General features: G+C 40.1%; 1 protein-coding gene across 2 annotated transcripts; it reads right to left on the bottom strand.

Annotated features, from left to right (window-relative positions):
• Positions 1-42,829: 42,829 nt before the first annotated feature.
• atp6v1c1a (ATPase H+ transporting V1 subunit C1a) lies at positions 42,830-134,665 on the bottom strand. 2 transcript variants are annotated; one of them, XM_059972153.1, is made up of 13 exons: positions 134,513-134,665; positions 121,174-121,347; positions 117,866-117,933; positions 110,538-110,623; positions 89,994-90,088; positions 75,567-75,658; positions 75,230-75,328; positions 61,770-61,838; positions 60,459-60,551; positions 60,277-60,370; positions 54,377-54,474; positions 47,870-47,996; positions 42,830-43,510 (listed from the first exon to the last, which is right to left on the bottom strand). In XM_059972153.1, exons 2-13 carry the CDS (start codon positions 121,303-121,305, stop codon positions 43,415-43,417), a joined length of 1,149 nt encoding a protein of 382 aa, XP_059828136.1. In that variant the 5' UTR covers positions 121,306-121,347; positions 134,513-134,665; the 3' UTR covers positions 42,830-43,414. The 2 variants fall into 2 exon arrangements, with proteins under 2 accessions (XP_059828136.1, XP_059828142.1); XM_059972159.1 differs by lacking the exon at positions 121,174-121,347 and having other exon boundaries at positions 42,831-43,510; positions 134,513-134,590.
• Between the last annotated feature and the right edge of the window lie 9,514 nt (positions 134,666-144,179).

The following is a 144,179-nucleotide window of genomic DNA, read 5'->3' as shown; positions in this document are numbered from 1 at the left end:
CAACTCTGGCAGGGTCTGCAAGACATTACTTCCTACAAAGCAAAACCAGCAGTATGAATGGCAGTGATGCTTCACTACCAGATGAACTCAACACCTTCTATGCACGCTTTCAAAGGGAGAACACAACTACAGCTGTGAAGATCCCTGCTGTACCTGATGACCCTGTGATATCTGTCTCAGAGGCCAACGTTAGACTGTCTTTAAAGAGAGTGAACCCTCGTAAGGCAGAAGGTCCCAATGGAGTACCTGGTAAGACTCTGAAAACCTGTGCCAACCAGCTAGTGGGAGTACTCAAGGACCTCTCACTGCTATGGGCGGAATTTCTCACTTGCTTCAAAAAGGCAACAATTATACCAGTACCAAAGAAGAATAATGTGGGCTGCCTTAATGACTATCACCCAGTAGCACTCACATCGACAGTGATGAAATGCTTTGAGAGACTGGTTATGACTAGACTGAACTCCTGCTCAGCAAGGACCTGAATCCATTGCAATTTGCCTATCGCCACAATAGGTCAACGGCAGACACAGTCTTAATGGCTCCTCACATGGCTTGAGACCACCTGGACAACACAAACACCTACGTCAGGATGCAGTTCATCGACTACTGCTCAGCATTTAGTACCATCATTCCCACAATCCTGATTGAGAAGTTGCAGAACCTGGGCCTCTGTACCTCCTTCTGCAATTGGATCCTTGACTTCCTAACCAGAAGACCACAATCTGTGTGGATTGGTGATAACATTTCCTCCTCACTGACGATCAATACTGGCGCACCTCAGGGTTGTGTGCTTAGCCCACTGCTCTACTCTCTGTATACACATGACTGTGTGACTAGGCATACCTCAAATACCATCTATAAACTTGCTGATGATACAACCATTGTTGGTAGAATCTCAGGTGGTGACAAGTGGGTATACAGGAGTGAGATATGCCAACCAGTGGAGTGGTGTCGCAGCAACAACCTGGCACTCAACGTCAGTAAGACAAAAGAGCTGATTGTGAACTTCAGGAAGGGCAAGATGAAGGAACACATACCAATCCTCATAGAGGGATCAGAAGTTGAGAGAGTGAGCAGCTTCAAGTTCTTGGGAGTCAAGATCTCTAAGGATCTAACCTGGACCCAACAAATTGATGTAGTCATAAGGAAGGCAAGGCAGTGGCTATAGGAGTTTGAAGAGATTTGGCATGTCAACAAATACACTCAAAAACTTATAAAGTTGTACCGTGGAGAGCATTCTGACAGGCTGCATCACTGTCTGGTATGGAGGGGCTACTGCATGGGACCGAAAGAAGCTGCAGTAGATTATAAATCTAGTCAGCTCCATCTTGGGCATTAGCCTACAAAGTATCCAGGATATCTTTAGGGAGTGGTGTCTCAGAAAGGCAGCATCCATTATTAAGGACCTCCAGCACCCAGGCCATGCCCTTTTCTCACTGTTACCATCAGGTAGGAGATACAGAAGCCTGAAGGCACCCACTCAGCAATTTAGGAACAGCTTCTTCCCCTCCGCCATCCAATTCCTATATGGACATTGAAGCTTTGGACACTACCTCACTTTTTTTTTAATCTACAGTACTTCTGTTTTTGCACATTTAAAAAAATCTATTCAATATATGTATTTGATTTACTTGTTTATTTATTATGTTTTATTTTATTTACTATTATTGTTTTTGTCTCTCCCTGCTAGATTATGTATTTCATTGAACTGCTGCTGCTAAGTTAACAAATTTCACGTCACATGCCGATGATAATAAACCTGATTCTGATTCTGATGAAGGTATTGTGCAAGCACCTACTGTATATAACCATAACCTGCATGATTCGGTGCTAATGATCACACATTAGCTGGATACTGTTATATTTTCTTTTGCACAGAGTGTGTTGATCATTTTTTGTACACAGTATCTTTTGAATCTAGAAATCCTTACTCTTGAATTTATTCATATAATTTTAGTTATTATTATTAATTCACACAGATACAATTGTATTTCTATGTTATACTGATTGTCCTGTTGCACATACTATTTATTACAAATCATTATAAATTGCACATTTAGTCTGAGATGTAATGTAAAGATTTTTACTCCTCATGCATGTGAAGGATGTAAGTAATAAAGTCAATTTAATTCAATTCAGTATTCCAACTAACATTTATAAAGGAAGTAGCACAATGACATTCATTTTATTTTCACAAAGTATTGCAAAGCAAGAACACTTTACATCCAATTAATTAGGTATGAAATCTGCATTTTACATGCAGAAGTTACTTACCATTATGTTGTAATAACAGGTCAATCATTGTAGTGTAGTTCAAAGATGCAGCGACATGTAGTGGAGTTCGGCCATATATATCAGCATGGTTTACATCAGCTCCATGCTCTATTAAAAAGGTGGCAACATCAACATGCCAACAGCGAGCAACCTAAAAAAAGATACAACATAAAAACAAATAAAAGAGATTTTTTTATATGGCTAAACATCGTTGGTTTCAGCTTTTCTCCTTGCTAGTTTTATCTTTCAAATTACACATTTGCTGGATGAATTAATCAAGGATAAAATAAATTACCAAATGCATTAACAAAAACATGAAAACTAAGGAGATATTCTCACCTAATCCTTTTTACATTTTTAAAAAATTCTGCACAGATCACAATAGGATGAAGTAAGTGTAAATATTATTAGTTCCACATCGCCTCTGAAGGTGCCTTCAGCTCCTCATTATGGTCAATACATAAACCAGTTGTAATTTTACTTTGTTGATATTCAGATTTCAAATCCATAAGGATAAAATCATGTGCAAGAGTACCCACTTCCTTGGCAGTCATCCAGACATTAGTTATGATCTCCCTATCATATAATAGATAATAAATGACTGGGTTTATCTATTATAGCCACGTATCATGAAACTTTTTGAATTCGGTGAAACCATTTAAGCATACATACATTGGAACACACACAAAATGCCTGAGGAAAGCAGTGAATGAATAGTCAATGTTTCAAGCCAAGTCCCTGCTCCAGGACTACATACATTGGGGCCAACTGAACCAACTAATATACAGTATATCATTGTTTATATGACACATGGATAAAATGCATCTCCCCTTTTCTCTCTTTTCTCTTCTTTTTAAGCCATTCCTTTGGATTGAGATTGAATTGCCTGGATTCCAAGAACCTGGGACCTGAGGTGGCTGACGAATACAACGTAGTACCAGCAGATGTACCATGCGAACCACTACACTCCTTCCTTCCACCATTGATGCTGAGCTGCTCTGTATTACTGTTGTATGGATCTGGGGCTCTCAGTGTCTTCACATGTGGGCCAGGGAAACACCATGGATGCCTTCAGTGAGAATTGGCTCTTGAAATATGGGAAAAATGGAGGACTCATTCACTGCAATGTCAAAAATCTAATTCTGCAATATGTCTCAGCACTGGAATAATTTCTACCACTTTGTGGAAATTTGTGGAAACAAAGTTACCTCACAATCTCTGTTAGCTTCAGCACACTGTTGTATGTTGCAATGTCCATTCCAGTTTGCCCACGTTAACTAAATTTATATTCACTATTTCTCTTGAACATAATCTTAAATCTTGTTAGCACTATTCTATGGGGCATCCTGTAAAAAGCTAGAGCTATAGAAATGCCAACAGAAGTTCTAAAGACCCCATCCCTGGGAGAGCCTGTGCCGAAGGAAGGATGGGTTTAAGAAGAAGAGTCTATAAAGTGGATATCCTCCTATTTTTACTTCCCTAATCCTATTTATTTTCCCATTAATACCTTTTAAAGTGCCTTTGCACTTTATACTTGCTTTTACATAACATTAACAGACTCATAATGACAGGGAAGAGTATTAAGTTTAAACATCGAGGTTCTGCTCAAACATTGTATTTGCAATATAAAATGTAAGCAACAATACAAAACAAAATGACTTTAGTGTAAGAGTCATAACAATCTGATGCCACCAGATAAACTTCACATTGTTGTAACCCTTACTAATCCAGAAACTATCAACCTCCGCTTTAAATATACTCAATGACTTTTCTTCCATTATGTGGCAATGAATTCCACAGATTCACAACCCTTTGGTAAAAGAAATTCTTCTTCATCCCTGTTCTAAAGCGACAACTTTGTATTCTGATGCTGTGTCCTATGGTCTTAGACTCTCCGACTATGGGAAACATCAGCTCCACATCCACCCTATCCAGGCATTTCAATATGCTTTAGGTTTCCTAAAGCAATGAGATTCCCTCTCATTCTTCTAAACTCCAACCAGTACAGTCAGTACAGTACCCATCAAATGTTCCTCATACACTAACCCTTTCATTCCTAGCATAATTCTCAAGAAACTCCTATCGCCGTCTCCAATGCCTTACATAGATAAGGGGCCCGAAACTGCTTACAGTACTCCAAGTGCATTCTAAACAATGCCTTATAAACCCTCAGCATTACATTGTTGCTTTTATATTCTAGTATTCTTGAAATGATTACTAAGATTGCATTTGGCTTCTTTACCACTGATTCAACCTGCAAGTTAACCTTTAGGGAATCCTGTACTAGAACTTTCAAGTCCCTTTGCACTTCTGCTTTCTGAATTTGCATACAGTTTAGAAAATAGTGTACACCTTTTACTCATTCTACCAAAGTGCCTAACCAGACATTTCCCTACACTGTATTCAACCTGCCACATTTTTGTCCATTCTCCTAGGTCCTTTTGCTTTTTCAGACTCTCTTGTTTCCTCAAAACTACTTGCTCCCTCACCTATCTTCGTATCATCCACAAACTTGGCCACAAAACCATTAATTCTGTCATCCAAATCACTGATATATAATATGAAAAGAAGCAGTAAACCCTGCAAATACCACTAGTTACCGCCAGCCAACCAGAAAAGGCCCCCACTTGTTCCCACTCTTTGCCTCCTGCCAATCAGCCAATCTCAGAATCAGGTTTATTATCACGGACATGTGTCGTGAAATTTGTTAACTTAGCAGCAGCAGTTCAATGCAATACATAATATAGAAGAAGGAATAATAATAATAATTAAATAAATTACAATATATGTATATTGAATAGATTAAAAATTGTGCAAATAAACAGAATATATACTTAAAAAGTGAGGTAGAGTTTAAAAAGTTTTCACTTTAACTGTGTTAGTTGTGTGTCTTTCAATGTGTAATATGCAGTTTCTCACGTGTCCCTTCGTTAATGTCTGTGACACTCCATATTGTTTAACTCTTTCTTCTCGCTGTCTCTCTCCGAAGTCTGTCGTCCCATAACAGCTAGTGCTGTTTCAATGATTTTCAATGATATTCAGGTTCATACTCATCCCTAATTTGTTATGTGAAACTATGTATTAATTATAATTAATGGTTTTAAGTGATGTATTCACATTGCAGAGAGAGAGAGAGAGAGAGATACTGGCCACAGCAAAAAAGAAGCTGGAAGACAGTGCTGAATACTCGCTGGCCTTCTGCACTTGCCTTGATGTATCAATCTTCCTCAGGCGAGAAATGGAGTTGGTCGTGGCTCTCTGAGCTTCTTGGCCTTGAGGCCACTAGTCTCCTAGAACTTTGGATACAGATTGCTCGACTGGCCCAAAAACACACCTTCAAACCGTAGGCCACAGGCTCTAACGGTACCAGAAGCACATTTTTTAAAAATATGTAAAAGAATTGAACAAAACAGTGTTGTGGACTATCAGGAAGATGTCGCTGGAAACACTATAATTAAGGATCTGGTTTTGGAGTACTTGAAGGAACATGATAAAATAGGCCAAAGTTGGCATGCCTTCCTTAAGGGCAATTCCCACCTGATAAATCTGTTGGAACTCTTTAAGTAAATAACAAGCAGCATAGACCTACACATGTGAAAAAGTGTCTCCCAAAGGCAACCTGAAAGGGAATATGAGGTACGGAGGCAAAACACAGTAGTTATAGCTTCATGTATTGAAAACTGGAGGGCCAGCACTTTTCGAATGTGAATAGCTGAGAAAAATACAATTAGATTGGGACAAGATCAAAACTCTCAATGTCTCATCAACAGGCAACGTCAGCCCAAATGGGAGCATTAACCAGAGACTGGCACAGCTGCTTAGTGCTAATAGAAGGTGTCTGAGAAGGGTATCGGTAAATGCAAAGGCATGAAGGCCAGAATTGGGCTGGATGAAGCAGCAACATCAAGATTCCATAAATCACGTCCAGTACCTTATGCACTACATCCTAAAGTGGATGCTGAACTGCAGAGCTTGGATGCATCCAGCATCCTCTCCAAGGCTGAGTGGAGTGATTGAGCCATGCTCATTATCCTGGTGATCAAGAGAGGGAAGGCCGAATTTGTTAGCATATAGGGACTTCAAAGTGAACATCAACTCTGTGCTGTGTACCATTTAGTATCCCCTGCCATGAATAGAAGATAAATTTGCATCTTTGACAGGTGGGGAGAGGTTTGCAAAGATTGAATTGTCACATATCTATCTACAAATGGAGATTGAGGAGTCAAGCAGGAAGTTCCTCACCATCAACCCTCACAAGAGACTGTTCCAGTATAATCATCTTGTCTTTGGCATCACATCAGCTCCAGCAATTTGGCAAAGATATTCCAGATGCTCCAAGATATTCCAGGAACACAATGTTACCTTGGTGACGTCATTGTAACTGGCAAGAATGATGAAGAGCACCTCCAGAACTTAAGTAAAGTGCTTACTTCAGGCTGAGGGAGAATGCTCTGCTCCGGTTTCTCCAAGCTGCAATTCTAAATTTCATTGACAAGTGCAAATGCAGTCCTTGCAGAAGAATAATATTCATTTGGTATCAAATCTATCCAATCTTTTTTGTTGACAAAATGTAGCAGCTAGTTGAACAAACCAACACTGCTTAGAGAATAAGCAAAGGTGGGTTGGTGGGGGGGCGGGGGGTGTTGGTGGTGGTTTGATCCTGTATTACATGCCTTCCAATCCAGTCCAATAACAAGGTTCCAAAGTCAAAAATACGTTCAATCTTTTGTTAAGAATTGAGCAAAACAAACCATCTTGAAGCAATAAAAACTAATGAAACTAAATCTAGCAACAAAATAAATGTACTTAGCCTTGCTTCAATGTAACTAAGCATAATTAAGTGTTCAACAAAAAGATGATATCACCCCCTCCGCACCCCCCCCCCCCCCAAGCTCACTCTCTTAGCTCTAGATTGACCCTAAAGACAAAACATGGACATATAATTGAACTCTTCACTTCAACCACACCTCAACCCACGTGACTAACTGCCATAATAAATGTGCAACACAAAATGCAATGCAGATAGAAAACAGATACATGGATCCTACATTAATACTGGACTCCAAAATCTTCCCAACCACAGAAGTCAGCCTTATAATTTCCTGACTTTTGCCCCTTTCCCTTCTTAAAGGGTGGAGTGATGTTGGCAATTGAAAAGAATCAATAAATACCTCATGTAGCAATGTTTGTCCATGCTTGTCCACAGTGTCAACTTTAGCTCCTTTTTGTATTAACTTGTGTATCACATTGAGGTTTACCTAAAATACATTAAATATTCTTTCTTCACATATCAGTCCAAATTTTTTAAACAGGACTTTTAAAAAAGCAACTCATTTGTGCTTATTACATAAAATAAATCTATTAAGATCCTTAATAAAAAAAAGTGGGGAGACTACTTGACATTTTTATAGCCAAAACAATATGTTAAATCCCTTGCTGTGTCAGTAACTTCAGCTATTATCTTAGGAGCTTGTATAACCTTGGGTTACACACAAGGTTTATGAATCAATCTATATTCACTTTGTTCTCCGATCCCACTCAGAATAAAAAGAAAACATAAATGGTATTGGTACTTCTGAATTAACATATGAAAAATGATCTTGAGTTCATAGACTGTTCAAAATTAAGAGATAACTTTAATATTTTCTAAGACTTTGAAGGAGAAAATAATGTTGAACTCTTTATCTTGATCAAAACATAATAATATACACACAAGTGTGGATACCCAAACATGTTGACAGCATTAAATGTAGGGAACAAGGATGGTAGTTAGTGTCCACTGATGAATGGGAGTTTGGGGGCCAAATCTGAGGGTGAGACAGGATTCATTTGGGTTGGGCTGCAGGTACTTAAAGGTATATGGATCAATGGCATGAAAGTTAGTGGGGCCAGCCAGTCATTCAAGTGGGAGTCCAAAGACATCAGCAACATGGTACTTTGAGGTAGTGGAAGAGGTTAGGAACGGAACACTGAGAAACAAACTTAAAGCGGGAGGTAACACGAGTGAATCTGCAGATGCTGAAAATAGATAAAAAACACAAAATGCTGGCAGAACTCAGTAGGCCAGACAGCATCTATGGGAGGAGGTAATAACGAAGTTTCGGGCCGAAACCCTTCATCAGGAGTGAAGTAACATGGGATGGTCGAGGGGGGATAAGAAGTGGGGGGAGGGATAAAGTAGAGAGCTGGGAAGTGATAGGCTGGAGGGAAATGGGCTAGGGGGAAGGTGCAGAATTATGGGAAATAAAAGAGAAAGAAAGGTAGGGCTGGGGGAGAGATTATAGTGAGGGGGCAGAAAGAGAGAGAAAGAGAACCAGACTAAAATAATAGATAGGGATGGGGGTAAGGGTGAGGGGCAGAGGTATCAACAGAGGTCTGTGAGTTGAATGTTCATGCCGACAGGAGGCTACCTAGGTGGGAGATAAGGTATTGCTCCATCAACCTGCGTGTGGCCTCATCTTGACGGTAGAGGAAGCCATGGACAGACATGTCAGAGTGGGAGTGGTCTGTGAAATTGAAGTGTGTGGCCACAGGGAGATCCCGCCACTGCTGGAGGACTGAACACCGGTGTTCAGCGAAACAGTCTCCCAGTCTGCGGTGGGTCTCCCCAATGTATAAATGGCCACATCAGGAGCACCAGATACAGTATATCAGCCCAGTTGACTCGCAGGTGAAGTGGTGCCTCACCTGAAAGGACTGTCTGGGGCCTGGGATGGTAGTGAGGGAAGAAGTGTGGGGGCAGGTGTGGCATTTCTTCCATCTGCAGGGATGAGTGCCCAGAGGGAGATCCGTGGGAAGGGATGGGGGGGATAAATGGACAAGGGAGTCGCGTAGGGAGCGATCCCTGCAGAAAGCGGAGAGTGGGGGGGAGGGGAAGATGTGGTTGGTGGTGGGAGCACGTAGGAGGTGACGGAAGTTACGGAGGATTATGCGTTGGATCTATAGGCTGGTAGGGTGATAGGTGAGGACCAGCACCAACCACATCTTCCCCTCCCCCCCACTCTCGACTTTCCACAGGGATCGCTCCCTACGCGATTCCCTTGTCCATTCATCCCCCCCCATCCCTCCCCACCGACCTCCCTCCGGGCACTCATCCCTGCAAACGGAAGAAGTGCTACACCTGCCCCACACTTCTTCCCTCACCACCATTCCAGGCCCCCGACAGTCCTTTCAGGTGAGGCACCACTTCACCTGCGAGTCAACTGGGGTGATATACTGTATCCGGTGCTCCCGATGTGGCCATTTATACATTGGGGAGACCCGCCGCAGACTGGGAGACCGTTTCACCGTACACCGGCGCTCAGTCCTCCAGCAGTGGCGGGATCTCCCTGTGGCCACACACTTCAATTCCACAGACCACTCCCACTCCGACATGTCTGTCCATGGCCTCCTCTACCGTCAAGATGAGACCACACGCAGGTCGATGGAGCAATACCTTATCTCCCGCCTGGGTAGCCTCCTATCTGCCGGCATGAACATCCAGCTCACTGACCTCTGTTGATACCCCTGCCCCCCACCCTTACCCCCATCCCTATCTATTATTTTAGTCTGGTTCTCTTTCCTTCTCTTTTTTCCCCCCTCACTATAATCTCCCCCCAGCCCTACCTTTCTTTCTCTTTTATTTCCCATAATTCTCCACCTTCCCCCAGCCCATTTCCCTCCAGCCTATCACTTCCTAGCTCTCTACTTTATCCCTCCCCCCACTTCTTATCCCCTCTGCATCATCCCATGTTACTTCACTCCTGATGAAGGGTTTCGGCCCGAAACGTCGTCACTACCTCCTCCCATAGATGCTGTCTGGCCTGCTGAATTCTGCCAGCATTTTGAGTTTTTTATTTAAAGCAGGAGGTACTGCTATAAGGTAATGTTTCTGACTGCACAGAAGACAAGCTTATATTTTTTTTCCTGATGTTGAAACAAGATTCAGCTTTTTATTTTCTCTTATTCAGAATGAACAGCCAATGATGCTTAGTGAAAATTATAATGTTTGAAGTTACTATGCAACCTCACCTGCATTACATGGAGCAGCTCGTTTGGAGTTCTGGACATGTACAATGTATATCAAAGGCCCTATTTTATATCAAATCTAATTTGTAGCACATAATGGACATTAAAGTGAAGGAGTTCCAATCCAAATGCCTTTTAGCTGTTCTAACTTTACAGCTATTTGTACAAAAACCTCAAAAAAAAACTTTTCTCTGATATGACATCATAAAATTCTCTTCCAAAGAGATTATGTGGCATCTTTGTCATATCCTACCAACAAGTTCTCTCTTAGCTGTGAATACTTATGATCTTTTCTTACTGGAAGATAGGCAAATAGATGTGTGTGTCCAATTGGTTGTTTCTTGATTGGTCTTCTATCTGTCCAGCAAGAGATTTAGCTGTGATGTTATACTTTCCACAAAGCACAATATGCAATGAAATGTCTCAGGCTCTTTGCTAACAGAGCCCTTTGACTATCAGTTGCTGAAACATCACAACAACCTCTTCACCTACAAGATATCCATGTTTTGTGAAAACTTGCATGAGTAAATACTGTTTCTGAAAATGATGGAATAATGAGTAAATTACGTAGGTACATTGTCTTTTATTTTGGATTGTGGATGCACGTTGGTACAAGGATCTGAATGTTATTTCAGTCATGATCTTTAAACTGAATGTTAAATCCAGCTCTAAAGGTGCTAGCATTCTACTAAACTTCTCCAACTCTCCCAATCTCCAGCATCCCCTATCTTGATGTTTCTCTCGTCTTTCCAAGCTAAGTCTTTAATATCCAGCCCTTTCCTAGCTTCTCCAACTCCGATAAAAAATACTCTACAGTGAAATTCAGCACCAATGCCAACTGTCTTGTGTATGTCTTTGCTGATCAGCAAAGGGGAAGGGTATTCCCAGAGTTACAACATCAGCAAATTTGGGTGATTTGCCTGTCATCAGACCAGTTTCATGAATCAGAATCAGTGCCTGTGAATTACACAAAGTTTGTTTTAATCTAGCAATTCTAATGAAAGTCACATAAAAACAACCATATTTAAAATTTACCAGCAAATATACAAATATCTACCTGCCTATATCGAACGTGTAGCTTTGTTCATTGTAAACACTTGAGCTCTCAGGTAATATATTGTGTATTACAATGTCATATCAATACTTCAATGTATTGTCTATTACAAATGCCTGCTTTTTAATCATACCGTTAGTCCTGGATGATTTGATTTTGAAATAAAAATGAAATGTTTAATCAAAACTTCACTCAGAAGATGTACTGAATCCACTTTTTCAGAAAACTTCTCAACATCAATATCGAAGTCATTGCCAGTGAAGTTTATCCATTCTAAACCTATAAAGGCCAGAAACTGATGGCTAGAATCTGTCAGAAAAAAAATGTTAATCAGTTTAATACAAACCTCAGATGACAGTAAATAACACTACATTACTCACATTTATCTGTTTAACCGAGTGGATGATTGAACCTGATCTTTTTACTTTAATAACTTTTCCAATAATTATTATGCAATCTATAGGCTCAGTTACAGAGACCAAGTGTAATGTTACCAATTATACCAAGAACACATAAATAGGTGGAAAAGCAAGTTGTGATGAATTTTCAAAGGACCCAGATAGGTTAAGTGGCTTGATAAAAATATGGCAAACTGTAGTGTAAGATTTCAAATAATCTGTTGGAGGAACTCAGCGGATTTAGCAATGTCTGTGAGAGGAAAGGGATTGCTGTCATTTTGAGACAAAACTCTGCATCAGGACTTTGTTAGAAACAACAGAAAAGCTGAATATTGTTTAAATGGATATGATCCAGCTAAATCAATTGTATAGAGGGACCTATGTTAGAATATAACTACAAAAATGTAGCAAGAAATTAAACAGAATGTAGCCCATTTTATAAGGTACCAATTAGACCTTACCTCAAATTATTGCATGGAATTTTGCTATCCTTATTTAAGGAGGGAATGTACCTGCACCTGAAACAATTCAAAGAAGGTTCACTAGATTGATGAAGGGGGTTGTCTTGAGTAAAGACTGAATAACTTGAGCCTATACTTATTAGAATATAGAGGAATGAGGTTATTTAATTGAAATATAAGATTTTAAAGGGAATTCACAGGTTATATGATGAAAGGATATTTCACTTTGTAGACGAATCTGAAACTACTAGGCTCTTTTGTTTATCTTGTTAAGTAAATTGTTCAGAAAGTAGGTTAATTTAAATTTATGTTAACTTATATTGTTGTGTTTGTAATGAGTTGTGCTGCTGCACAAAGCTAATTTTCATGCATTTGTACCCTGGGTAGGAATGCCTGACATTAACTAAATTTGAAAGCTTTAGGATAAAGCTTTTTTCCCCAACTTAAAGCAGAAATAAGGAAGAATTTCTTCACTTACAGTTTTGGAATTTTCTAGGTCAGAGAGCTGTGGGGATGGAGTCATTGAGTATACTTAAGGCTGAGAAGGAAAGGTCTAAAGAGGAGTAAAAAAACAACTTCACTGACATGGTGATTTACAGCAATTCCCTTCCATTTAACTGAATTGGGAAAGATCAAGCCCAGCTCAGTGCAACTCGCTGCATTAAATTATGCCAGTTACAGTTCTTTTAAAAAATGACTCTGATCTGCTTCAGGTAAAAAACTGAAAGTAATATTGAAGTCTTAATCCTCAGAAAAGATCTACATTGTCTCTACATGCTTAAGAACAAAAAACATAATTGAACTATTCTGGTGACTTTGTTGCCCCAGATATTTTGCTGCTTCCTTTGTTAACTGGAGACAGGTCTGACAATTGTAACTATAGAGGGGTCCCCCAATGTTTGCCGCAGGAAGAAAGTAATTGCCAGGGTTCTTCTCACCTGTCTCCTCCCAGTGGTTGAATAGCATTTGCTCACAGTACAAATGCATCAATCTGGAAATATACTTATGTGGCCACTTTATTAGGTACACCTGTACACCTGCTCGTTAATGTAAATATCTAATCAGCCAATCATGTGGCAGCAACTCAGTGCATAGAAGCATGCAGATACGGTCAAGAAGTACAGTTGATGTTCAAGCCAAACATCCAAATGGGGAAGAAATGTGATCTAAATGATTTTGACTGTGAAATGATTGCTGGTGTCAGACAGGATTGTTTGAGTATCTCAGAAACTGCTGATCTTCTGACACTTTCATACACAACAGTCTCTAGAGTTTAGAGAGAATAATGCAAAAAACAAAAGACATCTAGTGAGCAGCAGTTCTGTGGGTGAAAGCATCGTGTTAATGAGAGATCTCAGAGGAGACTGACCAGACCGGTTCAAACTGACAAGAAGGCAACAGTAACTCAAATATACACACGTTACAACAGTGGTGTGCAGAAGAGCATCTCTGAGCCCAAAAGATGTCGAACCTTGAAGTGGATAAGCTGCAGCAGCAAAAGACCACAAACATAGCCGCGGTGATCATTTTATTAGGTACAGAAGCTACCTAATAAAGTAGCCACTGAGCGTATAGTACAAATGATTTTCAATACAACAACTCCAAGAAAATAGCATGATCTACATCAACTACTATCTTTTTTAAACCTCACTAAAGCCTTTAACTCCATTAATACAGACATAGAAGTCAGAGTGCATCTTATGACAGTGTACAAGTTGTAATACAGTACTTAACCAATAGTTCTCAGTGAACGCATAATCAGAATCTAGTTTATTATCATTGAATTAGTGGTTTTGTGGTAGCAGTACAGTGCAAAAGTAAATAAATATTGCAAAAGAGGAATAGCAAGGTAGTGTTCCTTCATCAACTGTACAGAAATCTGATGGAGAGGGGAAGAAGCTGTTTCTAAACATTAAGTGTGGGTGTTCATGCTCCTCTACCTTCTCACTGAAGGTAAAAAAGAGAAGAGGGTATGTCCTAGTTGGTGATGGTCCTTAGTGGAGCTGGCTGAGTCTGCAATCCTCTGCAGCCTCTTTTGATTCTTCACATTGTAGCCTCTATACCAGGCAGTGACGCAACTGATTAGAATGCTCTCGGCTGTACTTGTTAGAGTCTTTGGAGACATACCAAATCTCCTCAGACTACTAATGAGGTAAAGCTGCTGGCAATTCTTCACAATTGCATCAAAGTGCTGGGCACAGGATAGATTTTCCAATACATAGATGCCTAAGAACTAGAGCCAAAAAAGGCCGCCAACACTTTTTCTTTTTTCATCAAGCCATATGACTTCACCTTCAATAAACTTCCAGTGGAAATAGAACTAGTCTTCAACAACGAAACAAGAAAAGAGGAAAGGGAAGATAGAGTATGACAGTAAATTAGCACAAAATATAAAAACAGGTAGCAAAAGTTTTTATAAATATATAAAGCGGAAGAGGGTGGCTAAAGTCAACATAGGTCCCTTGGAAGACAAGAAGGGGAAATTGATATTGGATGATAAGGAAATGGCTGAGGGGTTGAACGACTATTTTGTGTTGGTCTTCACGGTGGAGGACTTGTCTAATATGCCAAAGAATGATGTTATGGATGAAATGGGAGGTGAGGAGTTCAATAAAATCACTGTCACTAAAGAATAGCGATGAGCTAACTAGAGGGCCTGAAGGTAGATAAGTACCCTGGTCCTGATGGGATGCTTCCCAGGGTACTGAGGGAATTGGTGGAGGTTATAGCAGACGCATTGGTAATTATTTACCAAAATTCTCCAGATTCTGGGCAGGTCCCAGTGGATTGGAAGACAGCAAATGCCATGCCACTTTTTAAAAAAGGACGTAGGCAAAAAACAGGCAACTATAGGCCAGTTAGCTTAACACCTGTAGTCGGGAAAATGCTTGAAGCTGTCATTAAGGAAGAAATAGTGAAATATTTAGAAAGTAGTGGTTCCATTAGACAGACACAGCATGGATTCAGAAAGGGTAGGTCCTGTTTGACAAACTTTCATATGTTTCATATGACTTTCATATGAAGAAAGACTGGATCGACTAGGCTTATACTCACTGGAATTTAGAAGATTGAGGGGGGATCTTATTGAAACGTATAAAATTCTAAAGGAATTGGACAGGCTAGATGCAGGAAGATTGTTTCCGATGTTGGGGAAGTACAGAACGAGGGGTCACAGTTTAAGGATAAAGGGGAAGCCTTTCAGGACCGAGATGAGGAAAAACTTCTTCACACAGAGGGTGGTGAATCTGTGGAATTCTCTGCCACAGGAAACAGTTGAGGCCGGTTCATTGGCTATACTTAAGAGGAAGTTAGATATGGCCCTTGTGGCTAAAGGGATCAGGGGGTATGGAGAGAAAGCAAGTACAGGGTTCTGAGTTGGATGATCAGCCATGATCATACTGAATGGCGGTGCAGGCTCGAAGTACCGAATGGCCTACTCCTGCACCTATTTTCTATGTTTTCTATGTTTTTCTAAACTTACTGGAGTTCTTTGAGAACACAAAGAATGCAATGGATAGAGGGGAACAGGTGAATGTCGTATACTTGGATTTACAGAAGGCATATGATAAGGTGTCTCACAAGAGACTTATAAATAAGATACGGATGCATGGAGTCGGAAGATAGTGGATTGGTTAACCCAGGGGTCGGCAACCCGCGGCTCCGGAGCCGCATGCGACTCTTTCATCTCTGTGCTGCGGCTCCCCGTGGTTTGTTAGTTTTTGAAATGTAATTCGAAATTTGAAGATTATGGTGATCTTGTACAATCTAAATAAAACATTGTGGAGACCCCATTTCCTGGCACATCCGAACCGGCTCACAATTAGCCACCGTTCCGGCTAAGGGAGATAGCCTACAGGGGTTTGTGAGTACGTGTCTTTTGGAGCATCCGCGCCCATGGGGACGGGTTGAGGGAGGCTTTAAAGCAAGGCTGTTTAGTTCGAATAAAGTTATCTTTGACTGCAGTGTCGTTATTTTAGCACTGCATGTAGCACACCGCTACAACGTGTTTTTTATCGCTATTAATATACATCACCATTGCCAATGCCTGACACCAGCCAGTGCGCGCTTTCTTTTAATTCTTCGATCCAAGGTGGGCTAACTATGGAGTAACCTTCAACCCAACGTCTTTTTTTCGGAGTTCAAAATGTTTTTGTTGCATGCAGAAATGTAATTTCGTTTTCTCTGCAGGAGTTCATCAATTTCATAAATGCAGCACATTATAGTTTGTTTATACATAGCATAAAGGCAAAAAAAACCCGTTGTATGCAGTGTTATTTCATTTTAAATGTCAAACGGGTTTTGTGGCCCCCAGTGTTTTCTTTTCTGTGGGAAATGGGTCCATATTGGCTCTTTCAGTGGTAAACGTTGCCGACCCCTGGGTTAACAGATAGAAGGCAGAGAGCTGGTATAAATAGGTGTTTCTCCGGTTGGCAGTCAGTGGTGAGTAGGGTGCCGCAGGGGTTGGTGCTGGGCCCGCAGCTGTTTACCATTTACATTGATGATTTGAAAGAGGGGACTGAGTGTAGTGTAACAAAATTTGCTGATGACATTAAACTGAGTGGAAAAGCAAATTGTACAGAGAATGTGGAGAGTCTGTAGAGGGATATAGATAGGTTAAGTGAGTGGACCAAGGTCTGGCAGATGGAATACAATGTTGGTAAATGCAAGATCATCCACTTTGGAAGGAATAGTAGAAGACCAGATTATTGTTTAAATGGTGAAAGATTGCAGCATGCTGTTGTGCAGAGGGACTTGGGAGTGCTTGTGCATGAATCGCAGAAAATTGGCTTGCAGGTACAACAGGTACAATGGAACGTTGGCCTTCATTGCTAGAGGGATTGAATTCAAGAGCAGGGAGGTCATACTACAACTATACAGGATACTGGTGAGGCCGCACCTGGAGTACTGTGTGCAGTTCTGGTCTCCATACTTGAGGAAGGATATACTGCCTGGGACTATATTCTCTGGAATTCAGGAGAATTGAGAGAGGATCTTAATAGAAACATACAAAACTTTGAAAGGGATGGATAAGATAGAAGTAGGAAAGTTGTTTCCATTGGTAGGTGAAACTAGAACTAGGGGACATTGCCTCAAGATTCAGGGGAGAAGATTTAGGATGGAGATGAGGAGAGACTGTTTTTCCCAGAGAGTGGTGAATCTGTGGAATTCTCTGCCCAGGGAAGCAATTGAGGCTTCTTCACTAAATATATTTAAGATACAGTTAGATAGATTTTTACACAGTAGGGGAATTAAGGGTTATGGGGAAAAGGCAGGTAGATGGAGCTGAGTTGACAGTCAGATCAGCCATGATCTTATTGAATAGTGGGGCAGGCTCGATGGGCCAGATGGCCTACTCCTGCTCCTATTTCTTATGTTCTTATATTCAAAACTAATGAGAACCTGTTCACCCTGTGGCAATTAAACTCCAGTACCAAGGCTATCCAAACCTTTATTGTTTGATCTGCAGTCTGCAGATAACACATGTTTGCTCATACTCAGAGGAGAAGCTCCAAAACAAATCACTCACCAAAGAATGCCAGAATAGCCTTACACTCAATAGTAGCAATTACAAAGCCCCCACCAGCCTGTTCCCAATGCACTATATCATACTTCAGTAATAAATGTTTACAACAAGATCTTGGAAACATGGACTGCTTCCTCTAAGGAAGGCATCAACAATGAAACTCACAACCATCTTCATAGCCACTGAATGACTATGTAAAAGAAGTATTTGAAAGTCAAGATCTCAGACCTGGGACCAAACTCCTAGTTTACAGTGCAGCAGTGTCCCTTGCCTTTCGACATGCTTCTGAGAACATTACTACCTATAGAAGGTATTTCAAACACGGGCAAGACACCGCTATTAGTGTACGCAATATCCTCCAGCTTTCAGAAGAAGGATAAGTCAACCATGTTTCCTTGATTAACATCCAAAGAACTGTCTGTTATGTTGGGCTGGCCAATTAATCTCATGCCTGACACAAAATCCTTGAACTGGGGACTCTTTTCTGAGCTATACCATTCGGGATTACTTGGTAAACAGAGAAAAAAAAGATTCAAAATGCTCAAAGCTTCTTTGAGTAAGTGGAACATATAAATGACTCTGGCCATGACAATAGAAATTGGAGAAGGAGCATTCAAAATGGTTGAGAACCTTGAGGCTACAAGCAGCCTAATGAAGCCCTGCAGAATCAGCAGGAAAGAACAGTCACTAACTAATCACTTTCTCCAATCCTCAGCCACATTCTGGCCTATCTATGGAAAAGCTGCAGTTAACACTTTGGCCTCATCAGCATCTCAGAAACCACAAAACTGAAATAGAAGCAAAGCATGCCTGATTCTGAGGGACTGTTTATAGTACGCACAATCATTCAGATCTCCGATAATAAGTGTGCCTTGAAATTACTGACTCAAGCCATTACATTCAGTTGTAGTAACACCAACGACTGGGGACCTGAGCCATCCCAACCACTGTTCCAGCTGCCACCATCCGGGAAACGGTACCGCAGCATAAAAGCCAGGACCAACAGGCTTTGGGACAGCTTCTTCCACCAGACCATCAGACTGATTAATTCACTGATACAATTGTAGTTTTATGCTATATTGACTGTCCTGTTGTACATACTATTTATTACAAATTACTATAAATTGCATATTGCACATTCAGACGGAGACATAATGTAATGATTTTTACTCTTCATGTATGAGGAGGATGTAAGAAATAAAGTCAATTCAATTCAATTCGAATATCAATGATTTTCTGTGGAAGCTAAACCATTATCAGGATTTTACCTACCATCTTTATGATCCGTTCGCATCCTTTGCATGTTTTCATATTGATCTTGTTCAGTTTGCATTGATTTAATTTTTGCTCCAGGATTTTTCTAAAAGCAATATAGAAAATGTTGTCAACCATTTCCATGTGATTTTATGAAACTAGTTTGATTGCCCCCTGATAGAAAACATCCAGATCTACTGGATGTCAGTATCAGTAAGTGGTTGTGTTTTTCTTTACTATTGTACAATTGTACACTTTAACTAATGTAACTGTCAGAGCTTACAAGGGAACCAGATTAACTTCTGGGATGAAAATAATAGAAATGTCCAAGCAATGCAATCATTCACCTGATTTAACCTACTCCTACATTAAACAATTTCTCCTTCAACTGTACTCACGTTCCTTAGATCAAAGGATAGCTACAGACGCTCCAATAATCCTAAATTATGCCTTTTTTGTGTGGGAGAAATAGAACTGTCTTTGTAGAAATCATTCTTGGCCCATTTCTCAACTGATTTTCTGGTGCATTGGCAACTGCATCAGTGTTGCTACTGTATTCATTTAGAATTCAACAATTTAACTATGTTTGCAACCATTTTCCATAATGCACTCACCATCAAATGGTGAGTCTGCTTTCTTTTCGGGAGATAGGCTAGCCACAAACATCCATTAAAGCCTACAGGTTCCTTCATCTTTCTTGAACATGCTTCTTCTGCCCTGCTCCCTCTAAGGACTGCTTTCCCTTCTCCCATCTCTGTCAACAGGTTTAGTCAAACACAGGCAGAGGTTTTATGTAAGTAAGAAAACTTGTAGTAAGTTTTTTTTACTGTTAGTACATAGCTAGTAAAATGGATTTGGAGTCATGGTATGTTCCTTGAGTCAGATGTGGAAAATTTGGGAGACATCAATTTCCCTGATAACAACATCTGCACACTGCATCAAGCTGCAGCTCCTTAGAGACTATGTTAAGGTACTGAAACTGCAGCTCGTTGACCTTCTACTCATATGGGAGAATGAGAAGGTGCTACAGGGAGATAGTCACTGCTTAGTTGCAGAAGGCAGGTCTCTGGGTGACAGTCAGGAGAGGGAAAGGGAATAGGCAGCCAATGCAGAGTACCCCTGTGACTATTCCCCTCAACAACAAGTGTGTCACTTTGGATACCGTAGGGGGAGGGAGGGATGACCGACTAGGGGAAGCCAGAGCAACTAGGTGTCTGGAATTGAGTCTGGCTCTGTGGCTCAGAAGGGAAGGGGAGGGAAGGGGACTGCAGTGGTGATAGGGGATTCCATAATTAGAGGAGCAGAAAGCAGATTCTGTGGATGTTAAAGAGACACCTGGATGGTATGTTGCCTCAGGGATGTCTCAGACAGCATTCTAAAGTGGGAGGATGAACAGCTGGAAGTTGTGGTACATTTTGGTACTAATAATGTAGGTAGGAGTCCCTGAAGAGAGACTAGCAGGAGTTAGGCAGAAAACTGAAACGCAGGACCTCCAGTGTAGTAATCGCTGAATTGCTACCTGAAATTGAAGGGACCAACATCCTATTGGGCAGGTTTGCTAGAGTTGTTGAGGAGGGTTTAAACTAATTTGTTAGGGGGATGGGAACCAGGGTTAAAGGACTGAGGATGGACTAGCTGGTATACAAGTAGAAGCAGTGTGTAGTGAGACTGTGAGGGAAAACAGGCAGGTGATAGGGAAAATTGCAGTCAGTGGGATGAATTAAAGTGTAACATGGGGCAAATTCAAAAGAGGTGATGAATACAGGACTGAAAGTATTATATTTGAATACTCCCAGTATTTGTAATAAGATAGATGATCTTGTAGCACAGTTCAAAATTGACAGATATAACATTGTAGGCATCACGGAGCCAAGGCTGAAAGAAGATCATTGTTGGGATTTAACATCAAAGGATAAACATTGTATCAGGAGGACAGACAGGGTGGGGTGGCTGTGTTGGTAAAAAATGAAATCAAATCCTTAGAAAGAAGTGACATAGGATTGGAAGATGTAGAATCCTTGTGGGTAGAATTAAGAAACTACATGTGTAAAAACATCCTGGTGGAAGTTACATACAGGCCTCTGAACAGTAGCCAGATGTGGAGTACAAATTACAACGGGAGATAGAAAAGGCATGTCAAAAGGGCAATGTTGGGATAGTCTTGAGGGATTTCAATATGTAGGCAGATTAGAAAAATCAGGTTGCTGCTGGATCCCAAGAGGGAATTTGTAGAATGCCCATGAGATGGCTATTTAGAGCAGATTGTAGTTCAGCCTACTAGGAAAAAGGCAATTCTGTAATGAACCAAAATTAATTAGGGTGCTGAAGGTAAAGGAACCCCTTGGGAGGCAGAGATCATAATATGATAGAATTCACCCTGCAGAAGATACAAAGATAGATGGAAGGGCAGGTAGTGTTGAAGAATAAGGAGTTTGTAGAAAGACTAAGACAGATTGGGAAATTGGGCAAAGAAGTGGACAGATGAAATATAGTTTGGGGAAATGTATGGCTATGTACTTTGCTAGAATGAATAAAGGTGTAGACTGAGCAGAGAGAAAATTCAGAAAGGAAAGGTGCAAAGGGATTTGGCAGTTCTCATGCAGGATTCCACAAAGATTAACTTGCAGGTTGAGTCGGTCATAAGGAAGGCAAATGAAATGTTAGTGTTCATTTCAAGAGGACTGGAATATTAAAAGCAAGGATACAATGATAAGGCCTTATAAAGCATTGGTCACAATTGTGAGCAGCTTTGAACCCTTTATCTAAGGATGTGCTGGCATCGGAGAAGATCCAGGGGTAGTTCATGAGAATGATACCGGGAATGAGAGTTAACGTATGTGGAGTACTTGATGGCTCCGGGCTTGTACTTGCTGGATTTTAGAAGAATTACAGGGATTTCATTGAAACCTATCAAATATTGAAATACCCACATAGAGTGAGTATGGAGTGGACATTTCTATAGTGGGGGAGTTTAGGACGAGAGAGCAAAGTATCCGAAAACATGGACATTCCTTTAGAACAGAGATGAGGAGGAATTTCTTCAGCCAGTGTGCAGTGAATCTGTGTAATTCATTGCCACAGGCAGCTGGGGTGATAGGTTCTTGATTAGCATGGGCTTTGAAGGATACAGGGAGAAGGCAGAAGAATGATGTTGAGGGGAATATAAAATCAGCCATGACGGAATGGCAGAGCACAGTCAGTGGGCCGAACGTTCAATTCAGCTCCTACATCTTATGGGATTCATTGACACAGAGAGCTGTAGAGATCGACTCTTTGCGTGTACTGAAGGCAGATATTTATAGGTTCTTGATAAGTAAAGGGGTTAAATTTACATGCAGTAAGTGGAGGAATGGGTTTGAAGAACAAAATCAGCAATGTTTGAATGGGAAAGTGCATTGCATGGCCAAAAGGCACGATTCTGCTCCTATAAGGGCTGTCTCTGGTGAGTAAGAACATGATCATAGTATAGACTGTATAGAAAATTATCTAGCCAATGAGTGAATGGGAGTGGTCTCCGAACTAGCAAGCCATCCCCGAGAGACAAAAACAAAATTTCTGAGGCATTGAAATAGGCTTCGGTTGTTTAAAGTTTAGGAATTTACACAAGCCTCATGGTTTCCCATGTTTAAATGGGAAACGGGGTAGATACAGTAATTGAGAGAAATTCACGAGGGGTGGGTGGGGCACACAAGGGTTAAAAATTCCACTATTCTAAAATAATTTTGTATACCTTCTACTTATTAGTTACACCAAACAAAATGGGAGTAGAAGTCTGTTGGACTAGGAGAAGGGTGGTCTTCAGAAAGGGATCTAACCGGAGTTGGGAACCTCCGAGGATCCAGCCTTCGGGGGTCCCGGGGGTATATTGTTTCCTGCGGTTCGGCCCTGCAGGGCATCGTCGGTTCTTTACGCTTTGGGACCTGAGTGGTCTAACGCGCCTTACTTCAGCCATTTGGACGAGCCGGGTTGGGTCGTTGGGGCCACTCGCTGCCCTGGCGGGTCGGGGCTTCCTAACGGTCGGATTCAAACCGGCCGCAGACGCTCTGGCGATGGAACGCGCCCCGGGTCTCGTCCAGCGGCGGGCGGGCGCATCGGGTCACGGTCTGCACAGACAGCAAGTGAAAAATAGCTGGATGGACTTTGCAAAACAGCACAGGATCACAAATCATACTCGGACTTGGCATATCGCAATAGCTGATGCTCTGCAATATTTATTGGACGTTGTTCGTTACCCCCAACACACTTTTAATTACTTTATAATTTTTATTCAATGAACCAGATAAATTTAAAGTGAGAAAGGAAAATGGAGACCCTTGAAGGCAATAAGAGGCTGCAGATGCATGAAAACCGCCGGAACACTGGAGGAGGTCAGTGAGCACCCAAGAACAGTTTTGGAGAAAAAGGACAGATGAAGGGCCTCGACGCAAAACGTCGACGGTCCATTTCCCTTCATAGCCGTTGAGTTTCCACAGGGCTTTGAACGTTGCTGGAGGACTGTTATGTCTCTGTTTAATTCTAAGTATCAGATATTTAAAAGTCACTTTCATTCTCTAATATTTTTCCAGGTAAAATATTCTCTTAATTTCTTGTGTAGTTACGACACTATGACGTAATGCAACTGGGTAGCTATGATTAATGCAATTAGATGGGCTCAGTAAAATTATGGAATCATGTCTGAGGTCCTCTTCATATAGAATTTTCCCCTCTATTCCAAGAGGCATGTTTTCCCTCATTATCTTTGAATTCATACTTACAACCTCTCTCCTATGTATTATTTTAGATCTTGTCATCCAACTTCATTCCCTAACCAATCTAATTCCCAAATCTGGCTACTACCAGAGATTTTGTAGGTATATAGAGTCACAGAGGACTACCACAAAGAAAACAGGCCCTTGGGCACATCTTATCCATGCCTGATTGTTATTTTCCCTAGTTCCATCAACCTGCATGTGGACCTTAGCTCTCCATATCCCTCCCATCCTTATATTTATCCAAACTCCTAAATGTTGTTATCAAACTCACATCTACCAGTTCCATTGTAGCGTGTTCCATACTTTCACCACTCTTAGTGGAGAAGTTCCCCCTCAGGTTCCCCTTAAATATTTCACCTTTCACCCTTAACCTATGACCTCTGGTTCTAGTCTCACCCAAACTCAGTAGAAAAAGCCTGCATGCATTATTCCCATCTATGCCCCTCATAATTTTGTACACCTCTATCAAATGTCCCCTCATTCTTCTACACTCCAGAGAATAAAGTCCTAATCTACTCAACCTTTTCCTATATCTCAGGTTCTCAAATTCCAGCAACATCTCATACATTTTCACTATTATTTCAATGTTATTGATAGCTTTCCTGTGGGTAGGTGATCAGAACTGCAAATACTATACCAAACTAGGCCTCGCCCAATGACTTATACAATTTAACTCCTATACTCAGTACTTCGATACATGAAGGCCAATGTGCTGAAAACTGTCTTTACACCCCTATCTACCTGAGACACCACTTTCCAGAAACAATGGATCTGTATTCCCAGATCGCTCTGTTCACTCCTCAGTGCCCTATCAGACACTGTGCATCCTACCCCAGTTTGTTCTCCCAAAATGTAACACCTCACACTTGTCTGCATAAAATTCCCTCTGGACCTGATCCCGCTGCAAGCTTTTCTCGCTGTCCACCTCACCCCCAATCTCTGTGTGATCTTCAATTACTTCATTATCAACATTATCGTTGATATAGATGACAATCAGTAATGGATCCAGCACCAGTGCTTGCGGAACACCACTAGTGGCAGGCCTCCAGTCAGAGAGGCAACCACCTACTAGCACTCTGGCTTCTCCCACAAAGCTACTATCAAATCTAATTTACTGTCTCATGCTGAATGCCAAGTGACTGAACCTTCTCGAGCAGCCTCCCATCGGGGACTTTGTCAAAGACCTTCCACTGAACAACATCCACTGCCTTTCCTGCATCAACTTTCCTGGTAACCTCCTAAAATAATCTCTTTGGAGTAGTTAAACATGACCTACTATACACAAAGTCATGTTTAGTTTGGAGACCTGGGATCTCTGTGCTGGAGTTGAAGGATTGTCCGTGTGTGCAGGAGAGGGAAGGTGTTTGTTTAGTGTTGTTGCTTTGATGCTTTGTTCCATTTTGTTGTGTTCTGTGTTCTTCTGCTGAGCTTTGTGTGCACACTGGAATGTGTGGTGACACTTGGACATCCTTGAGTGTATGGTTGTTAACACAAATGACACATTTCACTCTATGTTTCAATGTAATGTATGAGTGATAAGTAAATATCAATCTGAAAACTAATGGAAATATGATGATTAAATCCAAAGTGTTCCCCTACATACTTGCTTTGTTTCATTTGCAAAGAGGAGCTCCACAATTACACTCTCCCTGAGTTGGGTTGTCTAAATATTAATTAAAGAAATTATCCTGAACATATTTGACAATCTCTCTCCCATATAGTATGGGAATCCCATTCAATATGTGAAAACTTAAAATTGCCTGCTGTCAAAACCTTACTTTTTTTGCAACTTTCTGCTCAGAAAGTTTGCTCTTCAAATTTGCTCCTGTAAGTCCTGATGACTAATGGGTAGTCTACCATATAATCCCATTAATATGGTCATCTCTTTCTTATTCAATTCCCCCATAATGTCTCAGTAAATGAGCCCTCTAGACTGTCCTGTCTGAGCACTGCCATGACATTATCCCTAACTAGTAATGCCACCGCTCCCAGTTTAATAACTCCTTCTTTATCATGTCTAATATAACACAAACCAGGCACATTGAAATGCCAGCCCTGCCACTCCTGCAACCAAGTTTCACTGATGGCTACGTCACAATCCCACAGGCTAATCCATGCTTTAAATTCATCCATCCGCCGTACTTTCAATACTGCTTGCATTGATGTTTATGCAGCTCTGAATGTTATTCCCACCACACTCAACCGTCTGATTCCAGTCTTTGTCGGCGTAACATTATCTTTCCTCATAACCACTCCATTATCTTCCCTGAACCTCTGGTTCTCAGCCCCTTGCAAATATAGTTTAACAGCCCCTCCCCCCCCCATGGAGCAGCACTCACAAACCTTTCTGCAAAGATATTGCCCCCTCCCCCCCACGCCTCGTCCAGTTCACGTCAAATTTGTCTTGTCTGTACAGGTCCCCCTTTCCTGGAAGAGAGCACAATCATCCAGAAACCTGTAGCCCTCCCTCCTGTACCATATCCTTAGCCTCATGTTCAACTGTATGATCTTCCTACTTCCAGCATCAAGACATGAGTAGTAATCGTGAGGTCACAATCCTGGAGATCCTGTGCTACAACTTAGACCTAACTCAGTGAATTCACTTTGCAGGACCTTGTTGCCCTTTCTACCTATATCATTGGTACCTTAATAAACCATAGCTTCTGGCTACTCACACTTCCTCTGAAGACTGTTACAGACTAGCTGTGATGTCCTTGACCTGACACCTGGGAGGTATCTAGGAATCTCCTGTCCATTTCCCTAGCCAGATGAATCTTCTATTACTATTGCTCCCTTTCTCTCTGCCTTCCTTTCAGAATCATAGAGCCAGTCTCCATGCCAAAGACCTGACTGCAGTGGCTTTTCTCTGTTATGTCAACACCGCACCCCCCATGAGAGCGATAGCCACAGAGGTAGTCTTCACTGGCTGCTTATCCCTTTTCCCTCTTCAGAAGGGCACTCAGTTATCTATGTCATGCACCTTATGTGTAACTATCCCCTTGTATCTTCTGTCCATCAATCCCTCAGCCTCCTGAATGATCCAGCTCCAGTTCCCTAATGCAGTCTATAAGAAGTTGCAGCTGGATGCAATTCTTGCAGGTAAAGTCAACAGGAATGTTGGAGTTCTCCCGGTCCTCTCACATCACTCAATAGAAGCAGTCCAATGTCCTGTCAGGCATTCCACTGCTCTGATTTTGCAAGAAGAAAGAGACTTATCAGAAACTTACCTTAGCCTCCACCTCTCCTCGCCAAAGCTTCTTGAGCCAAACCTCAAGTCCCCCACTCTAATCCTGTCCCACTCACACTATGGCTATTCCATATGGTGGTAATAATAATAATAACCCATGGGGGGGGGGGGGTTCTGTCACCCCATCAGGTGTACCCTCAGATGGCGTATTGGGGAATATGCTGCAGATATGCAGAGTAGGTGGAAAATAAGATACCACCTGCAGACCAAAATAGAAACAAATCCAGATGAGGTGGTGCTCTGGTCAGTGCCTGTTCTCTGTGTTCATCATCATCATTGCATGCTGTGTCCTTTGATGTGGACAATTATTGTTCTTGTACATGACCGTCAGAGAAATGTATACAATATACATCCTGAAATTCTTTTTCTTCGCAAACATCCACAAAAACAGAGGAGTACCCCAAAGAGTGAATGACAGTTAAATGTTAGAACTCAAAAGCCCCCTCCCAGCTTCCCCCTCCCACACACAAGCAGTAGCAAAGCAACAATCCACCCCCACCACCAAGCACTCAAGCTTGCAGTAAAGCAATAATAAATACACAGACTTGCAGTACCCCAAAGACTACTCGTCCACCAGGTAATTCGACATACCACAGGCTCTCTCTCTCCCTAATAAGGGAAAAAGAGGTGTCCCCGTTTCACAGCAAGAGGGGAGGCACAGCAAAACAACTCACCGATTCTATGTTAAAAGTCTGTTGCATCGCTTTTTCCAAGCTCTGTGTCCAAAGAACTCTGGTCTCCGGGCACACAGCCAGCAGCCAGTTCACTGCTTATGATCTTCCGTCTCCCACAATGCATCAGGCGGCAGCACTGGTCTCGAGTTCCCCTACTTCCAGAGCCACGAAAATCTGGCACCCTGCAGGCACGCTAGTCTTCCAGGCCGTGTCCTTGGCATATTGAAAAGCAGCCGGTTGTGAGACCCTGAGAGCAGGTCCCATTTACTCAAAAACTGAAGTAATTGTGTAACTTCAGCTCAGGGTCTTCAAATGAACCCTGAAAAGGGAAAAAAGGAAATATTAAAGATAGATATAAAGCTGTTTCCGAAGATGCAAGCAAACGAGTTGCTGTTAGGCACCATCATCCTAAGCTCCACCCTCCGTCTCTTCCCAAGTGTTGCTCTGGCCACTTTCTTAATGTGGGATCTAAATATTCAAATCTGAATCAAGGATAACACCCAGACTTGTTACTTCTGACTTTACAACGGAGACAAGTTCACAAATGTATCAAGTTTATCACCTTTGTGTTTGGGACCAACCAAAAGTATTTCAGTTTTATCTTCATTTAATTTTAGGAAATTATTTCTCATCCATTTGTTTATTGCAGCCAAACTCAGAAGTCAGAGAAGATAGGGTGTTGTCATCATCAGGTTCAACCAAGATTTACAGTTGTGTGCCATCTGCAAAACTGTGGAAGTCAAGTTTATGAGTAGGGGACCAAGAAGCCTTCCCTGAGCAACACCAAAAGGTACATTATATCTCTTAGAAAACAGGCTGATGCACCATCAATAACTCTCGGAGAGGGGGGGGCAAAAGATAGGCTTTTATTAGCTGCAAACGTGACCACAATATCTTGGAGACTGAGGGAGGAGCAGTGCCTCCAATCGCCTTTATACAGGGTTCTGTGGGAGGAGCCACAGGAGCAGTCAGCAGAGGGGCGTGTCCAGACAGGTATACACATAGTTTACCACACTGGCCTCCAAGACAGACAAAACCAATTATGGACACAAGCAAAGAGTCCAACCCAGTTCTCAAGGCAATCTAGGAGAATGTTGTGTTCAATTGTGTTGAAGGCAGTGTGTAGCCTAAGGTTGCTGACAATTTTGATAAAGGCCATCTCTGTGCTGTGGTTTGCTCTAAAACTTGACTGAAACTTTTCAGGAAGTTGTTGAGTTGATTGAAAACGGCTCTCCCATGAGTCTTGCCCAGAACGGAAGCTTTGATATAGGCCTGAAGAACTAGATAGCTAGTACTTCACTATCAAGGTTTGTTTCTTTTAAAGTAGGGGTTTGACAGCCGCAATTTTGAAGGCATCTGGAAAAACTCCAGTTGCAAGGGATGTGTTAATAATTTTTCTAAAAGTATTGAACACAATTAAAAGAGTCCTTAAAAAGTGTGGTCGCAAGTGGGTGGTTTACTCTTTGTTATAATCTTATAGAGCTCTGTATCAGAAATTCTTGTAGATTTTGACATGGTTGCCATATGAGGATGGCTATAGAGGTGACCAGTATTTGTAGCTATATTCTCCTAAATAGAAGTAAATATTTTTGAATTTTTAAAAAATTGTGTATTTCTCATCTTGTGGCAGGTGATTGATTGAGGAGACAAGGTTCAACAGTGGATTTAAAGTTGAGAACTGTATTGTTGAATTGCCACATTATCTTGCAAAAATGAACTTTTCTTGAAGAGCTTACAGAAACGTTAATATTGTGGCGACCCATTTCCTGGCACATCCAAACCGGCTCACAATCAGATAGCCTACAGGGGTTTGCGAGCACAGAGCTTTGGAGCCTCTGCGCCACGGGGGGCAGGTTGAGGGAGGCTTAAAAGTGAGGCTGAGGATTTCAAATAAAGTTTTTTCCCTTCGACTGCAGTTACCGACTCCATGTTGTAATTTTAGCGCTGCATGTAGCACACCGCTATAATATGTTATTTATGTATAACATATGTTATATGTTTTTCCTTGAAAGTATACATAAACTGAACTTTTTTTATATATACAGCACAGATACAGGCCCTTTGGCCCAACTAGTCCAAGTTGATGAACTCTTTCAAAACTCTGGGGTGTAGCCCATTTGGTCCAGCTGACTTTTCAAATCTTTTTATTATTATTATTCAAAATACACAGGTACATCGAAGTAACAACACTTACAATACCTCAAAAAATTATCTTAAAGATTGAAAATTTTTGTGAATAAAAAAAACCCTACTAAGCAAGAAAAGTGAGGAAAAAAAGAACCCATTGAGGGTTTATGGGCCCTCATGACGCATGACCCGGAGCCATGCGTCATATAGAAAGCTTCTAAAAATAATCATCAAACCACCAACAAGAAGAAAAAATATATCAAAACAAAATTTATTCTTTGATCGTGGAGGAAATCTATCAGTTAACTGAAATGATAATAACGAGCAAATGAGCCCGATCTCTTCTCAAAATCAAATCAAGGTTCAAAGGTTCGAATTCTAATTTTCTCCAAACTGAGATACAGCATCACTTGAGAGAACCATTGTGACAAAGTAGGAGCTGATATATCCTTCCATTTCAACAAGATGGCCCTCCTAGCTATCAATGTAACAAATGCAATAACATGTTGGTCAGACAGAGAAATACCATGAATATTTTGAGGAATTATTCCAAAGAGCACAGTCAATTTATTAGGTTGTAAGTTGATTCTGAGTGCTTTAGAAATTGTCAAAAAGACTGACTTCCAAAACTGTTTTAATATAGAACATGACCAGAACATATGTGTCAGTGTAGCTATCTCAGTTTTACATCTATCACAATAACTGTCAACATTGGGAAATATTTTAGAAGGTCTCTTTTGTCCAACGGTAACGAATAGCAACATATCACAGTTTTTAACATTAGACCAAAGGCGGGGATCAATTATAATATAATCAGTCCTCGAATATTTTTTGTAGACATGCAAAAAAGAAGGAATATTCTCTATTACCAGGGTGTAAATGCCTCCATAATTCGATCAACCCAAAATCGATCAAAAAGGAGTTGATAACTGATGCAGAGTGGTTTGGAAGTCTCTGATTAGTTGAACTCTTATCAATCATAGGATTTAAACAGCAGTTGAAATCCCCACCCATTATTAACATATACTCATTTAAATCTGGCAATAAAACGAATACTTTTTAAAAAAAGGATAATCTAAATTGGGACCATACAAATTAACTAAAACAACCTTTCTATTACAAATCACTCCTTTAACAATTAAAAATCTACCATTAGAGTCTGATTCAATATCCTCGGTCCCGCTGAGGATATTTAGCTGACTTATCTACCTTCAGACCTTGCAGCTTCTCAAGCACCTTCTCCTTAGTAATAGCAGCTAGACTCACTCCCTCCCCCTGACACTCTCAAATTTCTGGCATACTGTGCTGTCTTATATCGTAAAGACTGAAGTAAAATCTTATTGATTTCGTCCGCCATTTCTTTGTCGGTGTCATTTTCCAGCAGTCTGATATCCACTCTTGCCTTATTTTTTAATTTTTCATACATCTGGGAAAAAACATCATATTATTGCCTGACTTACTTGCATATTTTTTTAACCCCTTACTGATTTTTTTGTTGTCTTTTGTTGGTTTTTAAAAGCTTTCCAGTTCTCTAACTCCCCATTAATGTTTGCAATATTATATGCTCTCTCTCTTTCTTTTATGCTGTCCTTGACTCCCCTTGTAAGCCACAGTTGTCCCATCCTCCCTTAAGAATACTAACAGCTACACAAGTGCATGTAACGAACACTAGTTCGAAACTGCTCTGCAACAGTTTCCTGTCCCAATTAAGCGGCATAGTGTCCAACATAAACAAAGGGAATACCAGTTATTTTCTTGGTTAGTTTTTATTCTTAGAGTTGTCCTAAATAAGCGGCTACCCCATTTAATGGATGGCCCAATTAACCAGAATCCACTGTATTGAAGATTCAAAGTTGGGATGTGCTACCATTGTAAGTATGTAATTTTGTAAATTTACTGACAATATTCAAAATGTGAAAGTAGATAATAATAACACTTCAAACTGTTGTTAATCATTTATTGTTACTTTTGTTTTGAAGAAGTGATCTTTAGGAAATCATGCACTCAAGCTTCTATCCATGTTAATATCTCTCCTGTTGACAAAAGCCTTCTGAAAATCAAAGTACAGAAAGTCCCTGGGTTATGAACGAGTTCCATTCCTGAGTCCGTCATTAAGTCGGATTTGTACGTAAGTCGGAACAGGTACATCCGGTATTATTTAGTGTCAAATGTCTGACTGAGTATATAGTATATATTTGACCCTTTTATGCACATAAAACACTTAAGAAACGTATGTATTTCAATTCTTAAACCACTGCGTTGCTTAGTAATAATTGTAGCTTTCATTGGGACAGGGCCTTTTGCATGCTCCATTATTCTCACTTTATCCTTTAAAATTGTTCCGATCATTGACCGACTGTAGCCTAACGCTTTTCCAATGACCGATGGTGTTTCACCTCTTTATCTTCACCACTTTATTATTTCCACTTTATTTTTAATTGTAATCGTTTTCCGTCAACGGAACAGAAACACTGCAGATTCAGCAGCCGTGGGCGGCAGGTCCCAAGTTCCCCCAGGTCCTAATGTCCACCCACATTGAGACAGGTTAAATAGGACAAGTGGGGGCAGTGCTGACTGGAAAAGGGGGGTCAGGGTGAATCTTGCTACGAAATATTTAAGCCAAGTACAAAGTTACACACTCAACAATGTTAACGACAACGTGATCTGACTTAAAATGGCAGACGCCATTCTCCTTCCTTGAGCTGACGAATTTTTAATATAATAGGCTTTATGGCAGGCCGTTTGTAAGTATGAGTTGTTTGTAAGTCAGACGTTCATAACTCGGGGCTCCCTGTAAACAACATCCACTGACTCTCCTTTATCTATCCTACTTGTTTCCTCAAATAATTCCACCAGATTTGTCGGGCAAGATTTTCCTTGAAGAAAACCATTCTGACTTGACCTATTTTATCACATGCCTCCCAAGTATCCCAAAACCTCATCCTTAATAATGGATTTGAATATGTTAACAACTACTGAAGTCAGGCTAACTGGCCAGGGCTGCTTTGAGGTTACTGACTGGAATGTGCTTTGTGAACCATCTGGTGAGGACATTAACGGACTTACTGATTGCTACATCAACTTCTGTGTGGACACCGTAATGCCATCAACGACTGTTCGCTGCTTCCCTAACAACAAACCATGGGTCACCAGTAATCAAAAAACTCTTCTCAACCAGAAAAAGAGAGTCTTTAAATCAGGAGACAGGGAGGAACTGAAACAAGTGCAGATCAAGGTGGCTAAAGAGGAATATTGAAGAGAGCTGGAGAATGAGCTTGGACAGAGTAGCACACGGGATGTGTGGAGAGGCATGGAACATCACTGGCTTCAACCAGCCTAGTTGTAGATCCTTGGGGTGCAGCCATGAATGGGCTAATGAGTTAAACTAATTCTTCAATAGGTTTGAAAATTGCCCTCCTGTTCACATCCCCCTCAGTACATCAGTCCAGGTGGCGAGCACCCAATGCTCCCTCAGCACCCAACCCCTCCCCTCCAGTTCAACATGTGGATGAACAGAGGCTATCACTGCCTACATCCCCTCCTTGCCCTGCACTTACCGCTTACCACCACACCTCCACATACCAACTGTTATCGTCCCAGTTTTCGCCCCTCGTGCCCCCCAGCTCCCACCTTCCACCAACTCCCCTGTCATCATGGACTCACCTTCACCACTGAGCAGGTGAGAAGGGCTCTGGGAAAAGCATTGGGTCTGGATGGTGTGAACCCCAAGTTCCTGAAGGAGAGTGCTGAGCAGCTGTGTGGAGTTCTCCAGCACATTTTCAATCTGAGTCTCAGCCTGGTAAGTGTCCTGACTCTGTTGAAAACATTATGTGTTTTATTAGACCGGAAGGGGTCCCAACTGTGTGGCAAACATCATGTGTGGTCCCAAGTACCCAAGAAGGACCAACCTAAAGTCTTGAAAGACTACGGGCCAGTACCCCTGACCTCACACATCATGAAGACCCTAGAGAGGCTGGTCCTGGCTCACCATCCCCTGGTTAGACCAGCCCTCAATCCCCTGCAGTTTGCCTACCAGGAGCACATTGGAGATGATGATGCTGTCATCTACCTGCTGAACAGTGTACTCCAATTTGGATAGGCAGGAGAGCACTGTGAGGGTCACGTTCTTTGATTTCTCAAGGGCCTTCAATACCATATATCCCTCATTGCTGTGTAAAGCTTCATTCAGTGTATCCTGGATAATGAACTACCTGACTGACAGACCACAGTTTGTGAGGCATCAGAACTGTGTGTCAGACATGGCTATAGGCAGCACTGGGGCCTCACAGGGGACTGTATTGACTCCCTTCCCGTTTACCCTGTAAACCTTGGACTTTAGATACAACACAGAGTTGTGTCATCTGCAGAAATTCTCTGATGACTCAGCAATGATCGGGTGTATAAAGGGAGGACGTGAGGATGAATGCAACACCCTGGTGGGGGACTTTGTTGGTGTAAACATACACAATCACCAACATTCAGTTGGACTTCCCTTTAAGAGGCTTGTTTGAAATGATGATGTAATTACGTAGAGTTTTGTAACCGCGCTTTGTCTTCAGTGTTGGCAGTACAATAAATGAGTTGTTACAGTTTTCTTAAATATAAAGTGCCTCATCCAGTTTTATTTGCAAAAACCTACTTAGTGACCTCTGTCCTTTACAATGATTCCAGAGTTATTGAACATGTCGGCCAGCACAGTCATTTTGAAACTGTTGAAGTTTTAGGAGCAAATTGCTACTGTTTGGTTTGTACAAGCCGACCCCCAATTTCCGTCGACAACACCAAATTCTACTATGAGGTGGCATCACTCAGCTACTCCATGGCTGTGAGAAGGGTGAGTCTGCCAGAAGACCCACCTGAACTCGATAAATACTGATTGCTGAAAACTCTCTTTTTACAGATTTTTGGACTATTGGAGTCTGATTGTGCCAAACAGACGCTCTTCTTGCCCAGCCTCGGCTACGCTAAGCCATTTGAAATAATGGGCCGTATCTCCCCAGGCAATCACCTGTTTGGCCTCTGAGTTTCTGCACGTGCCATTTGGACTGAAAAATGCAGCACAGACTTTCCAGTGGCTGATTGCCTCTGTATTTAACAACTTAGTTTTCCTTTTTGTTTACCTGGATGGCATACTTGTCACCAGTGTATCGAAATCCAGATACATATCCCAGCTCCTCACACTTTTCAAGCGCTTATGCCAACACGGGTTGATTATTAACCCTGTTAAATGGCAGTTTGGGTTGTTAACCATTGACTTTTGCAGCCATCGCATCTCTGCAGAAGGTACGAAACCCCTCCCATCAAAGTACCTGGTATTATGGATTTCCCACTGGCCCACACTACTAAAAAACTACAGGAGTTTTTGGGTGCGATAAATTTCTATCACCACTTCAATCCACGAGCTGCTGAACTTATGCTTCCTATGTTATAGTGTGCTTAAAGGCAACGCCCCTAATCTCGTGCTTGACTGCTCAGCGGACACGACCAGGGCATTTAATGGTACCAAACGAGCTCCTTCCAATGCACCCACTCCCCAACACACGGGTGGCCATTACTACTGACGCTTCAGACTATATGGTGGGTGCTGTGCATCAACAGTTGGTGGGAAATGCATGCCAGCTGCTCACTTTCTTTAGCCAGCAGTTCTGTCCTGCCAAAAGTAAGTACAGAGTGTTTGACTGTGAGCTCCTCGGTCTCTATTTGGTTGTCCACCACTTTCATTTTCTTCTCCAGGTTCGCCAGTTCACAGTATGTGTTGATCTCAAACCCCTCATGCTCGCGAAGATCAAAATATCAGACCCTTGGTCTACGCGGCTGCAATACCCGCTGGCCTACATATCAGAGTTCACAACTGATATACAACATACCAAGAGGAAAAGTAATACCATGGCTCTTACAGCCAGCCACTGAGGCCATACACATAAAGGTTGACTGTACTGGCATGGCAGCCGACCAGGCTACTGACCCTGGGGTCCAGACTTACCGAACAGCAATCATGGGCGTGCAGTCAGCTGACATTTAGTGGAGGAAGTTGGGGTTTCTTTCCTGTGCAACGTCTCAACCCGTCCTGGCTCCATCGTGTTCGCAGACTGGAGGCGGACTGTTTTTGACTGCCTACGTGGCCACTTACATCTGGGCTGGGAGACCTCACAGAAACTGGTTGTGGCTAAAGTTTGTGTGGTGGAGCCTTAGAAGGGACATGTGTCATCTTACCCCCCTGCCCCCGCGATTTTATGCACCTTCTCACAATGGTGCACCGTACCACCAAGTGGCCAGAGGTTGTCCCTCTGGCGTCAATGACAGCCGCAGGTGTGGCTCTGGTGATCTTCAACACCTGAGCTGCTCAGTTTGGCACCTCATTTGATATTTCCTCTGACCACAATCCCCACTTCATATCAGACTTCTGAGCTGCACTGGCCCAGAACCTCAGCGTTAGGCGACATCACACCAATCACCTGCAGTCCAATAGGCCATGCAAGTGGTTTGACTGCTTCGTAAAGGCTCCTGAAGGCTTCCCTGATGGATGACTGTTGGCATGATCGTGCCACTTGCGTCCTGCTGGGGCTCAGAACAACTCCAAAAGAGGACTGCAGTCATCCACAGCTGATTTGGTATATGGGCAGACGTTACAAGTACCAGATGGTTTTATTCCTGACACCACAACCACCAGGTCATTCTCAACAGCATTCCACCCTCCCAGTAAATTCAATTCCTTTGCACCTTTTCCTATCTCCCAACATGGTGTACAGCATTCTTGGGTTCCTGTTGACCTACATTCCACCTCATTTGCTTTTGTCTACCATAATGCACATCAACATCCCCTTAGGCCCCCTTATGATGGCCCGTTCCACGTTTTGGAATGGAGAGAGAGGACTTTTATCATAAATAAGAGGGGTAAACCTGAATGTATTTTGGTAGGTCACCTTAAATAACCCACCAATATTTGGAGGGTTCTGTCACCATGCCCCTGCCATCATGATATGATTATGAGTGTGTCAGCATACCTTTGGGCAAGCCAGAACCATCTGCTGTTCCTCCACCCATGGAACACAGCACTTGAGCCAGGTGGCTCATCCAAGCTCCGGACAAGCTCAAAATGCCCGTTTTAGTGAATTCTGGGGTTTCTTTGGAAGGGTGATGTAATTGGTGGAACGATACATAATTCACAGCCACCAATATAGAGCTGAAGTTCACTTTAAAAGGCTGACGGGATGACATAATTATGTAAAGTTCTGTTACCGTGCTTCATGTTCATTGTTTGCAGTACAATAAATGAGTTGTTACGGTTTACTTAAACATAAAATGTCTTGTGCAGCTTTATTTGCAAAAAGCTACACCTTTTTGTTTTCTAAATGCATTTTCCCTGTGGGAATTAACTTTTAAATTTTGCAGTTCCATGTGAAGACTTTTTTAAGTACAAGCCTGGATTATTGTTTCTTGTGTGTTCAGTCTGTACTTGTTTCTTGTATTTTTAGTCTGTTATGTTGTTTCCTTGTGTTTTAGTCTGTTACTTATTTCCCATGCAATTGGTTTTAGGGATATATCACATTTCACACTGGCCATGTGTGAAATTTGAGTTGATGGGATAGAAATTTGGACAACTTTATTCTGCATAGGAGATGCCCACGTTTCAGAGGGGGCATAGGAATTAGGGAGTCAATTCCAGTAGTTTTGGGTTTTTTTTTGTATTTTCTAAATACTCAGTGACTAATCAGGTGCGACTGTGTTTGTATCTCCCTGCATTACAGAATGGCAACGTGTTGGATGTGGTGGGAGATCCTGGAATACATTCCTGGAGATGGTGTTTAAACTTGCACCCCAGGCTAGTGGGTCAGATGGCTGCATTTGTTTGAGGATTCCTTACTATGTTGTGGAAGGGATGCTGCTAATAACGGTCCCTTTTCATGACAAGGAAAAAGACTGCAGGAGAAAATATTTGATTCCTCAGATTATGACTGATACATTTAAAAGTTGCAACCAGTCTTCTCATTGGTTGGCTTGCGTGCCACAGCACCCAGTGTCCAGTTTTGAATACCCTGGGTATAAAGAATAGCAGGTTGGGAGGTATCTCCCGCTCTCTCTTTCTCCACCTCCCCACCCATGTGAGGCTTCCAAAGGAGAGAATAAACTGGCCCCCAATAAACAGTGGTGTGGGAGAATTTCGACAAGGACATGGACAGGCTTCTTGAGATGATACTCATGGGACCTGTGGAGAAGAAGCTTGAGAGTATGTGCAGACTGGGGTACTCCATTGGAGAAGACTGATTTGGTGTGGTGGAGAAGATAAAGGAGAACAGAGCTTACCAGCCTAGCAGACGAGAGAGGGAAATAACCAGCATAAGACGGGAAATTAGAACACTCTCCAACAGGTACAGAAGAAGCAGTGTAGAAGGGAGAGAGAAGGACTGAGGCAGTTGAGACAAGACCTGAGAAGGAGGCTTAAAGAACTTCAGAATGTGGAAAGGATAAGGAAGAACAAGCGTGAGAAGAATAGGAAAAGGGCTGCTTTCATCAGAAACCCTTATCATTTTTCTGCAAGTGTGTTAGAAGGGGAAAGATCAGGCAAACTGGGGAAACCAAGAGAGGAAGTGGAGGCATACCTGCAGGAAACACACTCAGATGAAAGACAAGACCTGCCACTGGGGGAAAAAAGCAGGACTGAGCCAGTGCAACAGCTACAGAAACCTCCAGATGAGAAAGAGCCAACACTGAAAGAAGTAAGAGAAACCGTCAAGAAGGCGAGGGCAGGTTCAGCACCCAGGCCCAATGGGATCACATATAAAGTCTACAAGAAGTGCCCAAAGCTTCTCAAGAGGATGTGGAGGCTGATGACAGTCTTCTGGAGGAAGGGCCAGATACCACCTTGCTGGCAAGTGGCTTAAGGATGCTTTGTGCCGAAAGAGGAAAACTCAACTGAGATCAAGCAGTTCAGAACCGTTTCCCTCCTCAACGTCGAAGGAAAAATCTTCGCTGTTCTAGCAAGAAGGATGACATCATACACAGTAGAAAACCAATAAATAGATATGGCAGTGCAAAAGGGAGGGATTCCTGGATTCCCAGGATGTGTGGAACACACAAGCGTTATATCCCAGCTGATAAAGGAGGCCAAGGCAACCAAAGGGAACCTGACGGTTGTGTGGTTGGATTTAGCCAATGCCTATGGTACAGTGCCGCACAAGCTCATTGAGACAGCACTGAAACACTACCATATCCTGGAGAAGATCACCAAGATCCTGGCAAGCTATTTCGAGGGGATTCACCTGAGGTTCAGCATGCAGGACTACATAACGTCATGGCAGCGAGTAGAGAAGGGCATTGTGACTGGCTGCACTATATCAGTAGTCCTCTTCATCATGGCCATGAATCTACTTATAGAGGCTGGGAAAAGAGAGACCAGAGGGCCAAAGACAAGCATCAATATCAGGCAGCCGCCAAGCAGAGGATTTATGGATGACCTTACAATTACAACCACAACACATATCCAGGCCAGGTGGGTACTCCAGGCAATGGACGAGACAGCCACATGGGCAAGAATGAAATTTAAACCTGCCAAATCAAGGTGCTTGGTGATGAAGAAAGGCCAACTTACCCAGAAGTTCACCTTGAAGATCCAGGGTGAAGAAATCCCGTATATCATAGGAAACCCCATTAAGTGCCTAGGGAAATGCTATGATGACAGCCTGAAGGATGTCAACAACAGCAGACACCTGGAGCAACAAACAACAGAAAGGCTGGAAAAGATTGACAAATCAGGTTTACCAGGAAAATTCAAGGCATGGATCTTACAACATGGGCTCCCACCCAGACTAATGTGGCCAATGATGCTGTATGACATAGCCCTGTCAACGATCGGGGGCATGGAGAGGAAGATCAGCCAGTATCTGAGAAGGTGGTTTGGAGTACCGCAGTGCTTCTCTTCAACAGGACTCCACAGCAAGTCAGCCAGGCTCCGGTTGCCCCTCTCCTCGGTTGTAGAGGAACTTAAGGTAGGGAAAGCACGCCTTGTCATGACTCTCAAAGACTCCAAGGACAACAAAGTCAGTGAAGCAGCAGTCAAGATACAGACAGGGAGCAAATGGAAGGCGGCAGAGACAGTAGAAGAAGCAGAGTCCCGACTTCGCCACAGAGACGTTGTCGGAAGAGTGTGTAAGGGCAGACAAGGCCTAGGATGCGAGTCAACAATCAGGTGGAGGCAGGCCAACCCCAAGAACAGATGGCACTTGGTCCAGCAGGAGATAAGGAAGAAAGAGGAGTTGGCTAGATATGTGCGAGCAGTGGAGATGGGGAATCAAGGGACCTGGACAAAGTGGGAAACAGAACAGAGTGTTGACATGGGATGACATATGGAAATATACATCTTTCCAACTCCAGTTCTTACTGAGGGTTGTGTACGATGTATTACCAACTCCAAGAAACCTGAGGAACTGGGGAATAACAGAAGTCCCAACGTGCCATCTGTGCCAGAAACCAGCCAACCTGGAGCATATTCTTTCCTCATGCCAGGTTGCCCTTTCCCAGGGACGGTACAGATGGAACACGACCAGGTTTTGAGAGCACTCGCCCACAATTTGAAGACAGAGAGGGAAAAGGACCACAAAAAGGACAGCCAACCAAACTTTATCAGGACTAAGGAACGTGTTGCAGCAACAAACAAGCATAGAGATGGTATCTTGAACATGGCAAAGGACTGAGATGAAGGTCGATCTTGGAAAGAAGCTGGTGTTTCCACCAATGGTAGAGACCACATTTTGACCAGACGTTCTACTATTGTCAGAGCATGCACAGAAGCTCGTGGTGATAGAGCTAACAGAACCATGGGAGACCCGATGCCAAGAGGCTCATGAGAGGAAGCTTGTGAGGTATGAAGACCTGGTGGCAGACTACAGACGGCAAGGCTGGCAGACATGGAACTTCCCTGTCGAAGTGGGGGCAAGAGGATTTCCTGCCATGTCATGCTGAAAGATAATGGCATCTTTAGGGATATAAGGGAGAACCAGGAAGAGAGCTGTTAACACCATGGCTCAAGCAGCAGACAACATCCAGTTGGCTTTGGCTGCGAAGGGGGTTGGGGGTAGAAGACTGATCACCTTCTGCTATCCCACCATCCCAAGGATGTTCTGGGTTAGGGAATAAAACATCTGAAGACGGGTGGACCCGGCTGATGACTCTACGGTCCAGCAGCAGAAACATCAAAGCTGTTTAAGGTAATGTTTGTATATTTTATTTGTTCGAGTTTGTCTGTTCTCCCTGTGACCGCGTGGGTTTCCTCCAGGTACTCCAGTTTCCTCCCACAGTCCAAAGACGTATTGGTTGGTAGGTTAATTGGCCATTGTAAATTGTCCCATAATTAGGCTATGATAAAATCGGGGGATTGCTGGGCAGTATGGCTCGAAGGGCCAGAAGGATCTATTCTACACTTTCTCAATAAATAAATTATGGTGACGTACATGTAATTAGATAATAAATTTACTTTGAACTTTGACAATTAACTTACCAACCTGCATATCTTTTGGGTAAGAGAGGAAGCCAGAGCATGCAGGGAAAACCCACAGTCACTGAAAGGACATGTAAACACCATACAGATAGTATGAAGTGAACATTAAGCCCAGGTAAGATGCAATTTCATAAGCATGATAAACATGACATATTAATTCTTTCACTCCCTGCAAGTACACCCTTATATACAAAGTGCTTCCAAAATTTTAGTTTCTATTTCACATGTCCAGCATCTTTAATATTTTGTTTTTATAAAATCTTAGCCAAAAGAGATTCTTCAGATGTTGGAAATCCAGAGTAACACACAAAATGCTGGATGAACTCAGGACGTCAGGCTGCATTTATGGAGAGGAATAAACAGTCAACATTTCGGGCTGAGACCTTTCATCAGGACTGGAAAGGAAGGAGGAAGATACCAGAATAAAAAAGGTGGGAGGAGAACAAATGACAAAAATCTGCAGATGCTGGAAATCCAAGTAACACACTAAATGCTGGAGGAACTCAGCAGGTCAGGCAGCAACTACAGAAAAAAAGTACAGTCAACATTTCAGCAGGACTGCCGTTGACTGTACTTTTTCCATAGATGCTTCCTGGCCTGCTGAGTTCCTCCAGCATTTTGTATGGGAGGAGAATAAGATGGCAGGTGATAGGTGCCAGGTGATGGGAAAGTTGGATGAATGGGGGAGAGTTGAATGAAGTGAGAAGCCTGGAGGTGATAGGTGGAAAAGGTAAAGGGCCAAAGAAATAATCTGACAGGAATACTCACGGGAGAAATGGAAGGAGGAGGGGCACCAGAGGGAGGTGAGAAGAGGTAAGGGGGTGCCAGAATGTGGAACACAAAAAGATGGGGGAGGAGGAGAAATTACCAGAAGTTAGAGAAATCATTGTTCATGCTGTCAGGTTGGAGGCTACCCAGGCAGAATCGAGGTGTTGCTCCTCCAGCTTGAGAGTGGCTTCATCATGGCAGCAGAGAAGGCCATGGACTGTCACTTTGGAATTGGAATGGGCAGTAGAATTTAAATGGTTGACCACCTGGAAATACTGCCTGTTGCAGATGGAGTGAAGGTACTCAACATCCTAAAATCTTGTTTTAGCAATTCTGTAACATTAGATTTTGCACTCATATCTTATGGTTTTATGGTCTGATGAGAGGCATTGATCGTGTGGATAGTCAGAGGCTTTTTCCCCCAGGGCTGAAATGGCTAAACTGAGAGGGCATAGTTTTAAGGTGCTTGGAAGTAGGTACAGAAGAGATGTCAGGAGCAAGTTTTTTTTTTAAAAAAAGCATAGAGTGGTTGCCGGCGACAGTGGTCACAACAGGGTCTTTTTAAAAACTCTTGGATAGGTACATGGAGCTTAGCAAAATAGAGGGCTATGGGTAACCTTAGGTAATTTGAATTGAATTTCAGTTTATTATCATTTAGAATTTCTAAATTTTTCTAAGTTTTTAGAATGTCATTTCTAAAGTAAGTATATGTTCGGCACAGTATTGTGGGCTAAGGGGCCTGTATTGTGCTGAGGTTTTCTATGTTTCTTACTTATTTAGTAATTTGACAAATACTAAACACTGAAAACATCTTCGTTACCATTACTTTTACATTTATTACATATTTTGAAGACATCATTAATCATGAATGTATACAGTTTTTGCACATTAGAGTCATGTTTGAAACACTAGTACAGACCCGGTACATCACATATACTTTTTCAATAAACACAATTTGTTACAACCAATGACCATTTAAAATTTTATGTATCAAACACGGGTAAAGAGCTGACATGATACAAACTCTTTGCACTATTAATATATAGCTGTAAACAAGGTCTTCCAGGAATATTGACAACTAATGCAGTTTATTGCACAGCACTTCACAAATGAGTTTTTTAAAATTTTTAAATAGTGAGTTTGTTTCATAAATATAGATCCAGATTATTGCAGCACATAATTCAATACCTGATTGGTAAAAAAAAATGTCAACACATTTTTGAAGGAAACATCAGTGGACAGATCACAGAACTGCAGGAATGAGTAAGCAAACACCAGTTAACCCAGGCTTGAAGAAAAAGGGAGGAGCAAGTGGCAATCCAATACTACTGTTACCCAAACTCCAAAAACCAAGGTGACTGGAGAAGAACTATATGAACTTTTATTTGAACTCAAGCAGGTTGCAGTCAATCTTATAATATACATATGGGTAGTATTCCTGCTGACTTAAGCTTAGACCTGGTATGTCCATGGTAGCCTGTAAAAGAAAGTTGAAAACAAATTATCATTTGATTTACATTATTTCATTCATAGACTATTTTTTTTTAAAAGCTCAATTTAAGATAATGCAGCAGTTTTCAAAATACCTTTGTTTCAAATTCGAAAATATAAACTGGCAATTTGTAAATTAAGTAAATTCATGCATAAATCAATGACATTTCCATGTTACAATTCTTTTGACGTTCCTGACTTCAATTAAACTGAAGAAAATCTTACCAAATAAAAATTTATGCATAATTTACAATGTTGCATTGCACAACTGACATCCACAACCACTTTATTAGGTACACATGTACACCAGCTCATTAATGCTAATATCTATTGAGCCAATCATGTGGCAGCAACTCAATGCATTAAAGCATGCAGACAGGGTCAAGAGGTTCAGTTGTAGTTCAGACCAGACAGGGTGGAATGAGTATCTCAGAACCTGCTGACTTCCTCAACACCTTGTTAATGAGAGAAGTCAGAGGAGAGTGGCAAGACTGGCTCCAGTTGAAAGAAAGGTGACATAACTCAAATGAACACATGTTGCAACTGTGGTGTGCAGAAGAACATCCCTGACCGAACAACACATCAACCCTCGAGTTAAATGGGCAACAGCAGCAGAAGACTACATCAGATTCCACTCTTGTACCTAATAAAGTGGCCAAGTGTCGTAGGATGATGATAATGAAGATAATAGGAATAGGCAAATCAGAGAGGGCAGTAAGAAGAAATAGGTGGGATGAAGAGAGGACCAAGGAGGCAACAGGAATTTTTGAATATTTGATCCAGAAAGCAGTGATTTTAAGTATATTTACATTAATGATGTTGGTTTTAGAATTGCTCTTTTTGTGAGCTAGAATTAACTGAATTTACACATGAATGGACTGCATTCTATTTGTGTGGAATGCAAGTCAAACCATACAAAATACAGTTAACTCCCAATTAACCAGTAGCTGATTCAGCAACTTGAATATTATCCATGAGCTTTCAAAAAGTGGTGCAGTCAAATAAGAAAACTTGTAACATCAGCTTTTACAAGTTTGTCTCCAGACGTCAAACAAGCTCAGTCATAGTAAGAATACAATGATTGTGTACAAATTCAAATAAGAAAAGATTAGCTACAGTAATTAAACCTCAAGATTAATGCTTATTGTATTAGCACATTATAATACTGTATCCTAGAATCATTCTCTACGGCAGGTGGCACATGCAATACCCCAACCTGTGATTTTGCCCAAGAAAAAGGATTATAGAAAGTTTATGACAATATGCACAAGCTAAAGCAACATTGAATAGAGAATCAGTAAACTGATAGCTCATGGATTTAAAACTAAAGAATGCAACATTATAAAATGAGATTACTGTTCACATATACATCAAAATGCATCATTTTGTGTCAAATCAAACTTTTCCTCATCGAGAATAATTTATACTCTGTGGCCACTTTATAAGACCATTAGAGATAAAGACACATGAGCAGAATTAGGCCATTTGGCCCATTGAGTTTGCTCCATCATTCCATCATGGATGATTTATTATCCCCCCTCAAACCTATTCTGCCTTCTCCCTGTAACCTTTGATGCCCTTACTAATCAAGAACCTATCAACCTCCACATTAAACATGCCCATTGATTTGGACTCCACAGCTGTCTGTGACAATGAATTCCACAGATTCACCATCCTCTGGCTAAAGAAATTCCCTTTCATCTGTTCTCAAGAAACACCTGAGGCTGTGCCCTCTATCCTAGATTTCCCCACTATAGGAAATATCCTCCCCACATTCACTCTAAGGGGCCCAAAACTGCTCACAATACTCCAAACACAGTCTGACCAATGCCTTATAGAGCCTCAACATTACATCTTTGATTTTATATTCTAGTTCTTTTGAAATGAATGCAAACATTACAATGGTCTTCCTTACTACCAACTCCACCTGCAAATTAACCTTTAGGGAACCCTGCAAGACTCCCAGGTTCCTTTGCATCTTTGATTTCTGAACTTTCTCTATGTTTAGAAAGGATATAATTGCACTGCAGATGAAATCAGGCTTAATTGTAAATATTTGCTAACAAAGACATTCACATTCAAGATCAAGTGACGAATGTATCTAAGTGTGGTGCAACTGCAACTAGTTTTGATTTTTATTTAAAAAGTAAAACCTCATTAAAAACAAATTGAAACTCCTAATACACCAGCAAATTATTTCAGATAGGAAATAACATGAATGATTTTTTGATTTTTTCTGAAGACTGATTTGAAAAGAATTTCATCCCATATGCTCAGGTGCACTCCATATGCATAGGACAGGCTGATATTTATTGTTTACAGCTTGGCATTCAACACCACCATTCCTTCTGTATTAATCAATAAGCTTCAAAATCTGGACCTCTGTACCTCCTTCTGTAACTAGACCTTCAGCTTCCTTATTGAGAGACCACAGTGCAGATATGACAACACGTGTGCACCTCAAGTATACTTTGACCATGACTCTACTCTATTGACACCTCACGACACCAGCTGAAACACCATCTATAAATTTGTTGATAACACCACTGTTGACAAAATCTCAGATGGTGACTGGGAGGTACACAGAAGTGAGATAGATCAGCTGGTTGAGTGGTATCACAATAAGACAAGACCAAGGAACTGATTGTGTAACACAACACTATTTCTCATTGAACGGTCAGCAGTGGAAAGGATGACACACACAAAATGCTGGTGGAACACAGCAGGCCAGGCAGCATCTATAGGGAGAAGCACTGTCGACATTTCAGGCCGAGACCCTTCGTCAGGACTCATGATACAGTGGAAAGGATGAGCAGCTTCAAGTGCCTGGGAATTAACTTCTTCGTGGATCCATCTCAAGTCTAACACATTAATGCATGCAGCTCTACTTTATTAGTTTGAGCAAATTTGGTATCTCACCAAACACTTAAACATTTCTACACATGTACCATGGAGAGTGTTCTGACAGGCTTCATCACTACCTGATAATGGAGGCTTCAATGCACAGTATTAGAAGAGGCTGCGGAGGATTGTGGACTCCACCAGCTCTATTACAGGGATAACCCTCCCCACTAAGGACATCTTTAAGAGGCGGTGCCTCTAGAAGGTGGCATCTATCATTAAGGACCCAAACCATCTAGGACATACCCTCTTCCTGTTACTAGCATTATAGAGGAAATAAAGGGGCTTGAAGACCCACAGTCTACTCATCTGCTATCATATTTCTGAATGATCCATGAACTCATGAACATTACCTTGATATTCTTCTTTTGCACTATTATTTATTTTTGAAACTTACAGCATTTTGTCTAGCCCTGTACTGCTGCCACAAATCAATAAATTTCACAGCACGTCAGTGATCATAAACTTAATTTCTCATTAGTAACACAAGTAAAATGCTGGAAGAATTCAGTAGGTCAGGCAGCACCCATGAAAGGAATAAAGAGCAGACATTTTGGGCTGAGATCCTTCATCAGAACTGGAAAGGAAAGGGGAGAAAGTCAGAATAAGGTGGTGAGGGAGGAGAAGTAGTACAAGCTGGAAGGTGATACATGAAGCCAGGTGAGGAAGAAGGTGGGCGGGGAAGGGAGGATGAAGTGAGAAGCTGGGAGATGACAGATGGAGAAGGTGAAGCACTGAAGGAGAAATCTGACAGGAGAAGAGAATGGATCATGGGAAAAGGGAAGGAGGACAGAAGGAGGTGATAGGCAAGGGAGGAGAAGAGGCAGGAGGGAAAACAGGATGGGGAATGGAAAAAGAGAGAAGGGGAAGAGGGAGAGATTACCAGAAGTTAGAGAAATTGATGGCATCATATTGGAGGCTACCCAGACAGAATATGATTATCATTCTAAGGATTTTGCAGTGAAAGACGCTCCCACAGGTAGAGAATGCTCTTCACGTTTCAGAAGCAGTAACATTGTCAAGTTCTTCCACTGAGTATAAATGCTATAATCCAAACTATAGGATTATGTGTTGTAGGACACTAATGCAACTATGAGAAAAGCCTGTGGACCATGATTAAAAACTTAACTAATGACCTATTATGGCTGGTATAGTAAATTAAGACAATTCCATGTCCCATCTGAACTCAGCAGGTCAGGTTGCCTCTATGGAATGGAATAAAGTGTCTTGAGCTTTATATATAAAGTACATTTTTGGGAAAAATTGCTACTAGTCTGTGTGTTATTAAGTGATTGTATAATAAGTGGTCCATCTGTTCCATAAAATTACAATCAATATTTTAATTTACAGGGGCCTGCAGTTAGATTTTTTTTTAAAAAATGATGTCTCCTAACAGATTAACAATTACTAAAAGATGAACAAGTGTTGCCATACAGGTACCTACATCAATGATGGCGGCTGCACTGCTGTCTAGGTGTTTGTACAAATCATTGAGAACTTCTCGAAGTTTCTTCATCATTTTTTTGTTGGGTTGTAAAAGCATGGCCTGGAAGTTAACTGGCAAACCATATCTGGAAAAAGATAAAACAAAGATGTTAGTCATACTTCCTGTACTTTTACGTGCATAATGTTGTTCCATACACAGAAATCACTAGGTACTGCCAATTATACCACTGGTGTTTAGGGCAGCAATGAAAGTCCTCCATCTCTGGCAATGTTCAGGGCTTCCTTTGTCTTGTCAGTAGCTCAGTTTTCGCTACTGACAGACTTGCAAGTTCCGGGTGGAGACTCAGAAACTCAGAGACTCATTGCACTTAAGATAGAGAAGGATTCTTCATTGATGTTTCCTTTAACAGTTTTGTTTTACTAGTCAGGGCTGTTAACCCCAAGCTGAACCACCAAACCCAGAGGACCATTCTTAAGTCTGTCTTCAACCCTTTGACCTGTTTGGCATGAGTGACCCTACCAAGACACAAAGCATAAAGCCCTGACTCCAGCCAGCATAGCTTTCTGGGTCATTGAGGCACACAAGCCTCCAAACCCTACAACAAGGATGAGGTCCTCTTGGAGGAAACACAGAAATGCTTTAGAACAAGTGATCAACTTCAATCAATGCATTTTTTAATATAAAATTTCAGATATAGTTTTTAAAAAGATGAAAACTTAATAGAAAAGATTCCTGCTTACCTATTACACAATTAATTTGTGCTCCCCAGTTACAAAGTACAGTATAGAAATCTATCCACTATTACAAATTGTACATCATAGGAATCTAAAAGAATCCATTACAAAGTATGATTTATCATTCAAAACTTTAAATATAAGCTTATTTATCACATGTACCTTAAATTGAAACATGGTGAAAAACATCGTTTATGTTGGTGATATGCTAGGATATGCTAGTCCACAAGTGTCGCCATGCTTCAGGTGCAAACATAGCATACTCACAACTTACAAACTCTAACCTGGTGAGTCTTTGGAACATGGGAGGAAACAAAAGCATCCGAAGGAAACTCACACTATCATGGGGAGAATGTACCAACTTCCCACATACAATGGTGGGAACTGAAGCTCCAATCTTAAAACTAGTGTGCTGCAAGGCATTGTACTAACTGCTAAGACACCGTGCCACCATGCTAACAACATTATGGCTTGTGCCACGTAAACATAATGTAAATCACATGACTAAGTTCAATATTGGATTTATATACAACTTTTAGTCTTGTGTCATTATATGATGCTTCTGCCTTCCTTTCAATCCACTACCTCCATTCACTACTCTCAGCCCACTTCATCCTCTTACCTCCTTGCAATAAAGTTCAAGATGTCAAGTCTGATATTTTATAACTTTTCTGCTTGGGTTTATTTAATTTCTCTTACTTAGAATTTAGATATCTGGAAAAGCCTATCAGTAAATAGATGTGTTTCTTTCAACTGAAAAGGCTGTGCATCAAGAATAGATTATCAAAACTGTCATCAAGTATTACTTATGGCCATAAGAGCATTTTATCATGAGTACACTGTTCACATTTTCTGAAATGTTTTACGATACAAATACATTGCCACATTGCTATCTTACATCCTAAATTCTGTTACTTATAATCTTGCTTAAAAGATAATTTTAATTTTCACAATCTTTTAAACATTATAAAATTTCAGTTAATTATGCTGATTCTGAAATGAAACCAACTATTCAATATTTTCTTACCATACTTAACTGCTGATAATTTATTATTTAGAATTCCTCTTTTTCAACTAGCTTCACATCACCTAGTGTGCAAGTCTTTGTTTGGGGCAGCATATGTGTACTATTAACTACTTTTCAAATGTTATTCTTGTCACAGAAAACTGCTCTATTAAAGTGATTGTTTCATATTCATTTACCTTTAAAAATACCAATACATAGAAACAACTTTAGAATAAAACAGGAAAGGCAGTTGGCCTGTTTGGCATTAGGCTTGTTGCATTTCCCATCTGAAGTAACAGGTGAATAAATCCAAGGAGTAGGAACAGTAGGCATCCAGATAGTCACTCCACACTACTCTACCATTCAGTAATGTATTCTTACCATAACCTCAATTCTGCATTCCACTTTACCATGGTACCTAGCACCCCCCCCCCCCCCCACCCCAGCCTGCTTATCAAATATCTATCAACCTCTGCTTTAGAAATATCAAAAGATTCTGCTTTGAAAATAAACAAGAGAAAATCTGTAGATGCTGGAAATCAAAGTAATACACACAAATTGCTGGAGGAACTCAGCAGGCCAGGCAACATCTATCAACCACCTTTTGGGGAAGGCAAGTCCAAAGACACATGCCCCACTAAGAAAAATAATTTCACCTTACCCATTTTAAATGGACAGTTAAAAAAATAACAGTGACTCCCTAGTTCATACAAGAACCTGCAGGACCTCACTTCAGTCAAATCTACTCTATGCTTCCAAACTCCAATGGATACAAGTTGAGCCTTTCCAACTTTCCTCTAAAACAATCCACTCATTCCAGAAATTAGTAAGTTACACTAGCAACCTTCCATGAACATTAAAGACTACTGCTGTGCACAGTACTTCGAATGTGGTTGTGTCAATACACTAAACAACTGAAGCACAAGCTCCCAATATTTATAATCAACTCCCTTCAACATAACCAAAGATTTTGTTAGATTTCCTGATTACTTACTATATCTGCAGTGTCACTATATAAATAATCTTTCATTTTTTTCATGCTAAAATGAAAACATATTTTGTCTACATTATACTCCTTTTGCCAGATCCCTGCTCCTATTTGGAGCCACCTTTGCCTTTCTCACACTTCACTGTGTAAGTTGCAGCAAGATAAGGATTGAAAATGTGCAGGCAAGGATAGCTTACAGGTAGTATGCAGTCAGCCCTGACAAATGATCTATAAGGAAGACCTTTGAAGAGCACAGCTTCCCTTTGCTCAGCAGGGACCAGAGCCATTTTGGAATACAAAAGACAAGGATGCAAACAAAGGTTTCTAAGGTGACACTTACTACTGATCAGTTATTTCACTAAATCTGAAGTATTATTGATCTTTAGCATGGAAATTCTATTGGTTATTAATACTTGCAGTGTATTGTAGTGTGATTGGTGATTTATGCAAAAAAATGGAGCTTGAACCTACACAAGTTCACCAAATGGTCAATACTGGCAACTGCTAGTCAATTCTGTATAAAAATGGTATTTCTCTGTTCAGACTGGAGAAAATTATATTGACAGAAGCCATACTGTTCTCCTTGTGCACAAGTAAATAAAGTGTGATTGATGACCAAGTGTGAGTTTTCAGATTCCAGTTAATTAGTGATGAAACTACCCATCTTTAAATCATTAGCAAATTCAGCAATCTGCAAAAATAAAGCTACTTAGAGGTTCAACACACAGATCTGCACAGAAACATTGTCAGGACACCTAATGTGCAAGAATATTAAGAGTCTTATGTCTTCTGCTAAGTTATATTTTTAAGTGTTAAGCCATATTTTATCAGCATACAGATCCCATCTGCCCCCAAAGATAGTGGATGGGGGAAGGAATAGTTTAAGCAAAAATATTTTCCACAAAATTAACCCCCATTCTGTACCTCATCATGTTACAGAATGTACCCGACCGTGCCAGCCTCCAGGGTTTAGATGTGACGATTCTCCAGAATACGGATAGCTAGTGTGGTCCCTTTATAGATTCTGGCCCACTCCACTAATTGGCAGCCAAGATTTGGATATTTAAAGAGCACCTGAACTCCAGTTCAATGTTCAATTGTCAGCTCAACTTTGGTTCAGACTACAGTTAAGGATTTCTGTCTCATTTGGATTCTCATCTAGTCTTGTCAGGTTTTTGTCTGGCATCCAGTCAAGAATTCAATTTCTCGTCTCAGTCTCAAAATCGTGTTTCAATTCTAGTCTCAGACAGTCCAGCACTTGGGTCCTTACCATCCTCACCTAGGCCTCTTATCACAGTACGATTTAGTCAACACAGACCCAGTAGGGTATTAGAGTCTCTCGTTAGCTGTGGCCAGCCACAGTGAGAAGATCTCAACAGGACTGTGAGAGTTCTGACACTGCCTAGTCGGAGGTGTGCTGGAACTGCAGAGAAAGGGACAAGCAAAAAAAAAACCCATCAAAGATGTGCTCAGGAATTCCGGAGCCCTAGCAGCCAAGCCTAAGGGACTCAGTCACAGGTCCAGTGAAAGGGCAAAGCTCCTAAACTCAGATTCTCAGAGCCTAGTCCGAGGAGGACAAAGACCATACATAGTGCCTCATTGCCATCATCTGAGGATACAGTTGAAGATTTGGACTCTGATTTGGTCAAGTCTCTGGAGTCAGATAAGGACTCTGTTTCAATATTGTACTCTACTCAACCTATTGAGCAGACTGAGGTCTATCAAGTTACCCCCAGCACTGATCCATGATTACTGTTAATGTCACCCCAAGCAACCAGAGCCATCAGGATTCAGCTGTGTAGGAGAGGGGGGTCCTGTTATGGTACGCATCCAAACACGCCAGACTCCGGAATTTAGACACTATGATTCTTGAGCTAAAAGCAAAGTACAGTGATAGAAAATCTCAAAGGATCAATTATTTGACACTGGAAACTGTAAAGATGTTTATCCTTTGAATACCACATTAAATTCCCTTTTATAAAATTATCTGTGGTGATCTGGCACTTTTTGATTATTTCAAGTAACAGCACATTTTAGTTCACAAGGATATTTCTTACAGAGATGAGGAAGAATTTCTTTAGTGAGAGGGTGATGAGTCTGTGGAATTCATTGCCATAGACGAGGTATATTTAAAGTGGAGTTTGATAGGTTCTTGATTAGCAAGGCTGTCAAAGGTTATAGGGAGAAGACAGGAGAATGGTTTTGAGAGGGATAATAAATTATCCATGATGGAATGGTGGAGTAGACTCAATGGGCCAAATGGCCTAATTCCGCTCCTATGGTCACAACATAATAAAACCCTAAACATTTCATGGGAAGGAAATAAACTGAATATAAGAAGTTGGAATAGTTGATCATTTGAAGACAAGGGCCTTATGGTCTTCATGTTCAAAATAAAGTTAAGAGACAAGGAGCAGAATAGGTAGCTAACTGAAAGCACAGGGTAGAGATAATCAGCAGAAGACAGTGAGATCTCACAAGGATTAGTGTGGTGAGGGCTTTTAAAATTTTATAATTTTTTTCTAGGGTCTAAATAATTGTTAAAATTTCTAATGCTTGTGGTTAACAAACTTGGTAGGATAGCACTCAGAACAATTTACAAGCATTTAAAAAAAGTACAACTTCTTCAACTCACATTTAATTGCATTGACATTGCTCTACTAATTAAAATCATTTTCTAAAAATATTCAAAAATGACAGGATCAGTTTAGGATGTCATTCAGCAAATATAATCCAGCTCAAAACTAAAGTGAAAGAAACAGAAGTACAAAAGCTAAGCATCCAAAACAGCTCTGATAGGCAAATATTGGAAGATGGAATAACTCTGCCATGAATGGTCCCAAGCCCAGCTGCGAAAGGAGGAGGATTGGGCATGGGACTAGCAACCCCATCTCCAAAAACCCAGAGCTAACAGCAGCACCAAAGATCTCATCAATGGGAGAGGAAGGACACCACGAAGATGGACTACACCTAGGAACAATTTGAAAAACTAGCCCAGGACTGAGGACATTGGCAAGATGCTGTTGGCAGCCAATGCATCAATGGGGGTGATGGGCTTATGTACATAAGGAAGGAAGATGAAATAATGTCATCTCTAAATTGCTCTGCAACAGGATTTGCCTTTCCTTTTAACAATTTCATTAAACTTTTTTGCATTTCAGTACAAATGAACTGCTGGTAAATTGTTCTGAGTGCTACCTCTCCCAAGTGTATGTTGACCACAAACATTAGAAATTCTGACAATGATTTAGACCCTAGAAAAAAAATACAAAATCAGAAAACCTTAATTGATTTACCTTAAATAACTTGTCAAGTACAATTGCTGAATAAGTAGTAGGTTTCTGATCAGTAGCAAATGTATATTTATTTAGAGATACAGCACAGACAGGCCCTTCCGGCTCAGTGAGCCACACTGTCCAGCAAACCACCTATTTCACCCTAGCCAAAACCCAGAACAATTTACATTGACCAGTTAACCTACTAACCAGTACAACTTTGGAATGTGGAAGTAAACCTGGAAACCCATGCAGCCTAGGAGGAAGTACAAACTCCTTACAAATGGCATCAGAATTGAACTCTGAACTACAACGCCCTGAATTGCAATAGCATTGTGCTAAGCACTACAGTACCCTGAATATGAAATATCCAAGCACAAACATTATACTTTAATTTACAAGTAGAACTTCTACTCAATAATTAGGAATTAAACTGATAACATTAAAAACTTATTGTACAATAGCATTGGCAGTGTGAAGTTTCAAATTAGTAATCAGTACCTTAGAACAGACTCTACAAACACCCGTAAAGCTTTCACGTGAATCCATGCAATAAAAGCCTCACTGAAGTTAACTTTCAGCCATCGCACCAAAGGACCCTACGAATAAACAGTACAACACACTTAAGGAAGTAGTTTATTGCAATACATTTTATACAGTTTATGCATCTTCAATGCTTAGATAGAATGGAGGGATGTTTCCTATAGTGGGGGAGTCTCAATATACAAGGACGTCCCTTTAGAACAGAGATGAGGAGGAATTTCTTTGGGGGGGTTGGGGAGGGGTTCATTGCCATAGAAGGCTGTGGAGGCCATTTTCACAGTAATGGAGTGGTTAGCGTGACACCATCACAGTTTGGGCATTCCAGAGTTCAGAGTTCAATTCTGATGCTGCTCAGCAATGAATCCCTGTGAAATGCGTGGGTTTTCTCCAGCTCCTCCAGTTTTCTCCCACAGTCCAAGGACATAGTGGGTAGGTAATTGGTCATTGTAAACTGTCCTGTGATTAGGTTGTTGGGGCAGCATGGATTGAAGGGCCAGAAGGGGCTACTCTACACTGTATCAGTAAATAAATAAAATACTAAAAGCAGAGGTTGATTGGTTCTTGATTAGTAAGGGCATCAAAGGTTACACAGAGAAGGCAGAGTATGGGGTTTAGAAGGATAATAAATCAGTCATGATGGAATGGCAGAACAAACTCAGTTTTAACTGTTTAAAAAACACTTCAGATAATTTTCAATTAAGATGCACAGACAGTATGTACATGTACAGTATTATTGCTAAATATGAAACAGCCCCTTATTTTAACTTATCCCAGTATTGCAATTACAGGTATATCAAGTAAATTTTATATCCTCATTCATTTCTTACTTTTAGCCTTCCAGAGGGCACAGCTATAAAAGACAATTAGCAAGTGTTTATCTAAACATTTGAAACTGCAAGACAATCACGTGGATGTAGTGTGGTGCCAAGTAATTTTGTTCATCTCACACTCATCCAAAAAATAAATCACAATAACTTTTCCACAATCTGAATAAGCTTGTTCAGATTTCAATGTAGTTGAACTTCTAGCTGTAGAACTGATAGACCTTGTAAGATGTCAACTAATAGGAGGATTATTTTTTGATCAATAGTAAAATACCCAATCACAAACATTGCATCCTAACATAGAAACATAATGTTTATATAATGGCTACTTTTGCCTTGTTCCTCGGTTGTCTTCAAAAATAAAATTGATAAACAGGAGACTTCTGCAGATGCTGGAAATCCAGAGTAACACACAAAATGCTGGAGGAACACAGCAGGTCATGCAGCATTGTGGCCAGCTTTTTCTCAACTCACCCCAAGGAACATCGCAGAAAATCAACAAATACTCCAAATCAAACTGAAATGGTAATTTACTTGATGTTAAAGATTGCTCTTGATAGTTTAAGTTTTTAACTAATTTAAACAAACATCACAGTCCATCACACAAAAGACTCTGCAGATGCTGGAAATCCGGAGTAACTCACACAAAATGCTGGGGGATCTTAGTAGGTCAGATAATATCTATGGAGAGAAATAAGAAGCTGATGTTTCAGGCCAAGACCCTTCTGCGTAAATGATCCTGAAAGGAGTCCTGATGAAGGGCCTCGGCACAAAATGTAGACTGGTTATTCCTCTCCATAGATACTACCTGTTCTGCTGAGATCCTCCAGCATTTTATGTATCTCACTTTAAATTTCCTGCATCTGCATAATCCCTTATGTTTAAAAGAAATTCATTTTTGAGGGCAACCTAGGAACAAGGCAAAAATAGCCACTATGTAAAAGTTGTACTTCTATATTAGGATTCAATGCTTGTGTTTGGGTATTTTTGTACATGTTGCATCACATCAAAGGCACACGCAATTAACTTCCAAGAGTACTATGTTGGTTAACATTCATTGGCACCTTGGTGAACTGCAGAAACATTATTGAAATTCTCTCAAGTTCAAGGGCACTGCATAGTCAGATTTTGCATGCCTCTATTAGATGTACATGCAGCGTATATTGTGGCTATGATACTCATTTTTCTTTATAATCCCAAATAAAAATGAAAATAATCCAAATTACAAAGAACTGAATATAAATCATGTATCACTATTTGTTAAAATTGCATCATCTTCTTTTGCATATTGGTTGTTTGTCAGACTTTAATGCATTTTTTTCATAAATTCTATTGTATTTCTTTATTTTCCTGTAAATGCCTGCTAGAAAATGAATCTAAAGGTAGTATATGGTAACATATACATATTTAGATAATAAATCTACTTTGACTTTGCTCTGCTGACAGGAAAGAATACCAAAGCAAAATGCACATATGGCAGCTGGTTTCAGGTGGATCTAATGCAGCAGAGTCCTAAACTTGAAACAGCTTTCATCCAGGGAATAAATATTCAAGAAAATGAGTGCAAACTTTCAGGGCTTTCAGAAACTGCAATTTCTTCATTTTTAATTGTGCAAATCTCAAAACTCATTGCTGAATTGTCATTCTTGGATCATGGCCTGTAACAAACTGAGTGCTGCAAGGATCAGTACTGACACCGCAACTGCTTTTAACACATATGGGAGACCCCTGCATGAAGGAGGGAAAAGGTTTGTACTCCTTGAAAACAGATCATAAGGTATTCACAATTATGGGGGGGGGGGGGAATATAGATTACAAGCAGACTTTTTTCACTGAGGTTGGGTGAAAATAGAACTAGTGGTTTTGGGTTAAGGGTGAAAGGAGAAATGTTTAAGGGAACCCGAAGGTGTTCTTCTTCACTCAGAGTGGTGAGAATGTGGAAGTAGATGCAAGCAGAATTGGTGGATGCAGGTACATCAACACTCAAGGGAAATTTGGGTAGGTACATGGATGGGAAGGGTATGGGTGCAGGTCAATGGGACTAGTCGGAATAATAATCTGGGTAGACTACATGGACTGAAGGGCCTGTTTCTATGCTGTAGTTTTCTACAACTTTATAATCACAGTTATCAGAATCAAATCGATCAAGAAATGCAAATTAAATAAAAACAATTGCACATGCTGTTTTTTGTCCCCACAAATTCTGTAACAGCAAATTTTATTCCATAAATTAATTTTTGGGAAGCAAATGTTAAACTCTGTAATGACAAATTGGTTATTTAAACAACTGTAATGTGGGGGGAGGGTGGCACCTGTACATTCATGATCTCAAGGCAGTAGATGCACTGCATTTGCAAATGAAATAAAGCTGGGTGGAATATTAAGCTTGAGGATGATACAGAGAGATATTCATAGGTTAAATGAGAGAGCAAAAAGTTGGCAAGTGAAGTATTATGTGTGAAAGAGAAGCTATTAATTTTAGAAGGATGAATATTTAACATATTATTTAAACAGAAAACTGAACATGAGGTGATTTTTTTAAAATCATAAGATTAAACACTTGTACATCAAATCATACAGAGAATTAAGTTACTTGCATCAACTCAAATCAGCAAGGTTGTGCTGTGCAGCCCATGCTTTGTCGCCATGTTTCCTGTGCCAACATTGTATGTCGACTACGTACCAACCCTAACTATACATTTTTAGGAATATGGAAGAAAACCAGAGCATCTAGAGGAAAGTTATGCAGTCACAGGGAGAACATACACACTCCTGACAGAACTGGCAGGATCAAATTTCAATCTTACAAATAGGGCTGTAAAACAATGCACTAATGGCTATGCTACCGTGCCACCAATAATTTAGGTGTTCTTGTACATGAAACACTGATGGCCTGCTAGCTTAGGTTTAAAGCAAGGGAAAGATTTAACAGAAGCTTGAAAGCAACTTTGTAATTATATACAGAGGGTGGTACATATGTAGAATGAGCTGCCTGAGGAAATGGTAGGGACAGGAACAATAACAACCTTTAAAAGATAGCTGTACAGGTATATAGATAGAAAAAGTTTAGAAGGTCATGGGCCAAATGCTGAAAAATTGGACTATCCTGGGTATCAAGCAGGTTATTAGAATAAGAAAATTGTGGTTTTTATTTCAAAGGGGATGGAGTACTGAGGTAGCTATATCTAAAAACAGCTGCAAAGGCATTAGTGAGGACAACATTGTTCAGTTTTGTTCCCTTTATTCACGATTTATCATCACTGGAGGCAGTTCCACAATGTTTCTGGGTATGGATGGAATGACATTTTCTTTTAAGTACAACTACTTTCTTATAAATATAATTGTGTTCAGTTTGTGCACATTTATAATCAGAAGAGTGCTGATCTTATGAAAACACAATATTCTTAAAGGGCTTGACCAGAGCAATCTTTTTTTTAAAGCAGTAGCCAATCAGAGATTATAAGCACGAGAAGATGCAGCCCACTCAGGTTTGCTAATTCAATACATAAGGCATGGACTTGCAGCAGGTTGGAGTTTTGAGCAGTGACCAGTCAATAATTGGGATTGATAGGAAAGAACAAATTCAAATAAGGCAGAGGTGCACAGCAGCCATTTTTGGAGTGGACAGTGTTGGAGTGGGGATTTTGAGGCTTTAGCTCTTTGAGGTTTCAGCAAGGAGGCTTGAGTAAGAGAAAGCAAAAAAACTGTAGATAGGTTTTATCCTCCCCCCAGTTTATTTTCTTTCCTTCTTTATACTCAATTAGAACAGTAGGGATGGCAGTCAGGATAACTGAATGCTCCTCTTGCGGGATGTGGGAAGGCAGGGAGATCTCCAGCATCCCTGACATCAGTCATGGGAAAGTTATTGGAAGGTATCCTAAGGGACCAGTTTTATCAGTACTTGGATACACAAGGACTGATTAGGTATAGTCAGCATGTGAGTAGGTCATAGCTAACCAGTCTTATTAAGTTTTTTTGAGGAACTTAGCAGGGAAAGTTGATGAAAGCAAGGCAGTGGATGTTGGCTATATGGAAAATTTCTATTTAAGATGACACTACAACAGCTTGCAACAGCTCACTGGTAGTTCAAGTAAAGGCACTTCAGTAGGACCAACCAGGGTAGGTCTTACACAATGAACAGTAGGGCACTGAGGAGTGCGGTAGAACAAAGGGATCTGGGAATACTGGTCCATAATTCATTGAAAGTGGCAAGACAGTTAGATAGGGTCATAAAGAAAGCTTTTAGCACATTGTCCTTCATAAATCAAAGAATGAAAACAGGAGATGGAATGGTATATTGAAGTTGTACAAGACATTGGTGAGGCTGAACTCAGAGCATTGTGTGTAGTTTTGGTCACCTACCTACAGAAGAGATGTTATTAAGGTTGAAAGAGTACAAAAAAGTTTATCAAGGATGTTGCTGGAACTGGAGGACCTGAGGATAAGGAAAGATTGAATAGGTGAGGACTTTATTCCTTGGAATGTAGAAGACTGAGGGGAGATTTGATAGAGGTATACAAAATGATGAGGGGTATAGAAAGAGTAAATGCAAACAGGCTTTTTCCACTGAGGTTGTGTGGAACTACAGCTAGAAGTTATGGGTTAAAGGTAAAAAGTAAAAATTTAAGAGGAACATGCAGGGAAACCTCTTTACTCAGAGGGTTGTGAGAGTGTGCAAGAGCTGCCAACACAAGTGGTGCATACGAGCCCGATTTCAACGTTTAAGAGAAGTTTGGATAGGTACATGGATGGGAGAGGTATGGAGGCTCTGGTTCCGGTGCAGGTTGATGGGAGTAGGCAGTTTAAATGTTTCAGCATGGACTAGATGGACCAAGGGGCCTGCTTCTGTGCTCTACTTTTCTATAACTATGATTAAGACAAGAAAGTAAAAATTGCATAATGAGTGTCAGTTAAGATTTAGAAGAATTTCTTCATTCAAAAGAATTGCATGTCTTGGAATGACCATTAGACATAAGAGCAGTATTAGGTTATTCGGCCAAGCAAATCTGCTCTGCCATAGACTTGAGTACATACAAACTGTTTTTTCTTGTCAGTTGAAAGACGAGTCATCTCTTCTTTATCTGCTTTCAGTTCCTCCTCATTATACTGGAAATCCCGCACGATAAATCTGGAGAGAAAGCAAGAGAAAAATGAATGCATCAGGTTTTCAAATATGCATAACTCTAATAGAAATTATTTCAACCAGAAATTCTTACTTATTCTCCCTGGCCTTCAGTCGAAAGTCATCAACTGCCTTCCTGAACAATGTTACATTATATAGGCCACAATCAGAATCTTCGTATATCAACCTTGAATGGAGGTAAAATGGAAGAAATATTAATAAAGACTATTTGTGCAGATTTTGCTTGCATTAGTCCATGGTGTGGTCATGTTCAGGTGCAAAGGGTTTTTTTCTCCCTAACCTCAAGCATTCAAGTACATTAATGTTCTGAATAATGGCAGGATCCAACACAATGGAGAAACTTGTACCCTAAATTTGAGAGCCAGCAATGCCCCTCCCTTAGTTTGCCAACATAGACTAGCATTTTAAAAGCTTCTGGATGTCGGACAGTGCAATATGACTAATTAAAACATCCAGCAGAATTTGAACTTCGCATAATAGGCAATGCTAGCACTGGCAGTGATAGGCAGTGATCGAACAGCTCCAGTAACAATCCAGTATGGCAATGCGCAGTTGGATTGTGTTTATTTGGTTGAGTTCATTCTCAGTTTTTAACATGAGATTGGGAGGCCATTGATAATTGAGGAGCACAGTTCTTTCACTATATATACAAAAAAATCCCATGAACAATGTTTCGATGGATCCAGCAGATTTCCAAATTCTTACATCTGGAACTGAACACCAACTTGCACTGCCCATCTTCAACAAAAATTCACATCTAATGTATTAGCATTCTGAAAGTGGAAGTAGTTGTGCGAACTTTAATCATTCATAGAAAATTCAACTTCACCTGTATCGTTGAAAATAATATCTATATCAAATGAAAGCCCAAGTACAAATTTTAAAGCAAATATGGTGGTGCTCTTCTGGAAGGATGCTTCACTGGAAAGTTAAGCACTCAAATATTTGTACTCTGATTAACTTTATGGTTGAGAATAAGTTGTCTTTAACCCCACTTAAAAATTACAACTACTTTCCCCATAAAATTGTGTTCCCTCCCCCCATAAATTTACTCCAGGTTGTATCAGAATTCTCTACATTCTCCCCCACCCCATAAGTGAAGCAAAAATGATCTTTAATTCAATTTGCCAAACATCCATCTCAAATTATATACTCTTTCTCCACTGAACCAGAACTGTGAACATCATTAATCTTATTACGCTGCTGAACCATAACACTACAGTTTCCAAGTTCTCTCCCCCTTTGCATCTTAGATGCAATCTACAAATTATAACCAGTTTATTTAAGATGGTCAAAATCAAAGTCACAGCAGTAAATATTTCTCAAATTTTCAATCAATACCAACTGGAAAGTTCACAAGCAATAGATCAAATATCTTCCTTACTTGCTTGACCGTGGAACCACCATATCTGCTAGAGTTTCATATGTTTTTTCCCATTCAGCATAATTTGCTCTAAAGATGAAGAAAAGCATTTTAATTAAAATACATTAACTCCAGATCCAGATTTTTTTCACATCTGATAAATACAGAAACAAGAACTTAGCAAGATGACCGCCTTTCCCATTGAGAGTATTCCGTGACAGTCCACCAATAATGAAAGCTAAATGGCAGAGGGAACAGAGAGGGATGCAAAAGGATAGAAAGGTTAAGTAAAAACCTTTTTACTTAAGACAGAGAGTATAATAAAAAAAAGACAGAATATGTACGTTAAATCAGTTTAATAGAAAAACAATGAGAATTGAAGCATATTGCAGATGCTGGAAATTTGAAGCAAACAAAAACAGAAATTGATTGACACTCAGCCCAAAACTTTTGTCTCTTTCCACAGATGCTAAGATATTTCTTTCCACTGTTGTTCCCTGACTCTCTACAGTATTTTCTGTTAATATTTATAAACAGTGAGATTGAGCAATTTTGTTGCTTATAGTGAGATCTAGGTGCTCTGGTTCACAAGATGCAGAAAGTAATCATGCAAATAAAATAAGAAACTAAGAATACAAAAGTTTAGTTGGCTATTGCTTCAAGAGGACTGAAGTAAACACATGGGTCATCAACTCTTTCTCAATTCAATCATGCAATCTGTGCTGCTAAGAATTCTCACCTTTTTCTGTTTTCATTGCAAATGAAGATCTACAATAATTATGATGAAATTAAATAGGACTTTGGTAGAAGTTTCTTTGAGTATTGTATGCAGTTTTTTGTACCTGTGCTTAAAAAAAGCTGAATTTGTGTTGGACTCAAGGGTTATTTGGATACACTAGACTGATTTCTAAGATAATTATTATGAGGATATAGAGTACAAATGTTTAGTAAGAAACATGGATCAAGTGGACAGCTAGATAGTCTGTCCATGGCCTCCTCTACCATCAAGATGAGGCCACACGCAGGTCAATGGAGCAATACCTTATATCCCGCCTAGGTAGCCTCCTACCTGCCGGCATGAACATTCAACTCACAGACCTCCGTTGATACCCCTGCCCCCCCACCCCCATCCCTATCTATTATTTTAGTCTGGTTCTCTTTCTCTCTCTTTTTTTTCCCCCCTCACTATAATCTCTCCCCACCCTACCTTTCTTTCTCTTTTATTTCCCATAATTCTCCACCTTCCCCCTGGCCCATTTCCCTCCAGCCTATCACTTCCTAGCTCTCTACTTTATCCCTCCCCCCACTTCTTATACCCCCTCGACCATCCCATGTTACTTCACTCCTGATGAAGGGTTTCGGCCCAAAACGTCGTCACTACCTCCTCCCATAGATGCTGTCTGGCCTGCTGAGTTCTGCCAGCATTTTGTGTTTTTTTTAAGCTAGTTAGTTTTTCCCAGTTTGGAAATGGCTAATATAACTGCACAACTTTAAGGTAATCAGAAGAAAGTTAGGGGAGATGTCAGAAGTGTTTTTTTTTAAACTCAGAGTGTTGCATGGAGCACACTGCCAGGAAAACTGGCAGATACATTAGGGCCATTTAACAAACTCTTCGGCACGTGGGTGAAAGAAAAACAGAGGGAGGACATGTACGAGGGAAATGTGAGAATGATCTTAGAGTCAGTAAAAAGGTCAGCACAACTCTGTGTGTTGTCATTTTCTATGTTCTATGGAAGGCTCATATAAGTTTCAAAACAAGGTGTGATCTCACCAAGCCATAAAAGGCTCATAAAAAGGTTCACAGAAGTTATTTCCTCTGGCTGGAAACTCTTGAGTTAGAGGTAGTATCGCAGGATAAGGAGTGAGCAGAAATTTCTTTACACACATACATATCACAAGATTACACTGAGCCAGAATCTGCACCATTAAAGTACACCTCGTTGCTTTATGAAACATCAATAATTTAAAAAGCATCTAATTTTGCAATTCTACTTTCAACCACTGGATGGAACATGAAACAACATTATCAGTACTAAACTGTTTAAATATATTTAACTCCCATTTTAAGTATTTAGGTCTTATGATTCAAGATTTCATCTTCATAACAAATCCAGAGTTCAACAAAATCATGTCTACTGTTGCAAGTGATTATCATCTTTGAACAAAACACGTGGATCAGAAACAAAGGGAACAGAATCAGGAATCTAGTTCTCTCTGTGAATCTGAGCTTGTTCGAGATTCTGGATTGTTTATTGTCATTTTTCAGTACAAGTGTACAGAAGAACAAAATGATTCTTCTGGATCCAATGCAACATGAAAAATGCAATAAGCATAAAGAACACAAAAACCTCAATAAATAAAAATTATAAAAGCAATCCTATAAAACATAGTATAGAAGGGCAGCACAGTCTCAGTGGTACAAGAAGACTCGTGCATTAGAAAAAGGCAAATAAAAAGAAGTCAGGAACAAGTGGAGCAGCATTGAGAGTGGACCAGTATTCGAGTGGAGGGCCTTTGGCTCATTAGGCTTGGGCTAGGTACATATCTGGTAAGTTTCTTCTTATTCTTCATACTTTGTCTATTAGTATATAGTTAGAACAGTGAGAATGGCTTCTTGGGCTATAGTGTGTTCTTTGAGAGATGTGGGAATTCTGGAAGACCTTCAGCCTCCTAGGAAACCACATTTGCACCAGGTGCACCAAGCTGCAGTTCCTCAGAGAACGTGGTAAGGAACTGGAACTGCAGTTCAATGACATTCAGCTCATATGCAAAACTGAAAGCTACAGGGAGGTAGTCATCACAAAGTTGCAGGAGGCAGGAAAATGGGTGACTGTTAGGAGAGGGAAGGGAAATGGGCAACTAGTACAGAATACCTCTGTGGCTGTTCCCCTCAATAATAAGGTGGGGGGGGGGGGGGAAAGAGCCACAGCAACCAAGTCTCTGGCATTGAGTCTGATGCTGAGGCTCAGACAGAAGAAGGGAAAAGAGGGCTACTGTAGTGCTGAGGATTCCACAGTTAAGAGTGGACAAGATTCTGTGGACCTGATAGAGACACCCAGCTGGTATGTTGCCAAAGTCAGGAAAGTCTCGGATCTAGTCCTCAACATTCTAAAGAGAAAGGGTGAACAGCTAGAAGTCATGATACCAATTACACAGGTAAGAAAAGTGAGGAGGCCTTGAAGAGAAAATTTAGGGAAAGTAAAGCAATACACACAAAATGTTGGGGGAACACAGGAAGCCAGGAACCATCCAAGGAAAAAGAGTACAATTGATGTTTCGGGCTGAGACCCTTCATCAGGACCGGAGATTGCTCATGCAGACTTGTCAATTTCTTCAACGTCACTATGAACTTTCACCCTTCCTTCAAATTCACTTGGTCATCTCAGACACCTCTCTCCCTTTTCTTGATAACTATCTTCATTTTAGGAGAGAGATTATCCACCGACATCTCCAACAAACACATCAACTCCCACAGTTACCTTGACTATACCTCTTCCCAACCTGTTACATGCAAGGATGCCATTCCCTTCTTCCAGTTCCTCCCCATCCACTGCATCTATTCTTATGATAATGCTTTCCATTCCAGGATGTTCAAGATGTTCTTTTTTTAAAACAAAAAAAGGGGCTCCACCCCACTTCTATTGATGGGGTGAACACCTGCATCTATTTCCTGCACTTCCGCCTCACTGCATTCCCCACTAGACGTAACAGGGATAGAGTTCCCCTTATCTTCACCTACCACACCACAAGCTTCTACATACAACATACTTCCTGTACCTAATAAAGTGGACACTCAGTGTACACTCATGATCTTCTGCTGGTATAGACAATCCACTCAAGGTTCGACATGCGTGTTCAAAGATGCTCTTCTACACACCACTTTGTAACGCAACTTTGAAAGGTTGAACAAGTTAAGTCTTTATTCTTTGGAGCGTAGAAGGTAATGGGGGGACTTGATAGAGGTACTTAAAATTATGAGGGGAATAGATAGAGTTGATGTAGATAGGGGAGATTCAAACAAGAGGACATGAGCTGAGTTAAGGGGCAAAAGTTTAGGGGTAACATGAGGGGGAACTTCTTTACTCAGAGAGTGGTAGCTGTGTGGGATGAGCTTCCAGTAGAAGTGGTAGAGGCAGGTTTGATCTTGTCATTTAAAAAAAATTGGATAGGTATATGGACAGAAAAGGAATGGAGGGTTATGGGTTGAGTGCAGGTCGGTGGGACTAGGTGAGAGTAAGCATTTGGCATGGACTAGAAGGGCCGAGATGGCCTGTTTCCGTGCTGTAATTGTTATATGGTTATGAGTTACTGTTGCCTTCCTGACTGCTTAAACCAGTTTGGCCATCCTCCTCTGACCTCTCTCATTAACAAGACATTTTTGGTCACAGAACTACCACTCACTGGACACTTTGTTACATTTTTCACACCTTTCTCTGTAAACTCTAAAGATTATTGTGCATGAAAATTCCAGGATATCAGCAGTTTCTTAGATACTCAAACCAACTCATCTGGCACCAACAATTACTTTATGGTCAAAGTCACTTAAATCATATTTCTTCCCCATTTTGATTTTTGATCCAAACAGCAACTGAACCCTCTGATCATGTCGATATGCTTTTACACTTTATTCTGGTTTATATCAAAAAAAACTTCCATCTGATTTGTACCACTTGCTGCCACACGACTGGCTGATTAGATAGTTGCTTTAACAAGTGCACAGGTGGGGGGACGCCACGTGATGACGTAGGATCGAGACACTGGAACCCAGCCCTCCCGTAAAAAATCAATAAATTAATGTTTAAGTGAAGAAAAGTTAGTCAATATTTTCTTAAGGTTACTTATAAACTACTCCGGATTGTTTTAAGCTATGCCTCATAAACAGAGGATGAAGAAAATTACTACCGCGAAGACAACTCAGGTTGGAACAGAATCAAAGCCTACTTCTACCGAAGTACAATACATCACCGGCGAAACAGAACAGGAAACTGCGGCAGCATCGACCATTTCTAAAGGAAAAGATCAACGAGAATTGCGCAAGCGTAAAGGAACGAGCATGCGCAAACGAGACCAACCAGAACTACAAAACCCAGCAGCGACTGAAACCGAAAGTGAATCTGAGAGAGAGTCAGATTCTCTGGAAAAAATCAGATGAAGATGGAGATGAAAGTTCCTCTGAAAATACAAAAAAGACTTTGAGACAAATAATGCATAAATTAGAAAAATTAAATGCATTAAAAGTAATTAAAGAAAAAATAATAAATATGGAGACTATGTTTGATAAAATGACAAAGAAACAGGAAAAAATGGAAAAGTAAATTACAGATTTGGAAATTAAAATGGATGAAATGGTTGGAAGAATGAAGGAAATGGAAGATGATAATAATGCCTGGACATCAGAAAGAAAACAACTCGTGGAAAAAATTGATAAGCTTGAAAATTTTAGTAGACGCAATAATATTAAAATTGTTGGACTTAAAGAAGATACTGAAGGAGAAAACCCAATAAATTTTTTTCAAAAATGGATCCCTGAAAAATTGGAAATGGGAGAAGAAACTTCAATTGAGATCGAAAGGGTGCACAGAGCCTTAAGGCCAAGATCTCAAGATGATCAAAATCCACGATCAATTTTGATAAGATGTTTAAGATACCAGGATAAAGAAAAGATTCTGAGAGCGGCTGCCCAAGGTGCCAAAAGAAGAAAGGGTCCATCAATGATAGCAGAGAAATCAGTTCTTTTTTATCCTGATATAAGTTATAACCTTTTGAAGAGAAAGAAAGAATTTAATTCAGCTAAAAAAAGTCTTATGGGAAAAAGGTTATAAATTTTTAATGCATCACCCAGCAACACCAATAATTTTTTTGGAGGAGGGAAAAAGATTTTTTTCCGATTATCGAGATGCGGAGGTGTTCGCACAAAAACTTCCATCTATTCGCTAATTAAACAGAGACTTTTAAACGTTATGGTTAAAGACGAAGACAGAGATAGTGAATGAAACTGATGGACATTTAAGGATGATACAAGGGAGAAAAGTAAAATTTTAGAAATTTTATTGAGAATATGTTTTTTCTTTCTTTTTTAAATCTTTTTATTAATTTTAAACAAACATAAATGCAACATGAATACAAGGTGTTTGAGAGTACATAATTAATAGTTTAAATAGACATTCAGATATATAATAATAAAAAATATAACCTCCCAAACTCAGAACATTAATGAACAAAGAACAAAAAGAAAAAAAAAGAAAGACCCCCCAAAAAAAAGAAAAAAAACACTAGCCAACATGGGCCATTGAATAATATTACGTACATATACAGTAGTGCCAATAACTCCGAACCTCCATCCAAATAATTAAGGATAATATAAGTAAGGTTTAGGAAAAGACAATTCAACTCATATGAAAATGTTGAATAAATGGTCTCCAAGTTTCTTCAAATTTAACTGAAGGATCAAAAACCACACTTCTAATTTTTTCTAAACTCAAACAAGAAATAGTTTGAGAAAACCACTGAAATACAGTTGGAGGATTAATTTCTTTCCAATTCAAAAAAATAGATCTTCTAGCCATTAATGTAACAAATGCAATCATTCGTTGAGATGAAGCGGATAAACAGTTATTATCCGTCATTGATAAACCGAAAATTGCAGTAAAAGGATGCGGTTAGAAATTGATATTTAAAACTCTTGAAATAATACTGAAAATATCTTTCCAATAATTTTGTAAACAAGGACAAGACCAGAACATATGAGTCAATGAAGCAACATCAGAATGACATCTATCGCAGGTTGAATTAAGATGAGAATAAAATCGAGCCAGTTTATCCTTAGACATATGAGCTCTATGTACAACCTTAAATTGTATTAGGGCATGTTTAGCACAAATAGTGGATGAGAATAATATGTTTTTTCTTTTCTTATATATATACTTTTTATGTTGCGGGGGGGCTGGGGAGCTTTGAATCGGTCACTACGGGATTTACGTGTGTAATCATGGCGATTGCCATGACCCGTACAATAGACGGGGGTAATGTTGTGTTTTTTTTCTTTCACAACATTAGTAGGGGGTATTTTGTTTTTTTCTATATACTCTATTTTTTTTTCTATTCTTTTGCCTGGATGATTGGTGGGGACACACATAGCAACATGGAGACTTTTTTAAAAGATTTCCCAGGATACCACGAAAGTTGAAAGATTAGGCATTATTATAGATAGGAGTAACATAATTAAAAACAATGACTAATGTATTGAATTTCTTAAGTTTTAATGTTAATGGGCTTAATGGACCGGTAAAAAGAAAAAGAATTTTAACATATATTAAAAAAATGAAAATAGATATAGCTTTCTTACAAGAAACTCATTTAACGGACATAGAACATCAGAAATTAAAAAGAGATTGGGTTGGAAATGTTATTGCAGCTTCATTTAACTCAAAGGCGAGAGGAGTTGCAATTTTGGTTATTAAAAATTTACCAATTAAAATACAAAATGTATTAATTGATTCGGCAGGAAGATATTTAATTATACATTGTCAAATTTTTTCAGAACTATGGACTCTTATGAATATTTATGCACCAATGAAAATGATGTAAAATTTATACAGGAGGTCTTTTTGAATTTAGCTAATGCACATGACAAAATATTGATAGGTGGAAATTTTAATTTTTGTCTAGATCCAGTTTTAGATCAACAAAGTCTGTTACAAAATCAAAAGTAGTAAAATTAACTCTATCATTGATGAAAGACTTAAATTTGATTGATATATGGAGAAGAATCAATCCAAAAGAAAGAGATTATTCATTTTATTCAAATAGACATAAAACATACTCAAGGATAGATTTTTTCCTATTATCAACAAATATTCAAGATAGAGTGAAAAATGTGGAATATAAAGCAAGAATATTGTCTGATCACTCTCCTTTAATAATGACAATGATAATGATAGATAAAGAGGAATCAATTTATAGATGGAGATTTAATTCAATTCTACTAAAACGTCAAGATTTTTGTGATTTTATGAAAAAGCAGATTCAGTTCTTTTTAGATACAAATTTACATTCAGTTGATGATAAATTTATATTGTGGGAAGCAATGAAGGCATATTTGAGAGGTCAGATAATAAGTTACACTTCTAAAATTAAGAAGGAATATATGATAGAAGTAGATCAATTGGAAAAAGAGATTATAAAATTAGAAAAAGAATCTCAAAGAAATATGACAGAAGAAAAACAAAGACAACTTATTAATAAGTTAAAATATAATACACTCCAGACATATCGAACAGAAAAAGCAATTATGAGAACTAAACAGAGATATTATGAACTAAGTGAAAGATCACATAAGGTCCTTGCATGGCAGTTAAAAACAGATCAGAATTCTAAAACAATAAATGCAATTCGAACAAAAGTAAATGAAATTACTTATAAGCCTCTAGAAATTAAAGAAGCTTTTAAGAATTTTTATTCTGAGTTGTATAAATCAGAATCAAAAAATGATGACGTCAAGATAGAAAGATTTTTATCACAAATAACTCTTCCAAAATTAAATATGGAAGAACAGAAGGGATTAGGTATGCCTTTTTCATTGAAGGAGGTTGAAGAAGCTCTAGGATCACTTCAAAGTAATAAATCTCCAGAAGAAGATGGCTTTCCGCCTGAATTTTATAAAAAATTTAAAGATTTATTAATTCCTCCTTTTATGGAGTTAATACATCAAGCGGAAAGAACGCATAAACTTCCAGAATCTTTTTCAACAGCTATTTTAATAGTATTGCCAAAAAAAGATAGAGACCTTTTAAAACCAGCATCATATAGACCCATTTCTTTATTAAACACTGATTATAAAATAATAGCAAAAATCTTATCTAATAGATTATCTAAATGCTTACCAAAATTAGTGCATATGGATCAAACAGGATTTATTAAAAATAGACAATCGGCAGATAATGTAACCCGGTTACTTAGTATAATCCATTTAGCGCAAAAGAAGGAGGAAACGAGTGTGGCAGTTGCTTTAGATGCAGAAAAAGCATTTGATAGATTGGAATGGGACTTTTTATTTAAAGTATTGGAAAAATATGGATTAGGAACATCATTTATAAAATGGATTAAAACCTTAAATACTAATCCCAAAGCTAAAGTCGTGACAAATGGTCAAATTTCAACATCATTTCAGTTAACAAGATTAACTAGGCAAGGTTCTCCATTATCACCTGCTTTGTTTGTGTTGGCAATAGAGCCATTAGCTGAATTAATTAAAATGGACCCAGATATTAAGGGTTTCAGAGTTAATCAGGAAGAATACAAGATTAACTTATTTGCTGATGATGTTTTACTTTATTTAACAGATCCATTACATTCATTACGCAAATTATCTTATCGATTAGAAGAATATGGGAAAATATCAGGTTATAAAATAAATTGGGATAAAAGTGAAATTTTACCTCTTACTAATGGAGACTATAGTCAATGTCGATTAATAACTCAATTTAGATGGCCGGCAAATGGTATAAAATATTTGGGTATAAGAGTTGATAATGACATAAAAAACTTATACAAATTAAATTATTCACCACTTTTGAAAAAAATTTAGGAAGATCTTGATAAATGGATGGCACTACCAATAACATTAGTAGGTAGAGTAAATACTATAAAAATGAATATATTCCCTAGACTACAATATTTATTTCAATCATTACCAATACAATTACCCCAGAAGTTTTTTCAAGAGTTAAACAAATATGTGAGGAAGTTTCTCTGGAAAGGTAAGGTGTCAAGAATATCGTTGGAAAAATTGACATGGAAATTTGATCTAGGAGGGTTACAATTTCCAAATTTTAAGAATTATTATAAAGCAAATCAACTTAGATTTATTGCATCTTTTTTCGAGAAACATAAACCGGCATGAATTAGAATAGAACTAGATAAAATAGGAGAAAACGTACCAGAAGATTTTATATATAAATGGGAATCTAAATGGATACGGGAAAAGATAATTATATTAAAACATTTGATTGACCTATGGAATAAGATAAATGTTGATGAGGAGACAAAAAAATCTTTACTAGCAAAGAGATCTTTAATTCAAAATAGACTTATTCCTTTTACAATGGACAATCAACTTTTATATAATTGGTTTCAAAAAGGGATTAGATATATAGGAGATTGTTTTGAAGGAGGTATATTAATGTCATTTGATCAATTAAAGAACAAATATGAAGTATCAAATAACACTTTATTTTGTTACTTTCAACTAAGGGCTTATTTAAGAGAAAAATTAGGTCAAACAATGTTAATGTCAAAATCTAATGAAATAGAAATTTTAATTCAAAAAGGAAAGATTAAAAAATTTATATCTTGTATGTATAATTTGATTCAAAAACAGGCAATTAAACAAGGAGTCCATAAGTCAAGACAAAAATGGGAAAGTGATTTGAATATTAAAATTGAAGAAACAAAGTGGTCAAGACTATGTCTTGATAGTATGACAAATACAATAAATGTTCAGTTAAGATTAGTGCAATATAATTTTCTACATCAATTATATATTACACCACAAAAAATAAATAAATTAAATTCAAATTTATCTGATCAGTGTTTTTGATGTAACCAAGAAACTGGTACTTTTTTACATTCTACATGTTCTAAAATTCAACCTTTTTGGGCAAATTTAAGTCTTTTACTGGAACAAATTACAGGAACACAACTTCCTCATAATCCAATATTACTCTTACTAGGTGATATTGAAGGGATAAAACCGAAACTCAAACTAAATAAATATCAGAAAGAATTCATAAAAATTGCACTGGCAGTAGCCAAAAAGGCTATTGCAGTTACTTGGAAATCGGATACATACTTAAGTATAGATCGTTGGAAGAAGGAAATTTATGGCTGTATTCCACTTGAAAAAAATTACTTACAATTTAAGAGATAAATATGAAACATTTTAGAAAATTTGCTCCCTTACTTACAAAAGACAGGATTAAATATATAGGTGCTCCGAAGATGAAATAATTGGTTATTTGGGGAAATAAATAAATATATATACTTAAGTTATTATGAACTCCATGGAGCATGTGGGGATCTTCTGATATCCAGGCACTCTTTCTCTTTTTTTCCTTTCTTTTTTTTATATATAGGGATGTTGGGGGGGAAGGGGGGAAAGGGTATATATATTTTTTTTTCATATATTTTCTTTTATTTCTGCAATTATTTGAAAACTCAATAAAAAAAAAGTTTATATAAAAAAAAACAAGTGCACAGGTATACCACTGTGTATTCTCTGCAATTTCTACTATCTCCAACACAACCTTATCACGAGTCATATCTATCCTTCCCCTCCCCATTGGGATTACTCTCTCCATAAGTCCTTAGTCCACTCATCCTTTGTCACTGATCCCCTTCCTTTTATCCCTGCAACCTCACTAAGTGCCACATGTGTCCCTACATCATCTCGCTCACCACCATTCATGGCCTAAACTGTTGTTCCAAGTGAGATAATACCCCAATTGTGAATCTATCTGTGACATTGGTAGACAACACAGACTGGTGGAGGGGATGTGGAGGCCATCTTTACTCCATTGGCTGTAGCAGCCAGGATCTCCCAGCAGCCAGTTATTTTCAATTACCTCCACTTCTTCCAAGTTGAGGCCAGACGTAGATGACAGAAACAGAATCTCATATTCCATCTTGGCCGTTTCCAACTTGATGGCAGTAACACTGATTTCTCCAATTTCTAGTAACCATTCCCCTCAGTTGACCCCTCCCCCCCCAAATCCTTCAGTTCTCTCTTTCCACAGCCCACCCTCTCAATTTGGCGATCATCTACACATTCCTCCATTTCCCATCCTCACATTTCCTACCCTTTATTCCATGGTCCACTCTCCTGTCAAGTTCCAACTTCTTCAGCTCAAGTTCTTACACCATTCCCACTCCTCTCTCGCCTACCTGCCCATCTTCCTCCTCTCCCATCGATTCACCCATCATCCACCAGCTCCCGTTCCATCCCCTCTTTCCCCACCCGTCTCTCCAGTCCCAAAGAGGTTTCTCGACCAAAAACATCAGCTGTCTGTTTCCCTCCACAGATGCTAAATTCCTCCAGTATTTTGTTGGTTGTTCTAGAATTATCTATTTTCACTCAGATTTCTAAACATCTGTAGTACTTAGACTAACAGCTTAAATATTATCTGCCACCTTCAAAGGTTTGTGTGTGCAAATTTCAATGTGTTCCAATATACCCTATACAATCTTGTTGTATCATTTAGCCTACCTTCTATTCCTCATCGATTGTCTAAACTCAAATTAAGAATGTGTGATTGTACAGTGGTTCAGAAGCTAAAGTCCAGGCAGATTCAGATTTATATAACATGTACTGTACATCAAAACATAGTGAAATGCATCATTTACATTATCAACCAACACATCTAAGGATATGCTGGGGCAGCCCACAAGTTCAGGTGAAATATGCACTGTGTGTTTCTGGGCAATTGAAATGCCCAGTGATGGTGAAAAGTGGTTGAATTCACACCCTCCAAATAGGAAATTATCCTGGGACTCTCCAACCAATTTACAAGACACTAGAACACTGAACTGTCAACATCAGGCGCACCAAGGGAGCAGCTGAAGATTCAAAGTGGGGCTAGACTTGGCCACAGTCTTCAGGAAGCACAACCTCTGTGAATAAGGACATGGATTATTGGAGGTGGCCTCACTCTGAGAAAATGCAGGCAGTGGACAGCTGCAAAGTTGGGAGAAGTGTGGAGGGAGGGGTTTGGAAGGAAGAAGTCCTAATGGAATTGGGTACAGACAAATATGCATATCATAAGCATCTCTCAGTATGTATGTCCATTTAGGTACACATCCATGCCAAGTCCATGTCTGGAATCACAAGTTCTCTGGAAGTCTGAGTTCAAACAAGGCCCTTCCTAGGGTTAGAGGGCTCTATATGCATGGATGAGTGAGAGGGAGAAATGGGGCTTGTTTTGCTGTTGTTGCTTTGTTCCTTGCTATGTTTCGTTGTGCTGGGTTATGTGTTGTTCTACCGAGCTTTGTAATATTAATTCTATGTATTGTTGGCGTCAGTACGAATGGCTTCATTTTTGGGTAACCCCTAGCACATCCTTGGGTGTGTTGCTTGTTAATGCAAAATGAATCATTTCACTGTATGTTTCATTGTACATGTGATAAATAAATCTGTATCTGAATCCCCTTGCCACAGGATTTTGCTTTGTCTACCCCATGCTGTAGCTAATGCTCAGCAGCTATCCTAGGTTAAAAGAAATCATGCAAAAGCATCTTCTGCACTTGGGAGGCCTTAGATTCTTTTGATTAAATAAAACCACCAAAATCAATATGCTCATTTTGATTTTTTAGTTATCAATATTTGTTTCTTTCCCAATCACTGCACCCTGGCATGAAGAGTAATCAATGATAATGAAGTATGCAATTTAAACTTATTAAATTTTAAAATATATTTGAAAGTTACTTACTTGGGCACAACTACCAACAAAGTAGTAAGATACTCAGAGTCGATTACAAAGTCGTCCTTCTTCACAATATCAGCTAGGCTTCTTGTCATCAAACTTCCACTACAAATGATCACACAAACCATATGGCAATACAAATTAAATATGCATTTCCCCTGGCAAAACCCATCTATCACCCACTGAAATAATTCTAAGATCCATTTACTGAAATTTTAAGGGCTAGGTTTGAAACCAAAAGTAAGAGAATTGGAAAAAAACTCAAAATTGTAAATTACGTGGCAAGTGATACTTACTTCATGTCCAGCTATAATACAGGTTAATATATTAAAATGTAACTTACACGTTCTTCCTCTCTAGATTCTGCAAGTTTCCTTTTAGATTGTTGTATGCTGATGCTCTTGCTTTTAGATCATTGTCAATCTGTGATACTTGCTGCAAATTTGCAAACAATTAATGGTTTATTTACTTGAAAATAAATGGACATCTGAAAATGCCAAATTTACTTTTCATAATCAATAAAGTCAACCTTTTCAAGACTGATTCCATTGCTATGATACTTCAGAACTTTTGGTGTGAGGGGGTGGTTATTGGATTTACCCAGCAAAAGAGCAAATGTCCAAATGAGCAAGGATAAACAAAAGGATTGGAAAAGCCCATTAGTGCCATGTTTCTCTAATGCTCTCATTTAATAACATTCAACTGCCTTTTCAAAGACATCCCTTGAATTGAGATCATTTGCTGTGGATATACTTAATATACCTTATACAGTGGATTCCAGTTAATTGAGCTATCAGTTAATCAGGGTAGCTGTTTGTTGGGTCAACTCAAAAAACAAACTAAATTGAGAAAGAAGCAGGAATTCCCTTCATTTATCTGGGAAATGATATTGGGACAGGAGATTGCTGCTGAACAGTTTCTCACAGGTGTCAGTCACATGCATCTGTAGAGCTGTTAGACACTACACTGTGCCTAGAGGAAACAGTTTTAAAATAGCATCAACTGTATGTGTTTCTGTTCAAAATGCAGTGATTTTTGTCACTTCTAATTGGCAAGACAAAAAGAAAGACAATTCAGAACAGTTTGCTCATTGCAGTTTCAAGCATTCAGGCTTGGAGATGCCAGAAAGGCCTGATAGTAAAAATGAAAATGAAAGTTAGGAATTATGAAGAATTTGAAGTCATCAGCAATCACCTTGAATGATACAATGAAAATGAAGATTTGGTAAATGTAATTGTTGAAAGCATTGTATGAAGGCAGTCCATTTTCTGCACTAGATGTCTGCACTGATTTTGTTCATTTACAGTTAATCAAAAGAACATGGCTGCGTACACTGGATGAGTTCCTACGGATAACTATTATGAACTAATACACAGATTTATAGTACTACAGCAGGACTGATCGTGTTCTAATTTGTTCTGTATTTCTTTAAATACTTAATCTATTATTCAGTTAAACAGTAGTTTGTCTTTTTTAAATATACATTTCTAACTGTTTCCATGAAACTTCACCTAATTGGGATAGCCACTTAATTGGACCTAAATGTACTGGTCCCAACGAGTCCCAATTAACTGGAATCCACAGTATTTGCACACCTCCAGTTCCTAAATGCAGTATCAGATCTGTTCTCGATAGATCTTTTCAGTACCATGTTTCACCTTATTTCTTCTATTCTGGTTTTACACCAGAAGAACTTTAGATCAAGCCTAAGGTTTAAAAGGTGTTATTAATTAGTGAAATGAATCAAACAGAGACAAACACAGAGGACGTCTCTTGTTCTTTACAGTTCATTGTCATTTAGCTATACACATGCATCCCAAAGGAAACAATATTCCTCCAGAGGAAGGTACACACACACAGAGCAAAGACTCACACAAAATAAAGTATTATCACAAGTAAGTTAATAATAAGGTACAATTATGACACAATTTAAAATGCAAACAGTATATAGTGGCATGCAGAAGTTTGGGTACCCCTGGTCAAAATGTTTGTTACTATGAATAGCTAAGCAAGTAAAGGATGACCTGATTTCCAAAAGGCATAAAGTTAAAGATGACACAGTTCTTTAATATTTTAAGACTACCGTAAATTCCGGACTATAAGCCGCTACTTTTTTCCCACGCTTTGAACACTGTGGCAACACTGCGGCCTATACTACGGTGCGGCTAATGCATGTTTTTTTTTCATGCCGCCAAAAACATTTTGCCTCGTAACAGTAAACCAATAAAATTGATGAGTAGTTCACAGAGGTCCAATGAAATTGTACGATAAATCAAGCGCACTTTCACAATTAAATTATTGTAAATCAGTCATTTGTACTCACCCTCATCAACATGGAAAACACTCGAAGAAAAGCATATGATGCAGCTTTTAAGTTAAAGGCGATCAATCTGGCGGTTGAAGAAAGAAATCGAGCTGCGGCACATAATCTTGGCATAAATGAATCGATGTTGAGATGGTGGAGACGTCAGCATGAAGAACTGAGTCAATGCAAAAAGACAACAAAAGCTTTCAGAGGTAATCATAGCAGATGGCCCGAACTTGAAAACTTTCTTGAAGACTGGGTTAACACACAGAGAGCAGGTGGACGCGGTGTTTCCATCGTGCAGATCAGACTGAAGGCTAAAGCAATCGCCACCAAAATGAAAATCGAAGATTTTAGAGGTGGGCCATCGTAGTGTTTTAGATTTATGAGACGAAAAGGCCTGTCCGTCAGGGTACACACGACTCTGTGTCAGCAGCTCCCTCCCGACCACGAGGAAAAACTTGCTAACTTCCGCACATTCACTCAAACAAAGATAGCGGAGAATTCCATCGGGCCAGATGATATCATAAATATGGATGAAGTAACTTTGACGTTTGACCTGCCTCTCACTCGGACTGTTAATAAAAAAGGTGACTCGTCCATCACACTGAAAACAAGTGGCCATGAGAGAACGCATTTTACTTGTGTTCTGAGCTGCACAGCATCCGGACTAAAGCTTCCACCGATGGTGATTTTTTAAGCGGCTGACAATGAAAGTTCAGTGAAAGATGCCATCAAGAGTACAAACTCAATTCCAGCTGTGATTCCTGGGGGCACCACGAAGTATTTGCAGCCACTGGACATCAGCGTGAACCGGGCATTTAAAGTGGCACTGCGCGTTGAGTGGGAGGCTTGGATGACGAGCGGCGAGAAATCCTTTACCAAAACAGGACGCATGCGAAGAGCATCTTTAACTCAAGTCTGCCAGTGGATCCTAAATGCGTGGAGCCGTGTCACAACATCCACCATCACCAGCGGGTTTCGAAAGGCTGGACTGCTGCATGATGAAGAGGACCGCGTGTGCTCAAGTGAGAGCGACAATGAAGAGACTGAAGTGAGTGACGAGATCCTGAGGTTTTATTCAATTCCGACACTGAAGAAAGGACTTTGATGGTTTTAGTGCGCAGGAGGAAGATGAAGAAGGCGATCAACAACTTTTCCTGGTAGGCTGCAGTATATATATATTTTTTAAACCAGTCGTTAGGAGATATTGGTAATCTTTTTATAGAGCTGCCATCTTGAAATGGGGGTAATGTTAGTATTAGATTATGCGCTTGCCGCTTGGCATTTTCTCGAAGGGTGGGGGGAGGGGGGAGGGATCTTTTCTCACGCTTTTGCTCTTTATTTTTTTGCTTTTAGTTTATGGGCCGACTTTAAATTATTAATATTGTTGAGGTGTCATGTTCTCCGGTTGCTCCTGAATCAATTTTCCTCCTTCCTGAATTGTGGGTTATGTGTCTTTTTAACCTTTTATGATACACACAACTAATATTAGTATGATGGATAAATCTGTTAACTTTATCTCCTGGAATACTAATGGTTTAAATCATCCAATTAAACGTAAAAAAATATTTAAAGTATTCCATAGACTGAACGCTAATATTATCTTTGCACAGGAGACCCATATCAGGAGGGAGGATAATCAATGTTTTTTTAGGTTCTGGAAGGGTCAACAATTTCACTCGAATTGTACCGCTAAAATTAGGGGTGTGTCTATTTTTATAGACCCCTCAATATCGTTTATACATCATGAAATTATTTCTGACCCACAGGGTAGATTTTTGTTGATAACTGGCTTACTTTTTAATCGGAAAGTTGTTCTAGTTAATACTTATGCTCCAAACTTTGACTGCCCTGAATTTTTTAAATGTTTATTTACTTCCCTTCCTAATCTAAATGAATATATGTTGATAATGGGTGGAGATTTTAATTGTTGTTTGAATCCTTCGATGGATAGATCTAAACCTATTCGTACTCTTCCGAACAGATCAGCCCTACTTATTAATTCTTTTATGGTTGATTCGGGAATTACAGAAGTATGGCGGTTTTTGAACCCTAAAGATAAAGAATTTTCATTTTTTTCACATGTATATCATAGCTATTCTAGAATTGACTATTTTCTTATTGATCATTGGTTATTAACGGATGTTATTGATTGTAAATATGATTCTATTACTATTTCGGATCATGCACCTTTGAAGTTATCTATTAAGATTTCGGACTATTCCAATAATATCAGATCTTGGAGGCTTAACGCTACTTTGCTTCAAGACCCAGAATTTATCACCTACATAAAACAGCAAATTGACTTGTTTTTCTCAACAAACTATACTGAAGAAATCGACAGAGGAATACTTTAGGACTCTTTTAAGGCTTTTATCCGTGGACAAATTATCTCATATTCTGTTGGTAAAAAAAAAACAAAGATATTTAGATATTGCTTTATTGGTGGATAAAATCAAGGAAATTGATAAGATTTATTCCGTGACTCCTACCAAAGAACTTTATAAGAAGAGAGTTGAGCTTCAAATGGAACATAGTTTACTATTATCTTCTTCAATTGAAAATCAATTAATTAGGATCAGGGCTCAATTCTATATTCACAGTGATCGAACTGGCAAACTGTTAGCTAATCAATTAAAAGCTATTTCGACTAAGCGACAAATTATTAAAATTCGCAAACAAGACGGTAATTTAACTACTGATCATAAAGAAATTAATAATACTTTTCAAGATTTTTATAAATCTTTATATCAATCAGAATTTGATGGTGACCAGTCCATGATAGATAATTTTTTTAACAATTTGAATATTCCTAAACTGATTGATGAAGACCATAGCCTGTTAGATGCTCCTATCTCTATGGTGGAAATAGGAGAGGCTATCTCATCAATGAATTCAGGGAAAGCTCCTGGTCCTGATGGTTATATAGTAGAATTTTTTAAAACTTTTTCTTCTTTGCTCTCTCCTTGGTTATGTGAAATTTTTAATGATGCGTTTGCTAAGAAGAGATTACCTCAATCTTTTTATGAAGCTAATATCTCTCTAATTCTTAAAAAAGATAAAGATCCTACTTTATGTACATCTTATCGCCCTATATCACTATTAAATGTAGATTCTAAGATTCTTACAAAAATTTTAGCCATTAGATTAGAAAAAGTACTATCACAGATTATTTCAGAAGATCAAACTGGTTTTATGAGGAATCGGTATTCCTTTTTTAATGTTAGAAAATTGATTAATATAATTCATACTTCACCACCCACAATCCCAGAATGTGTTATTTCATTAGATGCTGAAAAAGCTTTTGATAGAGTTGAATGGATATATTTATTTAATACATTGAGAAATTTTAATTTTAGTCCTAACTTTATATCATGGATTAAATTAATATATCATAAACCTGTTGCTTCTGTTCTTACAAATAACTATAGATCCTCTTTTTTTCAATTATCTCGTGGTACGAGACAAGGCTGTCCCTTAAGTCCTTTATTATTTAATATTGCATTAGAACCTTTAGCTATTGCTATTCGTGAATTCTCCTAATATTTTTGGTATTACCCGTAATGAGAAGTTATACAGATTATCACTTTATGCTGATGATTTGCTGTTATATATTTCTGACCCTGATAGGTCTATTCCCGCTATTTTATCCTTGTTGGTTCAATTTGGTATTTTTTCTGGTTATAAACTAAATTTAGATAAGAGTGAATTATTTCCTTTAAATGCACAAACTTTATTGAGTGATAGGATACCATTTAAAGTTGTTACTGATAACTTTACCTATTTAGGTATAAAAATCACCAGGAAATATAAAGATTTATTTAGACTGAATTTTTTACCTATGCTTCATCAAATTCATCAACTTACTACAAGATGGTCTCCTTTATTTTTATCATTAATTGGTCGGATTAATGCTATTAAAATGATGATTTTACAGAAATTTTTATACATTTCAAGCCTTACCAATTTTTATTTCTAAATCTTTTTTTGATAACATTGATTCAAAAATTTCCTCATTTGTGTGGCAAAATAAAAACCCTAGGTTAAGTAAAAAGCAATTACAAAAATCTAAAAAAGATGGTGGTTTAGCTTTACCTAACTTTAGATTTTATTATTGGGCAAATAATATTCGTAATTTAATGTATTGGAAACTAGATTTGGATTCACCATTGTGCCCACAGTGGGTAAATTTGGAATGTAATGAGGTAAAGGGATATTCTCTATTCTCTGTTCTCGGTTCTTGTCTTCCAGCTGATTTAGTTAAATTTAATAAACAAATATCTAATCCTGTTATTAACCATACATTACGAATTTGGTTTCAATTTTGTAAGTTTTTTACTTTGAAAAACTTTGTTCTTGATAGCCCTATCTTACTTAATTTCTTTTTCAAACCCTCTTGGACAGATCAAGCTTTTAACATATGGAAAAGGAAAGGTATAAAATGTTTTCGTGATCTTTTCTTTGAAGATACTTTGATGTCATTTGACCAACTTTCCAACAAATTTGAATTACCTAAATCTAATTTTTTCAGATATTTACAAATTAGAAATTTCTTACATAAAGTTTTACCATCTTTTCCTAATTCAACTTTAGTGGATTTTACAGATTTGATTTTTACCTTAAACCCTTGTCAGAAGGGATTAGTAGCTTTTATTTATAATATGATTATGAAGATACAACCAGAAATATCAGTTAGAATTAAACAAGAATGGGAAAAAGAACTTCGATATAATATATCAACAGATAAATGGGAAAAAATTTTGCAAATGGTTAATTCCTCTTCAATATGTGCTAAACATGCTTTAATACAATTTAAAATTGTACATAGAGCTCATATGTCTAAAGATAAACTTGCTCGATTCTATTCTCATATTAACCCTCAATGTGACAGATGTCATTCAGAAGTGGCCTCATTGACCCATATGTTTTGGTCATGTCCCACTTTACATAACTATTGGAAGGACATATTTACTACTATTTCCTCAATTTGGAATATAGATTTACAACCTCATTTTATTACTGCAATTTTTGGCATACCAAATGAAGATGGTAATCAGTTTTCCCCTTCAATCAGACGAATGATTGCTTTTGTAACATTAATGGCCAGAAGGTCTATATTACAAAACTGGAAAGAAGTAAATCCTCCTACCACGTTTCAGTGGCTTTCTCAAACTATTTCTTATCTGAGCCTGGAAAAAATTAGAAGCACTATTTTTGACTCATCAATTAAATTTGAAGAAACTTGGAGACCGTTTATTCGACATTTTCATATGAATTAATTTGGCCTTTTCCAGACCTTCTTTCTGCTTATTCATGTTCAGGTATGGAGTTCTGGAGTTTTTTTGACACTATCATATACTTGTAAGCTATTACTATTGCCCATGTTAGTTTTATTTTTCTTAATATATACTTTTTTCACATATTTTCAAATTTTTTCTTCTTTTAATGGTTATTTTTGTTTTTTTTCATATATAATCATATGGACTTGATTGATTAAGGTATTTTTTTCTGCTGATGTTTAACAGGATATTGTTATCTTATTATCAACGTGACTTCAAGTCTATTGTATTCATAATTTACTCATTATTATGTTATGTTTTTTTATATGTATATATGAAAATCAATAAAAAAATTGAAAAAGAAAGAAAGGAGATATTGGAATGTTGTTCGTGCACTGTTCAGTAAAAAAGCACACGCAACGTAATTTGTGTGTAACCGATACGTATGTATATTTAAAAGTAGCTGTGTTACAGGCACTGTTCAAAAAAAAGCATTTGCAATATATATTTGTTTATGTTACCATACGGATTTAATTAAAAGTTAAAAAATCCTCACGTGTAATATCTTTCTGTGTAAATATCTCATTACAATGTGGGACACCTGCGGCTTAAAATCCGGTGTGGCTTGTACAAGTGCAAAATTGATTTTCTTTCTAAAATTAGAGCGTGCGGCTTTTAATCAGGTGCGCTCTGTAGTCCGGAATCTACGGTACTTTATTATTTCCATCTTTTGCAGTTTCAAAATAACAAAAAAGGAAAAGGGCCCGAAGCAAAAGTTTGGGCACCCTGCATGGTCAGGACTTAGTAACACCCCCTTTGGCAAGTATCACAGCTTGTAAACGCTTTCCGTAGCCAGCTAAGAGTCTTCCAATTCTTGTTTGGGGGATTTTCGCCCATTCTTCCTTGCAAAAGGCTTCTAGTTCTGAGAGATTCTTGGGCTGTCCTGCATGCACTGCTCCTTTGAGGTCTATCCACAGATTTTCCATGATGTTTAGGTCAGGGGACTGTGAGGGCCATGGCAAAACCTTCAGCTTGCACCTCTTGAGGTAGTCCATTGTGGATTTTGAGTTATGTTTAGAATCATTATCCTGTTGTCGAAGCCATCCTCTTTTCATCTTCAGCTTTTTCTCAAATACGGTGTGATGTTCGTTTCCAGAATTTGCTGGTAGTTAATTGAATTCATTCTTCCCTCTACCAGTGAAATGATCCCCGTGCCACTGGCTGCAACACAAGCCCAAAGCATGATCGATCCACCCCGGTGCTTAAAAGTTGGAGAGATGTTCTTTTTATGAAATTCTGCACCCTTTTTTCTCCAAACATATCTTTGCTCATTGCAGCCAAGAAGTTCTATTTTAACTTCATCAGTCCACAGGATTTGTTTCCAAAATGCTTCAGGCTTGTTTAGATGTTCCTTTGCAAACTTCTGACGCTGAATTTTGTGGCGAGGACACAGGAAAGGTTTTCTTCTGATGACTCTTCTATCAAGGTCATATTTGTGCAGGTGTCGCTGCACAGTAGAACAGTGCACCACCACTCCAGAGTCTGCTAAATCTTCCTGAAGATCTTTTGCAGTCGAACAGGAGTTTTGATTTGCCTTTCTAGCAATCCTATGAGCAGTTCTCTCGGAATGTTTTTTTGGTCTTCCAGACCTCAATTTGACCTCCACCGTTCCTGTTAACTGCCATTCCTTAATTACATTATGAACTGAGGAAATGGCTACCTGAAAACACTTTGCTATCTTCTTATAACCTTCTCCTGCATTGTGGACATCATTTATTTTAATTTTCAGAATGCTAGGCAGCTGCCTAAAGGAGCCCATGGCTGCTGATCGTTGGGACAAGATTTGAGGAGTCAGGGTATTTAAAAAGCTTTGAAATTTGCCTCACTTGGCCTTTCCTAACGATGACTGTGAACAAGCCATAGCCCTAACAAGCTAATAAAGTTCTGTGACCTTGGTAAAAGTTATCTGAGAGCTCAAATTTCTTGCAATGCCCAAACTTTTGCATGGTGGTCCTTTCCTTTCTCCCCCACTCTAAAATTGTACAAAAACAAAAATAAGACACTAATCTTGCTTAAAATGTTGAAAAGAATGTTTATCTTTAACTTTATGACTTTTGGAGATCAGTTCATCTTCTACTCACTTAACTATACACAGTAACAGAAATTTTGACCTGGGTGCCTAAACTTTTGCATGCCACTGTAACCCTATAAGCACTTCATGTGTGATGAGACCTGGGTGGTAGCAGGAAGTTCTATAATCTTATAGCCTGGGGCAAAAGGCTGTTTTCTATCCTAATAGTCCTTGTTCTAATGATATGGTACTTTCTGCCTGATGGTAGAGGGTCTAAGAGATTGTTGGATGGATGGGAAGTATCATTTACAATGCTAAGGGCCCTGCATACACAACATTCCTGATGAATTTCAGATGCCTTGCAATTCCCATACCAGACAGTGATGTAGCTGGTCAGGACAATCTAAATAGTGTTCCTGTAAAAATTGGTTAGAATAGGGTGAGGGGGTGGGAAAGAGCCCAAGTTGAGTCGTTCACCTCAACTTAGGAAATGGACATTGCTGTGTTTCTTTGTCCAACGAAATGCTGTTGAAGGACTAGGTAGATTATCCATCATGGGCACTCTCAGAAAATTGGTGCTCCTAACACTCTCCATGGAGCATGTGCCATGAGGAGTGGTCAGCCTGCATCTTCCTAAAGTCCACAATCATCTCTTTGGTCTTGTCCACATTGAGTCTCAAGCTGTTGTGGTCACACCATTCCACCTGCCACTCTACCTCCTCTGTACGCTGTCTCGTCATCATCATTATTGATTAGGCCAACTACTGTTGTGTCATCAGTGAAGCTGATGATTTGGTTTGAACTGGATCTAGCAGTGCAGTCATACATCAGTAGTGTGAACAGCATCCCAGTATATGAGGCACCATTTTCTAGCTGAGACAGGACAGAATAGAGTGCAAAGGCCAAGATATCTTTGACATCATCAGTGGACCAATTTGAGCAATAAACAAACTAGAAAGGATCCAACCTAGCAGGAAGATGAGATTTAATGTGTTCAAAAAGCAGCTGCTCAAATCACTTCATTATTGTTGAGGTCAGTGCCACTGGACAGTTGTTATTAAAGCAGGTTACTGTTGTCCTCTTGGGCACCAGGATGATAGTGGCTACATTGAAGCCTGTGGGGACAGTGGACTGTTCCAGAGAGATGCTCAAGATTTCTGTTAGAACCTCTTAACTGAACTGCACAGTCCCCCAGCACCTGACCAGGCCAACAGCCCAACAGCTTTACATATTGACTATTGCACCTGTTGTGGCTCTTTGGGTTGTATCATACTTACCTTTGGCTGTGGCTCAAAAGACAATAAGGAACTATGATGCAAGAATCACAAGTTGCAGGCAGGTTCAGGAGTCAAGAGTTCCATGCAAGCAGAAGTAACAAGGTCCGGTAACCTCTGGGATATATGAATCAATGAGACTGGAGTTTGAGGCCTAATGTTCAGTGATCAGTAGGTCGTGAGGCCAATGATGAGGTTCAAGGCTCAAGGGTCAATTAGAAATCCAGAATTCAAAACCAAATGGCTGGAGCCCCAAGTCTGGGGGTCTCTGCAAGTGTGCTGGGATAATCGAAGGGCCGAGTGAGTCCAAGTTCACAGGAGAACAAATACAGTCCATCTTGGAGTTGAAGGTCTGTGTGCATGGAGGTGGCTGGGAGGGAAGAAAGTAGCTTGTTTTGCTGTTATTCTTTTGTTGCTTGTTTTGTTCTGTGTTGTTCTGCTGAGCGTTGTTGGCATGCTATGTTGGCACAAAAATATGTGTCAACATTTGTAGGCTGCACCCAGCACATCTTTGAGCATGTTAGTTGTTACCACAAATATTGCATTTCATTGTATGTTTCAATGTACATGAGATAAGTAAATCTTGAAGTAGGTGGCTTTATAATTTGTCCATCTGCACACAGTTGCACGAGTGCTAATCATATTGGTGCTACTTTTATTGTATATAACCCCTCTCACCGTGCTACTGAGCACATCACCAAATGTAAAAGTGTTTCTAGATCACCTGTATTGAGGAGCCAGATGCAATCTATTAAGTCCTTAATACTATAACCAGCAGGTGGTGTAGTGACATCAGTACTGGACTTCAAGGCAAGTGCTTCCAGCTTTGAATCTGGCCAGCTCCTTGCACCTTTTCCATCCACGTTGGGTTGAGCGTTAAGCTGGCATCTCAGCCTCAAAAAAAAAAGCAAATAGCAAAACTGCTGCCTGATGCACCACAAGGCGTGGAAAGGAATAATATCACAATGATATGGTAGTGTATCAGCGCCAGTGACCTGGGTTCTATTCCTGCTGCTGTCGTGAGGAGCTTATGCATTCTCCCCATGACTGCATGAGTTTCCTCTTGATTCTCCAGTTTCCACCCACATGGGTTAGTAGGTTAATCGGGTGGGAGGGGCTTGTTGGGCTCTCAGAAAGGCTTGTTACCATGCTGTATCTCTAAATAAAAATTAAAATAATTTGGCACTGTTTATTTCAATGGCATTGTTGATCTTTATTCAAAAAGGCAAATAAGGTGCAACTATTTATTTCTATCCTTTGCATTTATATTTTAAATCAATATACAAAAGTTCTGCATTTGAATATGAATTTTAATGAAGAATTACAGATAAATGTTTTTAAATGTCTATAATCAAAAGTAATTAGACACAGGTGAAAAGCTATTTGACATTTCAAGCTATCTGAAGGCCAAACAGGTGATTTGGTGAACTGACCACCAGGTACTAGCAACCTCTCCTAGACTTTTATAGTGGTACATGGCCACAGACTGGCCCCAATCTAATAGCAAATGTCACTGAATATTAAATCTAGTGACACACAACTGACTATGTATCTATAGACTAGCATTTTAGGCAACGCAGCAGATCTTGCTGGTTGGAGGCATCAATTCAGAACAGAACAATCTTGCTGGGACTCACTTCTCATCTGATGAAATTATATCTTGTTCTTTACTAGTTACAATTGAATTGAAGCAGTTTTATCAATTGATTAAATTAATCTAGAATGTTTATTACTGGATTAATTGAAATGCAACCTAAAATTAAATTTCACTCCATGCCAAATTTGATTAAAAGAATCTAAGACAATAAATTCACTACTAAGCAGAGTATACATTGGGATGATGTACTGATTTAAATTGTTATCTACTCCAAAAGTAGTCCAAGGCCCATTATCTGCGAGTTTGAGTCCACAAGCAGCTTGAGACAGACTACAGCCTGTCCTGGGGTTGGAGGACTACATTGGGAGGGAAGAACAGGGTTTGTTTTGTCATTTGCTGTGTTTTGTTCTACAAAGCATTGTTGGCATGCTATTTTGCCACCAGAATGTGTGGCAACACTTGCAGGGATGCACCACCAAACCCTCGGGTGTTGGTTGTTAACACAAAATGCATTTTACTGTATGCAATGTACACATGATAAATAAATCTGTATCTTGGATATCTCCATCTCAGAACATTCCTTAAAAAAAAACAAGCTGAATGCAATCCTTGGAATAATTTGCCAGAAGCACACTGCTAACCAGAACAAGTGCATAATCACCTTCATTTCAACTGACTCCTTGAACACATGAATTCAAAACAATACCATCAAAAGAGAACTCATTGTGGAAAGCTAAAATTGTCACCTTCCCTGCAAATAGTTTGGACGGTATAAAGATAACCACCAGTTACTTTTGAAGATTCAAGTAACGAATGCATACTCCTATGATCACTGAGAAATGACCTAGACAACTGATGCAACAGAAAAGCACTAGTGCCTGATTGCGACAACTGCTGAAAGTTTCAGATGCCTGATACCATGTAGATTCCTCTCTAAGGATTGTCGCCATATCATGATGGAGAGACTTGAGTTCCTGAGATCCTGAGAGTGATGTCATCCGCCGTTTAGCTGCCTGGCGCTTAGCTTCTGGTAGGGTCACCCTTGGCAGTAAGGTCAAGGGAGAGGTTCCAAACAAACAGTGATCCAACCAAATCTTCAAGGATGGGACTGGCAGAAGATGATGACGGCAAACCATAATATCAGTGAGGCCAGAGAAAGGCTGTAGCAATGAAGGATTCCTAGTTGTCTTGCATCATCTACCATTGGAGCCCGGCCCCAATCCGTCAATGACTGTGTGGTGGCTGCCCACACATCAGCCTCCCCACATTAAAAAGAGTCATGGGCAGACGTTCTCTGTTAAGAGACTATACCCTAACACTCAGCAATAATGTGGATCCCAGAGAGGGCTTCAACAGCCACCCAAGGACCCACCAATAGACAACCCCTTAGGAGAATGTACTTGACTCAAGTGATCACACTTGCACTACCAGGCAGAACAGTGCAACCCAAATAGCTGACACTCCACTGCATACATTAATTTCCTGGCACAATGTGACTGCTATGCACAGAATCCACAAATTGCATTGCTACTCTTCACAGCACCATTCAAATCAATCTAACAACCTCAGGAAGCACATGGGAACACCACAACTTGCAGGTTTCCGATTTGGAAATATATCACTGTTCTTTGACTAACAGTGGATCCAAATCTATTTTCTAATATCCTTATGGGAAGCTTGTTCAGAAGCATCGCAGAAGTTCAAGAAACCAGCTCACCACTACTTTCTCAAGGGCACTGAGGAATGGACAATAAATACTGGCCTTGCGACCAACATCAACATCCCCAGAATGAATATAAAGATGTGACAGACCTTGTACAACCAGGTGCCTTTAAGAGCATTTCATCTTTTAATAACACTAACTTTAGCAAATTTACTGACTAAAAGCTTACTTCATGCCAGTTTATAATTCAGCTCTCATAGTTGGGAGGATATCCCTAGTCAAGACAAAGTGCATCTAACCCAATGTCTTTTTTTTAAATAATTTAAACTTAAGTAGACAGCATATGAAATAAAACATATTTGTTTCTAAACACCCTTATCATACAAGTATCCAAGACAAAAATATCAACAAAGCATCTCCATTTTGAACATTACGATTTCCCTTATAATTTGTTTATTTCTTAAACAAAACAAAAATAAACCCAAAATGTTCCAAAATTGCCATAAGGAACTTGAAATGACCATAGGATTTATAATACACCGACATTAAGTTCAAGAAATAATCTAAATGACACCAACCTTGGTGATGATTTCAGAAATGTTTTTCAGAGACTGTTTGATTGGATACTTTGCCATGTCCCATTGAAACCTCGTGATATAGGTGACCAAGTCAACTAAAATTTTAAAAAAAGTTGTTTTAAAAATGTGGTAAAAACTTCAGGTGTTTGTTAGAACAAATGTAATAGTCTTTTTTAGTTTAATAATGGGAAGAAATGCAATGTGTGCAATTACCATGTTGTAGCAATACACAACTTCAAAACAGTATACAAATCAAAAATAGTTACACAAATATTATTCAATTATTTGAATATATCTGTGGTCCCTTTATTCAGTATATCTGCTCATTAATGAAAAATATCTAATTAGCCAATCATGTGGCAGCAACTCAATGAATAAATGAATGCAGACATGGTCAAGAGGTTCAGTTGGTGTTCAGACCAAACGTCAAAAATGGGGAAGAAATGTGGTCCAAGTAGCTTTGACTGTGGAAAGATTGTTGATGCAAGGCGAGGTGATTTGAGTATCTCAGAAACTACCAATCTCCTGGGATTTTCATGCACAATAGTCTTTTTAAAGAGAATGATGCAAAACTCATCCAATGAGCAGCAGTTCTGTGGGCAAAAACACCTTGTTAATGAGAGAGGTCAGAGGAGAATGACCAGACTGGATCAAGTTGACAGAAAGGCAACAGTAATTCAAATAACAACAAACAACAGTGGTGTGCAGAAAAGCATCTCTAAACACACAACACATTAAACCTTGAAGTGGAATTTATTATCACAGGCAATTGTGGAGGCCATGTTATTGAATGTATTTAAGGCAGAGCTTGATAGGTTCTTTATTGGACACAGTAAAGGTTATGGGGAGAAGACTGGGGAGTGAGGCTGAGGAGGGGAAGAAAGATCAGCTACAATTGAATGGCAGAGCAGGCTTGATGTGTCAAATGGCTTAATTCTGCTATGTCTTACGGATGGGCTACAGAAGACGACCATGAACATACACTCAGTGTAATGATTCAGGTCAGACAGCATTTCACACAGATATAAATGTAGTTGGGCTGGAACACCCACGAGCAGGCCTGCACTCGAGTTCACCTGCTACAAGTTCTAAAGGTTTGCACTGACTGCAAACAACTCCCAGCAATCCCAAGTCCTCATTGACATAGCTAACCTATGAATCAGAGCCAATAGAAAGTGCCCAGCAGACCCCAAACTGTGCTGTGAGACACATCCACCTGCAAACCCAATTGTTAATGCTATTACATTCTAAGTGCTCATGCCATTTTTCATTGTTGCTACAAGTTTATAGAAATACTTCTAAAAACCAAATGAAAAATGTTACTATAAAATTTGCCACATTCAATAAATTCAAAATATTCATACTTAAATGAAATTAAAAGATTTTCACAAAAGTCAGCAATCCATTCAGATGAAAAAGATGGGGAACTGCTTATAGACCTGACATGCCTTACTTAAAGCTGACAGGCCAGGTGCAAAGAGACTCTTGGTTCAACAAAATTAAGAACAACCGATTACCCCCAATCCCAGAAAATTATGTACTCTGCGGTTCACAAGTCCCCATTTTCTCCATATTCTACAGTTTATCTACAGAACTGCCAGCTAACAATCAATATAATCTGTTCTCTATGTCTCAAGACTGCACAAATATTTAAACTAAATCACACTTTTTTTTGTCAGAGTAGTGAATATAGCTCAATAGCTTGCATTTACATAGTACCACAGATTTCAAAATGCTTTATGAAGTTCAAAGAACATTTATTATCAAACTATGTATATTATACAGAAAACTAAGATCCGCCTTCTTACAGGCAGCTACAGAGGAAAGAATCCCAATAAAACCCATTTTAAAAAAGACTGCCAAACACCTAATGTAGAGGGGGAAAAAAACAAATCGAGTGAACAGTAAAAGTAACTAACATTCAGAAATGAAGTTAATGTAAGTGAGTTCACAGCCACAAAGCCAGTCATCATTGCAGCCAATCCAGGAGCCTATTAGCTGCAGGCCACAGCCCCAGTTCAGTACAAAGACGAGGTAACTTCACCGAGCAGCAAGCTGAACACCAGCCTATCCCTCTACTCTGGTGCAGACACCCTGGCCTTTACAATCTGGCACTGTGCTTAAAAGCAGCCAAACATCAGGTCGTTCCTCACTCTCGGACCTAGGTCCCACTGCTTCAATTGATCTCGGACCCAGGTTCGGCTGACTTGATTTGGCCCATACCCTACCTTTCCATCTGCCACAGTGCTTAAATCAGCCAAATGGTGGGTCATTCCTTGTTCTTGCCTGGCGGAGCCTGGGCCCCGCCATCTCGACTCTGCCTCATCTTGGTTCTGCTGCTTCGAATCGCTTCCAAGTCTACCCTAGCAGTGGCCAAACATTGGCTGATTACACAGGCCCAACCTCCTTGATTAAGCCCATACCCACCACATCACAACCAGCCTGCACCTTCAAGATTTCATTTCGCGCTACAAAAATGTCAGGTCATACAGGCAATTTAAAAGCTCAACTCCAAAAGGAAAGTTACAGGCTATTGATTGCAGTCATAGTTTCTGAGAAAAAGAGTGATAAATAATGTAGTTTATAGTTTTGTTTACTGCCAGCAAGTCGTCACTGTGCTTCACCAACACCAACTTAAACCAAACAATGAATAAGATACTTTTAAAACACGGTAACCAATGGTCCACTGATAGACATGATAAATGAAAAACCCTATTCTTCATTAAAATTTTGCAACTAAATCTTTTGCATCTAACTTTCCTACATTCAATAGCAAAGTCTATACTGGCTGGAAAGAACTTTGAAATATCTGAAGGTTGAAAAGGACACTATACAAAGGAAAGTCCTTCTATTTTTTTGATGTTGCAACAGAGTAGATAGCTAATGTAACAGAAAAGCACAAGTGTCTGCAAACAAAGCTTCCGATGCCCGATACCACGTGTAACAGTGCAACCTTGATAGATGGTACTCCACTCCATATATTAATTCCCTTGCACAATGTGATTGCATCAACAAATCACACTGCTAATCTTAACAGCACCACTCAAACCAATGACAGCAACCTCAGGAGGCACACTGCACCCCCACAACTTGCAGGTTCCTTTAGTATCACACAACTCTGACTTAGAAATACATCACTGTTCCTTCATTGGCAATGCATCTAAATCTAATTTCCAATATTCTTGTGGGAAAATCTTCTTCAGAAACACTGCAATAGTTCAAGAAACCAGCTCACCACTCAAGAGCACTAAGGAATGGACACTAGAAGCAGCTTAATGCTACCGGTTTTGATTCTCATGCAGAGCAATCCAGTACTGGACTGGCATGTCTACCTAGATAACGTGCTCAAATCTCATGACTGAAACTACACAGCACAACCTCCTGACTAAAAGGGTCAGAGCATTATGTGAGCCACAAAACACAGAAATAAAATCCATAACATTGCAGTTGAGCAGCTTAACTAAGATGTAATTGAAACTAGTGATTTCTGCAAAGCGGAGATGTAAAGTTATAGGCAGGCTAGTTACAAGAACATAAAGCTACAAAAAGTGACATTTAAATGGAGAAGTATAAAGCAATGCTCAGGCAAAAATTACAAGGAGAACTCACAGATTAGAATGAGGGGAAATCTCATTGAAACCTATTGAATATTCAAAGGTCTAGATCAGGGTTAATGGTAGGGGTCCATGCATAAAAAAGTTTGGGAAACCCGGGTCTAGATAGAGTGGACATAGAGAGGCTGTTTCCTACAGTGGTGGTGTGGGGGGGGGGGGGGGGGGGGGAGGTGGTGGTGGTGGTCAAGGACCAGAGGGTGCAGCCTCAGAATACAAGGACATTCTTTTAGAACAGAAGTGAGAAGGAATTTCTTTAGCCAGAGGGTGGTGGTGGCTGTGGACACTAAGTCACTGATTATATTTGAATCAGAGGTTGACAAGTTCTTTATTGGTAAGGGTGTCAAAGGAATGGGGAGGTGGTTGGAAAATGGAGCTGAGGGGGATAATAAATTAGAATGATGGAACAGCGGAGCAGACTTGAAGGGCTGAATAGACAAATTTGCTCTATGTGGTCTTATGCTCTTGTGGTCTTATGGTCTTGTTCACACGTGAATGGTGTTAAACAGTTAAGCATAAAACTAAAGAGTGATAAAGGGGGACTACTGATGTTGTACTTCTATCTAAACCACTATGTAGTCATCTACAAAGTTAATATTTCTCGACTGTGCAGTTAAAACCGCACTCTAAAATCAGCCCAGTCAACAGGTACATAAAGGCTGTAACACCCTGGGAAAGGTTTCATTGCTAACATAATGGTCTTTCTGTAGAAGCAGTGTTTGGCTTATGGTTAGAGATAACAGGTGCTTTGGAATGTGAGCGGAGTCCTTTATTTGGCGGAAGATGGAGAGAGAAGACTGTGGAAAGAACCGGTCGTACGATACGTCCCGGTGCGAAGATCATGATTAGAGCCAGGTAGGATCGGTGAATTGAGCTCCAACTTAAGAGGGCAGAGCTTAGTTATGATGGCGCTAAACAGCGCCTCCTTTACTTGCATCTTCGGAAACAGCTCTACTTCCATCTTGAATATCTCTATTTTCCCCTTTCGGGCTTCTTTTGAGTACCCTGACTTTGGTTCTTTGCAGGAATGGGACCTGCTCTCGGAGTTTCACGACTGGCTGTTATTCGACATGCTAAGGATACGGCCTAAGAGCTCAGCTTGCCTTCTGAGGTCCAGGATCTCATGGCTCTGGAGACAGGTGGATCAAAGGTCAGTGTCCCAGCAAGAAATCAGTGTGTTGTGGAAGTCAGCAGATCTCTGGCTGTGTGCCCAGAGTCCCAAGATCTTTAGGCACAGAACTCAGAAAAAGCAATGCAACAGACTTTTGACATCTTAAACCAGCGAGTGTTTTTTGTCTCCGCTCTTTCTCCCTTAGGGGAGGGGGAGGGGGAGCCACTGAGCTATGTTGAATACCGGGTGAATGAGTAGTCTTTGGGGTACTGCAAGTCTGTGTCTTTGCTGTTGCTTTGCTGCATGTTTGAGTGCTCAGTGGTGGGTGCCAATGCTTTTTTTTTGCTGATGGGGGGAGGGGGATCGTTGCTTTGCTGCTGCTTATACATGGGAGGGATGGGAGCTGGGGGTACTTAAGGGTTCTAACATTTAACTTTCACTTTTGGGGGCACTCCTCTTTTTGTGGATGGTTGCGAAGAAAAAGCATTTCAGTATGCATATTGTATGCACTTCTCTGACATTAAATTGGACCTTTGAAATTGGTGCATATTTGACCGTTTAATTACAATGAGCCCTTTTTGTTTTTTTCTTTACTAACCCTTTAGCTAAGATGCATAAATATAATCCCTTTAATCGTATGCAGTGTGCTGTCTGCTGTTTCTTGGCAAAGAGTTATAACAGGGTTGTAAATTACACAGCATCCACACAAACCAGGTTTTGGGGTAGGAAAGCTGTCTCAATCTCACAGGCTTGGTGGGACCAGAAAGTATATTCCCTAGACTCACGCAGCCAAGGAAACCCGTGAGGGTTAGTTTGTGGGGGGTTGGATGCTGTGTGATTGCCCTGAGCATTGCCCTGGTGCGTTGTGTGTTTAAGCCTGTGTTAAACTATTGTCCAATAAAGTGATTAAGATACATGGTTATGGATGCTGCAGGGGTTGAGCAGTGGTGCGGATCCACAGGGTTACCAATAATGAACGTGTGCGTATTGAGTGGGGTAAGCATTCGTAGTCCCAATGAATTGTTAATTCAGACTTTAAGTACCATTAAAGCATTAGGAACAGTTACAATCATGGAGCGAAGGCTTGACAAAATGGCCCCGAGAGAGGGGAGCCGTGGGCTGTCCATTCTTTCCGGGAGTGTAAGCAAGCATGCCGAATCAGAAGCTGAGTTTCCCATAGCTGGGGGCAGAGACTTTAAAGACAAGGTGCTCTCATTTCTGCAGAGCAAGGGGAAAGAGTGGTCTGATGTGGAAGGTCTAATGAGCCCTCAAGCGAGGGATGAGCATTCTGAGTTGGTAGCAGCCCTTTCCTCCCTGGCGAATAAATGGCAAAATGCCCAGATTCAAAGTCTGAGCTATCGTAGACTCAGGAATAAAGCCCACCCCTAAAACAGAAGAGGAGTATGAAACTTGGGTAGAGCAGACATCTCAGATGCTGGATGAGTGGCAGTGCTCTGATGATGTAAAAAGACAGCGATTGGTAGAGAGTTTGAGGGGCCAGCTGGTGACATAGAGATTCTTAGAGGCACAGAACCCCTTTGCTACGGCAGCAGACTACATTCAAGCACTAGAAAATGTTTTTGGCGTGACAGGGTTTCAGAACTTGTTTCAGGAGAATGGGAAGAAACTTTCCACCTACATTTTTCAGTAGAGAGGCAGCTGAATTGCTTGCGGTGTAGAGGGGCCAATCTAACGGCTGGAGTGAATCAGTTAAGAATAAACTGAGTGACGAAAGGCACCCAGTCACAGGACCTCATTGCTTAGGGTCTCTGAAAAAGTCTTGTAAAACGTGCCCCCCTCCCTTGTTTGTCAAGCTGATCAAAGAAGTTAAGAGAGGAGGAAAACTGATGGAGACACGAGAGGCCTCCGTCAGCAGGGTGCAGTCCTCGGTAGGACCCCTCTTGACTGAAGTGACCATTTCAGCCCACCCTGGAGTGGTAAAGGAGATTGTGGCAGAGTTTAGGACTGAGATGTCCCAGTTATGATCAGGAGGTGCGGCCACCTCACATGATAAAGCTGACAGGGAGTCAGACCCCAAGGGGACGGACTAAGCAGAAGGCTGCAAGTGAACAGGGTCCCACGAGAAGGGGAGCAACCGGTATTATCTGTTATAACCGTGGTGAAGAGGGGCACCAGGTGGTAGTGTGAAAGATGGGGAAATCCTCAGAGAGTGCGCCCCCAAATACTTAACCAGAGGGACCCATTGAGGAAACAGCCTGGCATCTCGATGGGGGGGCGGGGGTGGGGAGAGACATGTTCCCAGCAATATATCAAGGAACACCCTAAAGCAAAAATCTCTATTCCTTAAGGCTTAGTGGGGCCAAGCTCCGGCATATTGCTATGGATTGAGGGTATTTATGCTACAGCCATATTTGACACTGGCTGATACCATTTGTTTTACAACTGGAACTTAATGCATTACCATTGACGCCACTCAGTGTGCTAGAGATCTGGGGTCTTAGTACGGATGACTATCTATCCTTGATATATTAGTGATGATTTGTCTGGATCCAGTAATGGTGAAGCTTCAATTCTTGCGGGGGCAAATACTCCTATTGTGAGGAGGCTAGTGGGAGCCTGCAAGGAGGAAGTTGTAGAGCGCTTTCTGAAAACATTGTCCATTCACCCTATGTTCTGAGCTGCTTTTCAGGAAGTGTGTGACTGCACTGGGCTGGATAATGAGCATAAATGAGGGACTGTGTGGTACACTCAGTCCAAATTCATCATGTTACGGCCTGGGAAAGTAGCCAGAATGATGGGAAACCCCAAATTTCCCGGAATGCCTGATGCCAAGGCTCTCTTGGTGGATATTCTGGAAGACCACAAAGAGCAGTCGTACTTTCCAGCTGGGATACTGATGAGGCCCGAACTGCAGAAGCCCTCGGTTGTACAGGTGAACAGGATGACAGTGTGTGTCAGGAAAACTTCAGAGCAGGAGGTCACCCTCAGGCAGGGGAAGCTAATAGCCTTCATTCCAGTGATGGTAATGTCTGGTGTCCCTGTGAGACAAGAGGCATATTTTGAGGAGAAATTAAAGCAGCAATATCAACATGAGAAGAAAGCAGTAGTGTTTGAGTTACAAGGAAACTGTTGGCAAGAAGAAACTACAGTCTGATCAAGGATAGGGGAAGCAGACAAGCCAGTTGTCTTTGTTTCCCCTCCAATTTGTGGACTCTGAACTAATTCTTGCTCTTGGATAACCTAATTAGACCAAATGAATGTGGACATAGGAAGCTTCAGGTAATGATCTGCTAATCCTGAGACCATTCTCAAACCAAGTAGTCATGTTATGTAAAGGGAGTGGACTCGGAACTGATTCTCGACTCTGGGACAATCTAATCAGAGCAATAAATCTGAGACCATTCTCAGAGGAGTAGCTACCTGTCATGCAAAATGCCAGACCTACAAAAGAAACAATCAGTAATCTCATTAGACTTTGTCTGGGTTGCCTCATTTAACTGGATTGGACCAGTCACAGTGTAAAGACACAAATACACAAGGCTGGGATGGCTCTTGGGATGTTGGTTGCAGCCCTGTACAATGACCAGTAAGAAGGTGAACCAGGTAGGTCAGGTGACATTGAGCCAATGGGATGCAGATCCAATAGTTCAATTGGTGAGGAACCGTACAAGACTCAGGTGGTCCAAATACACAGGGGCGATAACTCTCCAGCAGCCACAGACCAACCATCGTGGACAAGAAGGACCCCACAGACACGTGGAGATAGTGATCATTGGCGGCTGGCAGGAGAGCTGTGTGGCCTTGATTGTAGCAAGGACTAGGCCTCAAGCCACCGTGTCATTCTGTTTACAGCCACCCAAGAGAAGGCTGTTGAGTAGGTGCACTTCACCAGAGTTGGTATTGCACAGCATCTAAGCTGGAGTCAGTGCAGCCACTTGTGTTTACACTCGACAGAAAACAAACAGTAATGTATTTGATTGCAGATTGTGGCAACATTAAAGGATTCAGGACCTTGGACAATATTTTTTGTGTCACTATCTTACTGACATCTTATGTGCACTGTGTATGACTGTTGGTACTGTTTGCCCCAGAATAATGCTGTTTTGTTTGGCTGTATTCATGGTAGTCATGTATGGTTGAATGGCAATTAAACTTGAACTTGAAAAGTACAAAGTACCAGAAAACTAACAGCCAAAGGAAAATAGTGAATGTTTTTAAGTTCAAGTTTGTCATCATACAACCAAATGTAACAACTTTCCCCTGGACCATGGTGCACCCACAACATACACACATGGCACATAAACCCAAATATTATACTATAAGTTAATAAAATACAATTCAAAATGCATGTAGTAAAGTGCAGCACAGGTAAATAGCAAAATAAACAGCTGGCTGTCCAAGTGATGAAACCTCTGTAATGGCAGGGTATTCATTAGAGAGGCAGAGTCAATGCGCTCCACTGGAGGTGTACCAGAGCTTGAACAGTAGGCAAACTGCAGAGAGTCCAATGGAGATGGAAGGTGGGATTTTATAAGATTTATTACTATCCACTCAAAGCACTTCATGATTTTTGAAATCAGTGCCACTGGGTGGTAATCATTTAGGCAACTGACATTGCTGTTGGGCACCGCAATTTTCTTGGCTGCCATGAAGCCTGCAGGGTCAGTTCACTATTTCAAAGAGATATTAAAAATGTCGGCTGGTTCATATAGTCCTCAGCACCTAACCAGGTACGTTGTCCAGCCCTACAGCTTTGCATGGGTCTAACCTGGCTAGCGTCCTCCTCACCTGGGCTGCAGCTGTACAGGGTGCCTATTCCTAAGAGAGGGGGCTTTCCTCAGTCATAACACTTAATCGATCAAATTGTGCATAGAAAACATTCAGCCCAAAAGGGAGGCACCACTGACACGCAAGGTGAACTTGTAATTGGTTATACACCTGGCCACATGCACTGTGTATCCATGGTGTCACAAAGGTGTCTGTGGGTTTTCTGTGTGTACTCACACTTTACCTTCCTGATGGCACAGGACAGCACAGCTTTTGCTGACCTTGGAGTCATCCTGTCCCCCAATCTGAAGGCAGCATAGTTAATGATTTACTTTATCTTTTAACTGATTATAGGCAGTCCCCGGGTTATGAACGAGTTCTGTTCCTGAATCTGTCTTTAAGTGGGATTTGTACACCAGTCGGAACAGGTACATCCAGTATTATTTAGCGTCAGTTAAGTTAAACATTTGTCTTAGTATGTAGTATATATTTTACCTTTCTATGCATATAAACACTAAAGAAATGTATGTATTTCAATAATTAAACCACTGTGTTCCTTAGTAATAATTGTAGCTTTCATCGGGGCAGGGCCTTTCACATGCTCCGTTATTCTCACTTTATCCTTTATCTGTATCCTTTAAAATTGTTCTGATCGTTGACTGATTGTAGCCTAACGTTTTTCCAATTACTAATAGCGTTTCACCTCTTTCTGATCGCTTTATTTCCACTTTATTGCCAATCGCAATTGTTTTCCGTCAATAGAACAAAAAACTGCAGATTCAGCAGCAGCCATGGGCAGCGGATCCTCTGCTCCCCTGGGTCCTAATGTCCACCCACACTGAGATATATTAAATAGGACAAATAGGGGTGATGCTGACTGGAAGGGGGGAGGGGCATTCAGGGTGAATCTTGCTAAGAAATATTTAAGCCAAATACAAAGTTACACACTCACAGTGTTAACGGCAATGACTTAAAATGGCCGATGGCATCGTGATCCAACTTAAAATGGCTGACGACGTTCTCCTCCCTCCGTTCATAAGTACGAGTTGTTCGCAAGTCAGACGTTCATAACTCGGGGACTACCTGTATTGCTTTTTAATTGCGTTTTGTTGGTTTGTTTGCTTTTTTAAAAAATATAAAAAGCTTCCCAATCCTCCACTTCCCCACTATTTTTTGCAACATTATATTGTTACGAAGGTGAAGCAACTCTGAGGGGCCGAAGGGTACAAAGTCGCCCCCCCCCCCCCCCCTTCCTTTTTGAGAATCGCAAGATCGCTATTATTTCGGGTCTGGAACCCAGGAAATGAGAGAGATACACATCATGAGAGAGGGAGACGCAGAATACACAAGGTGGAATGTCTCCTGACATCAGCGAAACGGAACCACTCATTACTGCCATTGTCTCTTGGAGAAGGAATTGTGTATTGAGTACTGTACTATTCATTGAAACCCCTTGGGGACAACCAGAGTGGTCTGGTTGAGGGATTGCATCATCTCAACCTGACTGACATTTGAGACCCCGTGAGTAAGGATAAAAGAGGGGTCTGGGGAACACCCCTTCAGACGCACCAGGAGAAATGCTAGAAATCCCGTGATAGTGTTTTATAGCGAAAGCCGGTAGGGGCTCGTGTGCGTCCTCCCTTGCCTGGGTGGCGAGCTCACCACGGAAGAACGGTTTAGCTAAAGGAGAGGTCACACTTGAACGGCCATGACAACGAGACACCTGACGGATCAAGATCATAATGGAAAGCCGGCAAGTTCGTTCTCTCCCTCCCTCCAACAATTGCAACACAGCGACAACCAAAAGACGGCAGCTTGTGGAACTGCAGTGAACTTTATATTTCCATCGGACAATACATTATCCCCTAGACAACGATAGAGCTTATTTCTTATTGATTATTATTATACCCGCACTTTTAGGTTTAGTATTGACGACATATATTATCTGTATATTTGCATTGATATTATTTTTGTGTATTTTTACTAATAAATACTGTTAAAAATAGTATCATCAGACTTCAACGGACGTCTCTATCTTTGCTGGTAAGTCACCCAGTTACGGGGTTCGTAACAATATGCCCTCTCTTGTTTTTAATGCTATCTCTGAGCTTCCCAATCAGCCATGGTTGTGTCATCCTCCTTTTATAATACCACTTCTTCTTTGGGATCAATCTTTCCTGCGCCTCCCAAATTTCTCCCAGAAGCTCCCTGTGCTATTCTGGCATCATCCCTGCTAGTTTTCTTTTTCAATCAACTTTGGCCAGCTTCTTTCTCCTGCAACTGTAGTTCCCTTTACTCCACTGTAATACTGGTACATTAGATTTTAGCTTCTCCGGCTCAATCTGCAAGGTGAATTCTATCATGTTAAGATCAGTCTCCTGCTCTGCTTTAAAATGGCTGAAACTGGTTTGATCCAGACTGAAAAGGCCAAAATCAGATTGAACTGGCCAAAGCCCTTCTGAACTAGCTGGAACCCATTTGAACCAGTCTGAACCCGCTGGAACCAGTTTGAACCCACCAGAACTGGTTTGAACCTATCTAAACCATATGGAACTAGCCAAAGCCAGATTTAAACTTCATTCGAGTTATGACATTACGGATTAACAAAAAGAATCAGTCTTCAAGAAATAAAACCTGTACACAGTTTAATGGGGCATTCTGATACTGTCCCATCAATAAACTTGGGGAAGACAATGAATGTTCTATTCAGGACCGGTCCTTTCAGTTAATTGTATAGTCATGGAGCCATCCTTCAACACTGTAACCAAAGCTCTACATTCTAGATAGTTGGGACACATCATGACCAGTATATCATGGCCCAAGTAAGTGGCTGTCCTAACTATTTCAATGAAATAGTTAAAAATATTTAAAAAAGATAACAACCATTTCCTGAACAGATTACATATTTAAATGAAATACATACAGAACAAATTGGAACACAACCAATATTACTACAGTGCTATAAAACTATTAGTTCCTAAGTTATTGACAAAGGAATTCATCCAGTGTGTGCTGTCATGCTCTTTTGATTGTAAATGAACAAAGTAAGTGCTGATATCTAGCGCAGATAACAGATTGCCTTCATTGCCTTCCTGCATGAAGCAGTATCTTAATCCTAAATTTCCAGGTACAAAATTCTCAAATATCACCGTTTCTCTGAATCAGCACCTTTCGGTCCAAATGGGTAACACAAGCACATGTAATCGATGCTATTTAAAAACTATTCACTCTAAAGGACAGTGCAGTTCCTAACTGCTACACAAGTTCACGTGACTGATGCTAGTTAGAAACTGTTTGGCAACAGCCTCCTGTCTCAATTAAGCAGAATCATGTCTCAAATAAACAGTGGGAATCCCAGCTATTTTCAATTAGTTTTTGTTCTTTAAGAGCAGCCCCAAATAAGCACCTGCCCTGATTAGCCAATGCCCCAATTAACCAGAAAGCACTGTATTGAATTTTTAAAGTTGGGATGTGCTACCATTGTAAATACGTAATTCTGCAAGTTTACCTGACTATACTCAAAACGTTTAAGTAGTGATATAACAATTTAAACTGTTGATAATCATTTATTGTTACCTTTGTGCTGAAGTAGTAGAAAAAGAAATTCTCTTGAACTCCCTCTTCTGAAGGTTCACTGTGTGAATAAAGACTCCAATAACACTTCAAATGTGCAAGATCCTGCTACACATGAAGAACTTAAAGAACTGAATGCCTACACCATCAGCAAGTTGCTCACTGGCGGAGAAAATGAAGGAACTGCGCAACATGTGGCTGCCTGAGTCAATAGAGGCTTCTAGTCTAACAGCAAGTGCTGACACAATCACTTTTCTTGTGATCGCAAGACCCCATTTGACATTGATAAATTGGTATGCCGCAAGTTCAATTTGCTGATTTATTGGATGAGAACAGGGGCAGATGGCAAGGGAGCTGTGTGGCCTCTGTTGTAGTGAGGACTAGGCCTCAAGCCTGCTTGCAGCTGCCAGGAGTGAAGAGACGAAGCTGGTGCGCTCCACTGGGGGTGGTGTGGTGCAGCGTTCAGAACAAAGTAGGTGCCACCTTTCCAGGGTTTCACTCAGCAGAAGACAAACTCTGTTGGACTCAAAGGAAAAAGTGCTAGGCAAACTCAAAAGGTCTTAAGGTGGATAAGTCATCTGGGCCACATGGATTACATCCCAGAATCCTGAGAGAGGTTGCTAAAGAGCTAACAGATGCACTGGTCATGATCTTTCAGGAATCACTTGACTCTAGTATGGTCCCGGAGAACTAGAAGATTGCAAATGTCACACCATTCTTTAAGAAAGGAGGAACACAGAAGAAATTACTGGCCAGTTAGTCTAACCTCAGAGGTTGGGAAAGTGTTAGGAGTTCATTATCAAGGGTGAGGTTCCATGGTACTTGGATAATGATAAAATAAATCAAAGACAGCATGGTTTCTGTAAAAGGAAATCTTGCCCAACGAATCTATCAGAGCTCTTTGAGGAACTAACAAGCAGAGTGGACAAAGGAGAGGCAGTGGATGTCATTTACTTGGGTTTTCAGAAAGCATTTGGTAAGGTGCCACACATGAGGCTGCTTAAGATAAAATTCTATGGCGTTACAGGAAAGATATTGGCACGTATAGAAGAATGGTTGGCAGGCAGGACGCAATGAGTGGGAATAAAGGGGGCCTTTTGTGGTTGGCTGCCAGTGACTAGTGGTGTTCCTCAGGAGTCTCTATTGGAACTGCTTCTTTTCACATTGTTTATCAATGATTTAGATAGTGGAATTGATGGCTTTGTGGCAAAGCTTGCGGATGATACAAAGATAGGTGGAGGAGTAGATAGTGCTGAGGAAGCAATACAATTGCAGCAGGACTTTGACAAATTTGAATAATGGGAAAAAGAGTGGCAGACAAAATAGTGTTGGGAAATGTATGATAATGCATTTTGGCAAGAAGGAACAACAGTGCAGCCTATTATCTAAATGGGGAGAAGGTTCAAACATCAGAGGTGCAGAGGGACTTAGGAGTTCACGTGCAAGGCTCCCAGGTGGTTAATTTACAGATTGAGTCTGTGGTAAGGGTGGCAAATGCAATGTTTGCATTTATTTCAAGGGGAATAGAACATAAAATAAGGAGATAATGCTGAGGCTTTACAAAACATTAGTCAGGCCGCACTTGGAGTATTGGCAACAGTTTTGGGCCCCTTATCTCAGAAAGGATGTGTTGTCATTGGAGACTCCAGGGGAGGTTCATGAGGATGACTCCAGGAATGAAGAGGTTAACATATGAAGAGTGTTTGGCAGCCTTGGGCCTGTACTCACTGGAATTTAGAAGATTGTGAGGAGGGATCTCATTGAAACCGATAGAATGTTGGAAGGACTAGGTAGGGTGGATGTTGAGAGGACATTTCCTATGGTAAAGGTATCCAGAACTAGAGGGCACAGCCTCAAAATTGAAGGATGACCTTTTAGAACAGTGGTAAGGAAGAATTTTTCTTAACCAGAGTAGTAAATCTGTGGAATGCTCTGCCACAGACTGCAGCGCAGTGGGTATATTTAAAGCCGAAGTTGATTGTTTCCTGGTTTGTCAGGGCATCAAAGGATATGGTGAGAAGGCAGGTGTATGGGTTTGAGTGGTGTATCCAGAGATACCGGCCAAATGACAGATGCACTGCCACCTGGCTGGTCAGAGGACACACCACACGCCAATCTACATTTGGTCCCTCCCAACTAATCAATGCACACCTAAATTATTGAACACCTTAATTGGATTATCTCGCCCAGCTCCATGCTATAAAAGGTGAGACATGTGCCTGGCTCACTCTCTCTTACAGACCACCTCATTGAAGGTAAGTGCATCGATTTACGTTTGGGAAGGTTTATCGTTTGTCCTGGTAAGCGAGCTGCAGCTATCCAAGGTCAAGGGGGACAGCTGTCGTGGTGATTTTCCTTTGTTCTTTGTATGTGTAACTGTACCCTGTCCCCACACCACTTTCTGTGTATTGTACAGCCAACCCGACCTTCCCCACACGTGTTAACCCCAAGCATTTTTTGTTAGAATATTGTAGTTGCTTGTGTTGACCCGACTTCCCCTTGTAAATAAACTCCTTATTATTAAAACAGTGTGTGTCAAAGAACCAGTTATTTTCCATCACAACAAGTGGGTTCTGATGGAATGGTGGAGCAGACTCATTGGGCTGAATGGCCTAATTCTGCTGCTGGGGGAAGAAGCATCTGTGCTGGTGTGCTCCACCAGGGGTGCGGTGGCACAGTTGTGGTCTGGACTACATACATTGTATGTGACTGGAAGTTTTCTAATATTCTATGTGCTTGAATATGTGAGGATGAGCCTCAAGCTGCTGTGTCGCCTGACAGGTGTCAGGGCCGGTGCATTGCACCGGGGCAGTTGTGGTGCAGCAACCAGACTAGAAGCTCTGTTATGGTTGACTTATGATTTCAATGGGCTGGAGGATCTGGAATATATACATGTACATTCTGTGTTGTTGTATGTGCTTGTTGTCCAGTACGTGCGAGGACTGGAGTGCACTGGGGGCGGGGGAGAAAGAGGCCATGTCAAGGCCAGTGCGTTTCACTGCGGGTGGTGTGCTGTGGCTTCCGAGTTTTGGAGTCAGTGCTACCCCCAGGAGTTGGCTCTATTGTGGCTACTGTGGATTTAAGGTTCAAATTTTGGCACTCTTTATTTGTGTAATTGTGATACCATTGTGCTTGATATCTTGTGTATGCTTTGTGTTGTGTGTGATGGTCCTGTCCCTGGCTGGAGCCAGTCTTGTCCAACCAAATAGGAGAGGAGAGAGAACCATGGGAGAAAAGGAAGGAGAGGCAGCACCAGAAGGTGGTGCACAGATCAAGAGTGAGCGAAGGAATGAATCACCCAGGCTAGCGAGCGTTCATTAAAAGGCAGCACCTCGCAGGAGTTTTGTGGTTTTCATCTCCACCAGAGGGTGACTAATATCCTAGCAGCAAGATTTGCTAGTACTGCATGGAAGTTGGGGTGGTGGGGGGGAGGTTAAACTAGAGTTGCAGGGGATGGGAACCAGAGTGCCGGAACAGATAGAAGAATAGTTGTGGACATATGTTTTAAGTCGTGCATATTTTAGTGCAAGAAATACTGTAAGAAGGGCACATGAGCTCAGGGCATGGATCAACACATGGAATAATGATGTTGTATCCATTAGTGAGACTTGGTTGAAGGACAGGCAGGACTGGCAGCTCAATATTCCAGAGTGCCATTACTTCATACGTGATAGAGCTGGAGGGATTGGGGGGGGGGGGGGAGGAGAGGGGGGTTGTCATTATTAGTTATGGAAAATATCAAGGCAGTGCTCAGTCAGGACTGACTGGAGAACTCTTCTGGTGTCACTTTATGGGTGGAACAGAGGAATAAGAAAGGTATGACCATGTTAATAGAGCCATGTTATAGACTACCCAACAGTCAGCGAGATTTAGAGGAACAGATTCATAGAGAGATCGCAGACTGTTGCAAGAAACACAAGGGTGTGATGGTGGGCGATTTAAAATTTTCCACTTTTTTGACTGGGACTCCCATACTGAAAAAGGGCTGGATGGGAAAGAGTTTGTCCAATATATTCAGGAAAATTCCCAGCAACAGATTGTGCAATACCTAATCTCCTCACATGTTAAACTCATACATTCCCAGAATCATTCTCGCGAACATGCTCTGGACCCTTTCCAAGGCCAACACATCTTTTCTTAGCCAAGGGCCCAAAATTACTAGCCCTTCAGAATGAATGCTAATGTTCCATGTATCTTCCTTTCCAATGAGTCAGACCACAAGTTAGCCTTTACTGAATCAATGCACAAGGACTCCCAAGTTCCTTTGCACCACTGATTTCTGAATTTGCCTCCTATTTAGGAGGCAAGTCTACACCTTTTATTCCTTCTACCAAAGTGTATAACCATACACTTCCCTACACTGCATTCTATCTTCCATTTCTTTGCCCATTCTCTTAATCTGACCTAGTCCCTCTGCAGACTCCCTGCTTCCTCAAAATTACCTGGCCCAGCAATCATTGTATCATATGCAAACTTGGCTATCAATTCTGTCATCCAGATCATTGACATAAAACATTAAGAAATTGTGTCAAGACCAACACCTGCAGCACACAACTTGACATTGGCAGTAAACCAGTGAAGACCATCTTTATTCCTACTTTGTCACTTGCGAGTCAGCCAATCTACTATCCATGTGAGTATACTTCCAGTAATAATATGGGCTCTTTTCTTGATTTGCAGGCTCATATGCGGCACCTATTCAAAGACCTTCTGAAAGTTCAAGAAAATAGCATTCAATGTTGCTTATTGTGCTTCAATTAATTCCAGCAGATTTGTCAGGCAAGATTACTCTTGAGGGAAACCATACTGACTTTGCCATTTTAATTGTGTGCCTCCAAGTCCCCCAAAACCTCATCCTTAATTATGAAAGGCAACATCTACCCAACCACTTAAGTCCGGCTATCTGACCTATAATTTCCTTTCTTTGACCTCTCTCTCCTTAAAGGGAAGTGACATTTGCAATTTTCCAGTCAGTGACTTATCTACCTTTAAACATTTCAGCTTTACAAGCACTTCCTCCTTAGTAATAGCAACTACACTCAACTCTGTTCCTCAGCACTCTTGGAATTCTAGCATACTGATTGTGTCTTACACAGGGAAGACTGAAGCAACATACACAATTTCTTTGTTCCCCCATTATTACCTCTCCAACAAGATTTTCATGTGGTCCAATGTCCAAGATAATTTCTCTCTTCCTCTTTTTATATCTGATAAAATTTTTAGTACCTCATTTCTATTATGAGCTAGCTGACCCTATGTAGTTAATCTTTTAACTGATTATTACCTTCTGTTAGTTTTGTTTTAAAAAGCTTCCCGATCCTCCAGTTCCACACTATTTTTTATGACATTATATGCTCCCTCTTTTGCTTTTATGCTGTTTTTGACTTCCCTTGTCAGTCATGGTTGCGTCATCCTTCCTTAAGAATACTTATTCTTTGGGATGAATTGATCCCGTGCCTTTTGAATTTCTCCCAGAAACTCTAACTATTGCTGTTCTACCATCATCCCTGCTAGGGGCCCTTCCCAATCAACTTTGGCCGGCTCTTTCCTCATGCAACTTTATTTCCCTTTATTCCACTGTGATACTGGTACATCAGATTTTAGCTTTGCCATCTTAAACTGCAGGACAAATTCTATCATATTGTGATCACTATCTCCAAAAGATTACTTTAAGCTCTGGTTTGAACAGGTCCAAATCTGTTTGAACCATGTGAAGCTGGCCGAAACAGGATTTAAGCTTCATTATTGATAGCATAATTATGGATTAACTAAAATAAGAACCAGTCTTCAGGAAATAAACCATGTGCACAATTTACTAGGACATTCCGATTCTGTCCCACTGAAAGAACCTTTGAGAAGACAATGAATCTCCTTGTTGCACATCAATCCCAGCCAGTTCAGGACAGGTCTGTCTTAGAACTAAAGCTCTAATTTAAGGTACAGACACAAGCAATGCATTCCAATGAACTGGGACACATCAGGACAAGTACGTTATGGCCCAAGTAAGCAGCTGCCTCAAAAAGCCAAAGTTCCAATGAAATAGTTAAAAAGGTCTAAGAGACAAACCACCATTTAACAGAATTACAAATTATGTATTGAATGAAATACAGAAATTAGAACACTACCAACACTATTACAGTGCTATAAACTTTTCTATTAGCTCCTAACAGTTATTAATAGAATTCATCCAGTGTACACCATCTTGTTCTTTTGACTGACAGTAAATGAACAAACTCAGATATCTAATGTAGATAATGCATTGCCTTAATGGTCTGCCTGCGATTTCTCAATATGTTCCCTGTTTAGAATACAGTCTATGCCTTTATCAAAGACACTGTCTGCCACCTCTTTGTCCATTCTCCTAATCAATCCTTCTGCAAACTATCTGCTTTTTCACCACTACCTGCTCCTCCACATATCTTTGTGTCATTTGCAAACTTAGCCATAAAACCATCATCTAAGTCAATGAAATATAATGTGAAAAGAAGCAGTCCCAACACAGGCCCTGAAGAGCACCACTAATCACTAGCAGCCAAACAGAAAAGACCCCCTTTATTCCAACTCTTTGCCTCCTGCCAGTCAGCCAATCTTCTGTCCATACTAGTATTTTTCCTGTAATACCATGGACTTCTGTCTTATTAAGCAACCTCATGTATGGTACCTTAAAGGGTTTCTGAAAAATCAAAGTAAACAGCATATACTGACCGCCCTTTGTCTATCCTGCCTGTTAGTTCGTCAAAGAATTCCAACTGATTAGTGAGGCAAGATTTCTCTTGAAGAAAACCATACTGACTTCAACCTACTTTATCGTGTGCCTCCAAATCCCCCAAAAACTCATCCTTAATAATGGACTCCAACATCTTACCATCCACTGAAGTCAAGCTAATTGGCCTATAATTTCCTGTCTTTTACTACCCTCCCTACTTAAAACAGGTGTAACATTTGCTATTTTTCAGTCCTCTGGAACCATTCCAGAATCCAGTAATTTCTTTAAAGATGTCTCCACAATTCCTTCAGCAACCACTTTCAAAACCCTGGTGGTCCAGGTGACTTACCTACATTTAGACATGTCAGCTTCCCAAGTAAAACACCTTCTCCTTAGTAAAAACACTACACTCACTTCTGCCCCTTGACACTCCACAAATTTCTGGCATACTGATGGTTTCTTTGAAGTGAACAATGATGTCCCCCATTATTGCCTCTCCAATGTCTTGATAGGAAAGCTTGCCCTTGCTCCAATGCACGATAACTGATCAACATCCAGTAAATGTCTGCTCTGTTACTGCATCTTAACTACATAATGGTTGCTCGGTATCATTGTTTCCAGCAAATAAAATACAAACTGGACTGATCATGAAATTCCAGCATTTGATACATTGGTCTCAAAGATACAATATTCACTCATGCATGAACATAGGTGAAATTCAATTCCTACAACCTATTCAAAAGAAAGCAGGAATGTAACTGAAAGCCGGATTAACAGTGCAAAATTCCACTGTGATTCAAGAGTTTTCCGTTTACCTCCACTGGCCAAAAGGTTCTCTTGCACTTTGTCCCTACTGTCTTCCAACACATCAGCCATGTACTGGGCCACCTTCTTCACAACACTGAAACATTAAACAGATCATGGGTTATGGGTTTAAACAATACATTAGGGCAAACGCAACATGTACTGTCCTCTGCTACAGCACAACCTACTAAAACATTGAGTACATGAACGCATAATTGTGCTCGACACCACAATGCTGTAGTGGGTAGCATAATGCTATTACAGCTTGGGGTTTGGTGTCCAATACCAGCATCCTCTAAGTTTATACATTCCTTCCCATATGCATGTGGGTTTCCTCCAGGTGCTCCAGCTTCCTCCAATAGTCTAAAGATGCTTTGGTTAGTAGGTTCATTTGTCATTGTAAATTATCCTGTGCTTAATTAGTGGGTTACTAAGCGGTGCAGTTCAAAAGATTGGAGGATCTGTCCCGCACTATATCCTTAAATTTTAAAAAAATTACCATGAGACAGAGAACAAGGCCAAGAGTAGAATGTCTCCAAAACTGAATTCAATAACCTGGTAATTAGTGCATCAGGAAATGACATGGAATGTTCAGAGTTGCAAAAAAAAAATTGAACCAGTACACTCAGGTCCTTTCCAAGACTGAAAAATCAAAAACCTGCAGATACTAGAAAACTGAAATAAAAATAGAGAATACTAAAAGCATTTAGCAGGTCAGGATATGTGGAAAGCAATACACTTCAGGCTGGAGAATATTTGTTGGTTCTAGATATGCTGCCAACTATAGGAATAGCAGAGGATGGAGGAGTTAGAAGAGACATTCTGAAGACCAACTGATCAGAAACAATAAATAAGCCTAAAGATGTGGTTATTTTGAGAGTTGATGAGCAAGAATACCCAACATCACTCAATAATGGTGCCCCAAAAAGGGAACAGTCAAGGGAATTCCATTGACACTCATATCTTCTCACAAATCAGCATCTTCTTTGAATTTCCTTGGAATCGAGCATAACCTGCCTCTACTGGGTTCTGAGGGTTCTCAAGTGACAGTGAAGCTGACACGGCAACTGAAGAATCTTTCAGATGGGACATGAATTATAAGAGTAGTTTTATTTATCACACGTACATCAAAGCATACCGTGATGCATTGTAAGCATCAAATTGGTGATGATTATACTGGGGCAAGCTTATTGCCACATAGCATACCCACAATCTACTAACCCTAACAGTACATCTTTGGAATGTGGAAGGAAAATGGTGCATCCGGAAGAAACCCATGGAGTCATGGGGAGAACATATAAACCCCATTTAAACAACAGCAGGAATCGAACCCTGATTACTAAGCACAGGTGCTTCAAAGCATTTCAATAAAAGCTATGCCACCATGCCGACCCCCCCCCCCCCCGAACTGCCTGAAAGGGCAGACGGGTAGGTAGTTGCAGGACCTCTGCATTGACAAAGCATGGACAAAGTGTACAAAGTACTCAATACCATCCTAAATTTATCTCTTCACATGGAGTAGCTATAAAGCAGAAAATCCCAACAGTCAATGGTGTTCTTGCATTTTCTCAAAAGGGACATAAAGCACAAGCTGATCCCACCACCCCCCCCCCCCCCCCCCCAATCCTCCCTCTTCTCTAATGAGGCCCTGGGCATTATTTCAGAAATCTGATAGCAGGCATGTGAACATGATGACCTGGCCAGCACAGCCAAGCACCTAAGTGCCTACCTACAAATGGAAACATAATAGTTTACTTTTACCTCTGGGAATTGAGAATTGTATAGATTCAGCATTGAGTTATCTTTTAAGTGTCTTGAAACACCTGTTGTAGGTAGCCCAGACCTCATAAGATAAACGACAGGGGGTCACCATTGCCCATTAAGACACAAACTTCACTCACCTCAACACTGAACTCATTCCACAATCTATGGGCTCATTTTCACGGACTCTACAACTCGTTTTCAGTCCAGTTAATTAAGGCATTGGTTAATTGGGGCAGCCAATTATTTGGGAGAACTCAAATAACAAAACCAAATCAAGAAAATAGCCAGAATTGCCTTCATTTATTTGGGACACTATGCCACTTAATTGGGAGAGGAGATAGTCAATCACATGAACTTGTGTGGCAGTTGGACACTACACCATGCTTAGAGACAAGAGTAGCAGGTGATTGTGTTATGTTATTCATTTGGGCCAACAGACGCCTATTCAAAAATCAGTCTTTTTTCATCATTTAGGTTTCTTTTACTTTGACTTTTTAAAAAAATATTACCCTCATTAACCAAATAAAAAGCCATCCACCTAACACCCCTCCTCAGCTGGCAGAGATGATTGGTTATTGAAATCTACAATTGGATGCTCAAGAAGAATGGGCATTAAGCAAGCATCCCAAAAGTGAAAGCATGAAGTTAAAGATCCAGATGTTGAAAAATCAATGGTTTTCCATTGTAACTAGACAAGGTGTGTCAGTGGACCAATGTTTAAAAAAAACAAGTCTGAGGGGCTAGCTAAGAAGCTGGTTCAAAGATTTTAAAGCAACAGATGATTATCTTCATGGAAATATAGACACATTAAATTCAAGAAAGCACAGGGTGAGAAAAGTAGTGCTGATACTGTAAGTGCGGAATCATGGAAACCTACAAAAGGCCTCAGCTTGTTTGAAAACTCTTTTTGCAAATGTTATCTACAATGCTGATGTACCAGGCTACAAAACATGCTACACTATCATGTTCAAAGAACGCAATGGATCTAATAAATGTTGTGTTGTTCAAATTTGCACATCAGAAACTGATAAAAATAATTGTTTGTTATTGGGAAAAGTGTTAAACCTCAATGTTTTAAGGGGCTAAGAATGGATAGTTTACCAATTAAGTATTCTGTCAGCATACATTCGATGAATTCCTGTGTCAGCAACCATTATTAACTAATGTACATTTTTATAGAACTGTAGTAATATAGGTGATGTTACTAAACCCTAATTTATTCTATTTCATTTAAATGCTTAATTTGTTACTCAGTTAAACAGTAGCTCGTCTTTTTTTAAAAAATACCTTTTTAAATATCTCCATGAAACTTTAGATAATTAGTACAGTCACTTAATTGAGCTAAAATGTACTGGTCCCAATGTGTCCCAATTAACTGGAATCCACTGTACTTATCTCTTTTCTTTAAATTTTATATGTTTAATTTGATGTCTTTTGCACATCGATTGTTAGTCTGTTTTGTGTACAGCTCTTCATTGATTCTGAGTTTCTTTGTATTTAATTTGAATATTTACAAGAAAATGAATCTCAGGGCAGTATATGGTGACATACACATACTTCGATAATATATTTACTTTGAACTCCACACTCACAACCTGACTTTACTTTAGTGATTCCACAATGTTATGAACTCACGTTCATTCAAGGTCTCTATAATTCATGTCCTCAGTATTATTTATTTTCTTATTTATTATAATACATTTGTATTTACACAGATTGCTTTCTTTTCAACATTGGTTGTTTGACAGTCAGTGTGTAGTTTTTCATTGATGCTACTTATTTCTCTGTTCTACTGTGAATGCCTGTAAGAAAATTAAACTCAGGGTAGGATATGGTGACATATACTGTTTGTACTTTGATAATATACTTTGAACACACAGGACACAGTTTGGAGGCAAGAAAAACTGAACAAAATGTTAGGACAGTAATGAAGCTTGGTTCTGCATAGACTCTATCATTGGACTGTGGTGGTATTGTAAACAAGATGAAAGGATTTCTACGGCAAGCCCATTTTAAGGAGGGTGCTCTGCTAACCCTTCAAGGTGAGCATTTAAAAAATACTGAATTTAAAATTACTGCTGAAATTAAAACTGTAGAATTTGTATTGTAATCAAAACAGTCTAATTCCTTGGGAGTTACTCTGTAGAATTACTTTTCTCTCTGAAATAATATTTTCAGATATAGGTTTTTGAAGTTACCCATTTTTAAGTGGAATGTAATTGGGGGAAAAACTGACTATGCAGTGAAAAAATGTTTACAGATTTATGCAAAAGTTAGTGATGAATGTTTATTGGTGCAAAATTTTCAGATTGGAATTTTCAGTATAATTTTGTTTGCTGAATAATTTTGCATTGAGATACATTAACAAAACTACCATAGTCAATTTCAATTGGCATTAGTGGAATATATGACAGGCTATGAGTTTTAAAATAATGGTGACGTTGAGGCCCACTCTTTGCGAATCCATGAGTTTGCTGGAGGCCAAAGGTGACGACCCATCCTTGAGTTAGAGGACTGTGTTTACATGTGGGTGAGAGGGAGGAATGGGGCTCATTTTGCTGTTGATGCTTTGTGGCTTGGTTCACTGCATGTCGTTCTGCAGAGCATTGTAAGCATGCTATGTTGGTGCGAGAATGTGTGCTACACTTGCAGGCTGCCTCCAGTACATCCTTGGGTGTTTTGGTTGTTAACACAATCGGCTCATTTCACTGTGTTTTTCAAAGTACATATGAAAAATCTAACTCTGAAATGTTCCTTGAACCTTATCTCCTTCCCATTAAGAATTATCACTGAACTTAATTCTTGATTACAAAAATGCGGTACTGCTTTGAGCCAAAGAATTAAAGTTAGTGTGGGAAATTTGGCTGAACCTGTATTTTTGATATTCAATTTGTTTTCATCGCCAACTCATGATGTAACAGTTTTTGGAATAAATACCATTAGTTGATAGTCTAATTACTATTGATATCTGTTATCAAAGTTGTGTATATCCTTAAAATAACTATACTTGTTAATCAAAAATATACCCTTTGCTTCATCACCATGTTGGTAGATTTATTTAATCTCAGTCATTAGATTGAAGGCAATTGACTTTCAGAGAAGTGACTGGAATCTGACAGGGAGGTGATCTTAATTTTATTTTGTGATCAAAGAAAATCTTTTACATCTGATTCCATTAAAGATTTTTCTCACTTTGATATCTATAACGCTTTGAAAAAAGAAATGCTGTACACCAGTTAAAATAATAAAATGTGACAAGTTTAAAATATTGGACAAATTGGAATGAGACAAAATTCAGAACGTAGAACATTCAGACAAGTCTTTTACTTGAACTGTACAAAAGGAAACACATTATGCACACATACAATACTGTGCAATGACAAATGTAAAAAATTTTGTCAAACCAAGATGCTTAAAAAAAATGAAAAGTTTCCAAATATCAAAGAATTACTATAAAGAACAGTAAATGGTAAAAAAAAACTAAATCCATATTTGGTGTGACCACCCTTTACCTTTAAAACTACATCAATTCCCTTTCTTATAAAACTGCACAACAGTGCACCAAAATCAGCTGGTAGGCTACTCCAAGCATCTTGGAGAATTTGCCACCATAGTTCCCCCCCCCCCCCCCCCCCCCACAGAATACGGCTGTCTCGCTTGCTTCTGTCTCTCCAGGTAATTCCAAACAGCCTCGCTGATGTTGAAATCCAGTCTCTATGGAGGCCATACAATCGAAAACCACATAAAATAATAAGGTCCCCAAGACTTTTCCATAATACTATACACACAATAATAAATTTATTTTGAACTTCAAAATAGTACAAAGAATTTAATATTGTATCTTTCATTATCTAAAATGACGTAGTAAAAATAAAAGCAGTTCTGCTGAGGGAACTTTTGCAGCTAGTGACTAAATTAAAATGCAAAAGGTAATAGTCTCTGGATTGTTATGAGCCATGCATAAATTGGCACAAGGTTAATAAGATCAAGCGCCATCTGAAACATGTTGGGACCATGGCCCTAGCGAAACATAACTAGGCTTTAACTAGGATAGGGCTTTAAACTAAACAGTATGGGGGAGCAGGTCAGTTCAACAGCTTGGAAAAGTATGGATAAAATAAAACAAAGAGTGCAGGAAGGTTTACAGAAGTCTCCAGAATAAAGAATAAGATTAAAAAGTTTAAAGGGATAAGAGTTTAACTTCAGGAAACACGGAGACAAAATTGAAAAGGGTGGCAAATACAGGACTAAAGGTGTTATACTTGAATGCACACAGCATAAGAAATAAGGTATGATCTTGCAGCAGAGTTAAAAATTGGTGGGTGTTATATTGTGGGCATCACTGAACCATGGTTGGAAGATCATAATTGGAATGGTGGAGCAGACTCAATGGGCCAAAAGGCCTAATTCTGTTCGTCTTATACTTCACAGCCTAAATATTGACAAATGAGCATTAACCTGAAACTATGTACTTAAATCTCTCGAACTGAACTTGAAGCCAAAGTCACAGTGACTCAAAGGCCACTTGGCACCTCAAGTTTGATCAAGATTCAAGTTTGTCACTCACACATTGAAACATGCTGTGAAATATGCCATTCGAATTAACAACCAACATACCCGAGAATGTGCTGGAGGCAGCCCACAAGGGTCACCACACATTCCGATGCCAACATAAGCAGACTCTTAGTGCTCAGTAGGACAATTTGGAACAGAACAAAACAGAACACAAGGAACAGAGCAACAGCAAAACAAGCCCTGTTCCTCTCACCCAGCCACCCACATACACAGGCCTCTAACCCCAGGACAGGCTGTCTTCTTCGGCCTCCAGTGGAATCATTAACAGACAGTGGTCTGACTTCCCAGCAGAGCCTTGACTTCTAGACTTCCAAATTGACTTCCAGGCCTTCATCCTCAACAGTGACCACAAGGACCTGCCAATCACTGAACACCAAACCCACCAATCTCACCGATTCATGCACTAGTCATTTGGAAATTCAACTAACCTTTTCTGCATTTCAGAACTCTACTATATCTCATCATTTTGATAATAATTTCCTTTCATCTTTTGGAGACACAAGAGACTTCAGGTGCTGGAATACGGACAAGCAATCAGTTGGAGGAACTCAGCGGACCAAGCAGCATCTGTTAGTAGGGGGTGGAGATGAATTGTCAATGATCTGGGTCAAAATTCTGCTCCTTTGATTTTTTTCCTTGTCAAAATGGACAATTTTGGATTTTCCCACATTATGCCAAATTTGCTAGTTCTTTGTCCAGTCATTTAACCTATCTATAATCTACCTGAACCTACTGTGACTTCATCAAGAGACAGGCCAGCATGCATGCCCTAACACAGATCAGCATTTTTTAATACCCAATCTGAAACTGACACAGATGGTTTCTGATGGGTTCAATTCACATAGCCACAATCCAATGTGAACTGTAAACAGCAACCAGTTACTAGATTATCTCCACATGTAATTTAATTGATCACTTTTAAAAATTGGAATCTTTCATAATGGAACTGTCAGAAGTAATATAATTTATCTTTAGAAATATGACTATTTAACAAACTTACCTCTCAACAAAGGAGTCCAACTTGGCGAGCTCATCAGATAATCCCACCAAAACATCCAACGTTCCAACCTATTAAGGGGAAAGAAAATCCCATATTAAAAGCAGAACAAAATTATGTGACAGCAGATTGAAATTAAGATCCCAAACAATCAATAGCTTCAAAGATAACTGTGTTTTTTGTAGCTTTGAGCATTTATATATTTTTCTTCCACAAAATGCCAAAAATTTCCACAAAATACATTTAATGATTTAAATGTACAGTCGAACCAAGCCTAAAATTACCAAGGTGAAGGATAAAAATGTGGAATCTAAAAATGAATAATTTTACAAAATGCACTTACAATTCTCCAAATGGCCCTGAAGAAGGGGCTTGGCCTGAAACATTGACTGCTTATTCCCCTTCATTGACGCTGCCTGACTTACTGAGTTCCTCCAGCACTTGGTGTGTATTGCTTTACCGTTCCGTTTTAATATTAATTCGTTATACATACATATATATACACACACACATACACACACACATATATAGCATAATTATCCTTATTTGAAATCATTTCAACATTGGTTTAATAACATCAAAAACAAAATTATAGAAATCTAAACAAAGTTCAAAGTAAATTTATTATCAAGGTACATATATATCACCTTATACAACCCCAAGATTCTTTTTCTTGCTGACATGTTCAATGAATCGATACTGGAATAATAACCATAATATAAATCAATGAAATTCCACACCAACTAGGCTTTCAATCAGACAAACTGTGTAAACACAAAGAAATTATAATAATGTAATAAGCATTAAATATCAAAAACATGAAATGAAGAATCCTTGAAAGTGAGTACAGACGCTACGGGAACATTTCAATGAAGGGGCAAGTGAAGCTATCCCCTTTGGCTCTATGGCCTGGTGGCTAAGGGGTAATAACCATTCCGGAAACTGGTGGTGAGAGTCCCGAGGCTCCTTTATGTTCATAGTCCCCAACTTTGATTTCAAATCATTGTTGGGGACATCAGCAAGGCCTGCTTGAAAGAAATCCCTGCCCAATTACCATCAGCATATAACCTGCAGCTCCAGGGTCCCAACACACCATAATCACTGTTATACTAAGATAAGTAATGGCTAACTTTCTATGCCCAGACCACATTTCAGGAAATGTGATCACTTGGCTGTCCTTCTCCTACCTGCATACAGACAGAGCTAAAGAGCAAGGCTCCAGAGATTAGGACAACAAAGAGGTGGTCAAAGGAGGTAGAGGAGTGGCCACAGGGTTGGTTTTGAGTCAGTGGACTGTGCCGTGTTCAAGGACTCATCTGTGGATCTGAATGAATACACCATAGTCGTCATGGACTTTATAAAAACAGTTGTAGACGAGAATGTAAATCATTCAAAGTCTTCCCTAACAAGGAGCATTGGATGAACCATGCAATCCACAATCTGCTAAGGGCCAGATCAAAGGCATTCAAGTCAGGCGACCTAGAAAGTTACAAGAGGTCCAGGTACGACCTCCGGAAAACCATCTCAGGAGAAGTGGAAAATCCAGACTAAACTTTAATCAATGAATGATGCTTGACACTTTGTGACAGGGCTTGAATGTTTTCCCCTCTTATGAAGTAAATCTAAACTTTGTTTCTCCAAAATTCTCAAATTCATTAAACAAGATATTTCTTGTGGAGCAATAGTTTTCATGCAAGCTCATGAAACCTTATACTGCCATTCATGAAAATGACAGGTTTGGAGGCAATCTTTTTTCAATACAATAACTAAAATTGCCCACCTTAGTCACAATAAACATGTATAGAGTGTCACAAAACTGAAGGAAAACATTTTGCTATTACAAAATTAATGTTCAAATATTGTCCAGAATCATTCAGGTTATGTAAAACTTTGCATTTCAGAGGACATTTATTTTTGTATTACTGAAAAGCAGTTAACAATTCACATCAACAATATTATAGTAGTTTTGGAAAAGTTAAACAGCTGCAAATTTTATAATACACTGGAAAATGGTGGGGTGGTAGTTGAGGAAAAGTTTCTGATGGAGATCAAATTACAAAAAGGTAGGGGAAGGGGCAAGGCAAAAGAGAGCAGTACAGAGCAAGATCATGGAAATGGTAGATGATCTGTTGAATGCCAAAGAATATTCTCACTTCTTCTGGAAAGGAAAACAAGAGTAACAAAAGGGAAATGAACAGTTTCATCTTTGGGTCTCGTCAACAGTTTGTGATGTAGTGATCAGTGAGGTAAAAGGATTAAAGATTACCTTTGTTACTTGTACATCAAAACAATTGCATTTATGCTACAAATATGCTAGGGGAGCCCACAAGTGTCGCTATGCATTCAGCACCAACTCAGCATGCCTACAACTTACGAACCCTAACATCTTTGGAAATGGGGAGGAAACCAGAGCATATAGAGGAAACCAACAGGGAGAATATACAAGCTCCTTAAACAGTGGCAGGAATTGAACCTGGATCACTGATTGCTGGTGCTGTAATACATTGCTAAAATGGCATCCCTATTATACAAACTATAGGGAAGGGCAATATTTATTGACCATCCTCATTTGCTCTTCAGGTACTTTCATTGTTACTGCTAGGGATTCAGGAGTTATAGGATTAATGTGACAGTCACAGGCATTCATTCAAATGAAAACCAGTCTTCAGTTCCTAATGTAAATTACAAGTACTAATCAGTTTGAGGTTCTATAATAATAGTGCCAGTAACAGGATATTGTCCTACATAAACACGATTCTCCCACATAATGTCAACCTGTCAAACTTCAGGTCATGCCACTCAGGGACATATGCTAATATTCTTTTGAGACTGTATGCACTGAATCATAATTGTACATGCTGTGACTGTGTGCTGTGTTTTGCACCTTAGCCCCAGGGGAACGATGTTTCGTTTAGCTGTATAAACATGTATGGTTGAATGACAAAAAACCTTAAACTTGAAAAATCTCATTCTTCTTTGCTAATAACAAACATAACAAAGTACAGGTAAAATTTTAGTGCAATGTTTCAACTTTGCTTTCTGTTCATTTACATTCACCTTGGATCACACAGTAGTGCACAACCAAATTTCTCCTTTAATGTTAATGTGAAAATTCTCACTCAATAGGATCTATTCAATATACTTTGTATTGGTTTTATCAGTTTCTTTCTGGAACTTAAATATTCAGAGAAACTACATTAATTCAATTCTTTTTGAGAGAGAAAGATATTGGTTTCATTGCTTCAAAAAAAAACAACAGATGAAGGAGCAGGATTGAGAACTTATACAATTTTATCTCAGCTGTTACGTACCTTCAAATCTGGAATTGTAAACTTGAAGTTGGTAGAAAGATTATTGCTCCTCGTAGTTGCAACATTTAACTTGTCCCATGTCTGTTGACACGTTTTTTCTCCAGGAGCAGATATTAACCAAAATTCTGTCATCCTCAAATAAGTAAATGGCTTGCAAAGTAAATGATTGAGATACTGAAATAAGATGATAAAACTTAATTAGAGCAATAGGAATTCAAGGTTTTACCTCATGCATCAATACCTAGAATTATGTCTCTAGTCACAAATTTAAAATTGCTCTTTCATTCAAAAGCAAATTACACAAGATTCTGGAAATATTATAAAGTGTTGGGAGTATTATCACCTCTTTTCAGTTAGCACTTTCACTCTTGTTTAATTTCTCTCATCTTCCACCCCAACACCATTTCTGTTTTTCTTAACTCTCTATCTTTTTCACATCTGAGCATTATTTCTAACCATTCTGCTGAAAGATTTTCAGCCTAATCCTCAGACTCTCTCCCCCCTCATACTTGTTATAATACAGCAGATTCTGGTTAACTGGCACACATCAGGAACAGTACATTTTGGCTCAAGAAAGCGGCTGTCTCAATTAGCCCAGGTTTCATGGAAATAGTTGAAAACATTTTTTAAAAAAAAGACATCTATTCAGATGAAACACAGAATCAATTAGAGCAGCAAAATGCGACTATAATGCTATAAAATTGTGTATTAGTGGCTCCAAGTAGCTGTTCACATGCGACAGCGGCCACATCCCCAGTACACTGCTTCGACAAGCAGGCCAACTCAGCTGATGGGCCTCATAGCTGGGTGAAATAGGGACATGCCTATCCTAGCATGTGAAGTCAGCTCTAGAAAACAGGATGGATGAGACCTACATTGAGATCCAACGGCCAAAAAGGCAGTTCCGCATTGCTTCATGAGGAGCAAAGGGCATAAGACACAAGCAGTTATGGTTATCCACTGCAACCAAGAACCCAACTTGTGATGACCACTTGTATCACTGGACCCAGACTTCCAAGGCAGAGAGAATGGAAATTTCCTAGTGCAATGGCTTTTTCCACTTTAAAAACTCTCCTGCATAGTTTTCACTGTCATTTTTAGAAACAATGGACAACCAACACGCTGCAGTATCCTTTTGATTGACTGTAAATCAGCAAAATAAGCAGACACCTAGTGCAAATCATGGACTGCCTTCAAACAATGCTTGCGATTATTAAATCCTCCAAATCTTCATTTGCATTGTAACATTCAAGATGATCATCAATACTTTCATATTCTTTGTAGTTCCTAACTTGAAGTAGTGAAATTGTATCATTTTCACTCCTGGCTGTTTCTGCTGTGTGCAAGCCTGAATACTAGAAACCACAGTGAGCAAACAGCTTTGAAACATGAGAAAATCTGTAGATGCTGGAAATCCAAGGCAACACACACAAAATGCTGGAGGAACTCAGCAGGCCAGGCAGCATCTATGGAAAAGAATAGATAGTTGACGTTTCCGGCTGAAACCCTTCAACAAAACAATTTTGAATTGACTTGCTGATTATTTCTCTCCAATTGTCAGTGACAAAGATTACTGCTTGTCAGCACAAAACGCACACAAATGATACTATTTAGAAATTGTTTGTTCTAAGCATGGTGTAGTGTCTAATAGCCACACAATGTGCACAACTGATGCTAGCTAGAAACTGTCTGGCAACAGTCTACTGTCCTAATTAAACAGCATTGTGTCCCAAATAAACAAAGGGAATCCCGTCTGTTAATGATTTTTGGGCAAATAACTTCAACAACTCATGACAAGCCAATGATTGGGTACAAATGCAGACAGAGTTAAATTGTACCACACAGGCAAAATTCAAAAGGGTAAAGAATATAGGACTGAAGATGCTGTATTTAAATGCGCGTAGCAATTGGAATGAGATGGACGAACTCATGGTACAATTACAGACTGATTGGTATGACACTGTGGGCATTACAGTCATGGCTGAAAAGTAGCCATAGTTGGGAGCTTAACAAACTTTGTATCGAAAGGACAGGCAGAAAAGCACAGGCGGTCGTATGGCTCTGTTGGTAAGAGATGGAATTACTTCTTTAGAAAAAGGTGACATAGGGTCAGAGAATGTTGAATCTTTGTGGGTGGAGTTAAGAAACAGCAAGGGTTTAAAAAAATACCATTATGGAAATCATATGCAGGCCTCCAAACAGTAGCCAAGGTGTGGGGTTGAGATTGCAAAAGGAGCTAGAAAAGGCATGTATTAACAGTAATGTCACAATTGTAAAGAAGGACTTCAATATGCAAGGGAATTGGGAAAATCAGGTTGGTGTTGGATTGCAAGAGAGGAATTTGTTGAATATCTGTGAGATGGCCTTTTGAGAGCAGCTTGTGCTTAAGCGCACTCCAGGAAAGGCCATCTTAAATTGGGTGTTGTGTAATAACCCAGATTTTATTAGGGAGCTTAATGCAAAGGAACCCTTAGGATACTGTGATCATAATATGATTGAATTCATCCTGCAATTTTGAGGGAGAAGCACAAGACATGTATCAGTATCACAATGGTGTAAAGGGAATTAGAGGGGCATTAGAGGGGAGCTTGCCCAGGTGGATTGAAGAGGATACTGGCAGGGATGACAGCAGAGCAGAGATGGCTGAAGTTTCTGGGAATAGTTCACAAGGCACAGTATAGATTTGTCCCACAGAAGTAATTCTCAAATGGCAGGGGTAAGCAACTGTGGCTGTCAAGGGAAGTTAAAGACAGCGCAAAAGCCGAGGAAAGGGTAGCCAAAAAAAATGTGAGAAAATGGGTGTTTGGGAAGCTTTTAAAATCCAACAAAAGGCAACTAAAAAAGCTACAAAAGGGGAAAAGATGAAATATGAGGGCAGACTAGCCAATAACATAAAGCAAGATACTAAAAAATTTCTTCCAGTTATATAAAGAGCAAAAGAGGTGAGTTGATATTGGATCACTGGAAAATGATGCTGGTGTGGTAGTATTGGGGGACAAAGAAATGACGGAGAAACTTAATGAGGTCTTTGCATCAGTCTTCATTATGGAAGACACTAGCAGTGTGCCAGAGGTGCATGAGTGTCAGCAAGCAGGAGTGAGTGCCATTTCTTTTACAAAGGAAAACATGCTAGGAAAACTCAAAGGTCTTAAGGTGATTAAGTCACCTGGGCCACACAAACTACATTCCAGAGTCCTGAGGGATGCTGCTGAAGAGATAGTGGATGCATTAGTCATGATCTTTCAAGAATCACTTTATTCTGGCATGGTCCCGGAGGACTGGAAAATTGCAAATGTCACTCCACTCTTTAAGAGGGGAGGAACACAAAAGAAACAAATTTATAGGCCAGTTATCCAAACCTGAGTGGTTGGGAAAGTGTTGCAGTCTATTATTAAGGAAGAAGCTTCGTGATACTTGGAGACTTATGTTAAAATAAGCCAAAGTCAGCGTGGTTTCTGTAAAGGGAAATCTTGCCTAACAAATCTGTTAGAGTTCTTGGAGGCAGAAATAAGCAGGGTGGACAAAGTATAGGCAGTGGATTTTCAGAAGGCACTTAATTAGGTGCCACATACAAGGATGCTTTACAAGATAAAATTCTATGGCGTTACAGGACAGATATTGGCATGGATAGAGGACTTTAGACAGAGGAATTGATGGCTTTGTGGCAAAGTTTTCAGATGATACAAAGATAGATGGAGAGGTAGGTAGTGCTGAGGAAGCAATACAATTGCAGCAGGACCTGGACAAATTGGAAGAATCGGCAAAAAAGTAGAGATGGAATACGCTGTCGGGAAATGTATAAGAATGCATTTTGATAAATGGAACAATAACACAGACTATTATCTAAATGGGGAGAAAATTCAAACATCAGAGGTGCAAACAAGATGAAAACATCGGAGGTGCAAAGAGATTTGGGAGCCCTTATGCAAGACTCCCAGAAGGCTAATTTACAGGTCAAGTCTGCAAATGCAATGTTGGCATTTATTTCACGGGGAATAGACTATTAAAAAGGAGATAATGCTGAGGCTTTATAAGACACTTGTCAGGCTCCACATGGAGTATTGTCAACAGTTTGGGCCCCATATCTCAAAGGATGTGTTGTCATTGGACAGAGTCCAGGGGAGGTTCACGAGGATGATTCCGGGAATGAAGGGGTTAACATATGAGGAGCATTTGGCACCTTTGGGCCCGTATTCACTGGATTTTAAAATAATGCGGGGGGGGGAGAGATTTCATTGAAACCTGCCAAATGTTGAAAGGACCAGATAAGGTGGTACAGAGGATGTTTTTCATGGGGGTATCCAGAAATAGAGGGCACAGCCTCAAAACTGATGGGCAACCTTTTAGAACAGAGATAAAGGGGAACCTTTTTTAGCCTTAGAGTTGTGAATGCGTGGAATGCTCTGCCACAGACTGCAGTGGAGACCGACTCTGTGGGTGCATTTAAGGTGGAAGTCAGTCGTTTCCTGATCAGTCAGGGCATCAAAAGATAAGGCAAGGCAGCAAGTGTATGGGATTGAGTGGGATCAGTCATGATAGAATGGCAGAGCAAACTCAACCGGTTGAATGGCCTTATTCTGCTCCTATGTCATATGGTCTAATTAACCAGCCACCCATCTTCAAATCTGAATGTAGTCTGTAGGTTAAATTTAAACAGCAGCTCTGAACAATGGGTTCCTAAAAAGCTGTGAATCAAAGTTAATGGGAAGACCAGACAAAGCTGATAAAACTGCATTTAGCCATCTGTGGTGTGGGTGTGAAGCAGAAGGTGTAAAGCTTGTATAGTTCAAAGGAAACATTGTGAATGCATTGTAAATATGGAATTGTCCTTTGATCTTTGGCACATAAAATGTCATGTAGCATTGCAGAGGTCAAGCAGACCTCTTCCTCCAAAAAGGTTTCCTTAGGATGCCTAAGACGTACAAAAAGGCTGGATGAACTCAGCAGGTCGGGCAGCATCTGTTGAAAGATGCAGTCAACGTTTCGGGTCAAAACCCTTCGTCAGGACCTGCTGCCCAACCTGCTGAGTTCATCCAGCTTTTTTGTACATCTTGTTCTGACCACAGTATCTGCAGTGCACTTTGAGTTTCCTTAGGATGCCTGCTGTGCCTCATTTTGTCAGATAAAGACACTACTAAATGTCTAACAGTACTTCTCTCCAGCAACTTTGATCACAACACAGTCTATTTTTTCTTTTTTTCTTCTTCAAGATTTATCCCAAATAAGTGACTGACCCAATTAACCAGGATCCAGTTTGTACGTCTATTTAAATGAGACACAGACTTTTAGGTACATTTTCATGCAGTTTAAAATAATAGCTGGTAGGTTGTTCTAAGCATCTTGGAGAACTTGCCACAATCCTGCATTCTTTGGCTGTCTTGCTGCTTCTGTCTCTCCAGGTATACCCAGACGGCCTCCATGATACTGAGATCAATGCTTTGTGGAGGCCATTCCATGTTTGGGGTCATTATCCTGCAGCAGAATAAAGATGGGACTGATAACACACTTCCCTCATGGTATTGAATGATGGACGAGAATCTGCTTGTACTTCTCAGCATTGAGGATTCCATCAATTCTAACCAGATCACCAACTCCATTTGCACAAATGCATCCCTAGGAAATCTCTGCCGTGCTTCAATATTGGCTGCAGACACTCATCTATGTAGCAGTCTCCAGCTCTTCTACAAACTGCCTTTGAGCCAAAAATTTAACATTTTGACTTGGCAGTCCGCAATATTTGCTGCCATTGTTCAACACCCAAATCCCTGTGTTTGTGTGCATAGATGAGTCTTTTGGCTCTGTTTCCACTTCAGAGGAATAGCTTTTTAGCAGCAGCTCTTCCATGAAGAACACATCTTGAGAAGACTTCTGTAGAGGGGTGTACTTTGATTCCTGTGAACTCAGAGCTGATAGCAATGCTGGACTTTGATTTAGAAGGGTATCAGTTTTACGCATCTCTCGTCTGAAGCATCCAGTTTCCATGGCCAACCACTGCATTTATCATCATCAACCTTGCCCACTTCTTTGTGCTTCTTCAGAAGAGGACAGCTTGAAGCTCCTGTGTGCCACAGAATTTCTGTTTGGAAAAGACCTTGCTGATGCAGGATGACCAGCACGTGTCTTGGTGTTATGCTCACTCTTGCCATGGTGAAAAAAATATATATATGCACATGTGTGTATGTGTATATGCATAGAGTAATAGAAAAATACAGCACAAACAGGCCATTCAGCCCATCTAATGTTTACCAAAACATTTAACCTTCCTCTCATTGTCCTGCACCCAGACCATAGTCTTCCATACCCCAACTATCCAATTTTCTCTGTACTCTTTCAACCTTATTTACATTTTTCCTGTAGATAGGTGACAAAAACAACACACAATACTCCAAATTAGGTCTCACCAATGTCTTAAACAAGTTTAACATAACATCTCATCTCTAGTACTCAATACTTTGACTTATGAAGGTCAAAGTGGCAAAAGTTTTCTTTATGACCCTATCTGTACGCCACTTCTTATGAATTATGGACCTGTATTCCCAGATCCCTTTGTTTGACTGCACTCCTCAGTGCCCTACCATTCGCTGTGAAAGTCCTATCCTGGTTGGTCTTACCAAAGTACAACAGTTTGCGCTTTTCTGCATTAAATTCCTTACACTATTTTTCCATCTGGTCCAGATCCTGCTGCAAGCTCTGACAATCTTCCTCGCTGTCCGCAACACCCCTAATCTTGGTGTTATCCATGAATTTGATGATGTGGTTAACTGGATCAGCATCTATATCATTGATTAAAAAAAAGCACAACAGACCCAGCACCAAACTTTTAAAATTGGTTAGACATGACCTACTATACAAAGCCATGCTGACTAGCCGTAATCAGTCCATGTCTATCCAAATACTCGTATCCTGTCCCTTTTAATACCCTCAATAACTTTCCCACTACTGATGTTAGGCTCTAAAAATAAACCAGGAAATTATAGGCCAGTGAGCCTTTCTTAAACAGAGGATCAAAATGATCCAATCCTCCAGTACCTCACCTGTCACTAAGGGTGATTTAAATATCTCTGCTTCGACCCCTGCAATTTCTGTATTTGCCTCCCACGGGGTTCAAGAGAACACCTTGTCAGTCCCTGGGGATTTATCCACCCTAATTTGCCTCAAGACAACAAACACCACCTTCTCTGTAATCTGTGTAGGAACACACCTGCTTTGCCTCATTTCTATAGACTGTGTCCATCTTGAGTTGATACAGTTGCAAAACAAATGTTTAAGATCTCACCCATCTCTTTTAGCTCCATGCATAGATTACCATTCTGATCTTCCAAAAGATTAAATTTGTCCCTTGCAATCCTTTTGCTCTTAATATATCTGTAGAAGTCCTTTGGATTCTCCTTTACTTTGTCTACTAGGGCCACCTCATGCCTTCTTTTAGCCCTCCTGACTTCTTTCTCGTACTCAAGTACCTCATTTGTTCCTACCTGCCTATACCTGCTAGGCACCTCCTTCTTCCTCTTAACGAGGGCCCCAATAAATCTCGAAAACCATGGTTCCCTAAGCCTGGTGTCCTTGCTTTTCATTCTGACAGGCATGTACAAGCTTTGTATTCAAAATTTCACTTTTGAAGACTTCCCACTTCTCTAGTATACCTTTGCCAGAAAACAGCCTGTCCCAATTCACACTTGCCAGATCCTTTCTGATACATCAAAATTGGCCTTCCCTCCAATTTAGAATTTCAACCTGCCGATCAGACCTATTTTTTCCATATTTACTTTGAAACTAATGGCATTATGATCAGCAGATGCAAAATGTTCCCCTACACAAACTCCTGTCACTTGCCCTGTCTCAGTCCCTAATAGCAGATCACTTATCGCACCCTCTTTGGGAGTTCCACGCACTGATTTAGGAAACTTTACTGAACATATTAGACAAACTTTTACAGTGAGGGAGTCCTAGTCTATGTGGATAGTTAAAATCACCTGCTATAATGACCTATGTCTCGTGCAACAGTTCATGATCTCTCCACAAATTTGTTTCTTTAAATCCCGCAGACTGTTGGGTAGTCTGTAATATGGCCCCATTAATATGGTTACACCTTTACTTCTCAGATCCTCTCAAAGTTTCACTAGATGGGTTCTCCAGTCTATCCTGACTGAACCCTGCCTTGACAATTTCCCTGACTAGTAATGCGACCCCCTTCCCTTTAATCACTCCTACTGTTGTGTCTAAAACAGCAGGGCCATGGAATAATGAGCTGCCAGCCCTGCCTCTCCTGCAACTACTAATGGCTACAATATATTTCCATGTGTTGATTCATGCCCCAAGCTTATCTGCCTTTCCTACAATATTTCTTGCATTGAAATATACACAGCTCCGGACCTGTGCTCAACCTTTTGATTCCTGACTGTCAGAGGTCTTAACAACATCTTTCGCCACAACCTCTCCAGTACCTGGTGTGGCACTCTGATTCCCTTTAACCATTGCCACCCCCCTCTCCTCACGCAACATTAGCAAACTTTCCTTCTAGGATATTAGTACCCCTCCAGTTCAGGCGTATGTATATGCGTGTATGTACAACACTTGGAGGCAGGCACCATTCCCTGGTGAGATAGGGACACACCTGTCGCATGCAAAGTCAGCTCCAGTGGACAGGGCAGATGAGATCTACAGTGAGATCCAACAGCCAGGAAGGCGGTACTGCACATCTCCATGAAGAGCAAAATGCATGGAGAGGCACAAAAAATGACATGGTCATCCTCTGCAGGCAAGGAAGATCCCAGTTTGTGACACTTGTTTGTACCACTGGACCCAGACTTCTGAGGTCCAGAGAGTGGAACTGCCTCAGTACAATGGCTTTTCCACTTTGAAAGCTCTCCCGTACAGGCTTCCTGTATCGATAGACAACCATTGTGTATAATAATATATCAAAGTAGCTATGCATTTATCTATAAAATTACATATATCTGTATCTGCATGCATCTGTAACCCATTTTATGTATTTGCCACAAAAACGACTTTCACAACATGTCAGTGATAATAAACCCGATTCTGAATTGTTTCACAATGAGAGTACTTTGTTCTTTTTTTGAATAGCGTCACAATCTATTTCATATCCATGTTACTTATCAATTTGGAGAAGCAACTTAGGATCTTCACTACAAGTGAACAATCTGGCCTCTGAGATTTATCTTCAGAATCATCTGTTTGAAGTTACAGATCTATTAAATTACCCTAGGTTATTTTAAAGTTACAACTAATAATTACAGGGAGAACTAGGCATCAGACATTTTCATCTATGAATTTAACATCATCCCTGATTGCTCAGCTGGCAAAGGAAGATCTGGAATTCAATGTAACTAAATTGGCAGCTAGACCGACGGAGTCTAACAAATGACTTTGATATGCAGACAAAAATGGGGAAAAAAGTCTGTAGGGACTCCAAGGAGGAATACAAGTGTAGATGTTGGGTAGATTCTGTTGTGGCCAAGTGATTACAAGAAAAGTTCACCAACAGTCATCAGTCATAACTTAGATTACAGCATGGCAAAACTTGCAGCTCTGTTAGAATCAGTTCCTTTAAATGCTTTGGAAATGCCAGGGTAAAAGAAAATCCAAACATTTACAAAAAAAATCCTAATTTTAAATTGTCTCTCAAGCAACAGCTGAGAAAAATCACTTCTGATGACACTCTTTGCTCATTCTACCAAAAATGGAAAAGATTCTTAAAATTCTGTACCAACTCCAGAACACTTGGAAAAACTAATTTCAAAAATCCTAACAAATTATAACAAATTATATTACACAATAAATGAAATCTGAATTTTCACTTCTTGAAATACACAAGGCTGACAGCAACTTCCCCACCTACCTTAGCTTTCTATTTCCGTTTTCATTTTTGCCGTCAAGTTACTCATAAGCCTCCTAAGCTAACCCATTTAAGAAAACGTATATAATTTTGAAGCTCTGATAATTGTATGCAGTAATCATTTTCTAACTGCACTAAGTTAATTAAAATATAGTATGACAACAAAATAAAAACAACCCCCCCTTTTAAAAATCTTATTAGGAGTCTATGCAAGCCTAACTGCATGACCAGTGAAATCAAATGTTTAATTTTGAACTCAAAGAAGCCAGAGTAGATAGTTATTTCTACTGCAAAAGACAAATTTACGAAAATAATTTGAACAAATTCTTTTCCTTGAACATCATGGATATCCAAAACAATTACTTAATCCATGCAGGTCCATGTTAAAACCCAGCTTAATTCCATTTAAAGTTCAAAGACATATTTACTGCTTTTATACTTGCCCTTTAAAAAGGATACAATAAAGCAAAATATGATTAATTTTTTTTGTTTTACACAAAATACACAATGATGTAAAAGCAACAAGCAAGGGTGTTCAGGAATTTCAAATACCACAAATTAACAATGCTATATTTTCCTCATAGGCAAAGGAAATGCTTCAAAGATAACATCAAAATTAATGGCAATAAATTCGACATTCCATCTAAAAACTAGGAAGCCATTACACTCAGTAGATACACCTGGAGGAAATCTGTTCAGGAAGGAGATGCTCAACACGAGTACGTCCTCTGCTGTACCAGGGAACAAGTGACAGGTGTGAAAGGAGAGACTGAACAACTAAAGGACCCAACCACTAACCATGGCCACCATTTACTCTTGCCAATACCGCACCACAACATGTGAATCCCAGATCAGCCTCTAGAACCACCCGAGTACCCACCAACTGACAATGAGAACAGTATACCTGAGTGATCACATTACTAATATTGGGCTTACAATCCATTAGCAAAAATAATTTGAATGAATGATTTTTTTTGAATAGACATTGTCAAAGAAAAGCTGAATTGAAACCTCAAAAATTGGCCAAAAGGTTCAGTTGAAGTACCTACAATGAAAAACAAGTTCCTTTGATTATGCCAGAATTGAAAGGGCATCATAATACTGCAACCTTCTCCACTACACAGAGATAAAGTACATATACATGAACGTGCTTTTACAAGATCAGAAGACAAATTTACTTGTGATAAAAATGAAAAAGTCTGCAGGTGCTGGAAGTCCAAAGCAACACACAAAAAAATACTGGAGGAACTCAGGAGGTCAAGCAGCATCTAGGGAAATGAATAAACAGTTAATGCTTCAGGCCGAGACACTTCTACATAACCCTACTTGTGATGTTAAGCAGCAAGACATAGGGTTTAAAGCCTCTACAAAAATTGTAAGTTACAATGAACATTTGGGTTTGGGATTAAGAAAGTAAATAAATGACTCCAACATGGAAATCATCATAAATGCCAATCTCCAACACATCAAGTCCAGTTTCCCAAATCAACAGCTATTAGAGTAGTATCTGAAAGCCAGGTCAGTTGTCCCAGTTCTAGTGCTAATTATTTCACGGCTGAATAAGTTGTTATCTTAAAAAAACTATTTTGTGCTATGACCAAACCTTGGATTGTCAAGCTCAAAGTTCAATAACTTATGTCAAGTGTTACTTTTGCATGTGTTTTGGGCTCAACATATTGATGCAATCATGAAGGCAGCACACCAGTGCTTCTACTTCACTAGTTTTAGGACAGTTGGTAGGTCACCAAAAACTCAAGCAAATTCCAATAGATGTATGATGGAGAGCATCCTAATTGGTTGCATCAAAATCTGATATAGAGGCTCCAATGCAAAGAATCACAGAGGTTGCAATGGGATGTAGACCAAGGATGGCTTTACAAGGCAGCATCCAACATGAAGGACCTTCACCATCCAGACATTCCCTCTTCCCCTCAATACCATCAGGGAAGAGGTACACAAGTCTGAAGACCAACATTCAACAATTCAAAAACAGTTCCTTCCCCTCCACCATCAGATTTCTGAACAGTACAAGAGCAAAACAGATAAACTTGCTGAATGCGTTGCAATACTTAACATCAGGAAGACCAAAAGAATTGATTATAGATTTCAGGAAGGGGATGTTGGCAAAACACACACAAATAGTCATTTTGAGGGGCCAGCAGTGCAAAGGGTAAACATTTTCAACCCCCTGGGCATCAATGTCTCACAGGATCTATCCTGGGTCCACCATATTAAATGCAATCACAAAGGCACACCAGTGCTATACTTCACGAGGACTGAGGAAATTTGGTACAGCATGTCACCAAAGAGTCTGGTAAATGTCTATAGATGTCCCATAGAGTCTTCAGACTAGCTGCATCACAGTCTGGCAATACACAGAATCTTAAGAGGCTTCAGAGGATTGTAGACTAGACCAGCTCCACGAGCCTTCCCAGAGGACACATTCCAAAAGTGGTGCCTCAAAAAGGCATCCATCATTTAAGACCCACAGCACCTGGGACATGCCCTCTTCTCATCAGTATTATCAGGGAGGTGGTACAGGAGCCTGAAGACCGATGTTCAGTTTTAGGAATAGTTTCTTTCCCTTTTAGCAGATTTCTCAATGAGCTATGAACTCCCGAACACCAATTTGATCTTCCTCTTTTACACTATTTTAATGTAGCTTATAATCATTTGATGTGCTTGTATTGTAAAGGCAAAAGAAAACATTCCACTTTATGTCAACGACAATAAGCCAGATTCTGATACCCTTCATGAAAAAAATCTTCCTGATACACACTATATGCCAAACAAAACACTTGCAGTCAGTACAACTAGCACCATTAAAAGCCACAGCTGTTTGGTAAGATTTCTAAAAGTAGACTGGGAATATGGTCCACCTGACTTCTCAAAATATATTGAATAACACTTCTTGAAAAACTCCAATCTGACAAGAATTGGCAAAAATCACCCAAAAGGGATACTATGCATGACAAGTCCAGTGTATAGTGCACACGTTTTACAAACTTAGAGCGTCCCACCAACCAAAAAAGACGAATGTATCTTAAATACTCAAGCACTCGTGACAAACAGCTCCATTTCTCCCCCAAGTAAGGAAAGCGGATTTATTGGGCGATTGCTTAATGGATTATTGCACTTCCCTAAACCTTAGTGTTTGCTTTTCGGGGGGAGGGGGCTGTACAAACTGTCACCGACCTTTACATTGGAAAAATTAACACAGCACCACCCTCCTGAAGATTTCAAAGCCAATGAAGAAGAGCCTCAATCGCCTAACCATGCCGTCTAACTGGCAGCAAAATGTAGGGAAACTATGAGAGATGAGGAGGTGAAGGTTCACCTCTCTCCTTCGGGCCTTACTCCTGCATCATTCACCCCGGCACTTAAATGACAGCCAACGCAAATGCCACCACACAAGACAACCGACGCCCCCCAAACGTTCGGCGGCCTGGGAGCAGAGCGGAGCCGAGGCCGAGACTTTACCGAAGCAGCTCGGTGGAAGAGGGGGTCTCCTGCGATGCCGTGGCTGCGCCGCTCTCGCCTTCACATCGCCCGCTTCCCTCGAGCGGCGCAACTCCAGTCAGTCAGCTGAGCTTGCGACGCCTGCGCACACGCCGCCGCCGCGGCCGCGGCCGCCACCACCGCTTCCGCTCTCGGCTACGCGCCGCCTCTCGCGTTCACATCGCCCTCTTCCCTCGAGCGGCGCAACTCCAGTCAGTCAGCTGAGCTTGCGACGCCTGCGCACACGCCGCCGCCACCGCTTCCGCTCTCGGCTACGCGCCGCCTCTCGTGTTCACATCGCCCGCTTCCCTCGAGCGGCGCAACTCCAGTCAGAGGCTGAGAGGCTGCGTGAGCTTTAGACAATAAGTAGGCTATTCGGCCCATTGAGTCTGCTCCGCCATTCCATCATGGTTGATTTATTATTCCTCTCAACCCCATTCTCCTGCCTTCTCCCAGTAACCTTTGACGCCCTGACTCATCAAGAGCCGATCAACCTGGGCTTTAAATATACCCAATGACTTGGCCTCCGCAACCGCCTGTGGCAATTAATTCCACACTCACCTCCCTCTGGCTTAATTCCTCATCTCTGTTCTAAAGGGACGTCCGTGCTTTCTGGGGATGTGCCCACTGGTCCTACAAAATACTCCCCCACTATAGGAAACATCCTCTCCACGTCTATTCTACCCAAGCCTTTCAAGTTTCCCAGTATCTCTCGTGTTCCGTCTCTGCAGTGTCTTTAGACCACAAGACATAGGTGCAAAATTAGGCCATTTGGTCCATTGAGTCAGCTCCACCATTCCATCGTGGCTGATTTATTATACCTCTCAAACCCATTTCCCTGTCTTCTTCTGCAAGCTTTGACACCCTTACTAATCAAAAAACCTGTCAAATATGCCCAATGGCTTGGCCTCTACAGCTGTCAGTGGCAATGAGTTCCACAGATTCACAACCCTTCAGATGTCCCAAGGTAAGTTAAATTCTGGGCCGCCAGTGGCTTGGGTTGCCAACTTTCTCGTTCCCAAATAAGGGACAAAAGGTGGTGTGCCACGGAGGTGTGGGTATGGTGCAGGCCTGGGATGAAGAGACTGAGGGGGCTCGCAGCTAGCAGATGGTAACGGACCTTTTTCAAATGAGAGAAAAAAAAACAACTGAATAGGTAAACAAATCCAATATATGAACCATGTATACATACCTTCAGTGTTATACATGAAATGTAACACCAAATTATAACAAAGCATAATACAGAGCATAGTCTACCAGGCAGACATAAAATAACACCAAATAACCCTGTCTGTACGTGCCTATAGAGTAGACATATAATCACTGCAAAAGAGGAAAGGTGGGGGGGGGAGCTCACCAAGTCTACTTTTTCCATGGATATTTCTTGCTGCTTGTGACTGATTCAAGCAGTCCTTTGTCCTTTTGCACAACCAGATAGAAGTCCTCACATGACAAGTCACAGTCCACAGATATTTGAAGTTCATTTTTGATCAGCTCTGTGCTGCATCTGTTTCTTGAATCTGACCGCTTAATGGTCAGAGAGGAGATCCTCTCTACAAAGGCACTTGAGCCAGGCACATTGAGGACAAATGAGACAATCCTGAACATGTTGGTCGAGTTGGCTTTCCCTATGTTTTGAAAAACTGCCACCCACTTCTCACTGGTGGATTTTGTGGTATCCTGTCTGGCTTTCTGTATTTCCTCCCGGCTAGCACAAAACTCTTCATAGAGTTGGTCCACATTGACTGTCTCTGTCATTTTGAGGGCAGCCACTACCTGCTCCCGGTCAATGAAGGAGAGCTCCTCAAACTGATTGGTATCGGTTTGATCATTACATTTTCTGGTGAGAAATCAAAACACTTGTCAATGTACATAATGACAGAGTCATAGAACGTTACAACGTCCTGTTGCCACTTGGACCTTTGTGCTGGCACTCGTTTGTCCATCAGCCTGCTTGGTCTGGTATCCGAAAAAGCTGCCCCGTTTCCACTGAAGCATCTTCATTTTGAACTTTCGGGCTTCTTCGTAAACATTTGTAATGCAGAGTTTTGTCTCCTCCAGCTTTTTTTACAAATTGGTCAAAAACACACCCCACGTTGTGGAAAAAGCATTTCAGTAGGTCCAGTTTTTTCTTCAGCCTCAAAAATCCTCTTCAGTGCCACATAACAGGTCTCAAGGGACCTGAAGTATGACGTACGAGCTGGCCCTCTTTGCAGGAGACGTTCGACAGCTGGATGAAGAGAGAGCCATCATGTGCAAACATGACGCAGAATTTCACGCCACTCAATGTCAACAAAGGCAAAAAAATGAATGCAGTTCCTCTCTTCAGGAAGCAGATATTGAGAAGTGGCTGTAGACCTTTTAGAACAATTGTCTCAAAATCAACTCACAGCTGATCACAGGCGTGTTTGCAGGTGTTATGAGCTATGTGAGCTGGGCAATTAGCTTTCAGAATGGGATTGTTTTCCAAAGTTTACATTGGCATTATCTGCTGCATAGGCCGTGTCTAATATCCAGTTTATACTTTTCCAGGCAGCTCATCAGAGCTTGATGTATGTCATTTGCAGTTTCATCACTGTCTTCATAAAAGTCAAGTAACTTACACTGCACTCCATCAGACACAGAAATATCTCACACACACTGGAAACATTTTTCCATCTCCCTTGTTTGGGGCATTGGTGACAACTGAGAAATACGCGGGCTCACCTTCTTCGGTCGGGGACAGATCATCCGTAGTATCCCACACAGTCTTTGGTCCTAAAACATTTATTGTAATCATCTCAGCTTTTGTTCTTCCCAAGTGCATCTTCTTCACAACAACGTTTGAGTCATTAAACAAAGCACTGTTGAGCTTAGGAAGACAGTTGGTGCTGTTATAGTTGAATCCACGATTAACCGTATGGTACACATACGAGGCTTCACTTGCTGTGATTTTGTCATTTTCTGCAGTAGATTTCATGAAGAATGCACCAATATTGCTTGAACCTTTAGCTAGTGTGACCTTCTTGTGCACTTCTGTGGAAGCATACTGAGTTAGGTCATTCTCACCTCCATGGCCAATTGAGAATTCCCAACGGCATAAAGTACAGAAGGCCTTCGTCGACATCGAGTCACCGCTGACGGGCTTAACCCATGTCTTTTTTGTTTCTCATTGCTTGTTATAGCTGCACAGTCTTTTTTGGAGGTTTATCCATAATGGCACATGCCAAACTGACCAACCAACACTAGACATTACTGAAACTTAGTTTTCGCAGGAATTGGCAAAATATAGCACACAACTGATGCACATAAGGGGGCCTGTGATTGGATGACAGGTGAATCACACATGCATGGCATCAACAGTTCACACACACACGCTGTTGTATCTAGGATCTGTCTAAGCGTGCCCTCTGGTGATTACAGAGTAGTAGCAGTCAAATACAGGACAAGGGCAGTCCCGTATGGGACAAACCAATTTAGCCCAATATACAGGTTGTCTCAGTTAATATGGGACAGTTGGCAACCCTACCAGTGGCAGCCACAAGCTGCAGCATGTTCAGGCTGGGGACAAGTACAGATCAGAAAAGGATACCAAAGCATAAACATAAGAGATTCTGCAGGTGCTGGAAATCCAGAGCAACACTTACAAAATGTTGGAGAAACTCAGGCAGCATCAATGGAGGGGAATAAACAGTCAATGTTTTGGGCTGGGAAGTTATGGATCATCTGCAATATTGTTCCATGGGATTTCCCTTGGGAAATTCAAGACTCAAAAAAGTAAGTTGTTTTAACATCTCCATTCTGAAAAATGATCTTTGCTCCATTCTACACAGGAATGCCATGCTTGATTTTTGTGATCAAATCCCTGAAATTGGATTTCAATAGGCATCCTTATAACTCAAATCCAAAAGTTCAAATCACAGCTGACACAGAGTAGTAAAAATACAGGAGACTGTTCAGCTCATCAAGTCTGTACAAGCTCTCTCTAAAAGCTACACTGAACTTCCCTTCCCCACACCCATTATTTTCTTTTATATGCTTAACCACACTTTTGAATACTACAATTCAATGGACCTCCATTATTGCATTATAGAGAAATGTGAACACTATGTAGGAAGAATAAAAGTATAGACTTTTCTAAATGGGGAGACAATTCTGAAATTGGAGGCACAAAGGGACTTGTGAATCCTCATTCAGAACTCACTTAGGGTTAGCTTGCAGGTTGAGTCAGTATAGAAGGCAAATGCAACATTAGCATTCATTTTGGGAGGACATACAGATGAAATCATTACACAGTACATTGAGCCAGAACAAGGTAAATCAAAAACAATACAGAGAAAGAGCAGTGCTGAACATAAAAGCAAGGATGTACTGTTGGGGCTTTACGAGGCATTGGTCACACCTCATTTGGAATATTGTGAGCAATTCTGGCCCCTTCATCTAAGGAAAGATGTGCTGGTCCTTGAGACAGTCCAGAGGAGGTTCAAGAGATTGATTTCAGGAATAAAGGGCTTGACGAATCAGAAGCGCTTGATGTCTCTGGGCTTGTACTTGATAAGATTCAGAAGGATGAGGGCAATCTCATTAAACCCTACTGGATTCTGAAAAGCCTGGATAGAATGGATATAGAGAGTACATTTCCATTCATAGAAGACCTTAGGATCAGAGTGCACAGTCTCAGAATAAAGGGATGTAAATTGGTACATTATTAACATATATATCAAAGTACAGGCGGCCCTCCGTATCCACATCCGCGGATTCAACCAACCACGGATTGAAAATATTCAAAAAAAATTCCAGAAAGTTCCAAAAAGCAAAACTTGAATTTGCCACGCACCGAGCACTATGCTGAATCCACTCAGATGAAGTGATGTATAGGCATATCCTGCTGTAGCCTCCTGTCATTTCACAAATCCTCAGTCTCTCTCCAGCACTCGTTGTTTGAGCATTGTTCGCCTTGTGTCTCGTTCATTCGCGACTTGTGAGTGAGAGGAAGGAGTTTAAGGCTAGTAAGGGATGGCTGGCTAGCTGGCTATGTAAATTGCTACAGCCTCAAGAACTTAAAGACAACAAGAGAATCTGCATCGGCTGATGCCGAGGCAACATCAGCGTTCCCAGAAGAGCTATGATACTTGCATCTGTACTGAACATGTACAGACTTTTTTTCATCATTATTCCCTAAACAATACAGTATTACACCTATTTACATAGCATTTACATTGTATTAGGTATTACAAGTAATCTAGAGATTATTTAAAGTATACAGGAGGATGTGAGTAGGTTATATGCAAATATTACGCCATTTTGTATAAGGGACTTGAGTATCCATGGATTTTGGTATCCATGGGGGGTCCTGGAACCAATCCCCCACAGATACTGAGGGATGACTGTACAGTGGAAAACCTGGCTTGCATACTGTCAATCCAGATCAATTCATTGCAAGGTCATAACAAGGTAGGTTGTGAAGTCAAGTATATTCTAAGTATAGTCTAAAGAACATACAGTACATAGGGCAGTAGCTATGTTTGAGCCTGCTGATATGTGCTTGACTGGGAAGGGAGTTAAGGTTTAAAGAGAGAATGTAGGAGAATGGGGGTTGAAAAAAATATCAGCCATGATTGAAAGGCCCAGCACACTCAATCAGTTGAATGGCTTAATTTTGCTCCTATATATTATGATAAACATTGTTGTTAATGTGTACTAATCAGTAAACATTCACAAAGTAATAAAACTACCTATGACACATTTGGTTCTTTTGAAGGTCCATCGGTCTAGATGAAGCCCAACAGTCAATCATAGTCCAGCTCGAAGCCCAAAAGTCAATCAGAAGTCTTTATCAAAGCCTGAAGGTTGATTGGAAGTCCAGATCAAAGCCCAAAAGTCAATCAGAGGTCCAGATCAAAGCTCAGGGGTCCATCAGAAGCCCAGAAATTGAGTCCTGATGGCCTGAACATGGGTCTGTGAATCTTTGTGAGCATGTTAGGGAAGTTGGAGCCTAGTGGCTTTTAAACTCCACAAGTCCTCTGAAGGTCAAAGAAGAAATACATTCTGTCCTGGGGTTAGAGGACTGTGTACGCACATGGGTGGTGAGTGGATGGGAGGAGAAATTGGTTTGTTTCACTGATATTGCTTTGTCACTTGGTATATTCTGCTTTGTGTTCCAAGTTTTACATGGTAGACATGCTATGTTGGCGCCAGAATGTGTGGTAACATGGGCTGCCTCAACACATCCTTGAGTATGTTATCGTTAACATAAATGGCATTTCACTGTATGTTTCAATATACCTGTGATAACTAAATCTCTCTTGACTGTATGGCTAAGCACAACTCAAATGTTATCTATAAATCTGACAATGACACAACTGTTGTAGAGTCTCAGGTGGATGAGGAGATGCACAAATGTACAGCTGCATGAGTGGTGTTGCAACAACATCTTTACACTCCATGTCAGTAAGATTAAGGAATTATGGACTTTAGGAAGGGCAAGTCAAGAGAACACACATCAGGTCTTATCAAGGGTTCAGGAGAGTAGAAGTTAAGCAGCTTCATTCTTCCTGGATGCCAAAATCTGAGGATCTATCCTGGGCCCAGAACATCTTGCAATGATACAGACCCCAGCTGCTATTCTTGCTGGGGTTTGAGGAGATGTGACATGTCACTAAAGACCCTTACAAATTTCTATAAATGTACGATAAAAAGCATCTGACTAGTTGTATCTATCTGTATTGTTCACACAGAGGGCAATCATTCTGGCTGTTGATGGTCGTGGTATTACTAGGCCCAAGCACCTTCACTGCTTCATCAAAGATATTCCATTCACCATAAGCTCAGAAATAGAGAGGTTTCCTGATGATTTTACTATGTTTAATCCATTTCCAATTCTTCTCAGCAAATGAAGCACTCCATGTCAGCAAATAGGATGACCAAAACAACATTCTAGCAGGGCTGACAAGTGGCTAGCAATATCTATACCATAAAAGCAACAACCATCTTGAACAAGAAAGTATGCAACCACCGACACATGACATTTGATGGCTTTGCATGTTGAGGGATCACACAGAGTCCTTAATCGAGGAGTTGGCAGTGGAAAGGGTGAGCAATTTTAAGTTCAACATCTGAGGATCTATCTTGGGCCCAAAAGATTGATACAAGTAAGGTGGCACACCAGTAGCTATATTTTGTTAGGAGTTTGGTTTGTTAGATTTGGTAAGTCAAAGTCTCTAGCAAATTTCTGCAGACATACCACAGAGAGCATTCTAACTGGTTACATCACCACATGATATGGAGCTGCTACTGCAGAAGGTTGCAAGTTCAGCCAGTTCCATTACGGGCATTTGCCTCTCCAGCATCAAGGAGATCTTCACAAGGCAATGTCTCAAGAAGGTAGCATCACTTAAGAGCCACCATCCAGGACTTCTCTCTTCTGATTACTACCAGCAGGGAGGAGGTACAAGAGCCTGACGACACATACTCAAATGTTTTAGGAACAAGTTCTGCCCTTAGCCACCAGATTTGTAAATTGTCCATGAACACTATCCACTTTTGCTCTCTTTTAGCACTACTTAAGTTTTTTTAAGTACATACAGTGCCTATAAAAAGAATTCACCCCCCCCCCCCCCGGAAGTTTTCATGTTTTATTGTTTTACAACATTAAATCAAACTGGATTTAATTTGGCTTTTTTTGATGCTGATCAACAGAAAAGACTTTTGTGTCAATGTGAAAACAAATTTATATAAGGTGATCTAAATTTATTACAATTATTAAACACAAAATAATTGATTGCATAATTACTCACCCCCTTCAAGTCAGTATTTAGTAGATGTATCTTTGGCAGCCATTACAGCCCTGAGTCTGTGTGGATAGGTCTCTATCAGCTTTGCTCATCTGGACACCGCAACTTTTCCCCATTTTTCTTTACAAGACTGTTCAAGCTTTGTCAGATTGCATGAAGATCATGAGTGAACAGCTTTTCTTAAGTCCAGCCACAAATTCTCAATTGGATCGAGGTCTGGACTCCGACTAGGCCACCCCAGGACATTAACTTTGTTGTTTTTAAGCCATTCCTGTGGAGCTTTGTCTTTATACTTAGGTTCATTGTCTTGCTAGAACACAAATCTCCAAAGTCCCAGTTCTCTTGCAGACTGCATCAGGTTTTGTTCCAGGATTTCCCTGTATTTTGCTGCATTCATTTTACCCTCTACCTTCACAAGCCTTGCAGGCCCTGCTGTAGCAAAGCATCCCCACAGCCACCACCATGCTTCACAGTAGGGATGGTGTGTTTTTGATGATGTACAGTGTTTAGCTTATGCCAAACAGAGCATTTAGTCTGATGGCAGAAAAGCTAAATTTTGGAATATTCTTCCATCCGGCTTCAGAGTCTCCCACTCACCTTCTGGCAAACTCTATCTGAAATTACATGCGAGTTTTTCTTCAATGGTGCCTTTCTCTTTGCCACACTCCCACAAAGCAGCAACTGGCAAAGCACCCAGGCAACAATTGTTGTATGCACAAGTCTCTCCCATCTCAGTCACTGAAGCTTGTAACTCCTCCAGATTTACAACTATGCCATATTCTTTCTATTTCTTGATGATTGACTTAACTGTACTCCAAGGGATATTCAGTGACTTGGAAATTTTCTTGTATCCATTTTTTGACTTATGCTTTTCAATAACCCTTTCAAAAAGTTGCTTAGAGTGTTCTTTTGTCTTCATGGTGTAGTTTTTGCCAGGATACTGACTCATCAGCAGTTGGACCTTGCAAATACAGGTGTATTTTTACTACAATCAATACACTTTTACTACAATACACCTTTTCTGCACACAGGTGATTTCCATTTAACTAATTATGTGACTTTTAAAACCAATTGGCTGCACCAGTGCTGATTTAGTGTGTCATATTTAAAAGGGAGTGAATACCTATGCAATCAATTATTTTGAGCTTCATACTTGTAATTAATTTAGATTAATTTGTAGAGACCTGTTTCACTTTGACACAAAAGTCTTTTTCTGTTGATCAGTGTAAAAAAAAGCCAAATTAAATAGACTGTGATCCAATGTTATAAAACCTTAAAACAAGAAATCACCATGAATACTTTTTATAGGCACTCTATTTCTTACTGTAATTTATAGTATTTTTATGTATGGTACTGTACTGCTGCCGCAAACCAACACATTTCACAACATATTTCAATGGTAATAAATACTGATTCTGATTCCAATTCCAGCATCTGCAGTCTCATTAACGGAACCTTTCTCCTACCTGAGCCATCCAACATTAAGGGATGTCTTAGAATAACATGTCAGCCATTTAGGATATCAAGATACAATTTTTTTTAAGTAGTTGTGAACTTCTCTTAAAGGTACTGCACCACCAGACTAACATCAGCTTACTCCAAAGAGATGTATAGATGATTATAAAGTTATGGAGTGTGGTGACAGAATAAGGACATCCATTTGAGCCGGGATGGCATGGTAATGTAGCAGTTAGCACATAGCTTTACAGTGCTAGGTGTAAGATTGAGGTCTGATTCCTGCCATTGTCTGTAAGAAGTTCATATGTTCTTGATGTGACCATGTGTGTTTCCTCCCACATACAAAGATATATGGCTTGGGTCAGTAAATTGTGGCATACTATACTGGTGCCAAAAACATGGCAGTACTTGTTGGCTGC

This window comes from Hypanus sabinus, chromosome 1 (assembly GCF_030144855.1).
Source record: "Hypanus sabinus isolate sHypSab1 chromosome 1, sHypSab1.hap1, whole genome shotgun sequence".
Lineage (NCBI taxonomy): Eukaryota > Metazoa > Chordata > Chondrichthyes > Myliobatiformes > Dasyatidae > Hypanus > Hypanus sabinus.
Note: the sequence above shows the minus strand (reverse complement) of the source record. Positions and strands in the feature narration are given on the sequence as shown.

What these genes read in the sequence shown, in the direction of transcription:
- atp6v1c1a (XM_059972153.1), bottom strand. Translation starts at nt 121,305, where the DNA reads ATGACAGAATTTTGGTTAATATCTGCTCCTGGAGAAAAAACGTGTCAA. An exon ending in AATCTAGAGAGGAAGAACGT is followed by an intron (nt 75,329 to 75,566) that starts GTAAGTTACATT and finishes GATCATTTGTAG; the next exon opens with TGGAAGTTTGATGACAAGAA. An exon ending in GTGGTTCCACGGTCAAGCAA is followed by an intron (nt 60,552 to 61,769) that starts GTAAGGAAGATA and finishes CCTCCATTCAAG; the next exon opens with GTTGATATACGAAGATTCTG.